This window comes from Xiphias gladius, chromosome 11 (genome assembly GCF_016859285.1).
Source record: "Xiphias gladius isolate SHS-SW01 ecotype Sanya breed wild chromosome 11, ASM1685928v1, whole genome shotgun sequence".
NCBI classification, from domain to species: domain Eukaryota; kingdom Metazoa; phylum Chordata; class Actinopteri; order Istiophoriformes; family Xiphiidae; genus Xiphias; species Xiphias gladius.
In genome coordinates this window covers 11315417-11459245 of record NC_053410.1, presented here as the reverse complement: position 1 = coordinate 11459245, position 143829 = coordinate 11315417, and the positions used below count along the sequence as shown (strand labels likewise).

The following is a 143829-nucleotide window of genomic DNA, read 5'->3' as shown; positions in this document are numbered from 1 at the left end:
GGGAAATAGAGTTTTGATTCCAAATCCTATGGGTATGTTTGCAGGGTTGAGGAATCAATTTAACTTATGAATGACGTGACAGGAATGGTGTCTTTGAGTGTAATTGTTGGCAAGCAAGTTTTGGTGGAGCTTTGCAGTCTTAAAGTCCCTCTCAGTTTGATAACTCTAAGTCTGACGCCTCTGTGAGTCTGGGCTTTGGCCACGTTTGCAGGGCTGCAGGACAAGAAAATGATGATCACGGGAAGGGATATATACTTTTAATGCTTTTCATTTTAATGAATCTTGTTTTTCCTTTCTTTACCCCTGCCTCCCGATTCTTTGCAGGGATTCTTAGACAGCACAGCACTCAGTGAGACGCTGTCTTATGTATCCATCTATGCCTCTTTTCCTGGGGTAATTAAAGTTTGGAGTCACCTCAGGAGACACTCTGGCTCCTAAATCTAGCTCGCTTTGGCAATCTGCAGCACAGTGTGGGGGGTAATATATGTATGAAACTTTGTTTGTGTGCGCACATTGTGAAGGAAGGACCTCCTGTTAAATGAGGGGAATTTGAGGGCGGCTCCTGATGTTTAGTGGGTGATGAAATGAAGAGCTTTCACAGGGTTCAACGACAGGCTAAGCCAGAGCGCTAGAGTTAGGAAAAGTGCCTCGTGTCCTCCTGAGTGAACCTGTCTGAGTCCATTGGTATTGTTTGGGATGACAGAGGCCTAATTGTTTAAAGAACTGGGCTATTTTTGTTTTTATTACGGTGCTGCAGACGGAAATTACACTATATCTGCAATGGCCATTAGGCTACCTTGGGTAATTTTTGAAGTGAGAGTCCTCTACTACATATTAATGCTATAGTGTTTTCTTTTGTTAAGGAAATTACCTGGAACACACGGGTAATGAATACCATTATAGAAGTGAATAGCTTTTTTCCCTTTTATCCAAATATTGTGAGGCTAGACACAATTAAAAGAAAAAAAAACAGCAGAAACTATAGAAGACGACGGTTGAGAATTATGCTATCAGGTCTGATAATATCAATAAAGAACAAAATCTATCTATAATTAAGGAAGCAGCACATCCCAGTTTGCTCCACACAACAGTTAATTGCTTTGTGCCTTAAGACAGCCTCTTCAGGTACTTGGGAATTTGGTCTGACAGCACTCTGTCCTTCTCCCAGCACAAAGTGAAACCCCAGTAAGGGCTCTGCCTTTTAGATCAGAGCCCTTCTTCTTTCCCTCCGTGGTGAGCCGGGCAGGCACTGAACTCTGGTTTAGGAGGTAGAGGGAGCCAAGGGGGATCCAGACAGTCAGTGAGGGGAGTCTGATTAAAATTTTCATCTTATCTGTGTGCTTCCGTTGAAGGAGCTGGTGGTGTAAATGACCAAGGCAAACGTCTCGGCTAGTGCTCGAATGACAAGAGCACAACACAAGAATTGCACACTGCAAAGACTCTTGAATACAAAGAGCATAGCCCTGTAGCCCCAAGAGAGAAGCTTTGATTTATTTACAAACTGTTGGGCTCTGTGATAAGTAACAGCAGCAGCAGCAGAGTCAGACGCTGGTGGTGCATGCCTGTGTTGTTGCCAACATGAAAGCAACTCAAGAAAGAACCAGAACTCTCATCTCCAGCGTCTCTTCCTGACAAGAGGCAGCTCATTTGTCCCAGACTATATCTACCACTACCATCAGGAGGATCATCCTTCCACCGCTAGATTAAGGTGATGCCGTACACAGATCTGCCTTTTAAGGTGTGTGTGATTGTTTACGTTTTGAAGCGATGCTCAGGTTTGATGCCAGTGCTTCTGACAATTCACAGTCACTAGTACAAATGCGTTCCTCTGTAAAATTTCTGCTGATGGATCTCCTGACACGTCCCCCTCTTTTGACTCTTCCTTAGTTTCAGAGCCTGTTACATTACATTTTGTCATCGGTGATGATGATACTTAATTGAAACACTAATATTCTGCTTTCTTCTCAAGGGGGCACTTATTGTTTTCTGGCATTCAGAGCGAAGGATTAGACCTGATCTGATCCAATCTTAATTACTCTTAGAAAAGTTTAGCTCATCACTGCTCATTAATTTCACTGAAACATTTCAAGATCATTCATGGAGCTTATATAACCGTCTATGTCATATGAGTTGTTTCTGTCATTTTTGCCGTATCTGTTACGTCAACGTACCTGACATGTTCCTCCATATGCTGAGTGATGTCCTGTTGTAGCCAATTTCTCTGATCATGTCATCACTTTTGTCCGTGACCTGAAGATCTTTCATGTACTGAAGCTATGTTTATGCTTAAATAGTCACGAATCTGATGTTCAATTAAAGATTTCTGAGGGGAAAAAAAATGCTATTCGCTCTGAAAAAGATGAAAACAAATTGTCAGAATTGGATTAAGACCTTTTGGAAAAAATTTTTAAAAACACAGTTGAAGGGTCGACTTTTATGAGCACTAATCTGAATGGATTACTGTATACACTTGAACTTCATATACCAATCCAACAGACTCATGTCACATTATATAAACACTATTACTAGTGATGCTGTGGCATTTTGGTCTTTTTTTTCTCTCATTAAACCAACACAAGAGTCTTAATGACATAAAATCCAGTTATCGAAATAACCTCAAAAGTAACAGATTTGCCAGTGCAGTTCTCTCCCCAGGAATCTCAGCAACGCAAAGCATCTGACTGTCTGCCACTCCTGCCCAAAACACACTGGAGTATGTTTTGCCGAAATCTGAAGCACGAAACCTCACAGCCCTAAGCTACCAGCCACAGAGCGACGTTCCCTGCCTCCGCTGTCCCGAGTTTCTTATTTTCTTGATTTTCCAGATAGCTGGTTCAGCCTGTCCAAAGATGAATTGAGGGAGAGAGAGAGAGAGAGAGAGAACGAGAACATTTGTGACAGGAGAGGACACAGGAGGAGAGGTGACATCTTTCACTGTCATTATGTTTGTCGAGTCCTCACTAGATGGCAGTGTAGTGTAGGAATATCGTTTGACAAGTTTTACCAGACATGGCATGATTTTAGAAACTTTCTCAGTCCACCTTCTCTCACTTTCTGTGTGTGTGTGTGTGTGTGTGTGTGTGTGTGTGGGGTGGAGAGAGTACTGGGGAATTGAACTCAAGTAAAAGTATTGCTCAAAAGAAATTTTACTCAAGTAAAATTACTTCTGGAAAAATGTACTCAGATAAAAGCACAAAGTCAGTCAGTTTAAATGCACTCTGAGTAACGCTACTGCGTTACATTGTTTTTTTTAAGGGGGAAGGGGAGGAGTAAACAATGTTATATGGTGTTAATAATAATCTATGATGATTATATCAAAGGACATCTCTGGGCTACCAAGCCTTTGTGCGTTGGTATTTCAATGCATAACGCAGCAGAAAAAGGCGGAGACGTGTAAACAACATAAACTCCACAGCGGCTGCGGCCGACGAACGCGGTCGACGCGCTGCGTTGCTAGCCAACGCCGGAGCCGCTGACGCTCCGCTCCGCTCCGCTCAGTCAGTAACGACAGTCGGTCATTTGTAGCACACACCTCTCCGAGCGAAGGGCGGCGAGCCTTGTCCTCCGCGGTCCGCTCTAAATCCCCTCACCGACGGCGGCAGTAGGGCGTAGAAGTCGCAGCTGGGGCATCCACCTACAGTGGTTTAGCGTTTAGCCTTTAGCCAGACCCAGCATGCACCTGCTGGTCACGCAGCACGGCACACGGTGTGTTTGATTTGGGACACTTGCCCGTGGTCGCCGGGCGGTGCATTAAATCAGTGATTCATTAAGGTAGATTCGACCTTTTTTTTTTTTTTGTGTTAATTCTATGCCGAGGTAATGCTAATCCTAACCATGGCCGCACACTGACACATCCTAAATTTTATTGCCTAGTTAGACCCGGCCCAGGTATGAACCGACCCCCTCGCACCCCCTGACCCGGGGTCGGTGGGTGTACACATTGAGACCATGTATGTAGACCGTGAGCTGAAGAGCGACTCCTCTCGGAACACGGAGCTCTGCCCCCCAGCGGCCGCGGACGGTGATGCTGCGGCCTCTCCGGCCGCCTCCTCCGCTTCCGGTCTGACTCTTTTCATTTGCTGCATTTTCTGGCGGTTAATCAAAATTTCATCGTGTGACTTTTGTCTTCACTCTGTGACGATTTCGACTTCAAATTTAGCAAAGTAAAATACCCGAGTTTAAAAAAAAAAAACTTAAGTAAGAGTTAAATGACTGATTTTTAAAAATACTCCAAAAAGTACAAGTAGGCTTCACAAAACAACGACTTTCCTACAATAAGGAGAGTAAATACATGTAACTTGTTACTTCCAGCCCTGTGTGTAGGTATGATAAAAACCTGCTAAACTGCTCAAAGTTATGGCACGTTTTTGACCCTCATCATTGAGGAAGTTTATTTTAATAACTTGCCGTCATCGGATCGTGACCTTTGACCTCGTCGGGTGTATTCTTTGACTGGGGCCGTCCTATTGGGTGTGGTTCAATGACTGCAGAAAGCTCCGGAAATTAAAGTTTTATCAGCCTGCACAAAGAACAACAACAGCGGCATAATGGGAGGGAAAAGAGAAGTGTCTAATTTTAACTGGTTGGCTTCTGCCAACCAAAATAAAATCATCAGAGGACAGTTTCCTGTTGGTTTCCCTTCTAAACCAAAGTATTTTTTTTACATTAATTATATCTATGTTTTTTTTGAGAGCACAAATACTGTTGATATCATATTACAGATAACGCAGCAGAGCCTTGTTGACATAGCGTGAGCTGGAATCCGCACAAGAAGCAATAGCATGCGCTCTTCAGATGCCTGATGTATTCCGGTGGCGCAGTAAAGGCGGAGAGCAGCGCATCCTACTCATTCACTGTAAGAGTGAGTATGTGGGAGGAGGGTGATAGCAGGCGAGCATTCGCTGTGTGCAATGTCCTCCTCGACAGCAAAATTTAGAACATGAGGAACACTCAGTATGCAGAGGAAAAATATGCCTGGCAGGAGATTGCTGCAGCTTTCCTCCATTTTTGGTTAGATAGTGATTTGCAAGTAATTCCATCTTAATAAAACATTAAGTACTGCCTTCACAAAATTAGTTATGAGACACGTGTTTTATATATGCAGTGTATATTCTGGGTGTGGAGGCTTGCCCCTTCCATTTTATTCAGTCCAGTACAATCCCATCTGAAAGCTTGGTCTCCAGAACCTCCTCTGACAAGTTTCATTATTTTCCTGTGAGAATAGGCAGCCGCTGTCACAGAGGAGCCGAGGGAATTCAGGAGATCAGAGGCAAAACAGCGGTTCCCCCTCTTCTGGGAGACCAGATGACCCTCTTCAAAGTGATAATGTAAACAGCTCTCTAGCAACTGGTGGAACCGTGGGAGTTTGAAGTAAAACGTGACGAATTCTCCTGCAGGGTAAGTGTAAAAACAACTATAACACTGTAAGTTGCATTCTTTCTACCTTTTCATCCACTGAAGCGGGCATTCCCTGGAGCTAAGATCATGACAAATGAGTTGTAAGGCATGGTGCAAATTTGTGATCTGTGGGATCTTAACCTTTTGGAGAGTTTTACGTTATTTTCAATACACTGACGGCAGATAAATGACACTTTATCTGCCATCATGTCCATGAGAAAGGAATTTCTTAGCCACAAGGTGTGATACATGTTCTTTTGTGAAACATTTCCCTATAATATGAAGACATTGTGTGTATGATTTTTGAGTGCATTCATGTTTTTAGCAGTAAGATTTGATTGCATCTGGGGTTTTTTTTCGTTTTTTTTAAAGCATTTTTAGATTTAGCAACACAGTAGATCTTAATTGCTGAACTGGCCTGTCTGCAGCTGCACTGCCAACTCCAGCTGCAGAGACTTCAAACAGCTGCTTTCAATTAATGTCACCTTCTAGAAGCATTACTCAGAACAAGCATTTGTTGACTTTAGATGTGGGTCTGGGGCAGCACAGGATTTCATAATATGTGTGCTTTGTGATGTGAGTTATAGACAGCCATAAAACTAAAAAGGCAGGTTGTGACCCACACCCTTTCAGCCGTGCAATAGATTGTTCCTGTTCCAGTTTGCACTTTTACACAGTTTTTATTTTAGGAATTTTAGATTGTTAGATTGAGTTTTACAATGTCATCACCTCCTCACTAAATGAGCTCCATAAAATAATAAATGGTATTCTTTTACTGCACTAAATTTGAGTATTTCTCGGTTTGCAGTTAAAGGCAGGTTTCAGCATAAATGTGTGTGGTTTACAGGACATTTGCAGCATTACTAAACTGAAAATTACCAATTCATTTTCCCACAGTCTTGGTTTGAACATGACAACATACAAGGGATTTGTTAGCCAGACCACTACCTCAGCCCCAGTTAAAGTGAACCACACACTAACCACTAGATCTCCAACATGGAGGCCATCCAAATACAACCACAGCAGGGACTACAGCCAAATTCTCCACTTAGGTAAATACAGTCTCTCTTTCCACACTACTGCAATTTTCGCACGCGCGCGCGTGGCTGATTATGTGTGTGCCGATGCGGTTCTACACCCAAATGCTATGAAGGCACCAATCCAACTGTAACAATGTAAACTGTTAAGGTTCAAAGTGGGCTCTGTTGTTGCCACCCACCCTGCTGTGGGAGTGTTTCAGGACCATTTTTAGCAAGTTGTGGAGTGATATATTCTGTGTGAAGTCATCAAAACAGTGGCATAGCAAAAATAAAAACTCTGTGGTATAAGTTCTCTGCTCTCTCTTCACCTTCCCCGCTAGTTTGATGGAAAAGCTTTGTGTGCAAGTTTTGCTTAATGCAAATGTATATTGTAATGTAAAGTATTCCTGGAAAACTAAAGTAGGAAAATTCTTGTTTCCAATCTGGGAAATGCAGTTTCTCTCTTCTGTGCTCAGTAATCTTTGACTGTATTTTGGAAATAGACCTTTCCCAGGAGTTTGACAGTGTGGATGTTTACATAAGGTGCTAATCAGTCATTTAAATTGTCCAGATGTCCATCAAGTGAGACATTAAGAGAGCTATCTCAACAGAATTATATCAGCTTAATTATACTGTCTGCATGAAAGATAACTGTGTCTAGAAGGTTTACTCTCTGTCATTGTTTAGGGTTTTTGAGGGGATATAAAATGTGGTCTAAAACTCTCTGAGTTCAGGTTTTTGAGGCTGGACAATGTGCAGCTGTGTCGGGTTGATTACCGGTGAAATTGTTTTAAAATATTCAATATTTGGACCCGGAAACAAAAATGAAGCTTCTCAGATTACTGTGCTGTCATGTGGCTCTAAACAGTCTGCACCATTTAGCCTGCTCTCAGGGTTAAGGGTCATTGAGTTAATAGATAAGGTGCCCCGCACTGGGCAAAGAGTAATTATCAGAAATGGATATCAGGGAGGGGGCCAGCAAAACTTTGGCATACTTCAAAGATGTCTGTAGTTGGAAGGGGAACACTTGTGATTTCAATCTTTTAGGACTGTAACACAGAATAGCTCTGGTTAATGAGGAAACACAGTGGATGGTTACTTGTTAATGAGATGATAAGTTCTATATCCATAAGCTGGTACAATTCTGGTGGAGTTCTAATTTTCCTTTTTCGTGCCATGTGCAGATAACACCCTCTTGTCTGTAATAGTGGACAGACAAGAGACAGCATTAGCTTCGGTTACCACGGCAACCGTGCTGGTACAGACCAGAGACAAAGTAGTCACCCCCCACCCCCCTGCAAAATTAATCATCATAAAAATGTAAATCTTTAGCTCTGAATGTTTGTAGTTTCTGGTAACAAAAAATACCTTTGATGGTGAAAAAAAGGTCTTATTGTTCTCAGCAACAACAGTTCAATGAAAGTCTGTATATATTTAGTCCCGTGGCGCTTTCTGGTGACGTTTGTGGTTAGCTGAGAATAAGGGCTGACTTTAGACCGCTGTCTTCCTCCTGACAGCTTGAACAGCTGACGGGAGATTCGCAGAAAGAGACACACTGATTCTTTTGAATGCACAGAATTTTAAAGCTGTAAGAGAGGAATGCGTCTGATTTAACTCGGGGACATTAAGTATAACAATATCAACTGCGCCAAAACAGCCTGGTTTGATGTAGTCTTTTATTCTGTTGATAACAAATCCTCTGTTAGAGTGTCCTGAAATAACTATTAATGACCTACAAAGAACTATCCAAGGATTATGGGAAAAAATGAGCCATGAAAAATTATAAAATGCTGTTCAAATTTTGCATAAGGTTTTTCCAAAAACGGCACTTGTCGGGTGCTGTTATTGGCTGTGTATACAGTAACACGGTGTCAGTTTCTGTACTGTCCCAACAATAATTATGGATTAACAGACAGATTAAGAACATTTTGGAAAAAGTTAATTAAATAAAACGTTTTGAAGGGGAACTTCACCAATTGGACAGTACTCTGTTTGTTCTGATGTCTCTCTCGCTGGTTTTACTGCGGGTTTTACGCTGGTTTCTCACAGTGGTTTCTCATCTAGCACGACACATTTACAACTGTCACCTATGACTTTTTGCCTCGTCATGGTGTGCTGTTTTCCTTGCGTTCGCACTTCACAAAGCAATGCAGTTTTGCTGTGTTGTTTTGCTTTCTGATTTTTTTTTACTCTGCTTTTCAGTTTACAACACATAGTTGATGGTTTTGAACCAACTTTTTTTACCAGTCCCACTGGTTATATCAAATGAGAATCCACCAGTACCTGTATGGTTGGAGAATTCTGGAGGTAGAAAACTAACCACAGGGGGGACTTAAGAGGAACTGATAAAATAAACAAATAAACTAGAGTTACCATGTTCTGGATGAGGCCAGGTTTTCCTTATGACATGACTATAACTATGAAAAAAAAGAGCCAATTATAATGTCATTATTTAGGCTTCCTTCAACCAGTTACTGTATCAACTTTTGATTTTTTTTTTTAATGGTATCTCTTGGATTTCATATTTCTATTGTACATGTTCATTGATTTATCTAGGGAAGCATCTGTGTGTCTGCATTTAGAGATTATTTCCAATGGAGTAGGTAGTTGGAGACAAGACAAAGGCGTGCTTTTATCTGCGAGCATCAATATCCGCAAAATCTATCAGCAGTAGTCTGTATGAATGAGACATCGACTAATAACATCTGACATTTGGTCAATGCTTCCAAGGTAGACTGCCCTCACTGAAAAGTTCAAATAGTCAGCAAGAATGTGGAGGCCGGCGGGTGGGAGGACGTGCGTCTGTGTGTGTGTGTGTGTGTGTGTGTGCGTGCGTACGTGCGTGCGCGCACGCAGACATTCAAGCCTGTTTCGGTGGGAACTCTGCCAAGAACAGGGAGGCACGGTTTCGGGGTTTGAGGGGTCACACTGCTCGGGAGTGAGAAAAAAGTTCTGCTTTTCATTACATCAACCCATATGTCCACGTATCTGCTCTGCCTCCCAGACTCCACTCGGTTTCCTGTCCTCCTCTCCCTTGCCCCCTGAAATCTAGATATTTGTGCGGGTCCGTCCGATTGTGTGTGATTAAATGGGGTAATAATTCTGCGGGCTGGCAGGAGCCGGGCGCTGAGAAAATGAGAGATACCGGAGCTGCATTCGCTTTAATGTGGAGTGCATTTGGAAATTTGCTAGAGTCTTCTCTGGAGAGACTGACCAGCAAGGCAGAAAAGAGTTGAGAGGTGGAGGGGGGGTCCCTGCTCTCTTCAGCAGGATGAATCTGCGCTGCTTCATATTAACTTTAATCTTGATCTTATTTGCCTTTTACACTAAGAGAGCCAATTTAATTCACTTTAAGGGAAGCGGCGCGCAAGTGATTTGGAAACAACCCAGCATGGGGCCCCATTAGCTGGCGCTACTGCCACTGTATTATCATGACATGAACGTGTGCGCTATATGACTCCTAAGAAAGCAGAAGCAGCACATTCAACATCCGTGGTTTCGCTGCTTTGTATGCGCACACATCCTATATTCTGACAAGACTTTTCTCTGCTGGAGGCGCTCGCTTTTTTTTTTTTTTTTTGAAGGAAGCACTTGCTCTGGCTTTGAAGTGCTCTGCGTTGGTATGGCGAGGCCATACAGCTGTGATTGCGCGAGCACGGGAGCCTCGGTTATTTTTTATTATTTTATTTTATTTTTTGAAATGAAGTGGCAGGAGTTAATGAATCATTCGCACAGAGAGGGAGAGGGGGAGACGATTGATCAAATCCTCGCTTAGGAGCTGAACAATCCTATAACAAGTTGCTTCGGGGATATTGGAGATACCACATAGAGATAAAGGAATGGCGCAGGGGGTCGGGCGATGTCGTGGCTGCGGGGAAGAGCCTGCAGTGGCCGAGCCGCTCCTGAGCGGCCCTTCCTTTGTCCCGCTGAATATATAAGGCCGTGGTGGGTGGACGAGTGAAGTCACATGGTCACTTTTCCTTTTTCCCACACAAACACACCCACATCCTCCTCCGTGCAGCCACTCTTCACTCCTCAACTCACTACTCCGTCTGGATACTGTAGCAGCAGCAAGTTGCTCCCTGCAAGCTTTGCCCCCCCCCCACTCCCTGCCTGCCCTCCGCCACAATGTTTCCGAATCGGGAATAATACCGGTCTGGTTTACCTCTGGCCACATTTCCGGAGCCTCCGTCGGGAGAAATTCGACATCACATCGTCCGGAGGCAGTTTAACTCACGAGCTGAGCACTTTGTTTCAGGTAATCTCCAACTTACAGTAACAGTTTTCCCTGGGGGGGGGGGGGGTCTATTTGTTGGCTTTGTTTTTTGTTTTTTGTTTTTTCCACGAAGCTTATACACGCCTCAAAGTGTAGCGCCGGTAAATAAGCCCTCCTCTCGCGTTACTTTTCGCAGTATAAATGGTGTAAAGTTGGATTTAGATGCCATGCCTCGAGTGGTCCGGGTCCTGGGTTGCTGCTAAAAAAAACCGGCAACGGAAAGGGTTATGTTTGGTTTGTTGTGCCGAAACTGTTTCAGGTCCGGGCCCTAACCAAGTGCGGTCTCCGGCTGCACCTCCGGTATCCCTCCACCCCCACGTCCAGGTAACACCGCGGCACCGGAGGCGCTAACTGCTACCCGGACCGGCTCATTTACATGAGGCCGACCTTTGTTTGCGGTTGACAATGTTTTATAGCTTCTGGCCGAGTTAACAGAAGCGGGGGTGGGGGGGACCGTTGCCGCTCTCCCCTCACACTTGTTGAGCTGGCCCCCATCGGTGTGGAGAAGAGAGAGGTAGCGGGGCTTTGTGCTGGAAACACACTAAGTGAGAGAAAAGTAAATGTGTGAATGAGTGTTTGTGGAGACCTAAGATGTTCACATTCATTACTGTGTTATTAAACTGTACTTATTTCATTAAAATACTTGCCTTATGTCCACAGCGGCTGTGACTAAATCCTCCTTTATGCACATCAACAGCTTTGTATTTACAAAGCAACATCAAATATATAACAGTGTTCTACCTCTCGTTTGTCTCCATCCCTGGAATTACATGAGTCACCACTGCACCCATACAGTATCCTCTCTGCTAAAACAACACCCGTTGCCTTGACAGCCCGAATTTAAAGCAAAGCTGTGAGGTTTTCTCGCTCTTCCCCCAGATCCCAGAGGAAGAGCAGGAGGCCGGTGCACAGTGAGGACATGAGTCTGGTGGAGGTGAGGCAGACGGCGGGGTCCCTGACCCTGTCCCTGTCCGGCAACGACTCCAAGGGGCGCTACTTCGACCGCGTGGACGAGAGCGACCCCGAGTACCTCCGCAGCCGGAACATGTCGCCGGACCTGAGGCAAGACTTCAACATGATGGAGCAGAAGAAGAGGGTCACCCAGATCCTGCAGAGTCCAGTATGTAGCCTGCACCTCCATATAAGTGCCCTCCTACACACAAGCTTTCACCGCTTATGAGTAATGAACAGCTTTTTTTAGAGCCGGAGAGACATGCAGTACCTTCACTAGAGACTGCCCGAAACCGATTGTTTTTTCTTGTTTATGTGAAGGTCTGTTTTAATGCTCAGCAGTACATAGATATGGGTTTAGCTGCGAGTTTACAGTGTAAAATATCGACACTATTACTATTGTCTTAGCTGATAAACATACTGGAGGAGTGCAGTGTTGAACCGCAGCTGCAGATACAATGAAATGTAATAGTGTCACAGTCTATTGACTGAAAACTAACTGGCAACGATTTTGATAAACGATTAATTGTTTTTCAAGCAAAATATTTGCCGGTTTTCTTCTTGCATCATATAGAGGGGTGTTGCCGTTATTTAGCCTCCCATCATTTTCATAAATGCACTGGACAAAGTGATAGAGACATGCGTCAGTATAACGCAATACAATTCAACAGCACCACACACTGCTGCCTCGAAAAGTGATCATGCAGTCGAATCAAGGCCTCTTTAAAACAGTTTCAACAAAACCTGAACACCATAACCTTCATGAATGGAGGATTTACTGCCGAAGTCTTGTATTAGGCCGCATCAGTTTCAGCTAAGTGTACCTAATAAACTTGCAACTGAGTGTATACAATAGCAGATAGCATCTCGGTATAATATAAACCATAAGGATGATAAACAGAGCAGTGCAGTCTGGTTAGACGAAGTACAAGGAGGTGCAATAAACACATGCCAATGAAGTGTATGGAAGAGGAGCCCACACTCATCTGCGATTGCATAACAGGCCCAACAAGTAGACCTCATCTCATCACCATGGGAACTGTGGGGGGATGAAGCAAAGGCTGGAGCTCAGCTGCAGCGCACAGGAAAAATAGTCCTGTTTCAAGACTCACAGGCTACTCTTAATGGCAAAAACTGAAAACCCTTTTCACAGACACACAAAGAGGTCTTTAGTGGTCTTTCGTGATTTGTGTACAGTTGTAATGAGGAGGCTCTGAAAGCATGCTGTGCTCCCTGACACCTCCTGAGGAGGTAATGGAATGAGGTCAAGGTTAGGTTGGGTATATACGAGTTGCTAGGTTAATGGGGCTTTACAATGGGGTTTGGGTTTCTTCTCCTGTCCTCTCCCCTCAACCTCACCATACCTTACCCTCAAAAAAAGTCTTTCCTTGTTGTTGTTGACAGGTGTTTAAAGATGAGTTGGAAGGCCTGATTCAGGACCAGCTGACGAAGGGCAACAACCCTACAGGTCTCCTGGCTCTGAGACAGATTGCTGACCTGTTCATGGCCAGCATTTTGGGAGGCGCTGGCCCCATGACTTCGCCCATCAGTAAGTAGCAGTGTGTTTCGGTGTTTGTTTGTGTGAATGTCTCCATCTATCCGCCTTTGGGCCTGAATGTCATTGAGCATGTATACTCTGTCTGTGTGCATTATGCAGGCTGAATATCTTCATTGTCAGTAGATATATTCTCAGATTTTTGTGACACTGAACAACCCAAAAACAGCAGAAGAGCCAGAAAGTTGTTGACAGCATTCTTCATTGTCAGTGTTTCCATTACATAGCCCTCATGACCACTCTTGCTAATGAATTACTGCAGCTTACAATGCTAATTATGTTAGCGTATTCTCTATGCCTTATTTTTCTGGGGAGGTCATTGTGCACCCTAAAGCTGGAAAGATCAGTATTAAAAAAGCGTGGCAATCAGAACTGGAAATGTTTGGGAAATGTCACGGTAGGAAATGGCTGTGAAGTTGCCAAGGCACTCGTGCTCTTTTAAAAAGCCTAAGTGGCTGTAAAAGATAGAGTTCAGTATCATTAAATGTCCTTATATGGAATTATAGTCCAAAAATATCCTTCAGTTTCTTGTTTGGAGTTCTGAGAAGGGCCTTTTTTGAAGCTTCGGCTGTAGAGATTCAAGTTTCCTGGGATCTTTAACTTTAACTAACTGTGGAAGCCAACCATGTGAACATCCTTGTAAATGTCTGAAAAATTACAAATTCAATAGTGTTGCTACATCCGATGTTACTGATAATGGTACGTCTTCCGGCAGGCTTGGGGATGGTGAGTCCAGTCAATGACTTGTACGGCATTGAGTCTCCCTCCTTTGCGAAAGGGGAGAAACAGAGTCGCTGCAGGCTGGCCAGCCTCTACAGGCTCGTTGACCTCTTCAGCTGGGCTCGTTTTACAAGCTCCTACATTACTGTGAGTACAACTTCACAATCGCACTTCACTGCATGCCTGCTTGTGTATGCAGCACAAGGTTTGTGCATCTTTATGTGAGCCTCGTGTTCTCTGGCTACTGGAAGGCTTAAAGGGGAATACCTCTTTATTTTTAGAAACCATATATTATTTATGGTTTAGAATGGTAAGAAGTGTGAATATGAATATGACGTTTTTCAGAGGGAAGAGAGCTTAAGTGTAGAGGTTTGGTCTCCCGTGGCGTCAGTCCTTTTTAAACAGGCTTTTTGACGCTGACAAGATGTTCATGTTATTGTAACTTGGATATTTTAGGGATTCTAATAATATGTTAATTTTTTTTTTTTTCAGGTGCGTGTCAGTAAAGAGCAGGACCATGTTCTTATTAGTCCACGAGGTCTGTCTTTCGCTGAGGTGACGGCAGCAAATTTGGTAAGCACAATGGCTGTGTGTGTGCTGTCATTTTCCAATTGTGAGTAACAATGCATTGTCCTGTCATGTGTTGTCATGAGTTTTACTACATGCACTGGGCAAAATTTAATTTCAGGGCTTTGGTGAACTCTTGAGCAATGTTATTGTAAACCCATTAAAGCAATACCCTCAGATTTGAAACTCTTCCTGAGGAATAGGTTGTGGTAGTGCAGGAAGACATTTTTGTGACTTTGTCTATGATTGGGAATGACCGGGCACCTGTAAGTGACATAGTATTGTGTTTTTGTAAGAAATTAATGATTGTTAACATGACTTTATTTGTTTACTAAAGGCTCCACAGGGTTAATGGTTCTGTCATACTGTATTAATTACCTAATTAGCTATTAAATAACAATGAGCTGGTTATTCTTTTAAACTGCTTTACTACAACGATTACTAACAACAGTAGACCGGCAACTGGCATTCATCACATCTCTGACTCTTTCTGCCACATGCAGGTGAAAGTAAACATAATCGGTGACGTGGTGGACCAGGGCTCTACTGATCTGGGTATCGACCATTTTGGATTTGCACCTCATGCCGCCATTTACTCCATGCGCCCAGATGTGAGATGCATCATCCACATACATACCCCTGCTACAGCTGCTGTACGTAAACCCCAGAAAAAAATTCAATGAGCTTCAACTTAGTCAAAGCATAAAAGCTGCCGCTAAAGCTTATTATGCACCAGAGGAAGAAGGCTGAATTAAAAGCAGACCCCTGCATCTAGTTATTTAAGATGCAGACACCCTGTAACGCACTTTTACCGTTTCCTTTGAAGCTTGGCTGTAAAATGCACAGCACACGATGAACATCACTGTGCAATGTTTTGTGTGTGCCTGATAGCAAAAAATAAAGTGCCTCTATTTAGACGTTGCTTCATCACAGTCTCAGTTGCCTTTTTCCTATATTAACAGGTGTCCTCGATGAAATGTGGAATCCTGCCCATTTCCCAGGAGGCTTTGCTTCTGGGAGACGTGAGCAGCTTTGGTTACCATGGCAGCTTGGATAATAAAGAGGAGAAGGTGGAGTTACAAAAAGCTCTGGGCCCTACTGCCAAGGTACTGTCAAACCAAGGGACTCCATTAGTGGCAGGCTTTCAAGTTGGATAGAGCAGTCTTTCAAAAAAAAAAAAAAAAAATGTCATCAGTTATTATATTATACTGAACGCACAACAGTTTTTATGAGGTCATTTGTAACTGTTGATTTGTAAACTTGAATAAATTAATACATGTGCAAATAATGTAATCACACTAATGCATTATTACTAAAATTTAATACCCGTCATTTGCTAATCTACTTCGATCATACGCATTTTTTCTAAAATTAGGATTTTTATTTTCTTGTATTTAGTGTTAATTACTTAACCGTGTACATACATGAAGGGAACGGAATATTAGAAAACACCTTTTAAAGGAATAGTTTGACGTTTTGGGAAATACACTTATTCATTTTATTGCTGAAAGGTAGATGGGAAGATTGATAACACTCTCATATCTGTCTGCAAAATATGAAAGTAAAGCCAGAAGATGATTACCTTAGCATAAAGACTGAGAGCAGAGGGAAACCGTGAGATATAATATGTTAGCTAGTGAACTTTTGAGGTGCTGGTAGCTGTTTCTAGTCTTTATGCTAAGCTAAGCTAACTACCTACTGGCTGTGGCCTTATATTTAACAGACCAGTATGACAGTGTAGGTATTGATCTTCTCTCTACCAGAGAGTGAACAAGCACCCCCCCCTAAAAAAAAAAGTTGAACTACTCCTTTAACCCTCTACATACATATACACTAGAAAAAACTCTTGATATAGTATAATACTGTGAAATCACAGTCCAAAAACACTGGCAGAGCACAGCGAACAGGGCATTTTGTTTTATGGCAGATAAGCAAAATTAAAGATGCAGAGATTGTAGTAATAGTACACCTCTGTCGTGTCAGGACAAGTGCGTTGATAGCGAAACATTTGCTAATTAATGCAGAGATGAATTAATGAATTCAAATTAGCATATGCTAATGTCATAGCTCAGCTGGATTTGCTCAGTGTACCGTAGTGATTATGGTGGGCCATCAGGCATCTCAAATGTTTCTCGTGTTTTTCAGGTGATGATCCTGAAGAACCATGGGCTGCTTGCTTTGGGTGAAACAGTAGAAGAAGCCTTTCACTACGTGTACCACTCACAGCAAGCCTGTGAAATCCAGGTACAAGAAGCTTGATTTTTATTTTTGATACTACCTCTGCCTGGTAATGAAATACCAATTACTGCAGTGCCTGAAATGGAAGCAAAACTGATGTCGAACATACAGTAGGTTTGAGTAATGCGAAGTCAAATATGCGCTAGAGAGCACCGTTCACAGCCAAGAGCCCGGTGGAGCCCTGCAGTATTTCTGAGACACTCCTGTTGCTTCATCTCTGGGAGGTAGTTGGGGTGTTTTTTTTCCATCATCCTGATGTGTGTGGACTCTATTTATTTTTCCATTGTTTTTGACTCATATTTACAGCTCAGTTCACATGTAACTGCACTTTTAAGAAGAGAAAATATTTAACGTTCTGAGATGGACGTTCTCTAATTAAATCAGTGAATGCATGAGGGAAAATCGTCAGTGACTTTGGACTGAATAATAATTTGGCTTGTAACTCCAAAAGAAAGAATTGTATAAATAGAATAATTTTGTGTCTCTTTCAGGTGAATGCTTTGAGGTGTTCCGGCGGCGTGGACAACCTCATGCTGCTGGACAGGGAAAAGTTTAAACCCCGGACCCAGGGAGTGGCCGCTGCCGGGGTGGTGATGGACAATGAGATCAAGTGGAAAGTGGGCGAAGCTGAGCTCGAGTCCCTTATGAGGATGCTGGACAACCTGGTGAGTGAACCGTGACCTGTGCCTTTTACCCATCATGCTCTGAGTTTCCTGTCTCAGGCGCTTCCTCGGGAAGTGTCTGATTAGAGAACACAATGAAACTGGATGTGTTTTTGGTAATCTAATCCGAAAATAATTTGTGTAATTGAATCACATTATTTTATGAGAGCTGTCATTGTGCGAACATTTTTCACTTCATTTACAGATAAACATGTAATTATGGTGAGAACCTGTTAAGGCAACTGACCTGTTATAATCTATGGCTAAAAGGCCGTCCGCTGGTCCTGTTACACCCTTGCGATTTCTGTGCTGTGTTGCACTTTAAACCCTGCTATTCTAACCACACCGCTAATGACCAGAGCCTGACATTTTCTGTGGACACAGAAGATGTCAGGCCGTGTCTGTTCGAGTGAGCAACTCGATAACAACTGTGGCTGGAGTGGGCTGCAGCTGTGTTAGCTCTGTGTGATCATAGCCCACCCATCCTCTCAATCATAGCTTCCAGATGGTGAGGCATGCTGTGGACAGTTGGGGCAAAACAGACCACACAATCACTTAGTATAAGGACTCAGTTTCAGTTTGGAAATAAGATTTGGCTGTTGAATATGGCGCTGGGTGTAAGTCCTGTCCTTCCAAGCCAGAAGCAGAAGTTTGCTAGTTTGGGTGAATGAGACGATGTCGGAAATGATCCCAATGGTGAAATCCAAAACCAAGACAACAGGAGCCCTGGCTGCACTAAAGGTCTAAGCTAATAATATAGGAGGGAGAAGATGATTTAGAGTTGGCCCTGCGCACACACCTTTTACAGCAACAAAAATGAGAAAGAAACGGTGTTACTTTCCTAAACCAAACAAGGAGATGGAAAAGACTGATAACTCTCTTCTACAAAGAGAGATGAAAGTGTGTATGTCTGATCTTGCCTTGTATGATCTTCAGAAAGTGTCCCCTTTCATTAAAAATCTGCCATCCACCCATCTGTCTGTTAATTATATGGAAAAATTGAATTAGCAACAATAGTCACTACATAATGAACTTAGTGTAGTTCTCGTGCACTTTTGCCTGAGAAGAAATGTTGCTCTGTTTTCTATTTTATATATGAGCCATGATTCAAGACAAAATATATCATAGATGAAGGTTTCTACACGCGCTAAACTTAATTAATTACTGAATTAGTATGTCTAATGACAATCCAGCATATAACATGTATAGGACTGTGCAACTGGGGGGCAGTGAACAATTTTGTGATCAGAAATTCTTTGGATGGCTTGCTTACATTGTGACCAAAGCCCAACACAGTGATTTTTTTTTTCTCTCTTTTTTTTCATTTTTTCTGTGACAAACTTGTCATATTGCCTGTGAGAAAAAGCCAATTTTCATTTTGATTGTAGTGGTGTACTGCCAGCTTCGAACTTTACTCTGCACATACTGTGAGTTTCCATCAGTAGTTTTCTAGTTGCCTCTCCCGGTCTTTGATGTATTGTTAACAACACACAACACACCACTTCAAACCAAAGTTTTCTTTTCCCTCTGAAACTGGGCATGTCTGCAGAAATGCTGTTTGTATATACAGCATTGTTTAAATATTTAACAGCATTGTGTAAGTGGATCTTGGGTGGTCTGTGCATCCTCTGAATTTTGTATCTTTCATGTTTCATATACCCGAAGTAATGGATTATAAGGGAAAAATGAAGAACAGTGCATAAAAAATTGCAAACAATTTCACCTGTAACTGATTACTATTCAGTAAAAATGAATAATGTGTCCTCTCTGTGTGACCTTCTAGGGATACAGAACAGGCTACTCTTACAGGAACCCCATTGTCCGTGAAAAGCCCCGCTCTAAGAACGACGTGGAGATCCCTGCCACGGTGTCCGCCGTGCCACCGGAAGACAGTGAGCTGGGCCTGCGTAGCCCCTTCAAGTTTATGGTGCAGAAACAGCAGAGAGAAAGGACCCGGTGGCTCAATTCGCCCAACAGCTACTTGAGGGTCAATGTTCCTGAACAGTCGCCCAGCGGGGATGTCAGCCCCAGGACTAAAACCACGGTGTGTTGATTTTCATGTCAAACCGTAACAAGAAATTTGATAATCTAACCCTCTCTGTTTTGGACTCTCAAGGAAATTGTGATCTTGGCAGCTGCCATTCCTTTGTATTAGCCTGCCCTCTTGTGGGAAGTTAGATAAATGCATGTATTAAATCTCTTTCTCCAGGTTTTACTTACGAATCTGTTTATTTATTCTCTCAGTGGATGAAGTCTTCACAGCCAGGCAACAGCATCGGCACCCCAATTAAGATCGAGGACCCGAACCAGTTTGTCCCACTCAACACTGATCCCACAGAGGTTTTGGATAAGAGGAATCGGGTCAGTTGAGAACATCTTCACTCTTTTCACACAACACCTACAAGACTTCAAAGACTTGATTTCATTCATTTTTATCTTCTATTATATCATAATTAGAGATGGTATTTGAACATTGCATTCTTTATGATGTATGGTACAGAAATTGGTACTGGATTTGTTTGTAATAAACTGATGCTGATAAGAGCAACCAATATTTTTTGACAAGTAGGGGTGCATGCTAATGTTTGTTTTCATTATTTATTAATCTGCCTTTTATTTTCTTGATTAATCAATTTGTCTAAAAAATGAACAAAAACAGTGAAAAGTGCAGATTATAATTTCCCCCAGCCTGAGCTGATGTTACCATATTGCTGGTTTTATTCAACTTAAAGTCCGAAAATATTCAGTTCATATTCATATATGAAAAAGAAAATCATTACAATCCTCACATTTGAGAAGCTGGAATCAGTAAATGTTAGCATTTCTACTTGGAAAAAAAAACTAAAACAAATAATTGATTATCAAAATTGTGGCCAATTCATTGTTTGTCAATCAACTAAACAACTAATGGACTGATTGTTGCAGCTCTATTGACAAGAAACCGTGCAGCATGGAAGCTCCATTCCATACAGAATAAATCATAAAAGCTGATGGATTGATCCACTGAAAAGCTCTACTGCCATTTGCTGAGTGTTTCTGTAACTACGTCTGACACACCTCATGTTAAGATATTGCATTCAAAGTCAAAGATTCCTGAACCAGGTTTAATATTTTTTTGATGGATAAATCTGTTCAGATAAAAGAACAGCACAGAGGTGACCAGATGACTCCAGGACCAAAGTCTCAGTTACTAGCAGGCATTGTTGTGGACACAATCCCAGGACCAGTGAGTATATTAATCATTTGTAAGAAGTTACTAAGTCATAAGTGCAACCACAGTGCATGATACAGAATCTGTGACTGTATTGTTTACTGTTTTTCTCCGTTGCTTAATTACATTTTCTGAAACATTGGCGAACTTCTTAAAACATTAAGAGCAATCACCACGCCATTTTATACTGAGCAGCACAACATGTTATTTGTTCTGCAAAAGTCAACAATTTAAGTCATGTGTCAAAAGGGGGAAAAGTTCAACAGCGGCCGCCACCAACGGTAACAGTCCCTTTATTCTTGCTCAAAACAAGACAGAAGGAAAAACAAAACAAAAAATTGCAATCAACTGAAGAAGACAAACAAAAAAAATGAACTGAGGTATGTGCAAGCAAAGTCAGAGAGTCAGGGTTTGCACACCCAAATCAGTGAGGATGCTCATTGTATTCAGTTTTCAATGCCCACATTTTTAGCACATAGAAACTGCACAGACATTTCGACTATGCCTTTTTCAGTGTGCAGTAACATGAATCCCATAAGTCCCATAAAACGGTCTTCATTGTTCCATCTGAGAAATTACTTCTATTTATTTCCTATTTCCATAATGTCTTTTTATGCTCTCCTCTCTATCAGGCTTTCATTATTGAGGATGAGGAACAGACTCGCTCTCTTCCCCCCAACCCCTTCAGTGAGCTTACAGAGAAGGAACTGGAGGAATACAAAAACATGGTGGAGGGAAAGCAGCAAGGCCACGAAGGTACTCATTGTTATTCTTTATACATTGTCTTCGGGGGTTAAAAATGGTTTCTTTACCATTACAAAGCCTTACGGCGCACCATTGCTCTTTAGAGGCACAGAGAACCTCTACTAATCCTGGTGGGTTTTACACAGGCTCTTTTTTTGACACCATCCCATGTAGATTACGAGTATATGAAGTTAATCCTTTGGGGGTCACAGAGGTCACGAAAGAAACTGAGATGCAGGGACAGAGCTAACCTCAGGGGCTAACAGTGACCTCTGGCTTCACCGGACAAGGCCAACAGGGGAACAGTTAAAATTAGAGTGTAGGACACAATAAATGCAGGTTTAAGTTCAATTTGATTATGATACCAAATTGAACTTGTTTGACTTTTTAACACACACAAACACATTAGACAGTATTGAATGGAAATATGAGTTGTAGTTACATCATGATTCTTAATTCTTGGATCTGATGCTAACATTTCAAGGTTTGCTGTCTTCCATATTGTAGTTTTATATAATCCCCAAGTTTGCTGTACTTACTGCAATAACATTAAAAACTGTGTCAGTAGCCTGTAGTCCAGGCAGGTAATTAGTCAAGCCAGAGTCCTTGGTTCCTGCCTGGAGGAAATGTTGGATCTACATTCACAGATACAAAGACCTTCCTGCAAAAATGCCGTCGGGATAAAAACGTCAGTCCGGGGTTTCGCTCTTCTCTGAGCTCTGAAGTCAGCTCACAGGGATGGTGAGAGACGAGCAACAAGACAAGACATCAGTCTTGTCAGTCTTGTCAAACTACTCATGTCTTTGTCGTGGTTGTAGATAAGGAGGGAAACATTTCCGCAGCTGTGTATCAGAGTGGCACCTTTATTTTCACAATCACAATAATATGCCAATCTTGAAACACATCAGGTAATAGATTAATGAAATCTATTGAAGTTGTAAGGCCGGCCTAGTGCTCAGGGATTTTTGTTTTAATTTGCCATGCTAGCAGCATGGGTCTAAGGATGGCGGAGTCTCTGTTCCAGACTGAAATATCTCAACAACTATGGGATGGATTCCAGTGAAATTTGGTTCAGACACTGACTCCTTAAACTTTTTATCTAGCGCCGTCACTGGGTCAGAATGTGCCCAGTGCTTTCTGTTCTGTCCAAATATCTGCAGCTGTGCTTTGTGTTTAGAGCTAATTAGAAAATGTTAGCATACAATCATGGCAAACTAAGACGGTGAAGATGGTAAACATGTTACCCGTTGCCATTACCATTGCCAGATTCTGCATATTACGTTGGAATGACTGAGCTCTGATGACATGTAATCCCTTTACAGAAGATGATGATGCCACTGATGCAGATGAGATGACCACATTCGATGGCTCTACTATCTCTCTTTCCCTCTCTCCCATAATGACACCGGCTAAGCAAGGTAATTAGCTGTTCAATAGGTAATGAAATTATTAGGTGTTAGAACTAGCTGCTTGTTTGTGTCTGTGTCTTATGTCCCTCTGGTCTAATGTGTCAAAGAACGAGAAATGCGTCACATTCGGTTGATAATAATATGTATTATTACAGCCTTGTCTGTGTGATTGCGCTTCTCATCCACATCCCTCATCGCTGACTCGGTTTCATCTGTTGACAGACACAATACCCAATGGGAAGGACCACTTGGCAGAGATGGAGGAGGATCTGAGCATTGAGGTATCCAAGCTGAGCGTGAGCACTACAGAAACGGTGGAAATCTCCATAACAACGAAGGAAAAGACGGGGGATGCTCAGACCCCGGAGAGCCAACCCAAGTCCCCTAAGAAAAAGAAGAAGAAGTTCCGCACACCTTCATTTTTGAAAAAGAGCAAGAAAAAGAAGGAGGAGAAAGAAAAAACAGAAGCCTGAGAACATTTACAAGTGTTTTGCTAGGAAAAACATCTGAATTGCCTTCCTAATATTTAAGATTGTTGAAGGGAAGTAAAATAAGAGAAGTGACTATTATCTAGTCAGAAAGTCGTTTTGTTTTTCACATTCTGCACATCTTCCCTCATACACAGCTATTATTTCATTTGAGCCTTTTTTTTCCATGATGTGCCAGCAGATGGTAATATGGGTGAATTTTTTTATTTTATTTTCCCCCATGAGAATTTGTGATTGACCACTCCTGAAGGGTTCAGTAAAATGAAATCAAATGAAAAGTGAATGCAAAACTGCATATCTGTGGTTGTTATGACCCATATTTTAATGGGTTTAAAAAACAGATATCATAAGACACAAGGTTTTAAAGTTCATAAATACATCTGATTGAGCCGGTTACATATTTTTTTTCTTTTTTCTTTTTTTTCTTTTTGCACAAGTTCATTGTTGAATGTATACTGAAAGCGAAGAAAGTTGTTTAACAATTTTTAAATGTAATTATCACACTAGTAGTGTAACAGTGGCTGAACATATTAAGACTATACAACGTTGAGCCTTATAAGAAGTACGATTTGTATTTGACACATTCATAGTTATACTATCTTGTAATAATATATGTTGGCTTATATTACAGGTATTACAATTTAGTGTTTGATAGGTAAATAAATGATTTGATAGTCTTTCCATATTTACTTTAAACACTAACTCACAATTAAAATGCTGTGATTGATAATACAGTAATAATTCATGTAGTTTTTACATTTATGTCAGTGGTGTTGTTCCCAAGGTTGCTGCTTTATCGTAATTGTGAAAAGGAATTGACTGTGACTAACAGGAGGAGCTCAGCAAAGTGATGATTCTTGCATATTGGTGTTTTTGAGTGACAAGGTTTTGACTTTTACAGAACGGACAGAAAATCACTGCTTGTTTGGATGTTGACGATGAAGGTGCCGAGCCCGAACCACAGAAAGTCGAATGTGATGGACGTTTTGACTAATCTTGTCCAATAGGTCCGTTGATGGCAGTATGCTGTGGAAAGCTTTTCTTCGTAGCCACTGAGTTTGATATGAAGAATACTAGAGGACCATGTATTTACATCCCAGTCAATAATGTGAATGGTTTGTTTTGACCCAAAGGGAGTGAAGTCTTTGCCTTTGTAAATAGTTTGATTTTGTGAAGTTCTTTTGTTACGCCAAACCAAACAGACTGTAGAAATGTGACAGTACAATCGAATAACAATACTTAACACTTCTTTTATTATGTTTTTATTCACCTTAATTAAGCTCCTTATCAACTGAACATGCACAGCGCATTGTGTTTACAGCTTGTATTTCCTCTGTTGTTTACATTGCTATTTGTATCGCCTGGGTTTTTTCCACGGTTCTTACATAACAGTCACCTTGCCCGAAAGTCGGTCCTTTAAAATTGCCTTTCACCTGATGTAATAAAAGCTGGGATATCTTTCCATAACTGTATTATTGCTCTCTCGCTTATTGAAGAGGTATTCGATGTTATCGCCTCTTATACTTACTCAGACATACTTTTTAAACCTGCACAGGTTTTTGATGTTGTTGTATACTTGCATTTATTTCACATGCTCCATTTCATTCTGGTGTGGTGTGAAATTCTAGCTGATAATATCTATTTCTAACGGACAAAATAACACCTCTTATGAAATAAAGCTTTCTAGAAAACTATTGAAACAGCCTCCGGCCTTTTTTTTTTTTTTTTTTAAAAGGCAGCGTCCCCCTAAAACAATGCACTCTGTTCACTGATAATTTACCATGTGAAGCTGTAGAATCAGTCTTAAGCCATGATATGAATGGGTGTTGTCATGGTAATCCACTGAGAGGGGCTGTGGTGACAAAGAGGGGATTTGGTGTCTCCAACAGGTGTTCATATTGGGGGAGTGACGGGATCGATACCTACACAACCCCCATCCTACACACACACCTCTCCTGCGAGATGACATAAGGAGAGGAAGATGAGGTCAAGGGCAGTGCATTTAATCGCATATAAAAAATGTAGAAGCACGTCATATTTTGAAGTAAGACCTATTGGTGAAAATTCAGTTTAAAGAAAAAGTCAAAATGTGGCAGCTCTTGAGAATAAACTGTCAGAGGGAATTTGTTTTCTCCAGTCATGGAAATAATAAGAGAACAGGCTTTTTATCAACTTTTCCTTTAATTATTTTCAGTAGTTATCTAAAAAGCACAACCAGAGCCAGGCTTCAAACTTATTATCTCCACAATCCCTTCCAATGTGTGAATGACAAAGCTTAGCGCTGAGCTCTTCCGTGTCGTGACAGCGCTAAGGAGAGGACGGAGCAGGTGCCGCATGTCTGGCCTGCTGGAGTGTGCTTCTGCCGTGACCTCAGGGCAAAGGGCAGCTATTGTTTTAAAACAACAGGGGACTGCTGCTGCTGCTGCTGCTGCTGCTGCACAGTGCTTCATCTGAGAACAGCATCTCAACAGACCACCAGCCTGTGCCAGACCGTCCTCAGAGAGATTAACAGATAGACAGACAGACCTTGATAGAAGATATACCTAGCCTTTCAACAACACCCCAAATGCCATATACTCCCTGCTGTGTAAGACCAGCGTGGGATGTTTGGTACATTCTTTCATGAACACACACACCAGCACCGTGTGACTTTGCCTCCTCTGTGACAGCCGAGCCACTGGTGTAATCCTCAGGCTTTTCAGATTACTCCAGTTGGGGTCACATTCTACACCAACCTACAGTGGGTCAGCTTTCCATGCTGTCGCTATCAGCGTGCAGCACGCACAGTCAGTCAGTCTCTACGCGAGCCTCACAGCACAGATGAGCCTTTTCCTGGTGAAATGTCATTTTCCACCCCCCACTGAACTCTCTGCTCGTGTCTGATTCTATTTATCTGTCCTTTTGAGCACGTGGGTAGCACTAGATGATGTCTGAGTTTGCATTAACAGTGTTTGATATGCGATAGAGGCTCCATTAGCAAGAGCCTGAATTAAAAAGGAAAATGCATACTAACAGAAAAACATCCACATCTCAAAAACCGACCTGCATTTGTTCGGATGTCATAAAGTACCTTTGCACCTATTCATGAATGTAGCCTGTTTTCTTTTTTTCAGGGTCCAGGTCAGGACTGTCCGTGTCGGGCCTTGCCAGGCAGCTGAAACAGACTCCATGGGAGGGTGTACTCTCTCACAGGCGTCCGTTGCAGGCTCGGCCACATCTGCAGCAGGCCAGCCATCTGCACCCATTGTCTCAGAGGCACAACACAGCCCTGCACGCATGGCTGGCCTCGTAAAAGCAGGCCTTTTCCCCTTCTGTCCTCCTCCGTCCCTCGCAGTGAGGGGGGAAATGACTTCTTAATCCGTCAAAAGGACAACAGAAGTAGACCATCAAGCTAGAAGTAAATTCAATTTCAAGGTTAGTTTTTTTCCCCCCAAATGGGACAAGGACTTTAAGGTTAGCAAAGTACGGTCACTTTCACTATCATGTAAATTGTGTTGTCTGCAGAGTGAAAACACCCTCCTAGGGAATGGGCGCTGCTCGTTCGGACATAGTTTATAACTTTCTTGTTATCTCTGTTTGAGTTAAGCGTGTTTTAGAACAACAAACCCAGAGGGGCTGAGATGAAAACCAGAGACTTCAAGAACAGTGTGATCCTTAAATTCAAATCATCTCAAACTGCCTTTTAAAATCACATGAATGGATGAGGAAGCAGAGGAAGATGAGCATCGCTCTAAACTGTTCCCCCGACTTGTCAAAAATGTAGAAATGTAAAGAGATCTTAATTACAGATTAGAAATACAAGCACGGGGGTAATATTATTGTGATCCTAACATTAACACATTACTGCCTGGGGGTTCCTCTAGCAACACAGAAGCCTCAAGTGATTACATATTTATAACTGAGGCCAACCCTGGCAGCTGTCCCTGATATCCAGGTTGCACTTTGGATTAGACCTGATATTGCCTAGTGCCATGTGATCTTAACGCTTTTTCACTTTTGAAGTCTATTCACACACTCAGACATAACTGTGTGCACACGAAAGGCAGCGCTTATTTGTCACAGTTGTTCAGCTTATTTCAACTGAGATAAAGCCGCATTGTCAGGAAAAAGAAAGCAGGCGTTATTTCAGAATGTCACTGAACATGCAGTAAGTGTGTTATTTGTTTCTCTCCTGCAGTATTGATAATGAGGATTTATTATGGCACGGTTGACATTGAATGCAACATGCACGCGTTAGTGGGAGGGATTATCCACCAAGTAGGGCAAGTGGCTGAGGCTAAGGACTGCAATTCCATCCAGCCTGGTTCATTACAGTCATCCGCTCAGTGCACAGACGGGACAAGGAGTGCGATTTCGGCGCTGCCTCTTTGTCAAAGCACCAAAAAAAAAAAGAAAAAAAAAAAGAGCCTTAAGTGAAAATGGTTAAGTACATGCGACAGCACAGCGAGCTGAAACCCGAGGAGGTCCTGTCGGAGTCCGATGCGTCCGTGGACCAGCAGGATTTCGGAGAGATGTCCGACTACGCTTTCAGCGACGTTTTATACTCCAAGTGTTCCGCATTGGACCACATCGGCACTTTTATGAAGAACGTGCAAGTGCTGCTCGACGCGGCGAATTACATAGAGAATGTCGAGAAGAGCAACGGAAGTAAGTAAACACGGGCCGTAGGGGATATTAACATGCAGCGCGCCGAGCAGACAACAATAGAGGCGACAAAAGACGCGCAGCGGACAGAGGAACTGGCCCGTCGGCAGCCAATTACGTTTCACCTGCCACCGAAAAAACTGTCGTCTCATCGACCCAACGCTGGCAAAACAGTGTCCTGACAGAAAAAAAAGAAAAAGTCGGGGAAATGCCCACATCTTTCATTCGAGAAGAAGCCGCATCGCCGGAGAAAAGATTGTTTTTATTGCAACAATAGCCTGCAGCTAAATTGTCTTCAAAACGGGTCTCTGGCAGAGAGACAGGGGGGGGGGGGGGCTTCATGGAATAAGCACGATGTAATGTTTTCAGTATTTTCAGCAGGCTTGCGTATGTGCACGTTTAGGCTAATACATGTGGACATTTATGGCGTGAGACTACAAATGCCCCCTTTAATCTTCCATCTCGGTTCGTCGCAGCTACTCTCACGGTTGTTCCCTTAAAATTGTCGCGTCCACTCAAAAAAAAAAAAAAGCCCCCCCACTGCATTCACGGACCCTCTCGCGTCTACAAACTGCGGTTTGGATTTAAATTTTTCTATTAAAAAAAAAAAAAAAAGTCTAATTCAAAACCCCGGCTATCATTTTCAGAGGCATCTGCTGCTGCTGCCGCTGCTGCTTCCTTGTATGTGTTGTTCACATGGTTTCCACATGGAACAAATTGCAAAGTTTTCATTGGCGGGGACGCATGTTCCTAGCGCGAGAGTCACCGCATACGGCCAATCACACGCAGGTTCACGTTTCACGTTGCATGTTACTGGGAAGGAGGGTCCATGGGAACTGTAGGCTTTTTTTTTGTGTAAGCACCAGGGAGAATACTGTAGAATAAAAAGGGGCTTTGACAGAATACTCTTACTCAAGGCCCACTTTTCTTTTTAATGCGGCTGTTGCGAACAGGTACAGATCGGCCGACTCACACAGGACACACAATTACATCATTTCTGTCAATCACAGTAAAAGAAAAATGCAAGAATATATTTATATTAATATTTTCCAAGAAGGGCTGTCTGTCAATTACACTGACCTTTAGTTCTGTAAGTTTAATTTGATGGCTGTGTTGCCACTTGTCACATGTTGTGATGTAATGAACAATTCAGGCCAAATGAGGTCACATCCATCATGCAAATGCAAGCCTCTATTAAGCTTTTTGCTTGTAGCACATTTAAAAAAACAAAAAACAAGCAAACTGTAAAATATATATCATCCTCTTTATGTTTTTCATCACCAGAATGTGAGCATGGGTACGCCTCAACGTACCCCGCAACCCAGACATCACATCAACAGAAACAACGTAAATTCAAAAACAGGAAATTGGACAATATTCACAATAGGTAGGTTCAAGTTTTGTAGATGTGAATATGATGTTTGTCTTCATTTATGTATGTATTACATTTTAAAACATCTCTGATACACAATCATCATTAATGCAATTGTATAATATGCTGTATTTTGCATTATTAAGACTTGTATAACAGTTTTGTTTATATATTTCTCATTTCAACAGGTCAGCACACAATGAACTGGAAAAAAACAGGTGAGTAAAACAAGATTGAAGAGGTCATTTGTCCATATGTGTGTATGTTTATGACAAAAACAGACAGTACTGAAAGGTAGCACTGAGGGGAAATTAAAATCTCCACAGTCTTTAAACTGTTGTGGCCAATGAGCCACACAGGGAGTGTATCTCAAGCTCCAGCAGTCTCAAAATGGAGCGTCAAGCTGATAAACCAAAAGCTTCCTCCATTCTGCCATGTTTGCATATTTTGGTGCCATGCTAAATATGTTGACCATACCGTTTCAAAAGGAGATGTACTGCAGGCCTGTGAATTAGCTTATCGTCACAGGACTTCAAGGAAGGCATTTTTATTAACAACTTGGAAAATCCTCCTTCTGTCTACGATAGCAGTGTGCATTTTGCAAGGCAAATGAAAGGGAGGTGCCATGCAGCCTCGGTAGCAGCAATGTTCATGGAGGACATGGAGACCTTTTCCCCAGTCAGCAAACGGGAACCGTCTGTTTCCAGACAACAGGGCTCCTTCCTGAGAGCTTCTCTGCTGCAAATCTAACAGCAGCTTGCTTCTAGAGCTCCAGGATGTGGCTTTGAGCGGGAAACAAATGACAGGAAACATTTATCCTAAAAGTAAATGTCCAGCCATGTGTGGGAGAATCTTAGTTTAAGTGATGGGAAAAAGGGCATCTTCAAGAGGAAAGCTTATGTCATATTGGACTATTTTCTTATTACAAAATGTTGGCCCATGGAGGGTGAGGAGATGATATCACACCTTGACCTACAATTTACTCCATTATTTGAAAGGATAGTGAGTGTCCTTTGCCAGTTTCTGCATTCATTCAGACCACAGGGCCAGATGCCTCGGTGGATCAGAAATGACCTCAGCAGCTTTTAAACCTGGGGCCAGACAGATCCATATGTAATTACGAAGGAGTCAGATGGCATGGTTAACTAGCAAAATGGATTAACAGATATATCAAGAACCTCCATACCTTGACTGTGACATTGATCATCTCAGAAAGATTAATGGTATCATAATTGGAATTGATCGGGACCGATCAAACAGTTGTTTGCCTTAACTTTATTCTTAACAATTCTAATCAAATTGGATAAGGAGGAAATATTATAATTTGACTTAATCAGTATCAGTGCAGAGGATAAGAATCAATTAGTCTGGAAATTCATCTTCAAGCTTTCCTCTATGAATCACCAGTATGCTGTCTCCAAAGAGAGATGACCCATCTTGATTGTGTGTCCTCCCCCAGACGAGCACATCTCCGCCTGTGTTTGGAGAGGTTGAAGTCCCTCATCCCCCTGGGACCAGACTGTAGTCGGCACACCACACTGGGACTGCTCAACAAGGCCAAAGCACATATCAAGGTGTGGTAGTCTGCACGCTCACAGATATCTAGAATTAAGAATTTATGTGGCCGTTCCCCTTGAGTAAAAAACAGTTGATATATTATACTGACAGCACATATAGATCTGCAGGACTACAGAGGATGATTAGGATATAAAAGGGAGGGTCCTAGTATCCACTTGATTCCAACGTGAGACCCTATGTGAATCCATAGGGCTGGCATAAAAAAACCCAAGGCCCTACCAGTCACTGATCTGATCCTGTTTTGTATTTTGGAACAAGATTGTATTTAGTCCCCTTAGCTCTCACTCTTGGTGGCCCACAGTCCCTAGTTTCTCCTCGAGGTACAAACTGCTGCACTTTAAGGATACTTTACTGCCCATCACATGTGATCACAATGTTGCTCCACTCTTTTCATAGACAGCTCGATAATTGGCCTGCAGTCCATTTGAACCTTGAAATACTGTACATCCTTAGGTGTGTTAGTTCAACACCTGTTGCCGGATGAAAAGGTATAACAGTGCTCCTGTTTGTTTTGTAATCAAACTCGACACGGCATAAACACCAGGGAGAGAGGAGCAGCGTCTTGATTTTCTACCTCTTTTTAGAACTTTTTGGCCCAGTTGCACGTCTAATGTAAAGATTAAGGACACTGAACACAGAGCTAAGGCCAGTGCTAAACTGTCACTCAGTTACTTCGTTTTAAAAGTGGCTAAATGAGATATTGACTATGTACAGAAACAGAAGTTAGGGTTTTTCCCAGGCAATTCTGTACATTCAGTTTTCTCAGAACCATTGAATGAGCTGCACCTTGAGGCACTTTGGCCTCAGCATTAGAACATTATGGCCGCTGCTTGGTTATTTCAGTTTTTTTTATTTTTTCTTTCGCTTTGAACAACTCTCCCTGGGGCTGTTGCCAGGGCTTTCCTTTGCAGGATTTTGAACCCTCGGCAAGACTTTGATTAGGTCTGGTGTCTTTCACACCACAGGATAATGTGAGAATAGTGTACTGACTACTGGTCTCGAGAGCAACAGATCTATCCTGATTCTTAGAACTGCCTGCCCGAATGGCCCACCGAGTGTGTCTGAACCACATGAGACTGAAGATAGGCTCAAATGATTCTGTAGTGTCAAAGCATCCAAGACTCAACACTCTGGCTCCCCTGATGGCTGCAATCTAAGCCAGATTTTTTTTTTTTTTTTTGGGGGGAAATATTCACCTTTCTTGGGCCCAGTCTGTGCAGGCTCCTGCAGTGGAAAGCAGCCGAGGGATGACTGGGGGCTGCAACATGAAAGCAGTACTGGCAGTAGTCTGTAGGAGTTAATTACCGGGGGGGGGGGGGGTAATGGATAAATACCTATGATGTCAACTGCTGACTTTGGACTTCCCTTTTTGAAGTCCAGGAAATGTGGCCTCTGAATGCTGCTGTGTTGTATTTTTAGAACCAGAGGCTGTGTAGTAGAGTAAAAGGGTGAAGCAGGTGCAGCATGAAGCTTACGGCTGCAGAAAGTAAAAAAAAAAAAACAAAAAAAACAAAAAAACCCTGTATTGTACTCCAGGAGAAGCACAGATAAATGCTACTCTCACTTGCACACTTTACCAAATTCCATTAAAAAAAACTACAATTTTACTACTACTACTACTATTTTACTAACCTCTTCTAACGTTACTCTGGACTAGCATCACAAAGTCTAATCTTTTAGAAATGATGGTTGCTCACAAACCCAGTATGGTGTATGTTGGTATATGAAGATAACGGTTAAAATAATTACAAAAATGTTGCTATGTAAGCAAATGATAAGTCATGTTTATGTAAGTTCAAGGGGTAGAAAAACATTGTTAGTTCTATCAAGCAAATATTTCCCTAATGGCAAAGTAATTTAGAGAACCCACATGGGAGACATTAGAGGAAACGACCCACGCATGGTACCTAACACAAAACAGCATACGCCACTGTTAAAAACTACAATGTCTTTTTACTGAATTTCACAAAGCTGCGAAACATCCTAAATCAGTATTCATTTTAAAAGCCTTCAGTGTTAAGAAGGGTTGCATACAAAATGTAAGGACATACTACTCTGCTACTACAGTAGCATGAATTATTTTTTTTAATTTATGGCATGATCAGATGTGATGGTTGGTGTGAAGTGGATCTCCCCTCATGACTACTGAGGTTCATAGTGAATCTCCAGGACTTTGGTTATACCAGATGTGCTTTTACTGAGCAGTTTGGGTATGTTTTTTGAATTATACAGGCTTTATTCAAAATTACTACTGACCACCACAAATGAACCAAAATCAATGACTGGGGGGGGGTTTAAACAAACAAATTAGAGTTAAGAAGGTAAAAAATAAAATGTTTCTGCCAAAAGCAGGACAGGACGACCTTTATTTTCATTTGGATACTGAAGCCCATAAACCAATTACTCAGCCTCTTCCATCCAGTCATCTTTCACTTTTATCCACCCCACACAGAGAAACCAGCTATTCCTCTAGAATCCAACCAGCGACTTGCTGTTCTTGCGTGTTGAATAATTCATTAGTAGGCACATGGGGTGGTAGCAACAACTACGTATTAACATCACATTACTGCACACCAGAAAAGTTCACCATCCTCTCGTGTATAGCGCTGCAGAATGTAAAATGCAAAATAACACTAGCTGTGTCACACTGGATACCACGCACAGCGATCGTCATTTTGATCTTTAGGTTTCTGCATAACAACAATAACATTGACTCTTATGCATTCGCCTCTTTTCAGAAACTTGAAGAGGTGGACAGGAGGAGTCAGCACCAGCTGGAGACCTTGGAGAGAGAGCAGAGGCACCTGCAGAGGCAGCTAGCCCAGCTGCAGACTCATGGAGAAAGGGAACGGGTCCGTACAGACAGCCTGGGCTCTCGGATAGACTCTGACCGCTCAGAGTCTGACAGAGGTTAGTGTGAAAAAAAGTGGCCTTTGTCCAAGGGCAAACTTTGAATCACCGTTAGTGTTTGCACCTCTAATTTTAATCTATTAGATTAAAATGTCACCATATACACTACAGTTAGGCAAGCACAATTTCAAATTTTAAGACTTGCATGATTCAGAAAATGAATCTGTATTCATATTGGTGTTTTGTTTTGTATCTGAACAGAGGAAATTGAAGTTGATGTGGAAAGCACTGAGTTCTCCCATGGAGAAATGGACAGCGTAAGCACCAGCGGTGCAAGTGACCTGGATGACCACAGCAGCCGGCAGAGCTCAGCCAGTGACGAGGGCTACTCCACATGCAGTCTAAAACTGGCCTTCTCTGCTTAAGCACCAGCCTATACATTCACTTCAGCTGCAGTCTTTTATGGCTTTCACCTTTCCAAGTACCAGCCTACAGCTCCATTCTCCCTCGCAGTTTAGGTTAACCGTCTTCAGAAGAACCAGCCTCAATCCCGACTTTACCTGACAAATGAATCATCTACTCCACCCGAGAACCAGCCTTAAGTTCAACTCAGTCTAAAAGTTTGAAAATTGTCTCCTTCCAAAAGCCAGGGGGCTCCTCTACATCAGTCTGAAACATTTTACTCAACAGCCGCAAATGTAACTTCTCTGGCAATATACGCTTTACCCATTTTTAAGTTGACTTAACCAATCACCTGAATCTCCCTTTACCCATAGCCAGCTTGAATCTTCCATACCTGCACTCAATACTGATCCTGTAGAGGACCCATGATTGCACCAATGTCCAACACTGAAGGGGGAACTCTACCTTTAGTCGAGTTGATCCTCTGAAACCAGCAAAAAAACACAAAAAAACCCAGTACCAGCTAGAAGCTCACCATTGGGAACGTTTGCTCCATTTGCCTTGTAAAAAAAACATTGCCCTTTTTCTTTGGATAATATACTAATATACCAAGTTGGCACTTCTTGTCAGTGAACAAGCCAGTGGCAAGGGCTACAATGTCTGCATTCCAAAATGTTTATTACGTTTCTATAACCTCTGCTTTAGGACCCACAACCATTGTTGATCCTCGTGGTGTCCCTCCTCTTGACTGAAACACAGTCATATCCAAACAGGTGGTGTAGTCCACCCTTGTTATTCTAATTTATTTTGCATATGATTATAGTATTTATTTTTGGTATATTTAATTGTACTGTAACTAGGCCTTGATCATGCTTGAATGAAAAAACTGTTAAAATTACTTTTTCCTTTTTTTTTTTCTTTTTTTTTTTAAACGTGTACCAAATTACTTGACATGTAATTAATCCCCACTGAAGCATATGCAGCGCTACAGGTTTTAATGCATTACTAAGTGGTGTTTTGTTGAAAAAAAAACGAATCATCTCTTTCACACTGTGTGCAAATTCAATTTAATTTTATTTACACAGTAATAAGCTATCCCGCACTTGTCCAAGCACTAGTGCTCAAGCAATAACACGTCTAAGTTTTATCATGTCCTCAATATTGGCTGTGTTAACGACACACTATTCTGTCCGTCCAACATCAAATTACAGTTTGCTAGTTGTCCACTTGCTCCAGTAGTGGTATCAGTAATTAGTAATCAGCAGTAAAAATGATTGTAATTGATTTAAAAAAAAAAAAAAAAAAAAAAAAAAAAAAAAAGCTATGGTGCATGTGTATTGAATGTAGCCTTTCTAATTATGTTGTAATGTGCTTAGGATTTACAAGTCTTATAAAAATGTCTGTAGCATGAACATAAACACTACAGAATACCAATTTTGGTTTATACTTCAATGTTTAATACTGTATATTTTTTGTAGCAGAAAAAGTACAGGTTTAAATCCTTGAAATTTGGAGACCTCCATCACTAATAATTTAATGTATATTTTACACATACAATTGCACTGCTGACCTGTTAGAATCCATGAAACCAAATAAGACAATATGATCATCACCATTTCAATATGACCATGTATCTGCATTTTTCTGGTCCAAGTCCTAAGTAGATCACCACCAAATTGTGTCTTAACATGGGTATGACTCTTGCACAAAGTTCCTTGTTACAGGTCCCCCCCCCGACCCAACCTGTTTGGGAAACTATAAAATGCACTATGAAAAAGACTTTTGTTAAAGAAGTACGTTGAAGCACATCCCACAATGTTTCCTCTTGTGCTTAATCAGCCATCCAAGGTGACTTTTTTGCAAAACATGTGCTGCTGGTCCCCTGCTAATACTTTGCTACAGTTCCTGATAACTGTCCCTGGAATCTTAATAAACCTCTACTACCCAGAAATAAACTAATGTTGTCTTTTTTTGGTAAGCCTACCATTAATATTCATATAATTAGCTTGGGTGTCTTGCATTAGACTGACACAAGGTAGTTGTTTCCAAGCCTTAATTTTGTTCAAAGAAAACAAGTATCAATCAGGTCTGCAGTTAACATAGTCCATCAAACATCCTGCAAAATATCTAACATCTCAAACAAAAAACTCAGGTAACTTTAATGGGACAGTGGGTTCCAGCTGAAAGATGCAGCGTGCTGCTTATGACATGGATTTATTAATAATGGTATAAGCCTTCACTGCCACCTACAGGACCTGACACAATCACAATGGTAATGGTAAAATGGTAAAAAGGTAATGTAAAAACAGTCCAAATGAGGTGGAGGCAATTCTTTAAAAAACTGAAAACAAAACAACGTTTATTTCACTGTTTATATACAGAAATTGAAAGGGAAATTCAGCCATCTCAAATCAACACCATTATTAATGTTCAGACACACAAATAACTGGTCAGTGTTTAAAATCCAGCCTCAAATTTACACACCAAACCTACAGGTGTATATTTATACAGGTGTTTGGCATCAGTGGAAGATGGGCAAAATCGGCAAAATTTTCAGCTTTTCTAAAACACCGATTCCTGTTCTTACATAACGAGTGACCTTGTTCCGGTGCAGAAAAATGTTTTTTCTACACTTTTGCTGTACCTACATAATATAAGAAAACTACATCAATATTTCAAACAATGGTGCGTAAGCAATTCCTTTCAAAGCTTTCTTTACTCGAGAAACTTAAATCATGTATAAACACAACGGAAAGCACTGATCCAGCTAGTATACAGCGGATTTTTATGTACAGAATATATTAGGTCATTGGGGCATTAGGTGTCTGACATTGTATTTTGATGTGTCATGGTACTGGGTCATAGGCTTGTCTGCAATACCACATGTTCCCACGCCCACCTTTCCATTTACACTTTCTGGAGATGCAAATATGCTCCTCTTTACCTACAAAAAAGAGAAAATCCATTATTAATGATTACACATAAACAAGTTTCAAGTTTACCATGCAGTGTGACAGCGATGGATGACATGAATCAAATTCGATGTCATTGAAAGTTTCATGCGACTGTGTGAATCACATTTTAGTTTGGCGGTTTAAAAACAAAAACAAATGTGCTCGGTTTTGATGATAGAGAGTGATGCCATGAGTAGCTTAAATCCCGGCTGTACAGGCTATCGGTCCAGTTGTGTCTCCCAATGACATAATTGTTTAAAGTAAAACTTTTATGATTCCTGTTGGGGAAATGGTTACCATACACCAAAACTTCCTCATGACATAGTCAGTGGCCTTTTAAATTGTGGCAAGGCCATTGCATACCACGAGCATTGATTAAATAACCCAAAAATGCTGTTTGCCGATCATCTTTGTAGTAGCTACCATGTCTCCACAGTCCCCACTGTGAACTCAACTTCAAAGATTTAAGTCTTTTAAGGACTAACACAGCCACTGTCAACTTTCAAATAAATTCAGACCTCTAAAAAAAGGAAACTTACCTGTCCTTTCTTGTTCTTTGAGTAGGCTTTGTTGTTGAACTGTTGCCACTTTGACTTTTGTTCCTCTCTCTCTTGCTCCAACTCCTTCATCCTCTGTACCTTTTTCTGGGCTTTCTTCTTCTTATACTCTCTCTGCTCTGCTATTTGCTCTTTCCTAAAAAGACAGACAGGAGAAACATTTAAATCCTGTCCATGATGTATAACGATCAAACATGTTCTAACCAATATGAAATACTAAAAATAATAATAATAATAATCAGTAAGTCCAACATATAGTATAACTTGAAAACTATCATGTATTCACTGAAACTCTACTGAAGCTCTGGCCATTGAGGAAGCCTAAGAAATCTATGCACACACAAGATGTCTCACTTGTTAGTATGTGCATTAAAATGATCACTGTGTAGAATGACGACACAGGGTCCTCATTTTTAAATAAGTCAACCAGAGAAACAAAAATAGTCACCAGAGGCACTGTTGCATGTTAAATGCTTATCTGTGGTTCTAAGGGGGAGAGGTAATGTCCAACCAGCAAGGACTAATAAAGCTGGGTGTTGTGGGTGTATGCATGATTCTGCAACTGCACTGCCGAATTGTCAACTCAAAGTTTGAAAACAGAAATTAAGTGTTTTCAGAATTGCCAATTTCGTATTTAAATATCAAATACAGACACCAACCCAAAATCAGTAAGCCATTTATTTGATCAATTCAGGCTTAGAGGGAAATCACTGATATCTACATGAAAGAGGGAAACTGCAGAATTCACCCCTGTCCTTATGAATGCAAACATGAGGATGGGACAGTAGAGTGTTTACTGAATACTACTACTCACTGGTGCTTACTTCCTAGAATTACAGTCATACATTTTAAAAAGGAACTGGTCACAATCTTAAAGACCAACGTCTACATGAGACAAAAAATGGTAACTAGTAAAAAATCTGTGGCAGAGTACAACAGAAATTTGGGAGTGCTCTGTTGCCCATGATTGATTGGGAACCCAACCAAGTTACCCAGTAACAAATTATGGCTCTAATCAGGCAAGTATAACATAAGACCACCTACATATTTTCATTAAAATGTTAAAAACCATGATTCAAGCACAGATTTGTGTATATGTATATTAAATGAGTGAGAGGCAAGAGTTTTTTGTTCACACCTTGATTTGGGCTTTATACTCCCATCCTCATCAGAACGTTTCCCTTCCTCTGCTGCTTTGAGGTTTTGCAGAGGGATCACTTCAGCATTCCCGTATCCAGTGAAGGTAACGGCTGCTGTGCCGTTCTCTCGGTCTATCTCCTCAATCTCAGCCTCATACACCCTGCCAAAGAATCACGTCTGTAAGCAGGTGAGTATGAGCAAAAGACTCAAGCTCTAAAGTTTACCACTAATATAATACTTAATAAGTGTATCTGTGGCATATTTGACCTTAAGATAGTCTTAAAGAATTTTCTACGAATATCCCTTAAGAATATTTATTTTCCAAAAAAATCACTTTTGTTTCCCTTAAGGTCAAACGTGTATGAAATTAAAATTAAAGTTGTTTGCATCTTAACTTTTTTCAGACAAATGCATTGTGGGAAAAAATGTTGCTTGTTCAAAGCCAAACAAACACATCATTCCCATACATTATTCCCAGAGCATCCCGATAACATAGCCGGACAGGGCTACTATATAACATTTACACCATGGGACTAAATACACACCTTCCGGCCAATCTCTGCTGTCAATTACACAATAAAGAGCCAAAGTTCTGCTCTACTTTAGGTCTTGCCTCAGCTGTGTAAAGTTGTACCACATAGGTTTTTCTAACAATCTCTAAAAAGATGAGACATTATATGGGCAGTTTATTTATATTCTAAGTTAAACAGTTATCTACCAACAAACAAGCACTCAACAACTACACTTCACCACAATTATATGTAGCATATTAGCAGATTTTTTTGTCCAAAGCAACATATTTTGTGCAAAGTGACGTACAATCTTACAGACCTAAAATAAACCATTAAACCATTAATATGAATGGACAGTAACTAATCAATAAAAATCTGCTCTAATTGTAGTGCTATAAGGCATGCGGTTGCATGTAGCGTTTTCATTAAAAGAGGCTGGTGACACTCACTGTCCATCCTGACTCCACACAGCCATACACCTGTCCCCCACTTTCCAGCCATGCTTCAGTGGGACTGTGTCTGAGCCATAAGCACTGGAAGCACCATCAGTGGGCTGTGAGGTCAGGAGGTCTTTTGTCAAATCGATTACTTCCTGTGGAAAAAACACAATCAAAAGGGATTCAGATGTTCATGGAGAGCGAAGGCAATTATTCACCCAGGAAAAATTTAGCCGACAAAAATGGCAATGGCAAAAGGGGAGAATGTGTTATTTTCAGTGAAGTAATTTGCCAAACATGTTACAGCTTGCCTAAAAAAAAAAAAAAAAAAAAAAAGGCACAATGGGATCCCTGACAAAATACCTCACCTCAGGCTTACCAGTTTAGAGAGATAAGTTTTAAAATGCTTATACTACATTGTGATAATACTAATTTGACTCATTAAGTCTGTAGAAGAGAATTTAAAATTAGATGCAGGAATAATATTTGCTTGTGAAAGAGGATGTTCAATCTTAAAATTTCATCATGTGTGAAAGTTTACAGGAAACCTAAAAAATCTGTGAAAGAAAAGGAAGGTCATAATGATTTCGCTCTAATAGGCAACTGAATAACTACTTTCTATGTATACAGTATTTTAATTTTTGTGGTTTGAAGTCCCCTCAAATTTTTAAAGTTGCAAAACTTGAAATTATTCGGTAGTGGCTAAAATCAATACTTAGGCATTCAGCTATTTACAAAACTTAAATTATTACAGCCTCTCTTTGCTTCCATGGGAATCCAGCAATGAGAAATGTGCTTTTTAAGTGTTGCTGCATCTAATACTTATACTTGCTACCTTTTTTAAACTAGTATTTGTTGTTTTGTGAATTATTTTCCTTTTGTTGTTGTTTCTATTTGTTTTGTATACTCTAGCTTTTTTGTGAAGCACTTACTTTTGTTTTAACAAGTGTTTTATAAAGCTTTTCTTTCTTAAAGATGATTTACACAATTGATTAATCTACCACTAACTTTATTCAATTGAATCAATAAATTAAAAAAACATGTCCATAAAATACCAGAAAACAGGAAAAAAAAAATCCAAAAAAACAATTTCCCACGGACCAAGTTGACATCTTAAAATGTCTTTTTTGACTAATAGTCCAAAATCCAATTATATCCAGTTTACTGTCATGTGTGACAAAGAAAAGCGCTAAACCCTCATATTTGAGAACTTAGAATCAGTAAAAATCTGACATTTATGACTAAAAAAATGAAGTTATTTTTAAAATATTTGCCGATTAATGTTATGTCGATCGACTGATTAACTGACTAATCGTTGCAACTCTATTATCTCTACATGCTCTTGCAGTTCCTCATTCACAAAGACACACAAACCTGTAAGTCTTTCTGGAGCTTTAGGAGGTCTTCATTTTCTGGGTCGGTAGATAAGGCGACTTCCACTTGCTGCAGCTGGGCTTTGTAGCTGCTTAACTGTTTCACCAAGTCGTCCGACATCTATGTGAGGATAAAAAAGTACAGTTCTCCGGAAAAGTTGGCTAGCTGTATTAGCACATGGTCGATAAACTAAACATCTTAAGTTAGTGAGCTATCTTACATTAGCAATATCCTAATCACACTAACTGCTCGTGTAATATGTATTAAACGCGTAATGAGTGAAAACTTGGCAATTAAAAATCCACAGGAGATGTGTTATAAGATGTTGTAACATTGACATTAGCTTAAAACGGTTAGCAAGATCCCTCGGCCCTCTTTCGTCGACGTAAATTTAACGTACGACGGCTAAGTAAGTGCTAGCTACGAGTGGCTCACGGGAACCCCCTCCCCCCCTAAAAAAAGGTTGCGTGTAATCTTACCTCCGTATAAATGCTCTTGGCTGATAAATACAGAAAGCATTCAAATTTCCAACTCAATTATTTGCCAAACAACGACTGCTTAGAAAAACAACAGTCCGCTCTCCGTACTCCCGTATACAGATAGCCAAACGATAGCCCATGGAGGACTTTCTCGCGATAACACGGCAGCTCGCATCAAGTCCACAGAAAGCGGCTCGTTAGCGCCCCCAGCGACACTGCTTGCAACAGTCTCCTCAGTCTTCCCATACTGAAAGATAATGTTATATTTAAATTATTCGTATTGTTGTTTTTAATTTTCATTTCTGTGTCATGCCAAACCCTTGGCCCATCCCTTAATGGGATTACAAGGCAAAAGCGAAAGAAAGTTACAGCATTAGACTATAAGTACTTTATTCTTTCAAATAACTTATTTATGTGGAAAAAAATTCCAAATGAACTGTTCCCAGAAAAGACATACATATCTACAGTTTATCCAGACAAAGGACCTTTTTTCCCCTTCCCCCAAGTGCCTGGCTAATTTAAATGTTTCATATATGATGAGCCAACCCACTCTTTATGCATCAGCCATATTTACAAGGTCAATATGTGTTTTTTATCTCACTAAACAAAATATTGTGCAATTCCCAGTAAAAAGGGAAATATAGAGAAAAATGGAGCTTATATCATTCAGATAGCACACTGAACTGATTCACTTTTGCTCTTCCAAATTAACATACTATCCAGTTTCAACAGCATGTGGTAAAATGGCAGATCTCATCTGGGCACATGGATATGTTTGGTTTTATATAAATTATATATAACATAATTCTCCATACCATATTCCCTTTTTATCATCCTAAATGTATGCAGTTTTGATTTAGTCCAAATGTCATCAACCGACTGCCCTTTACTTAGAATCAACACTGATTCTCTGAACAAACAAGTGTTGAGCTTTTTGTTATTAAAAAACAAAACATAACTATTAAGTATGGAACACTACACTGCAACAACAGCCATACTATATGACTTATGGTCAACTTAAAGTTACGAATTATCCATTTGTTGTCACTTCCTACACAAATCCCAATAACCAGCTTTATGTTGTTGACCCTGTACCATACTTCTTATAAACAGCTACCTAAATGTGTTTGTCTCAGGTGGACTCATCTATTTTATGGGCTATTCTTCCATAAATAAAGTGGCCTATTGCAAACATAAAAGAAAAAGGTTGTAAAATACAACTTTTGTAGACAAAGTACTACATAGTTTCTCAAACATTCAGGAAACTCTTGATTATAGCAATAAAATAACAGTACAAGAAAAAAAATAAATACATTTTAAAAAATGTGTATATATGCATATACACATACACACACACATAATGTACATATAAACAAATACATACGTATATATATACATATAAACAAATACATACGTATATATATATATATATATATATATATATATATATATATATATATATATATATATATATATATACATATATATATATATATATATATATATATATATATATATATATATATATATATATATATATATATATATACACACATACATATACATATACATACACATACATATACATATGGCCCCCAAAGATGAACTGCTAAGTGAATACCTCAGCAGAAACCCGATGAGGCAGAGGAGGAGGAAGAACCTTCATGGAGGGACAAGCCCCTACACGGCATGTACCACCGACAGATAGAAGAAGTAGCTGATATCAAGAAATCCTACCAGTGGCCGGAAAAGGCTGGACTGAAGGACAGCACAGAAGCACTAATCATGGCAGCACAAGAACAGGCACTCAGTACAAGATCAATAGATGCGGGGATCTACCACACCAGACAGTACCCCAGGTGCAGGCTGTGCAAAGATGCTGCTGAGACAGTTCAGCACATATTAGCAGGGTGTAAGATGCAGGCAGGAACAGCGTACACGGAACGCCATAACCAAGTGGCTGGCATAGTGTATAGGAACATCTGCACTGAGTATGGGTTTGAGGTCCCAAGGTCACAATGGAAGACACCTCCTAAGGTGGATGAGAATGACCAAGCTAAGATCCTGTGGGACTTCCAGATCCAGACTGACAAACTGGCGATGGCTAACCAACCGGACATCGTGTTGATCGACAAACAACAGAAGAAGGCAGTAGTGATAGACATAGCGATCCCAAGCGACAGCAACATCAAGAAGAAGGAACACGAGAAGATCGAAAAATACCAAGGACTGAAAGAGGAGCTAGAAAAGATGTGGGGAGTAAAGGCAACAGTGGTGCCAGTGGTAATTGGAGCACTGGGGGCTGTGACCCACAAAGTGGGAGAATTGCTCCAGCAGATTCCGGGTACAACATCTGAGGTCTCTGTCCAGCAGAGCGCAGTCCTAGGAACAGCTAAGATACTGCGCACAACCCTCAAACTCCCAGACCTCCGGTAGAGGACCCGAGCTTGAGGAAGACACAGCTTGGGGGGGGGGTTCATTTTTTTTTAATCTATATGCATATACATATACAAACATATACACACACATATATATATATTATATATATATACACACACATATATATAAATATACACACATATATATATATACACACACACACACACACACACACACACACACACACACACACACACACACACACACATATATATATACACACACATACTACCCATGAGATTGAACTAAAATGGTTAAGTCTAACAACCCCTTTTAATAGCCCAATGAATAAATATCATTAAGTCATTATAGTAAAATATGTGTGCTGTGTGCTAAACTAAAATAAATAACAATTTTAAAGTGGATAATTAGCAATGCATGCTGGTTGGCATGCTTGTGACTACCTTATATAAAGAAGAACATAAGCAGACAGTAAAAACAATATTTCTTCCTTCTAGGGATGTTGTGACATGGATCACAAGCTACCAAAATCAAAATTGGTATGTCAAAGGATAAGGTAAACTTTAATAAAAGTCACACTGCTGATTTTTTTTGGATATTAGTTGACCATAGTTTAGTAAAAGAAAACTTAGAAAATGTCTCAGCATGTTCACTTCAATTTATTCTTCCATGTTATCAAGAAAGCACACATTTGTGTGGGTGAAATTTTTATTCTTACAAATGTACTGCTCTTGCTGTTCTCTTGCACTATTAGTGACTGATATCTACGGTAAGTGGCTATGATCTTCTCCACAGATTCGAGTATTATTTCAAGCTATTTTTCTTTTAGGATATATCTGAACATTTTATTCAGGAAATACAACTACACACTATATACTCTTAATCCATTTAAATAGACTACAGATATTCATTCTATAAATCAAAAACATTCATAATGTCATAATCAGCCAGTGGCTTCAGGTCTGCGTGTAACACCAAATTGCTTTTAAATCTCCAGCAGCATATGAACCCCGCCCATTCTCGTTCTCACTGAAGTGGAGCCAACATCAGAGATCCTCAGCGTCAGATCAAGCCCATATAAAAGACTCTCCACTTCAGCCACACCAGATGAAAAGATCTGCCTGAACCAGCGCTATCTGCAATGTAAGTCTGTTTTATGAAATGTCTTCCAAGGGACTTAGCTGCAAGTTTTTATTCTAAAAGGTTGGTGGATGAAGAAATATTTTTTAAAGAACGGATGTATTTTTAAAGTTCTCTGATGTGGGAAACTGGGAATAAATCAAAGTTCCCTTTATTCCTTTCATAATTTTTTTTTCTTTTAATATACAGAAAAATATAATATAATTTTTCTCTGCTGGTGTCTATTTTCTCACTGATAAAGAGGAAAGCAGCACAGATTTCTTTCAACATCTTCCAGTGAACAAAATGAAAAGACTCAATTTTCTGATGCTGTGTTCTTGAATGGATGAAATTAATAGACTGCTGGCAAGCACCGCTTCCGAGCCTCCTAACAGAGCACTGTTCAGACAATATCATCGACACTACAGCTCATACTGATGGGTTGTCTTAACTTCACCAGCGAAAATAAGACTTTGCCTGGCAGGCATCCTTATACTGTGCAGACGTCTGTGCCTCTAACAATCCTGGTGGGTATCCTCATCCTGCTAACTGTTTTTGGCAATGTCATGGTAGTAATTGCTGTGATCACAAGCCGAGCCCTGAGAGCACCTCAGAACTTTTTTTTGGTCTCACTGGCATGTGCAGACATCCTGGTTGCCACCTTAGTGATGCCTTTCTCTTTAGCGAATGAACTGATGGGTTACTGGTACTTTGGTAAAGTGTGGTGTGAAATCTACCTGGCTTTGGATGTGCTCTTTTGCACCTCATCCATCGTTCACCTGTGTGCCATCAGCCTGGACAGATACTGGTCCGTCACTCAAGCGATTGCGTACAATTTGAGGAGGACACCACGCAGGATTAAATGTACAGTCTTCATAGTTTGGGTACTGGCGGCGATCATATCCTTCCCTCCGCTTATCACAATGAAAAAGGACGAGGGTAAAGAAGACAGCCCAGAATGTAAAATTAATGAGGAAAAATGGTACATTATATTCTCCAGCACTGCCTCCTTCTTTGCACCCTGCGTCATCATGATTATGGTGTATGTTAGAATCTACCAGATTGCCAAGAAAAGAACAAGAGCCCTGCCAGGTGAAAGGCAAAGAGAAAACGGCAACTTAGAGGACACAAAGTGTGGTCTGGACCCCCTGGAGAGAAAAGAGAGAGAGGGGAGAGATGTGGGAGGGGGGGGTGGTAGAGAGGTCAATGGGTTTGACATGGAGGAAGAACCCTCCTCTTCTGATGGGAATGAAGCCAGCCTATGTCCCCTGAAGAAAAAGAGGGGTCTCGGAACAACCAAAGTGGCTCAGGTGAGGCCTGGAGAAATCTCTTCAAAGCCAGAGGTGCAGCCCTGTGTGCGAGTGAAAGGGAGGAAAGGAAGACAGTACAGAGAGAGGCGCTTCACATTTGTTTTGGCCGTGGTCATGGGAGTTTTTGTTCTCTGCTGGTTCCCCTTTTTCTTTACATACACACTCACTGCTGTGTGTGACACCTGCTGCATCCCAGAGACATTGTTCAAGATGTTTTTCTGGTTTGGTTACTGCAATAGCTCATTAAATCCCATAATATACACTATATTCAATGATGATTTCAGGAGGTCTTTTAAAAAGATCCTTTGCAGAATGGACATAAGAGGCTTATAAATAAGATTTTTATGTATGCACTTCACAAACTGCATTTTTGGTCCTCTATGTTAAGGCTCCCATCAGTTTAAATAATTGATATTTACTGAATATTTGAAAAATGTGAAATGTAGCATGTTTTACTTTTGTGTTTTAACATTGTGTGTAATTCCATTTCAGTTAATTGTTTTTTTTTCAAGATTAAATTGTGCAAAAATATCTTATGTACAGTTTGTTTTACAGCTAGTATTCCAATGTGACAACTTGTCAGTTTAGACTTTGACATTGTACAATTGGTACAACATGGATGATATGTTTTCTTCATGTCTGTGTTTGTTTTCTGACTGTATTTAAACAGGTCAGTCAACTATCAGATTTATCACCTGTCATGCTTTGGAAACTCGTGCTTTAAAACTTAAAAGACCTTTAAGTCTTTAAAGACCCGCCGACAGTATAATTTAAAACAAAGAAAACTTCTGACACTTCTGAGAGAAAACTGTGACGGTGAAAATAATAATGTTGGTAATATGAAAGCAAATGTCTAAGGCTCACATCACAGCACGTGCAAACTGCATTTATAAACTTTTCAAATTGACAGACAATAGTGTCGTGCAAGAAAATGTTTACTCATGTTTGTTGTGCAATATCTTATAAATACTTTAAATCCACTGAAATGTCAATAATTTTGTTATGACTGAAAACTAATATATGTGCTCACGGCAGCAATTTTATTGCTAGAGAAATGAAATGCCAAAATTAATGCATATTATATGGAAACAAAGCCTCTCTCTATCTGTAATTGTCATAAGAATTAAATAAAAGACAGATTTAGAAAAGCATATAATTGTAAATGTTACAGTATTGTGAATTAAAAAAAAATTATTGTACAACAGTACAAACAATAGCAAGCGCACATGACAGCAAATTGTACTCAAAAGTATGTTATCCCCAAACCACCAACTATCTCCTTCTCTCATAACAAGAACAAGACAATTATATGGAAAGAAAATTATGCCTAGCAGGTATGGGCGGCACAACAATACTGAATGCAGTTTATCATGAATTATAGCCCTTCATATCAGGATATCATTAAATCCTCCCCTGGAGTCAAACAAAAATCATGCAGCGATAGAAATATGAGGGGCTGCTGCAAATCGCACTGTGAGGTTAATATCCAAAAAAGCTCATCAATGTGTTGTGTTCCTACACTCGGTCCGTTATCAACATTCCCCGTCTCTTCTCCTTTTTAGCACAGTTTTCCTAGCACTATAACCTTTCTTTATATCAACCTTTCTTTAACAAACAGACTGTTAGACCAGTACCAGTATGTGAATCTGAAATAAAATAAATGCCTCATCCATAATTGCTTTAACTTAGCAAACATTTCCACCAACCACCTCTCATAAACACAGCAAAAAATAGAATGATTCCCATGGCTTGCTGTCTGGGACTCTAGTGTTTTCAGATTCCTGTGGTACATGTTTGGGTTCAACCATGTCCTTACAACATTTATTATTTACCACAAATGGTAAACTGCTGATCGAGTTCCCATGATAAATCTGACAAAACATTTGCGTTTGAGACTTTTTGGCAATGACAATTTATGCAAGATAAATCTATTTCCGCAACGTTGTTTAATAATTAAATGGCTTTGTTGGAGCAGCGATGCTGATAATTGGTATCCGTATGTTTAGACTGTACGGGACAAATCTGTGGCCCCTACCACAAAAGCACTCAGAAAGAGTGAAAAACTCAAATAGATTATTAGTTGTTGCTGGAACATTTTAACAGAAGTAGCTGTTTGTATTAATACCGAGCAATCAACATTACGTAATATTTACTACCATAAAATATTTGCAAGGCAGTACTTTATATATAGTATAATATTTTGACTTGGCCCTGATTAATGGCACACCAGTGTGTCTTAAAAGACTAAACTGCAGGGATTGCCTTTTGAATGCACTGTTTAATTAAAATGACAACCCTATTGGAGTCCATCACTATGCCTGGGCAGCGGGAGTCATACATTACATTTTCATAGCACATACTCGCCAAGTAATAGAGAGATGAAACGCCAAAATGCCCATTACAATCCTAAAAATTCCTCAAGAGTTGAAGGGAAGAAAAAAAAAACTCAATAAAAAGATTTGACTTGGCAATATCTCAAAAAACATTGGTGACTTACAGAATTAATTGTTTTAATGAATTTAGTTTTCAGTCTTCCACTTCTCGCTCCACATTAATGTAAATTACAGTTGGTTACAAATGGTACACAGTTGGTTACTATAACAAATGCTGTTCTCAGCATATACGTGCACACACATCCACTTTTTCTGTCTGCTGAGACAATGATTCATTTCCTCCTTTTAAAGGCTACTTTAGAGTGTCACAATTGATGCACGTAGCACCACAGCTTATAAAACTTTATAAGCTGCGTCTGACACGAATTTCCCACAACTTTCACACTGCTTCCCAGCTGGTCTTCTCCATTTACTTCTAATTTCTCCCACCTACAACTCAATAAGCCTCAAAAGAGGCCGGTGAATTTAAAGAGAACAGACTTCATCCCAGACATAGAGAGAGATTGGAGGCAGGATTACACTGAGTCTGACAAAGAGATCAAGACCATACAAACAAGTTTAAATCATAGCTAGAGATGAGTAGAGTGTTTTTAATTGAATGTGGGGTCATTCTTTATGGATTGAGCACAATGCACCATTCACATTAGGCCATATAATACTTCCTCCCTTTTGAATTTATAAGGATGCAAGATAATCAAATTACACTCTGAAGGATGTAAGCAGCAGGAAAATCCTGTTTAATTGGACTCATGCAATCTCACTCTCACTTTCTCTTCTCCTTCTGCTCCCCATTGCATATGCAATTGAAATTTTACTCAATAAAAAATCTTACTTTAAACTGTAACTTTTGAATGTGTTCGATGTATTTCACTACAATTTTTCTAGTTTCAGTATGCAGAATGCATATATGTGACTGCATTTTTGCAAATATTGTGATTGGTGTTGGGGATTTAAAAAAAAAAAAAAAAAAAAAAAAAAATAGGTATCAGGCTCTTATATTTTCTTAGTTTATCAAAAAAGCCAAACAGGCTCGTCTGGAAGGGGATCAGGAAGACCCCAGGGGATTGGGGACCCGACTGGGAAAAAGAGCCAAAATGCAAAGATTATGTGAAATTTAGTAAATACAGTATGTCAAATGGATCAACCAATGGAAGTTAATTCTTTGGGGCAGCAAATATAGTCTTTATGATTTAAGATAATCACGTTACTATCTTTTTGTTTCTAGATGTAACAGAAAATATTGTTACGACTGGGTGAAAGGTTTTAAGGCTGAGCTGTTATGAATAGTCCTAACATATGGGTCTTATTCATTTGTCTTATCCATGACCTAAAAAATCAGTCATTTTGAATAACTCACTCTCCTTCTTCTCATCATCAAAAGCCGAGATACTCCTGCCTTCTTTGAATCTCCAAGCACCATCTACAGCAATGCTTTCTACGCTCTAAAGCAAATCCTCATTGGTGACAAATGAAGCTCTGGCAAATCTCCTGCTCCGGACACCGTAATTCTTCCTTAGCATTCTTCACCTGTCTGTGCTATCGATTGTATCCAATTCAAGTCTGACCTACACTCCTCCTCATGCGCAAGCTAATGCGCAGCTCCCTCTATCCCACCAACATGCTCCTGGATTATGTCAGCTACACAATGACACGAAGTAAACACCAACCCCTGATCAAGCTTACTATCTTTGTGCTTATTTGTCCTCACCAGCCCCCTGTTGTGGAGGACAATTCATCCTTCAATATGCTGTATGTAAACACACGTCTACACACAAATAGAACAAGCTGTACCACACTATAAACTGTGATGTTGTATGGGCTTTCCGCTTCTCCTTTTCACCATTGTCATCTACTGCAAGGGTGAAAAGGTCAAAAAGAAAAAGATTAACCAAAATTAATGCTACATTTCTAAATCTCAACCAAATTAATAAAAGGCAATCTGAGCTAGATTAAAGCACACTCTAGCACATTTTGCTGTTTCTCCATTTGTATTATTTATTTTTTTTTTTACATGATTTTGATTGTGCTCTTGCTTAAATATTATGCTTGAAATTTAATTTTAATTTTAATTTAATGGCTATAGTGTCACCTCTAAGGACAATTTACTGAAACATTTTACATGTTCCATTTTTGTCACTGATTTAACAGATATTTTCACCTTTTTCAAACATAGAAGTGGATGGTGGACTGGCTCTGTTTAGGTACCTGAACCTGTTACCAAATTCCAGTTATGAAGAGCAGTGGTTGCAGTCTAAATAGTTAAACATATCTTCTCCTTGGCACATGTATGATATGACTGCTACTACAGTACCATACTTCATTAATGCCATTTGACCTGTGGAGTCAGATGAGTGTGTTGTGGCAGTTACCTCTACTGGTCAGCAGATGGTGCCTCGTGTGGCCTTTTTTTTCCAGGTGATTTGTATTGAAAGATTTCCTTTCCCCAAACGTTAGAAATGTAGAAGGTTGACTGAGGATCCTTTCGACTGCTGAAAAGGTAAATCATTATTTTATGAAAATGTGTTCAGCACTGTGATGTTGATATTGTCTATCTATCCTTGCTTAGTACATGGCTAAATAGCTAGCAAAATTTTGGTATGCTGATATTTGAAAAAGCTGATGACAATATTATTGGTTAGAGTGAGTTGTGGAAAGTAACTAAGTACATTTACTCAAGTACTGTACTTAAGTACAGTTTTGAGTTAATTTGTACTTTAGTTGAGTATTTTCATTTTATGCTACTTCATACTCCTACTCTACATTTAAGAGGCAATTATTGTACTGTTTACTCTGCTACATTTATTTGATAACTTTAATTCCTAGTTACTTTGCAGATTGGGAAAAATAATACAAAATTTTTTTTACAGAAAAAAAGATTTTTATTATATAGGTTAAAATCATGTAATAGAAGACGCTCTCCCGTTGGGAAATTCATAGACCAGCAGGGTATCAAGTATTAATTAAAATCAACTCCACCTTTACCAGCTGCAACATTAAATTAATGAACACATTAAGCACAGATTATTTTAATAAAGTAATAAAACACACATTATGGGCCATTTTGGCATAATAGGTACTTTTAATTTTGGTACCTTAAGTACATTTTGATGCCAGTTTTGTACTTTTACTCAAGTAAAATTCTGAATGGATGAATTTTACTTGTTACACTGTGGTATTGCTAATTTTACCTAAGTAAAAGATGTGAGCACATCTTCCACCTCTGGTTAGGGAAACTATATATGGATAGCTACTTAGGCTAAATAATACTTGAATTATTTCTTTTATAATATAACTGGCAATGGACAAATGTCCTATTTTGTATATATTTAAAATTATTATAGCCTACCAACCCTCTGTAGCTAGACCGTACTTAAGTGTCCCTTGTGTAACTAACCCTGATAGCTAATTGTTTCTACACTTGAGATGTCTGCATTTATTAGTGGCTACAAAGAGCTAGCATTGTTTACGCATTTTGGGAAAACTCAGAAGGTTGTTTGGCAACACTTACCAGTGCTCTGAACACATTGCCAGACTCCTGTAAAACAAACATTCATCCTGTGAGCTACATGTAGACATTTATCCAGGTACTTCGTTTCGCACGTTGATGCAGAAATGGCCGGCGGAAGTGACGTGTCAACGTCAACTTCATTTGTACGACTGTGGTACGAGGCAAGCAGAGGACCGGGAGCGCGATATTTTAGGGTTTAAAAAAATATATAAATTAAGTGTAGTTAAGGGTTATAAATGCGCGATGCTTGCTGGGTGCAAGAGGAACTAGAGGATGCTTCGACTAGCAAGTTGTCTTTGACTGAACATGTGTTAGAAAATAGGTCAGAAAAAAGTGTCTTTAATGGACCACGGACCCTTCAAGGAATCTGGAGTTGTCTTCAAAAGACCAGTAAGTGCTGTCCAACAAGCCGTGGGGTTGTATATATCATTCAGAAAAACTAAGCTAACATTAGCAAGTAAATAATTCAGAGGGATGGTTAAGCACTGCTTACTCACCGACAGGCAGCTGATCCACTGGGAGCAGTCCCATTCAGACAAACTAAGCACAGAATTTGGATTTGATTTTCATTTGCACCGCAGCTCTCAATCATAGTGAGTACAAACTAGGCCAAATTCAGTTAGCATTTATGGATAATTTAGGGCCTATGTGTAATTGTATCTGTTATATTTTGAGCTATTGTCCTATACAGCTTACAGTCCACTCTGTGCTTGGGACCCTCTATTAGGTGATGGAGTAAGTTTCTGAGAAAGGCTATATGACTGCTCTACTCGATGGCACTGATCGGCTGCACACCCTGTGGGTATGTCTACATTAAACATTACCAGGCAAGGTAACGGTGGAGAAGACAGAATAAAGTGTCACTCTGAGAAGGTATACATCAGGCACAGGGCACCTTAGAGCTGAAGTGTTTTAGTTTGTTCTTGTGAAATGTTGTACCAGGATTCCTGATCTCCTGCTCCTGGCATGGGCATCTTTGCATTCCTGGGTTTTTCCAACATGTGGCTGATTTACAAGAGTATAGAGGATGGCTTACAGCTTGAATCCTCAGTGGATGGTAGCGTTCCCTGTTTTTGTACCACTGACTAAAATTGTTCCCTCATCAATAGTACATTTTTTTTTTAATACCATTTGGACTTGACTTCATTAATTCTTTATTGGATGGGCAGATGCAAAGCAGGATGTGGATTACTTCTTCCTGGAAAACCCCTGATACCTCTGATAATGGTTGATTATTTGTGGTGATTGGTCATAGACTTTCTGATGCTAATTCCTGGTTTAATTTAATGGCCTGAAGGGGGGAGAGGGGACTTCCTGGCTTGAGACTGTAACAGTTTCATATCACCATCCTACTTTTAGGTCTTGAGTTTGATAAATACAGTTTCCTTTTATATTTATATATTAGCTGCTTTGAGATTTTCTTCTAAGACTATCCAGGTCATCCTGCGTTAGATTTTACATCGAGATAATATCACAGGATGAGTCAGTTTTATGGGTATACTGTTGTACACCATTGCTACAACAGCTGCTCAATGCTCTTGTGGGCTCGTATATGTGGCGAATTACTTTTTTCATTTTTGTGTTTGTTATTTAATAACTGTATACCATTAATCAGATTCTGTGTTGAACTCTAAATAAAGCTTTTGGTTAAAGGCATACATGGCATACATGGCAAATACTGTAGCTCAATGTAGAAAAGGGAGGCGTATCACAACATTGTGTAATGCATTCATCGCGGTACATATGCCATCTGGCGAGAGCATATTTGTAATGAGGGCTGGGATGTGGAGTAGAGCGCAACATTCATAACACTTAACAAAATTACTGCCAAAATTGCTTACATCATAAATTCTGACAGCACTACATGAGAATCTAAACAACTTACACAAGCAGAATTTGATATTATTTGAGATACTGTCTGTGATAAATTCCTTATTGCTTATGCTCTCATAAATGTTTATTTAGCTGTTATTGAGCACCCTATATATATGCATTGTCGATTAAAATCAATATCTGACATATATTCCATGTGCGCAGTGGTCTGCCAGAAAGGAGAACAAACTCAGAATAATAAACCCCCTCAATTGTAGAAATAATTTAATTTCGCAAGAATAATCGGTCATGCTAATCTCCATGGTAGCAAACATAATTAAATTGCCAGCCTCAAATCTGGAGTTGCCTCTTCAAGAAATAAAGACCAATAAACACATATTTTACCTTTTGGCTGGAATGCAGTACATTGATAGTCAATTGTGGAACTGTTAATTAAAAAAGGCCAGTGGAAATAAGGTTTTTCTTGGTTATTATCCTGTTATGCTCTTTAGGTAAGGAGGAAAGCAAACTCTAAACAAGAAAGCGCAAATTTAATTGTATAGACACAAAGAACTAAGCTGATCAATACAGGACAGCGGCACAAAGACACTGCACGAGTACAGGCAGTGCATCGATGCAGGACAAATGGATCACAGCAAATTTAATATTGAATTCAATATTCTGACATTTTTAGGCCAAATAACTGCATTAATATATAAATGCACATATACTTCAGCCACTACTGACGTGTGGCGTTTACCACATGGTACATTGCATGTACTCTACCCTATAAACTGAGGCAACTGAGCGAGCGGGGGGGGGGCGTCATGAGCTGTGACTGCCATCTGCAGACTGGTGTGCGGAACTACTATAATAAATATTGCTCAACCGAAGGACAAAACGAGATGACATGAGGAAAATGTCACTTTTGGGTGTTAATATACTGTTTTAACAAAGCTAAGCTAACATGAGACCTGGGTATCATGCTTGTTGAGGTTGCTGGGGAAACGCCGTCCGTGCGTGTGCGCGGTCTCGTGAGGCAGACACGAGCCCGATGTGCGTGCCGCCCTTTAACAGCCAATCACGTCGTAGATAAACAGAATGTTGCGTCATTGTTATTGTGTTAGTTGGGGTTTCCAGCTGCTTACAGAGATTTCGCCACCGTTGCGCTTAGATTTCGGCCTCTAAAGCCGCGTAAACGGTGTTTACCTGCAAGATTACGCCAGTACAATGTCGCTCCAAAAGGACATCTCATCTGACGAGAGTTTGCAAGGTAAAGTATAAACGTCAAAACAAGCTAGCTGCTCACCAGTGTCCATGCTAATGCTAGCTGATGATTAAGAAATCACGAGGCAACTAACATTAAATCGCCTAAACTAGCCTGAGCTGAGCACTCGAGGTATATAGCTAACTAGCAATATTAAGCTTAATATAACTTAATGTTTTTATTTGCTCTATAATACGTGGAGGGACCACTGTCAGAGGACAGCCCGTCGTCCTACTTAATTAATGAGGCTTGCTTTTAATGCTACAACAACAAAATGTCTTCAAGCTAAGGCCTGATCCTACATGTTTATTGTCTACTGTACCCATAGCCTGCGTGGCAGTCCCAGCCTACATAGACCAGTGATACCGCACTGCATACCCGTCAGGTTTCACGTGTAAATACTGTTGTATTTGATGTAAGGTTCCTGGGTTGAGCTGCATTTCAGTGGCAATGGCTCTCAAAGTACAAGTCATCACGGAAGCCAGGACCAAATCCCCACGTCCAGCCAGGAGGGTGACATGGAGAAAATGCTGCTAGACGCACAGAACGAGTCCGGCAGAAACAGCTCCAGAGGAAGCTCTCAATGCAACAGGTTTGTGGGAAAAGGGGAAGCACAGTCTGTGTTTTTGTTATGTCGTGTAATACAGATTGTCACGGAGTGGTATTCAAAATGTGTCGTTGTCTGCTTCAGCCCACTCAGAGCACAGACCCCCCTTCTTCTCTGGAGAGGCTCAGAGGGAACCAGCTCACAGGTATATTTGTTGGATCCACTGACCTACATTAAAATCTATTTATCAAAGTCTAATTACATGTCGTTTTATCAAACAGTTAATTTGATATTCTATAGCACTGTGTTGTTTTTAAATATCTGTGATGGCCAAGTTGATTCTGAATGTGTTTTCAGTCAGATGAAGACTTCCAAGAAACAAGACGGGAAGTAGAGAACCTGATGAAGAAAAATGCGGACTGGATTTGGGACTGGTCTAGTCGACCAGAGAACAATCCACCAAAGTATGTTGCCACCAATAATTTGTTAACTTTGGTATGAGGTTTTTGTAATTTCAGTGGAGTAATTATTCCAAGATTTAATGCAAAAATGTGCCATTACCCAATTGTAAAGCAAATTGTTAATGTCTATGAACCATGTGAATACAGTATGAATGCACAAGTAATCACTAGCAGTAGGATGTGGTAGTGGTTACAGGGATGGTGTAGGAAATTGTTAAACCCTATAGTGCTAATCGCTTACATGTATTAGCCCTAAGTATATTTATTTTATACCATTATTTATAATTGTAATTTACAGAATTTAAAATTATGTCTGTGAGAGGTGTTGGTATGACATTAAACTGGCACTCATTAATTTTAATGTATTCAAAACAATGAAAAATTAATGTGCTCCTCCATAGGGAGTTCCTGCTGAAGTACCCTAAGCGCTCGACCTCTCTCAGCATAAGAAACACCAGCGTAATGAAGAAGGGGGGCATTCTCTCTGCTGACTTTCTGAAGCTTTTCCTCCCCTCATTAATCATTTCTCACATACTTGCTGTTGGCCTAGGGTAAGCAACATCATTTAATCGCTAACTCTGGAAATATTACAGTAGCTCAAACTAAAAACACTTAATAGGAATCTCTAGAGAAAACTGCAGAAGGATCTTTAAAGAAGGTCCCTTTTAAAGCCCCAATTTTTGACTACATAGAACTGATGTACAGTATATTTGAAAATATAGACCTGTTTTCTACTGGTTAGAAACATCACTGGTCCAAACCTACATTTAATTGCACCAACATAATATGAATAATTTAGTGGTAGTATAGTGTTTTTCTTTATATTAAAAGGCCTGTCAATTAATTTGATATGGATAGATTCCAGTTCTTGCGTTTTAATTTTTGGTGGTGGGACATCAGTTGTATTTACTTTTGTATTGTGCCATAATTAAACCTTGATCTTACTTTCATTAACCTTTTTAACATATGAATAATAGAATAGAACCACAACAAAGAAACACAAAGAGGATAAACATGATGATTCATCAGAGTATACCATGATTTGGTACATTTTTGAAGAGATAGCCAGCAGCATCCAATAATGCTTCCTCTAATTCAGTGTCAGATTTGTTTGGTAAAGGATAAAAGTAAACTACTAGCATGTTCAGGGCCTTGTTCCTTACCCTAAGAGTATACAGGTCACTCAATTTAGTCTGATGTGTTCTAAAAACTGCAGAGAACATAACTTGCTTCATGAGGAAATTCCGTTTAGTACCATCAGTAATTTGTAGAGCAACAACACCATGTCTTATTATCTCAGGGAGTTTACTTTAAAAAACATTATGGCACATATTTTTTATAGTGACAAAACTATGGTGATGAAGTAGAGGTATCAAGTCTGTATTTTCCTCTCAGCACCATCTAATTGTACATGTTTCTTTCTCCTTTTAGGATATATATTGGGAAGCGCCTAACCTCCCACAACACCTACTAAATAGAGTGGTTGTGTGATGCGACACCTTGTCACCTTGATGTGACTACCTTGGCATGCCTTAATATGGGACCTTTTTGAAGATCCACGGAGACATGGCCATTTCACATGGTCCAATTTGATTGAGAGCCTCATGTTGCCCACAACAGCGTGGAGAGTAAAGGATCTGTCATTGCTGTTTTATGGTGTCTACTTCTGAACACAACACTGACCAATCCTCTGTCCCTTGCTGTAGTCCTTGTCCTGGCCTGGAGATGACTGTGTTGCTGCTTCCTGCTCCTTAAATCTGCACGTTAGGGAACTGATATATGTATTGTATGTCACTGCCCTTTTCTTTTTGCAATGAAAAGTCACTTGTTAATTAAAATGATATACTGTCAATTGATATTTTGATTTTTAGATCAGCTATGGATAAAGGAATTTGGTTTGAATTTTTTTTTTTTTGTCCGAGGGATCATTAGCTTAGTGTTTGAGATAGCATTCATCACTAATTGCTCAATTTCAAGTGTTAGCTTATCAAGCACAGATGTGGTCCGTTTTGTTCATCTTGCACAAAATAAAAGCTGGAAACACATGTATGGCCCTGAATAATTTACACACAAGTTACTATGTGGAACATGTAGCTGATTATCGAAGGAGAGGACCACATGCAGATGAACACAATTAAAATTTTATTGAACTTTGGTCAAAATAATAAACAAGTGAATACATTGCCACCATGTTAGGAATCAATGGACAAAGACAATGCATTATTATGTGTTTGTTTTAATGTCATCAGTATATGTTTAGTGTAGTCATCTTTCATTTCTGCATTCACAACTACGGAGATAAGAGCCACATTTCCAATACGCGGTTCAAATTTGGGTGACATCCCTAATAAATGAATAAGGGCACATGTATGAGGCCTGTCTGAATTTCCTACTTATTACATGATTCGGAGGTACTCTATCACATAAACTGTATGGTGTGCAATTTTCCTCCTTTGTGTGTTTTCATAGACAGCCACATATAGCAGCAGTATATGAGGACATAACTCTATAAAATAGGATTTACAAATAATGCACATGAGGTTTGTAAAACGTTTGGGGACATAAACTTGTAGCTGTCACTGATAGAAGTAGGTATTAAGGCTGCAGATTCCCTTTGTCCTGGGCCCCATCTTGTGCCATGTAGTTTCCAGCCTGCATCCTGAAACATGGTCAAAAACTAGAAATGAATCTCTTGACACAAACACATTATTGGTGGTCTCCAACAGTGGTTCTTAAACTGGTAGCCCCAAATAGTATTTCCATAACAGGTTTGCTTGAGATCTGCTCAAAAGACAGTGGTGTGACTGAACATTTTCCACCTCTCTACAACATAAAAACATGCAAAGCAATAAACATGTTTTAATACATACTTCTAAATTTAAAAACACATCTGTAGTTTTAGTTTCTTTTATTATGTGGATGACAAGGTGTACTTGAGTAGATACAGTCAGTGAAATTATGTCACCGTATTGACTGGGGTAAAGTAAGAGGAGGGAGGGGAAGAAAAGAAACAAGTCCACTTTCCAAATTCATGGCCTCTTCCACCAGTAGTTTAGCCTGAATACATGGCCAGTAGGGGAATGTTACAGTTAGGTTTATTGGCCATTAATCCGTGCTTCAGAGGGCCCAAAATCTTTGAAATGATGTTACAACTTTGACAAGACGTCATTTTAAGGGCTTCCAAGAGTTCTGTTGTTAAATCATGAAATGAAGGCTTAAAATGTCAACACAAACACCAACGTTCAAGAGTTTGACCTCTAGGGAGTGCCATTCCGTCAATTAGACCCGAATTGGGCTTTCTGGGTCAGGGGGGCATGTTGATTGCCCTGGTGCCAAAGGCAAAAACAACCTAAGCTCAGACTCAAAATAAAACAGGCCTATGGATCAACCTCCTGTGGCAAAAAAAGTAGACACGTGCTTTCGAATTCTTCACCAGGAGGACAACGAGGCTGTTTCTTCTTATACAGATAGACAAGTAGTAGGCTTAACTACACAGGTACGGTAAAAGCCCTATCCTCTGGAGCCCAAAATCTTCTAGTTGATTTTGTCCTGGAAAATGTACAAGTTGTTGGTGGCTGCCACAGCTATCACGTTATCTTTGGGGTGCCAGGCAGTGTGGAGGATCTTCTTGTTGAAGTCCAGGCTGTCCACGCTGATCTCATCCTTCTTCCTCTTGCCACCAGTGGACACTTTGCGGGGTTTGAGCGTAGCCCGTGGTTTGCTGCTCTCCCGGGACGCCTCCAGTGTAATGTCCCGCCTGGTGTTGCGGTCAAACATTCGGAAGAAGTTGTTGTAGGAGCCGGTCATGATGGCACTGACGGAGAGAGGACAAGGATATTAATTGTCGGTACGGACTTGCTGTCAAACCAAGTGTCACCAGTGATAGACGCATTGAATACATAACACAGGAACACTGTTCCGAAAATTATAAAATGTACCATAACTACTATCCTATGCAAGAGCAAGGACACTTACCTGTCACTGCCATTCCAGCAGCACTCAAACTTGTCGAAGATGCAGTCATTTTCATACAAGGAGCAGAGTTTACTGCGAAGGTATTCATGGACCTGAAATAAAACAAAAGTACTTAATGTAAATATTCATTTGAGCTTAATGTCTTCATCTGTATGGATACAAATTAAGTGTAAAAGGGCTCATCCATCTAACACGTTGCAGAGCCTGAGTATTGCACGTTTACCCTATGTTTTTACATCACATGAAGGGTGACTTCTACTTTCTCGGAAAGTTCTATCACAACTGCCCTTTGATTAACCAGACACACCTGTGAGGCTACTTTTTTTAATGAGTCACAAGGAGCTTACAAGCCATTCACTGAATAGATCATATCCTCTTGTATTTCTGTTTGATCTTATCATTTAGCATGAAAAAGTATTTTTCTGCAAAAATGATGGGATTTTAAATTAAATTGAAAATTAGGAATTAAAAATTTACGGTAGCAGGTGAGAGGTACATAGCAGGAAAACAGGCTTATTGTTGTTTTTTTTTTTTTAGGGAAAACACTGATAGTGGAAATTACATTGTTTAAAGCCTCAACTGACAATTTAGTGCTTTTAAATCTATACAAGATATATGTTACATTAAGGGCTAATTTTAAGTTGTCACTTGAATCAGAGAGATAATTTTTTAAAACGCTGTAATGGTCACACAGGGTTAATGTCAGTTATACTGAAGTCACTAAAAAAGTATGTTTATGCACCTGATATGTCTCCACTGGCCTGTTCTCCATGTTGAGGTCCCAAACTTTGACGGAGAGGTAGTCACGTGTCATCATATAGCGTCCGCTGTGACTGAACTTCACGTCCGAGATGGAGGAGATGATCTCAGAGAAAAAGGATCGGCTGCTTGGATCCTCAGGCTCCTCAAAGACTTAACAAAAAAAGAAAAAAGAAAAACACAAAACTCGAAACTGTAATTTCTAATCCTTCTCAGCATGGACTTTGTTAGACCACCATAACTCCACATAAAATAATCAGTTATTTTAGCAATCACAATTTACTAGATCGAAACGTTTTGTCTTCAAATTTATTCTGTTTGGCCAAAGGTCAAAAAGCCCAAAATGTAATCAACTGATACAGAGAAAAGCAGGAAATCTACATATTAGATGAACTATTACTAAATGTCTAGTATTTTTGCATAAATTAGTCTATCTAAATTTTAATCAATTTTTCACCGATCGACTTATTTGACTAAGCACTGCAGCACTGCACTGGAGGTACTTACACTTTGAGTGCCTATCGCAGAGTGCCGCTGCTCGCATGTCACACAGGCGGATGGTGCCTTTGCTACTGCTGTACACAAATACATTGCATTGGTGTGGATGGCACTCAGCAGCTGTGATTACTTCTGTCAGTTCCTCCATGTTGGCAGGCTTGATGTCTACAATATCTGGGTACACACTGTTAAGGAACAAGCACACTTATGTTTCATTTGACACAGTGCAGAGACTATTGTCCGATAAGCCACGTATCTAATATCTACTTTCTGATGAAGAAAAAGGATACTAAAACTTCTGTCTGTGATTTCCAAGTGCCATAGATTTATTCTTAGGTCATCTGCAGAGAGGTACGTTTCATGATCACTATTTACAGAAATGGAATTAATGTGATAGGTGTGCGCATTTGCAAAGATCCTCCTTGGGCTTGCTTCTACCATGAGATCCATTGGCATCAGTACTGGTACCTGAAACATACAACATGAACCTTTTAGATACGATGAAAAAAACAAAAAACAAAACCATGTTCGACTATGAGACAGGTTACATACCCGTAAAGAGGTGATTCTAAAGGGGTCTCTGAGTCGTCCATCTTCATCTTTCAGGTTGTAACCTTCTGCTCGTTTGTCTCTTTCACTTATTTTCCACAATTTGATAGTTTTATCTGACAAAACGAGATAAGGAATTCGAAACATTTAGAGGAAAAGAACAATTATCTGACAGAGATCAAGTGAAGTCACACACTTTCAAATTCTAATATCACATAATAATAATCACAGTAGATAAAAAGTAAACTCTTACCATTTGTCGAAAGTAGAAAGTGAGCAGCATTTTGTTGGGGTAGCCATCGTATTTTATTAATTTTTTCCTCGATTTCTAAACTTTTCAAATAGTCAAATTCTGGCTCGTGACTCTGAAAAGTGCTATAGACGTTGTACTCCCCGCGCAGATGTGGACGATTCTTAGACTGGAAAAGAAGATTTTAAACATTAATCACTAGGTGTATACGTTATCACTGCAACACAGTCAGCACATAACTTCTGACATTATACTGCTGATGCAGATACTCGTCTGTCGCGCCGTATGAATCTCACCTCTTGTTCATGTTGAAATATCACTACTCTGCCTCCTTTATCTCCAGTTGCAAGCAGTTCTCCAGAATAGTTGAACTCAACTGTTGAGATTATGTCAGCTGAAAAGGGACACACATCAGACTGATTCAGACTTCAGGGCTCAGCTTTCTCGACGACAGTTCTGATTACAGCTAGAATCAAGCCACAGGTGCAAATGACATCTTTCTTAAATGAAGAATGTGGCACACGCACAGCCATACCCGCACAGGAACACACGCCCATTCATGTTTGAATGAATGAAAACACGCATGATGTCACTCTGACAATTTATGGACGCAGCACATTGACGTCATGGACACGGTCGCTCCCCTTTTAATAGCTTAGCCACCACCTAGCATACAGCTAGCTAGCGGCATACAGTTATTTACAGAAGAAAGGGCGTTTGTGCAACTGATCCACAAACACACTCACACCAATCACGACAGTTGCATTGTATTAAACCCTGTGCAGCCATCTAGCTATCGTGAATCTCACGTGAAGCCCACAGAGCATCATCATCATCAGACCATCCAGCTAGCTTCCCACCGTTGTACCCTAGCCGCCGAGCTAACGTTAGCCACATACCTTCCGCAACATCTTCATCTATCGCTCCTTTCACTTGAGAGAAACACCACTGGAAATCATTTCCTCCTGCAACTCCTGTGAAAAAAATAAACAAGAAAGACAGAGGAACGCGGCGTTAGATTGTGTCTGATTCGCGTTTCGTGTGGCGTTAAAACGACCTGACAGTGACACAGTTTGACAACTAGCACCTTAGCTCGCCAGCGCTAACATTGGCTAGCTAACTTGCAGATTCAGGCCATCACACACCAAGTGAGGTGGATCCTTCTCCCCACCTTCAAAAGTAGCTTACCCGCCATTGCTTCATTTAGCAGCTCTTGCTATACACAGCTTCCAATACCTAATCAACCAATGCAGCTTGCTCGGGGGAATAGATAGCATCCACAATCAGTGTGAAGACTCGGGTCCAGATCTGTCAAGACCACGGAAATTATCCGTGATTTTTTTTTTCTTCCAAAATGGCGCACAGTACATGGAGAAATGACGTCATGCACACATGCCACATCCTGGCTCCCTCCATCCTCCCGAGCATCATTTCATTAAATCTGCCTTCAGTCACTATTTTCCGTGCTTTCGACTTTATCTTTATTACGTTAGATATTAAGAGCTGCCTATCGAGCCCGATTAAGCCAATTCAGCTGTCCTCTGATGGCTGGGTCGGACATGTGACGCTTACACATCAGGGTGTCGGTATTTTGGTGGAAGCTGAAGCACAAAAAAAAAAACAAATTAAAAAAGGGTAGCTATGCAGTATAAACATTTTTTTCTAGGCTTGTGTTTCATAGGCCAGTTATGTATCATGAGTGTGATAAGAATATGAGTAGCTGATGAACTTTTATTTACAAGTGATATTATTCATGATAAAACTTTTTTTTAAAAACTTTTCGCTTGGTCGTTGTTGCTCTTATATATAAAGTGCGACCTACCTCAAAAAATATATGAAACCTTATGGGTAACCCAGCTCTGTGTTGTGTGGACAGTGGGTGACATCTAGTGGAGGAAATGATGAAAATCCAGTTAATTTTTGGTAATTCACTGTGTTGCACCTCTGAGGGTAATAAAGTGAATGTACATTCTTATGTACTATTCAGATCCCATTTCACAGAACTGCCAGAGGGCTTTTGGATTTTTCTAGTCCTTTGTGACTTGGTCTGTAAAGCCTGATTACAGTTTAGCCTGATTTACAGTTTAGTTTCAGAGTTTAAATTTTGACCTGTAAGAATAAGGAATAATTTGCTCAAAAGGCTAAAAAGAAAATTTTGGTATTTTGCAAAATGCAGAAAATCAGCACTGAGGGTATCACAGTGCATGTGGATTTGATCCCATTTTATCTATCTATCTATCTTGCTATTTATTTTTGTTGATCTTTTTTCTTTTTTTTTTTTTTAAAATGGAGCTTTCGGTCTGTCAGCCAACCGCTTGTATGCTATAAATTTTTGTATTTTTTTATTTTTCAAATGGTGGGTATTACATTGGGGAACAAACTTTTCAAATGTTCTGCTCAGAATCTGTCAAAAAGTATGCCACGCATATCTCTATTCTTTTGTGAGGATATGCTCAAAATCATGGAGAAAAATATACATACAAAAATAGATGTTAGAGCTGTGGCAGCTGTTTTTAGTTTATGCTTATGTGTCTGTAAACAGCACTCAATGAAGGGGTGGGAGTTGTCAAGAATTGGGAGGAGAGGGATAACCCATAGGGTCTGGTTGCGCAATAAAGAAAGTCACATTCGAAAAAAAAATGTTCAAAAAGCAAATTTTGATAAAGTGTGAGAATATGAAATATCTGGGGCACATTTCAGGGCATGAATTGGAATAACCAGAGATACTGTGTTCTTTTAAGTGTACTGATTGATAGAAACGGGCTATTAATTTCAATGGAAAGTAAAATAAGGTCCTATGTTTGTACAGCTGCTATTATATTCTAATTTAACCCTTAATTTAAAATAGCATGATGGCCCGAAAAGTGCTTATTTACAAAAAAATGTTGGTATTTAACCAAATGTTACAGTTCATATGTGTCTTTTAAGCTAGCTAACAGTCTCCAATGACTTTAAGTAACTGTGATTATGAGCTCTGGATGGCTACTACATATTGATGGTATAATGTTAATCGTGCTTTTATTTATTTTCTGCATCTGCAGATTGTCCTGGAGGTGGCAAGTGAAAAAATCGGGACGTAACCTGAAAGACCTGGACCAAATCTCACCAAAACCTTCTCCCCAGTATCTCCCAAGCTCCACATCCCCCCTCATCGTTCACACAGCGTCCCTTGTGGAGAAGCAGAGCTGAGGCCTGGAGGTTAGGAAGACTATATCTATATCTATAGATATATATATATAAAGGAGGACCAAGTTGGATCGTGTAAGACTGTTCATAAAAATGAAAGAGCATCTATAGAAATATGACATAAGAATCTGACATTGTACGAGCTCACAGGGCATTTTAATTTGTGTAATTTGTGTAATTTATACATTTTACAGGTGTTTGCTAAGATACTGTTGAATAGTGAATTTAAACTTAGTAAACCCCCATAAGCATTTTTACACCTGCTTGTTTATTGATCCCACTTATAGTTAAAAGACATGGGGATTTTACCCTTGAATTAGTGTTTTGTAAAGCCATCATTGTTGTAAGAACCAGTTGAACCTCTAAAACATCCTTGACTTATACATCGGGAGCCCTGTGCAGTTTAATGCAGCGACAAATGGGTTTAGAGTGGATTTTACTTTGATAACTTCAACCTCTGACTAAATGGAATCAAAATGTGTAGCTGTCTGATGAGGCAGTGTAGCCATTTTTTGTTGCATACAAAAAGTATGAAATACTTTAGATTTTTGAGCAATGGGCAGATCAGAATAAGGGATACTAAATACTGCTTTATAAATTCTAAGAAATGATTGAAAGAGTTTTGTTTTTTTTAATTTTAGTTTAATTTCACTTGCATTTTAAACATCTGTCTTTCCTATATATTATTCTTATAAATAACAGTGAAGAAAATTGCTGCCTTGACTGATGCAATTTTCCTTGCATGTGTTCACCATCACAGTAAGAAGGAGAAACATTTGACTTAATTTGTGATTTAATAAACCGTACAGGCTAATTGTTGTGTACATTAGATTTTTCAGATTTTTACAAGTCCCGTGTTGTGGCTGTGACTGTGTGTGTGTGTGTGTGTGTGTGTGTGTGTGTGTGTGTGTGTGTGTGTGTGTGTGTGTGTGTGTGAGAGAGAGAGAGAGAGTGTGTGTGCTGCAGTGCCGTAGCTTCATCAGGTATAAGGAGAGGTGTTGACTTTATTCCGAGCCTCCAGTAACACCACTGACTCTGATAGTTCCCCATCCCTGTGGGAATTCATTATAAGACAGCTAGAGGCTGCTTGTGGATGGTTACTGTGCTGCCCGTATGTTAACTTGTCGCTATCGCGCAAGGCAAACATGTGGTGCAGCTGCTTTCTCTGGCTGTGGGCAACCTGGAGAGATTGATTGGTGAGCCTTCTGTTTTATCCAGGATCAGGGCCACATTCAGTAGACATGGTGCCTCCGGAGAAGCAGCCATTTCCCCCAGAAAATATGGCTCATTACCAGCACAGACAAAATGAAGGTATATTGACTTTTTAACATCTAACAACACACCTATTCCTGAGCCGTTTAACAACAAGCATTTGTTATCCTGGAAATCTTTACTTCATTTTATTCTCATGTAAGTGAAAACAAAAAAAAGCCCTGGTTTGAGCCTGAGCTCATCAAGTTCAAGTTTCTTTTGACAAAATCAAACACTGCTAGTGACCTCATCTGTTTCAGTTTGAATCTACACACAGAGGCATGCACTTAGATACCCATACACATGCACTTGCACCCCGCACACACAAACATACCCTTCCCCCACATTTGGTCCAGCAGACAGTTTTTAACACAAACCATTGGCCAGTGGATGTGTCTGCTCTGCTCAGGGGCATAAGCTCTGTCCAGACCCTCACTCTTAACTCACTCTCCCTCTCTGACAAACACACACACACACACACACACACACACACACACACACACACGCACACACACACACACACACACACACACACACACACACACACACACACACACACACACACACACACACACACACACACACACACACAAACAGCAAAGACAAACACAATCAATTATTCAAGACTCTTGTTTTGGCTCATGTGTTTTTTTTTCCTATTATTTCTTTTCTGTTATTTCTATGGCATCCTCTGGCAAATTAACAGCCAGGAGGCCCGATGAGTGAGATTTGAGGCCTGTTGACTTGAGGTCTTTGTATATCTTTGTAATTTAGATGGCAGAGCATAATTTGCATGCACAGCCTTCAACATTGTCTCATTGTCTGAAGGAAATTATCCTTGCGGCTTTCCACAACTGAGGGTTGAGGGAGCCCTGGCTTGGAAGACAAACTTTTGCCTCCTTGTTTTGCCCCCATGAGTGGAAATTTCAGTGTGGTCATTCAGTGTAGTTAACCCTCACACTGAAGCACACAAGCGATTAGTGCAAATTGTACACTGTCCTTTACTTTTTTATTATTTTTGCATCAGTTGTACCTCTTTTGTAAGGCTCTATAGCTTAATATGTAAGATACAGTGCATAGTGTATATTTTACATACAGGGACTGGGATTCTTCAGTTTGCAAATTTGTGCACTAGATGGCACTATGGCACTTATTATTCAGTGCCAGTAGATAATTTCCATTCTGGAGGGTAAGTGTGTGCTGCTGACACAAGGGTTGATCACAAGCGCCTTGTTTTCCCCGAGCTGATGTTGATGGTATCATGAAGAACTCCATATGCACTTGCATTTATTAATTAACTGTTTTGACCTTTTAAGCACAAAGCAATTGTTTTGACTGCCGTAGTTTCAAGTGAAATGTATACGAAAATACTGAATTGGAGTAGTGTAGATCACCAAACTTTTATCTCCGTGAATACTATAACTTGACAGATTCAGAGAAATTTTTTTACTGGCTCAAGTGAGCATCAAACAAAATATACTCTCCCGAATCAATGAAAACAGAAAAGAACCACATTGAGGGGATATATTAGATGTGAATCCTTGCAGCAATGATGTCCTTGTAACAGATCATATTGTAAATAAGATGGGTTAAATTGCACTTGTAGCTTCCCTTCAAACAGTCAGCCTATTCTCTTGGGGGGACAAGAGAGTGCCGCAGACTCTTCCTCTAATAACGCTAGACAATGAGATCTCAGCTCATAACATAGGCCTCCACTATATAGAACAAGTATTGGGGGCTTAGCAGCTAATAAAGTGGCAAGTCTTCAAATCCATGTCAGAAGAGCAGAGTGCCACAGGGACCTTTCATAACACTTGTATGTGCAGGTTCAACTGCAGTGTAAAGGTTACACATCCACATTGTACTGATCTAACCTGATGAGTTGCCTTAAGCCTCACAAATTTCAAGGCTGTGTTTCTTATTTAAAGAAGCAGAACTGAATAATTCTCCCACTCTCTAAAAGATGACAGGCGAAGACAGGAGTGTGAAATGAATGTTTGAGGTGCCATACAAACTCTACTGTGTATTCTCCGTGTGCATGAAGCACTGACAAATTTTAAATCTCGTCGTTAAATTTAATTTAGTTCTGATTTTGTTTTATATCTGATAAGCTTGTTTTGCCACAGTTTTTGAAAGGGTAATTTTATTTTTTGAAATGAGCGAAAAATTATAATACACATCAGCTTTGTTAATTGAATCACACTGCCCTTTGAGTTCACAAAACGCAGTCTCAGTAATTAGCCTTGATTGCCTAGTCTGTGTTTCATAAATGGTCTTGCCCGCTTTCTCTCTGGTGAACCTGTCCTTCACTTGAGCACAGACACTCCTCCAGCATTTCCACCCACTTTGTTTGTGAGTCTTTGATCCACAGTATTCTAGTTAAAGTTACACCCATGTGCTGCAAGTTGAAACTTTCAGCATTGTTGCTCAGGGGAACCTTATACCCGTGGCGCCTTCTGCTTTTGTCCTTCCCTTTAGCAACAGAACTCTCCTATGGTGCCGGACAAAAGACTACTCACGACACCATTTTATGATCTCTGTGATGATACCGTTTCCTTCTCCTGCTTGCGTGTTGCCTTGGTCTGCTCATCTGATCTGAAATGTTAATGTCGAAAAAAACATGATCAAGGGTTCTCCCTTGAGACGGTTGTTGATTTGGCACAAAGGACAATGAAGTAAGAGAAGAGATTTCCTTTATCCTGAGATGCATTTTAACTGCAACCAACGTAGCCAATTTAAATGAGTACTTTTTCTATATGGTGCATAACACCATAAAAGTGTAAAAAGTAATGCCACCAAGTTGATAATTGAATCATAAAACCAAAATCCTAATTTCATTTTTTTCCTATTATATCGATGTGCACTTCCGACTGGACTGCACTCATAATGATCATCGTGTACAGTGGACGAATGTGTTTGTGCACAATACAAATACATTACCTGCATATAAATTTGCATGTGTGTTAGTATGTGTACTAGAGTTACGCATATTGCGTGTTAAGTCTAATTGAAGCAACACTAGAAACCATTTTGTGCAACAACAATGTAATCTGGTGTATGAAACACTTTAAGGCAAGAGTGACAAATACAGTATATTAAAGCAGAGAGTAAAATGCTGCGATGTCTTGCCTCTCCAGTCTGTCTAATCACTATGTGAGTGAAACATTCATGGTACACTACATCAGTTCAATATTTAATTTCTCAACAAAGACTACATGATGGAACAGATGCTCAAACTTTGTATGTTTCTCAGGAGAGCAAAACTCACTTTCATGGAAGCTATTGAGTACAGAGATTCTGATTGTGTACAAGCTTTGTGTTGACTTCTCTGGGCTCTTCACCTATGCTTTAAAACATACAGTCATGGATAAAAAGATGTTCAAACATACTAAGTGTGCATAGTGAGTCAGTGCTCAAACCACGGACTGAATACATCAGTTGTTTACATCCAGGGGCACTGAAAACTCATGTGTGGAAACACATCAGTGATGCACCAAGGTTGCCCTTTGCCTCCATGTCACATTTCAAGTGAAAATCTGACTTGGCATGTTTACATAGGATTTCTTCATCTCCCGTTTAAACCCCTATGGGCAAACTGAAGGTGAGGGGAACTAAGATTATTATCCCCCGTTTCTCTGAGGAGCTTTTCTTTATGCACACCCTCACAGATGTCGACATTTGGTAAGGCGGTGTACATAGAAGCCGCAGATTATCTGGCGCTTCATGAAGTCTGTTTAGCTAAAGTTAGGAGTGGTTACTTTTCGGCAGCTTCCTAATTTACCCTTGTGTGTTGTAACACGGAGACCCCTGTGCTTACAGTCATACGTCTGTGTTAAAGGGTCTGCCAGAGAAAAAAATATTGGTGATTGGATATTGCTTTCCATTCAAAACCATAGGTCTTAGCTGTAATGATGTTCAATGCAATAGGCTCCACTTGTGCAGACGTAGACCTAGTCACAGGAAGTGTAACAGATGGTGTACTATATGTCATAATGCTATAAAATCCAACAGGAATTGACAATAGAAAATCCCACCCTGGAGTTTGCCTCTTTTAGCTTTGGCATAATCTTCTCAGGATTTCAATTGCAAAGTCAAAGAGAATAGTCTAACACATGGGGACTAGTTATCTGGGGCAAATGCGGTCTAAGGTTGACAATGCAAAGGCTATGTTTATGTATATCACACTTGCTTTACCGAATGTTTCCCAGAGTGCAAGAACATCCTCCCCTGAATTCTATTCCTCTTCCCACGTCTCAGTGCTGCCGTGGAAAGTAGGCCAAGTGAGCACCAGGGCGTTGCTTTTTTAAGATGATCAGTTTGTCAGTGTGTTTTTGTGTGTGCTCAGGACAGCTATTCATGTGGCTTGACTCTGTAGAACAAAGACCAGCATTATACAATTTGCAGCACTTCCAATAGCAAGGAAAAGGGAGAGGTTGGAAAAATAGGGACAGGACAAGTGTGGATGAAACAAAGACAAAATCGGGCTTGTACTCTAATTCATTTACTTCCTCTTTTCCACCTCTTTGTTGCAGCAAAAAGGTCCCTTGCCAGTAACACTCCTCTGCAGGATCATACTGTACTCGGGCTGGCGTGGATTATTTTTAGCTATTGCTGTGCAGCTTTCACCTTGACTCTCTCTGTCTTGACATCATAATTAACATTTCTGTTAATAGTAGCACGGTTCAATATTAATAAGGATCTCTGACTAAAATCAACATTCAGTTGTAGGGTGGCAGTGAATTGTACTGCCATGCTCATATGTAAGACCTCTTGCCAGTCGCCACGAAATCTGTATCTTCTCAATGTTCCCTGTAGAAGTAAATTAGAGGCACTGGTGTAACATGTTGAATATATATATATTAATCACTCGGGTCACTCGCATTAATATTTTAATGTGAGTGACCTGGGAAATATTGGAGTCCTGCAGGTGGGGCAGTGTGAATATAGGCTGGCAATAGCTCCATCACAGGGGTCAACAGGCAAATTAAAGTTCTCTCGGGTGCTGAGGCAAAAGGCTGCTGCCTGTTTGGTCATGCACACGCACATGCGCTCTGAAAGAACCAAGGTTAAAGCTGATGCCTCCGTTTCCCGATGCAACATGTGCCCATATCATATTTACTAATGAGATGTTTAAATGACCTTTAAAGTCAGACCCCCCCCCCCCCCGTTTTTCTGAGTGGCACAGTCCGTTTGGCATTTGGGCGCCTATATTATGAGCTAATATGTTCAGATTTAGGTCTGAATAATCAAATCTACCTCACATCAATCATCGTCACTGAGAAACGTGAGGCGCCGTGGTAACTTTTTTTAAATAAAGAATTTTAGATGGGCCTAGAAAACAGTGATGGACACAATCGAGACGGGGCTGCATAAGAGCAAAGGTATCCTGGGTATTTGGTCATGTGTATTTTGGTCTAAATTTCCAGGGGATATTTTAGATGTTAATAGCCCTGAAGTGGTCTCGGTTTCTTATTTAATTTCTCTCGCCTTCTTTAAATGTAATTCGCCCACAGACTGCGCCGCGAGGCTCTAAACCGCGCGGAAACTCTCTCATCATTTCCACAGCAGAATGGAAATGCAAATTGTGCGCGCGGGCAATGCCCCTGACAGAACTCACCACTGCACACAATTAACACGAGCACTCTGACAGAAGTTCGTGACGAAATGTGAGGTCACACCAGCTGTGGGTCCCATAGTATGGCTGTGTTTATTTGTGACAACCCCGCATTGAACGCATGGAAAAGAGGCACAAATGGACTGTGTGTATTAATAATAATAATAACAACAACAACAATAATAATAATAATAATAATAGTGTGGCTTGTGTGACAGTTTAATTTGAAGTTACTTTACCGCATAGGAAATTACAACGTGCCATGCTCTCCTTAATCTTGTAGCTCCATGAATATATATTTTTATCTAATTAAATTTCACATTCACGCGTGCACGCTGATCAGCGTCGTTTTTAAGAATTCTCCTGCAAAATATGGTTTCGTGATTTGAGATCATTTGTCCCACAAACATAATAACAAAAAAAAAAAAAAATTTTTTTAAAAACAACCCCAAAACAAAACAAAATTCGGCCTTATTGGGGGTGGGGGTGGGGGGTTGTGTTGGGTGAACCTATGCTGAGATTTAGCTATCTTGTCACTGAGGAACACAGCTGCCTCATATCGACACAATGATCTCAAGTGTAACCAACGAGGGGCGCTGTCCGTCTATCAGCTCTAACAAGGACTTGACACGCATAGCCCATATGATTGATCTCATCACTCTTGGCCATTTGTGTTTTACCCCTATAATTAAAAACAACGTGTAAAGTGTGTTTTAATATGATATTTGAATATGTCATATCGAATTCACATCGTGCATGTATTAGGCCCCACGTTAATAGCTTCTGGAAACAATTTTTTTTTGCAAGGAGGCATTCATTGTAATATGGAACCAAAGCATTTTACTAATTTAATTTAAGAAATTAAACTATTAAAAATATTGTTTAATTCATCCCACTTGTCAGACAAATCTCAACACGCAAGTATAAAATTAAGTTGATCCTTAAAAAAAAAATGCAGCTACAAGTGATAGAAAATTTAAAACAATGGCTTTACATCTCGCAGCAAATTTGGTTTTTTGGGTTGTTGTTTTTTTTTTGCGCGTTAAGCTTGCACATGTCACAAGAACATAAATAAATAAATGAATAATTAGATAAACAAATACATGAATAAATACATTCTAAGTTCAACCACATACAACTATTAAAAGTATAAACAATAGAAATAACAGTGTTGGTTGCGTTGCTGTAAACAATGAGTGGGCTGACTGCCTGTTTGTTCCATATGGAATTAGAAATGATGCGTAACTGTAGGCGTATTTGATTAATATTTAATCGACAAAAAGATCACTTTAAAACTGCCTCTGTGATAAAGCCGTTAGCGAACTTGCTTGGTGGGTGCTAGTCAGATTTCTCCTTTCGCCCCCCCCCCCCTTCGCCAATCAATCCATTAGGAAACAATGCAGGTGAGCATAATGAAAGTGTTGTCCCAATAAAGTGCATCGATGGACAGCTGGGCAGCGGCCGGCTGATTGACTTTGCCCTGACATCTGGGAGGCCCGCTGGCCCCTGGCACGCGTATAGGCTGATGTCGCCATTTACATGCAAATTTAAGGAGATCATGAGGGCCTCGCCCCGTAAATTCACACACACACACACACACACACACACACACACACACACACACACACACACACACACACACACACACACGCACACACCAAAAAAAAAAGAAGACGTCACCCTCAATACGGAGGAGGCTCGTTCCGCCGAGACGGGAGGTCTTCGAAGTCACCGTGTACATTTTTTTTTTTATTGGGAGCCACGCGTCCCGAGGAGTTTGGTTTTGTATCAATGGCCAGGCCCGAATCTTTGGAGGGTTCATTCATTGTGGTCACTGAATAGAAGCAGGAGATAACAGGCGCCCGTGTCATCAACCGGTCATTTAAGCGGGCATTCAGCCCGGCTCAGTGCGGCCGAAGATGCGCAGATCAGGCAAATAGTTTGCACTTGTGTCCCCGCTTGTCTCCCGTCACTTACCTCCCATGTGCTGTTGAGAAACAGGCTTTTTTTTTTTTTTTTTTTTAGGGCAGAAAATGAGAAAATGTGTCTAAGATCCTCTAATTCCACGCCCGTGCAAAGTTTTCATGCAGGCAAGCACTAAAACCAACGGGGATCAACGTTTCCTTTATTTTGATGCTAACATTTCACCTAATGATGGAGAGCGCATTTTCCACGGTGTAAGCCCACCACGCAGATGATCCCACAGAATGAGCTGAGACGGATTCAGGCTCCGCGCCTCAGTGTGCGGAGCAGCTGACTCCCTCTCTCCACGTCCAGATGGCCCCTGCACACAGATTTGCATTCATTTTCCTCTAATATCTTCTGAAATAGCGGGGCAGCTGCATTTGTTGTCAAATACGGTTTAAAACTCCCTTTCAGGACAGCATCGTTACCTACGTGACGGGTGTGGAGATCCATTTTCCCTCTCCAGTCAACAGTATCAGATCTAAGAGGATTTGTCTCAAAGTCTCCTAATTTGATAATCAGATTTAAATCGCCTTGGTGCGTGTAATCAGGGGTTAAGTTCTAATAAGCGACTTGAAACTGTGCAAGGAAGCATAGTGAGTTCTGTGCAAAACAGATATTTGCAATCTCGGTAGAACAGACAAAACATTTACAACATGCGTATCGGTTTGTTTCATAAGAGGAAAAAAGCTTCAAATTTTAACAAAGAGGCCCCCCTTTTTTTTTTTTTTTTTTTTTGCACAAATTGAAACTTGGATTTGTTTTAAACCATAAAAATAAAAGTACAAAATCCACACCCTGATTTTGTGACTGGGCAATTTGGCAATAGATTGTGTAGAGGTGAAAGCAACAGCTTATAATTCACTTATCTTTGGCAGCAGCTATTAACCCTCAGCACCAGCTAGATAGATTGCTCAGGATATAGCACACATCTCTCTTCCTCGCACCCTCCCCTCTCTCCCTCCATCCTCTCCTCCTTTTCACCACTAATGAACCGAATTGCTTGCTTGCTCCTCTCGGACAGAGTCGGACATGTAGGCAGTTGGCTCTTTAAAAATGATTAAGATGTTTCTGATTATTACTGATTTTTACAGGACGTGCGTGAAATAAAGAAGACACAGAACCATGGCTTTCCTGAAGTTTGTTTAATGTCATGAGACACGAAGGCTCTGCTTTTTAGCCCATAAAAAGAGGTCAGAAGATCTGACTTTATCTTCTGCAAATGGCATAGCGATGTGATTAATTAGCTTTGACATTAATAATATGGATGCTAAGAGACTATGTCTGATTTTCAAACCTTGTTTATATTTTATGCCCACCGCAATAAATAAAGAAATGATCTGCTCCGCGATATACACCCAAACAAGTGGAAGTCAATCATCTGTTGTTAAAAATTCTCTATGAAAAGTTGATGCAAATTAAAATATTTATAATCATGTCTTATTCCCAAAATCTGCGTAGTATTAATTACATTTTAATTACAATAAAATCAGCTGCGGCGTAGAGTTAAAAGTGCACAATAAAAATGTATCAATTATATGAAGAAACATGATCTGCCATCATTGAAGTATGATTTATGGCCTGTATTCAGGCAGCTATTGAGATGCTTTCGATACATTCGTGAACACACAATCCCATCAAGTTAAGTTGTAATAGTAATAGCCAATTTAATCGAATAAATATATCAGATATTATTAATTTTAATCCAGTATAATACAGCTAATCACGGAAATTGCAATCGTTAGGCCAGCTAAAACTAATAAGCAATGACTCCTGAATTTCGAGTTATTATTATGTATTACTTTTTTTTGTAAATTTTTTTTTCTTTTTCTCCTCATTATGCGTGATGGTTACACCCGGTCGAATCTCTCCATATCGTTAAAAAAAAAACAAACTCACCACATATAGGGGCCTAAAGCAAGAGGAAAAAGTGGAGCGAGTGAGTGTTCTCAGGCTGCCGCACTACGGGGCTGCGCCCGTGCGCTGGAGCGCCGCTGCCCGACAGGAACCGTCACCGCGCCATATATGGTCAAAACCACGCCCCCCTCGGCGTCATCCTCTGACAGCGCCTCTCCCGTGGGTTTAGAGTTTTGGCTCCCGGGAAAGATTTCAGTCCTCGGGGAAAGAGGGCTTAGTTTTGCATGTTCCCATCCATCCTGCACGACGCGAAAGGGCCCCTTATCCACCTCTCCTGTGTACTAGGAACACCTCCACTGGTGATCAGCCTTTGCCTGTGTTTGTCTTGTGGAGAAGCAGCAGCACCTTTTTCAGGAGTGGGTTTTTTATTCAACAAGAAGTCCTGAAGGTTTTGGACGCGGTGCTTCGGGGATGTGGGCACTTTGAGAGCGGCATCACCCACAAACACAAACAACTGCCATCGATTTTTCTGTGAATAGCACGCAAAAAAAAAAAAAAAAAAGAAAAAGAAAAAAAAAAAGAGAGAGGAAAAAAAAAAGAAAGAGAAGAAAGAACAACAAAGAGGAACAATAGCAACACACAAAAAAATCTTGTCTATTGAACAATTCACTTTTCCAGTCTGTGGATATCGCTCTAACTAAGTACAGCACTTTGAGAATTGTTCACATCGGACGGACTGAAGAGGGAGGCAAGACCTGTGGACCGGGTTTTCCCTCGCAAGTCTGAATCGGCTCTCTCTGCTTATCCCGTGAAAAAAAAAAAACAAAAAGAAAAACAAACCCTGAAGGATAACACGCTTGGACGTTTATTTCCCTAATTTCGCAGGAGGCTCTTTTTTCACGCAAATTGTCCTAAATGTTTGGGATTCAGGAAACTATACCGCGGGGTGGGACGACGATGAAGGAGGAACCGCTGGGTGGACTGAACTCGGTCCGCTCCTGGATGCACACAGCTGGGGTGGTGGACGCAAACACAGCCGCCCAAAGGTACGCATGCCAAAAGCATCTGATTTTTCTCACGCATTCCCTCCTCATCATATCGACCCCTCAATCCCCTGAATACTCTGTATCAATTACGGTCTCCCAATAAATGCCCCCCCTTCGGCTTTCCCTTCTTTCATTACACGAGATTACCCATTATTGTGACAAATCAAGAAATCTCCCCCGTACTCAGGCGTGCTTCTGCATCTCCAATGTTTCCATCAGCTTCTCCATCATCTAGTATCCCCGGTGTCCGGTGCTTAACCGAGATGGTCTCTTGTTTTCTCCCCGCAGCGGTGTCGGCTTGGCACGGGCACATTATGAAAAGCAGCCCCCTTCCAACCTCAGAAAATCCAATTTTTTCCATTTCGTCCTGGCGCTGTATGACAGGCAGGGTCAGCCCGTGGAGATCGAAAGGACAGCTTTTGTGGACTTTGTGGAGAAAGAAAAAGTAAGCGGTGTATTTTACAAAATACATGCACCCCTGAACATAATCAGCACATGCATCGAAATTATGCTCTCTGAAATGGCAATGGGTTACTTAGGGGAAGTCACGTGTAATATTGATTTAAAAAGAAAAAAAAGAAAAAAGCTCAATTCGTTGATGACAGAGAGTCGTTTTAACAACTAAAGCTGCTTCTCTTCTTTTGCACAGAAACTACGAATCATTTTTTTTTTCTTTTTGAAAAAACACACAGACATGTGGCGATGATAGGCAGCTGTTTTGTTTGATGCTGATTTTTCACAAACTGTTGTCTTCTGCAGGAACCAACCAGTGAAAAAACTAACAATGGGATACATTACAAACTACAGTTATTGTACAGCAACGGTGAGTTAAACTGACCTTCACATTTTGCAAACACGTGCAAATAAGTCAAATATTAGTTTGTCTGCCTGAATATAACCGCATAATAATAATAATAACAGTGATAAAAACAATAATGATAATAATAATAATAATATGATAACAATAATTATAATAACAACAATAATTATTATTATTATAATACAAGTCTGATAATTTTATTCATGTAGAAAGACCCTGAACTCTATAGTTTTTTTATGACATGTTACCAAACTTTTTCCGAGGGCTTTCTTCTTTTTTTTAAATTTTTTATTTATTGCCTACAATTCCTCAAAATTCACAAGTGGTCTCGTTTTTTCTCTCCCCAGGCGTCAGAACAGAGCAGGATCTTTACATACGGTTAATCGATTCCATGACGAAGCAGGTAAGCTGCTGTTACACTTGTGTCTGCGCGCAGTGCAGCGCTGCTCACACCCATGCATGGTCCACTTGTGCGAAACCTTAACACGCCGTGCAAATTGTCACCCCTGAGATATATATATATATATGTATACACACACAGACACACACACGCACACACACACACCACGGATTTAAAAAAAAAAAAAAGCTTGCAAAAATGGCAGTTGTGGCAGAAAATAAAATCAAATTACCGGTGTAACAAGAAGAGACAGCTTCCATTTCGACTGTTTACGTTTGGCCATATCATATTGCAAGACTCCAAAGACAATTTCACTCTGCTCGAGTTAGGCTTCTTTCTTCAAGCTCAGTTTGTCCAACATTAAAATTTAAACGCTGCGTCTGCTCCATATGATGTTATTTGACTTCTCCTGCAAAGAAGCAGAGGTAACGCTCTCGAGATATCGTTGGACATTTGCATAAAGTATTACATTTATAAATGCTCATATTAATATTTTTGATGAGTTGCATTTCACTCATCTTCACCGCAAAACGTCTGAGTGACTTTTAACCCAGAGCCCAACGCACGAAATGTTATTATTACGTCTAAATGCACATTTTAAGCCCCGGCCAAAGATTTGTAAACTTGATTATAATTAGGGAAATAAAATCAGGCATCCTTATTTCAGCTCCCCATCTCATGTTTTGTTATTAAATGGAGGGTTTAGGTAGAGCCTTCTGAATAGAGCCGTGGTGCCTGGGCCACCGGTCACAGACAACATTCCTGTGCGAATGATCCGAGTCAATGACGCAGAACAGGCAATTTATGGATTTCTGTTTCTACAGCTGCAAATAGCGACATAAATCAAACCAATATAGATAATCGCCCGGTTCTCGGAAAAAAAAAAGAAAAAGAAGAAGAAGAAGAAGAAGAAGAAAGCACACACACACACACACACACACACACACTCAAACACACACACACACAAAGACACACACACACACATCAGGTCAAGTAGGACAGCTTAAAAGAAAATGAGAGAGAGAGTGATGCGACCTGGTTCAGATATGTCACTTTTTCAAAGTCACTCTCTCATATTGGCCTGAAGCGCCCCAGAAAAAAAAATTAAAAAAAATGTAAAAATCATAGAATTTATTTATGGCAGCAAAGCATAAACAAATACCACGCTGCTTATTTATTGTAGTTTTGTTTGAGTTATTTCGTTATTTTTTGAAGCATTTTATCAATAACGTGATGCTTTCCTTGCCTTTACACTCGGTTCCGGCTAAGTACGAGGGAGTAAAGAGTCTATCCTTAGAAAGGGAAGAAGGAGGGAGGGATCGAGGGAGGGAGAGAAGAGCGGCAGAACTGATAGCTCCACGCCATCTGTTTCAGCCAATGCTCAAAAATTACTCAACCGTACCGCCAGACACCGCTTTTTATCCACAGAAAGATCATTGTTAGCGGCTCAAAATAAACAACAGATTGCCCATTAACACTTTCCCCCAAATATCCCCAGATTATAAGCATATTGATGACACTTCTATTGGATCTCTCCTTATGAAAATCTCTCTGTCTCTCTTTCTCTGTCTGTCTGTCTGTCTGAGCCAGAGGATATTATCTAGATTAATAAAAAGAAAACCAAAATTTATTTTTTATTGTAATCATTATCATTACCATTCATTTTATAATTATATTTTTTTATTATTACTGCCACTAAAAATATTGTTGTTGCTGTTATTATCGTTGCTCATAAGAGGTATTTTCTTGTGACTGTTTATTTGGGTAGATGTAATTGATGTTTATATAAATTCATATAATTTATAACACTGTGATGATCTTAACCACATTCTTACTCAGCCTTTGCACTCATCTAATATTTGGTGTTGTCCTAACATCATGTGTATTCCTGCCCTGATTTATTTTTATGAAGTTCAAAAACAGCAGCTATGTTAGTCTAATTATTTGTGAATTCATGCATGTGAATTAATATGTGTTGTAAGAGATGACTGTGTTTTCACTTTATTTCCATCTCATTTCCTTTCAAAGGCCATAGTTTATGAGGGCCAAGACAAGAATCCAGAAATGTGCAGAGTTCTTCTTACTCATGAAATTATGTGCAGGTAAGCATTATTCTTGCTCTGTCCATTTTGCGGATCCAGGCAAAAAATACCCCCCCCCACCCCCCTCCCCACCTCCCCCCTTAAATAAGTTTAGACGCTCATGATGTGATGCAGCAATCCGGACTGTCCTGTGGTCCTTCAGCAATCACACACACACACACACACACAGAGAGAGAGAGAGAGAGAGAGAGAGAGAGAGAGAGAGAGAGAGAGAGCTGCTGTCATTTCTAACTTTGATGTGACGTGATTCAACTTTGAGATGAATATGAGTATGACAGAGTGAGAATGAACTGAGTGTCTTTTTCAGTGAGGGGAAACTGAATGTTTAGTAAACAGTCATTGACACAGTACACAAGTTATTTTCTCAATTTTTACTTAATTGATTTTTATATTTTAAGACTTGCAATGTCTTATTTTATGCCTGCCAGAGACAATGTGTTTTCTGTTAAGATATGCGTGGACGTAGCATGCTGTGTATCAGTTGTTTTTTAGTTTTTTTTTTCCTTTTTAGCACAGAATCGGTTCTCAGTTGATCCCACCTGTCAACAATGATCAGCGAGCCTTTTAGCGTCATTTAACCACATAAATCTCAACCTCTCATATTGCGCTGCTTTTCAGCGGTGTCATTGATACTTAAAGGAAAAATGCCTTTTGTTGTTATTGTTGAGCTCAGCGTGAGCTTTGTGAACATTGAATTCGGATACTGTCGGTTAACCTCTCCTTTGTTGCATCGGTGCATTGTTCAAGTTAGTGGTTGAGAGCAAGTGCACCATGAGAGCTGAGAATGATTTGTCTTTTTCCATGCATAAACTCATCACTCACACTCAATTTATACATGCATCCATCACTTATTTGTGACACGTTGAATATGCTTGTGCTCTAGAGGTAATATTTTTTTTTTTTTGTCAAGAGGAAGTGTGTTTTGCTGCTGAATAAAGAACTACTTAAGCTGCTGCATATAATCAGATAAGCAGATATACATAATAAAAGCAGTTATAATAAGAATAGTCGTTTAATCTTATCTTATTTTTTAGGCTTGTAAGACAGTAGTTTTTGAATTATATTTTTTGCTCTAATACTTTGCAGCACCTTAGCTATAAAACACATCTTTATTATTGCTGCGAGAAAGTCATGTAAATCAGACATATTTAAATAGTGTGTGGTTGACTGACAGTGGCTTTGCACAAAACCTTTGTTTTTTCTTTCTGCACCATATGGCAAGAATCAATCTTATTCACATATGTATATATGTTTTCATTTCGCATGGAGGCTGGAATAATGCATTTGTTTATTTTTTTGCAGTTTTGATTCAAGCTCTAATCAAAGAAGTGAAAGGCAGCTTGCTATAGGCTTAGGGAGGAGATGGTTGAAACATGTGGTGGAAGATAGATTAGTGCTTTTGAGGACATAATTGATAAATGCCCCGCAGAAATATTGGTTGAGGGTGGCACCTTGCATCTCCCTCAGAAATAGCAGCTTGGCAATTAGAGGTAAACAAAAGCTGAAGCTGTGAAAAGTGACTCCCCTGCCTCCTGGCCCAATCCCCACTCCCCTCCCCTTCAGCACCAAGCCAAACAACACAACATGTTGTTTTCACCATTTTTATCAGCCATCAGCATCAATGGAATGGATAGATTGAGTGAAGGAAATCTCATGGCCATTTTATTCCCGATATCAAAACCACTCCAAGGCACTTCATAAATGTATGTGGTCTTGTGTGCATTATTTATCTATTTTTATTTATTTAGTAAAGTGTTGCTTGCTCTGACACACACTGTCTATGTTCCTATAGCCGATGCTGTGACAAGAAAAGCTGTGGAAACAGGAACGAGACTCCATCAGACCCTGTGATCATTGACAGGTAGGTGGTGCGGCTTCTTCTGTGTTTGTGAACGGGGAAGGAGTGAGTGAGTGAGCGAGTGACTGCCCGACTAAATGGATAAGCAGCCACATGGATGAGCTAGGGAACAAATGAGTTCCCTCCCGGTGCGCCAGACGGCCCAGTTGGGCTGACTTGCATCTTATGGCCCACAGTGTGGGAACCGGGGGTGATTCTGTGTGAGTGGATGAGGGGCGTCTTTCCCAGGTACCTGTGCACTGAGGGGCGGTCACCACCTGGATAGGGTTTGCTCAATCACAGGTGGCTCAATCACTAGAGGATCATGCTGGGAATACACCTAATTAGCTTAGGCAACTTCACATTTATTTGGCTGGCTTCCTTTCTTTGTTTACGACAGTGATGCTTACACTGTCAATAGTTGTTTTTCATTGACTGTTTCCTTCTCTCAAGTTAGCTGTGAGCTAGATGCCATTAAACTGTCGTTTTTGAAGCGATAAACATTTTATGTCTGCTGTTTTATTCTGCACCTTCAGGAAAGTTACATCTGCCATATTTATATTACCTTCATCTCTCTCTGTTTTTTCTAAAGCGGGAGGATAAATGGTCTTCTTTCAGGCATTGACATTTTTCTCACACTGTGAAAATATATGTCCTGGTCAGTCCGAATATGTTTAGGTAGGTGAAAGTGTGCGCGCGCGTGTGTATGTGTGGTGGATATAGGGGCGAGGTAGGGGGTTTCGTTTGAGCGTCAATCTAAATGTAACTCTCACCACGTAGTAGAGAGAGACAGCAATGCTAATGTTTGACTAGCCGGAATCACTGTTTGCTTAGTGGAGAATGCCTGGTATCTGACAGAGGGGACAACTCTCTTATTAGTAATCAAATAGGGCTGAGCAGTTGTTGCTGCCACTCCACTCCAGCGGCTTCTCATGCATCAGGAAGTAGGAGCTGGCTGCCCTGGGAGCCTGGATGGATTACCAGAGCTACTGCTGTCTGAACTCAAACTCACACAGACACACATAGCACGCACAGACGAGGACACAAGCAGGCAGACAAACAGACACGCACACACGCATGCTCATCCTCATACGCATGCGTGCTGTTTCTATGTTGTTTATGCTGTTGCTCCGGTTGAATGTTTATATTTTTCATTACAGTCGCAGTGTGCGCACAAGAAGATATGTTTATGACGGTGTAAGGATGGAGCTTTTTTTTGCTGTATCTGGTACCAAGTGGATTGCTTGATTTATTAGTCAGGTGCATTTCCTAGTGAAAGCATGATAGTTCAAACATTAACATATAACTTGAGACTTCTACTTTGCCTAATTTCCTTTGCTGCTTTCATGTGTGCTTTGTGTCGCTCTGCTACCTTTTTACTGCTCAGAGTTTCGCATACCATTGTTCTTCAATCTGCGGGACAAAACATGTAACATAAGTACAATAAGCAAAATGAATGCATGAAGAATTAAAGTCAAGAAGAGGGGTGGGAAAAAAAAAAAAAGAACTGGGGGAAAAAAGAAGCGGATGGATATTGTAAGCTCAACTGGCTCAGGGAGGGCTCGGATTTTCATTGTGATGAGTCTGAATAGGAGTAGAGTATCCCTTTCCTTGCACAATGAGCAGCTCTGTTGAAACACAAAAGCATATGTTCCTCATTAGACCCTCCCATTGTCTCCATGTCGTAACTATGAGCCCGTCAGCTCACCCTAACAGACCTACACAGGTTCCCAGTGGCTGAAGGAGGCTTGCAGAGAGGGGTGCTTGTGAAAGGTTGCAGGGTTTACCATGAGTTACGGACGTGAACACAGCACACTGTAGGTTTGCTACGCAAGAATATTTACTGCAATTACTTGACTATTCCCGCTGTGCATATTGGTAAGCTTTTAGTTAAAGCGTCCATGTTTTACAGCCATTTCTGTGACATCTGTCATTTTCTCATGCACATCATTACAGGCACCTGTGCTGCGGTCGCTGCTGGCAGAAACTGATTATTTCCAATTGAGTAGAACATAGTTGAGTGACATAAACCTAGAGGAGAGGTTTGATTGTTGAATCAGGCATGTCTCATCTGTCTACAATTACAGTATGAAAAACAGCTAGCAGTGCCACATTTCCTAGAGAAACAGTAGCATGGTCGATTCTTAAGAAACAGATTTGGAGTGAATCATTGATGGCGTTCATTCGCTGTAACATTTTCCCAGATGGTAAGAGGGGAAAGCGCACACAGCTAGCTGGCATCTAGCAAGACATTAACTGGCGTTCCCATGGATCTGGCATATCCAACGGAGTTTGGGAAACTTATCATTCCAAATGTGTCCTATTTTCCTGTGGTCAAGCCAGACATCTGTTTACCCTATTTTCTCTCAGAGTTTTGATACAGATTTTCACTCAGATTTTTGAAGAGGAAGGATTCTCTTAAAAAAAAAAAAAAAAAAAAGTTGGTTAGATATAGGCCCAACAGCTGTCACAAAGTTTTAGCACTGCTCAGTCTTTAAATATTTCAGCACTTACATTTGATGCCCTTGCATTATTCATACTCATTTTTGGATGAAGAAAGGCCCTATTTTTGTTGCATTTGGGTGGGTTTATATGTGTTGTGACTCAAATTTCAATGTCTTTTGAGAAAGTCGGTATATTTTGCTCTACAAAAAGTCTATTGTCTTCGATGGCGTAAGTGTATTTTTTTTCTCTCTTCCAACATCAAACCGGATTAAAAATGTCAGAGCCCGTAGCTGCTTACATTAAATAGAGAAGCAGTGTTTGCAGTGTGGTGTAATCATCTCTGCCCTTTATAAATCCAGCAGTGCTACAGATATCACATTTATAAGTTAATGGTGCCTTAAAGTAAGTGTGGGTGTAGGTTTATTCAGTCGTTAATTTGAGTCTTTAGAATTATAGTGATGAGGTACCAGTATCTGATTAGATGGTTTTCCCATTTACAGTGCATGTAGTGTATAGCCAAACATAACTCAATTTGCGATGACTCTCCTGCTCTGGTATCTGTCTTCACTCTCTTGCATATTGACTTTGTCTTCTCTTGTGTTAAAGATTAGATACATTGTTCAGGCTCACACATGGATTTTGTAATAAGACAGCACATGTTGTTGAAAGAGGGGAGAAAATGACTCGTTCTGCGTGTCGGGGTTCAAACGTCACATTTTACTCGGCGAAGCCGGAGCAATTTGTGCAAGTACAATTGAGATAGACAGAGAGAGAATGTGTTATCAGTGTGTATTCTACCCGTATATGAATTTTGAATTTAATGTATGTTCATACAGTTTAACATCCTGTGTCAATTTACGCTGCCATCCCGAAACGGATTCTGGAACCAGATCTAAACATGTCAGCTCCATTTATTCCAGTGGCTACGGCACTCCCTTTCACTTCCTGTCACAAAGGTCAAAGAGCACTGACCTTTGGAGTGCAGCCCAGCCACTGAATAATTCATGACATTGACTTGTTTTTCCCCTTATTTTTCCCCTTGTCTCTTTTTTTGGTCAGCACACATGGTTGTGCTGTGGGAGGCTTTTATTCATTTAGCTCATTTATAAAGGCCTCACCGCACCTGTTCGTGTGTTAATGCAATTACATTTTGGCCTAATGTAAATTTTGCTTAGCTTTCCGTTATGTCCCTCATTAGTGAGCCTGTTTTTTCTAAATGACTTTGCGTTATCGTTCATTTGTGGAACACCTACGAGGTCATTTCCCAGAGTGCACTTGACTTGTTGTCAAGTTGTTTACCAGAAACAAAAGACTGCAGTCTTAGAACGTCTCACATGTGGTTCCCTCGGCCTTCTAAGAAACAAATCGGAAAATGTGTGTGCTCCCATCTGGTTTTTGCAAAACCGTGATTACCTCCAAAAGCTGAACAAATGCCAGTATTTATAAGGTCAGCCCTTTATGTGGAAATGTGATGTAAATGAGAATCAGCGAAAGGGGACATTAAACAAAATTAAATTCATTGTCTCCTTTAATGTCATTTACATTTTTGGCTAAGCCCTGGCCTGTCAAAGAGGATTTCTAAAACCATTTTAATTGCACATCAGCATTGGAAAAGAGGGTGTGTTTTCACTGAGCGGCTGTCGCAATAACCTGCAAAGAGAAGTCTGTTTATGAAGTACCTAAATGACATGTTTTCACTGCATCTGCAGAGGGGCAATTAAGATGGAACTCAGTAGGTAGTGTTAATCTAGCACTGTGCTCCAACCATCCATAATGAAAATGATGCAGTGTATGGGGTCACTGTTGTTGTGACTGAGAGTTGATTGCTGCAGGTGTTCCTTCTAGATTTTTTACATTATGCCATTGAGCTGTGGGACCTGCGCTGCAATGTTTTTCTAAGCTTTACAGTGAGTCATTTAAAGCTGTTAACTTGTAAAGTAAATGTTTCTGTCTTTCTATATTTACCCATAAATGCGCACACCTTTTATTTGTGGCTTAACAATTTATCCATCGTGGGGGTTTACTTATGGCTATGTTTGGCGTAATTCATGTGACAGATGTGAATTTTTGAAGCCCATGGAGAAATGGGAGAATAAACTGGCCACCCCTGCCTAAGTCGACATGATGTTTGAGTGAAGCCTGTCTCCTCCTGAGCCCAGAGTAGGAAGAGCAGGAAGTGTTGAGAGTGAAAGCTGTACTTGGCAGCTCTCCTTTGGCTTGCACTTGCCGAAAAATGAAACCCAGACCCTCTCTGCAGCCTCAGAGCCAGAACCTCCTTCCCAGTGCTCCAACATCCAGGATTGGGTAATACTGTTCACTAAGCAAAACATTACCTCAAATTATTCTCGCCCTGTTTTCTATTCCCTCCTCCCTCGTGTCGGTTTTATCGCAGTTTGTAAATGTCAAGACACGTACAAAGACGCACAGTATAAATGATATTTTCCAAATTATGCTCACATGTTTGGGTTCACATGAGTGGCGGCTGAACGTAACGTGGTGCCTGACGTTCCCGAGGGAGACCCACCTCACTAGGGTAGGATTCCCCAGTGGCATCAGCTAATGGCAAGACTTGACAACAGCAGAGAAGCCGGGGGTGTTGTGTTTTACTAGCGCTGAGCAGGGGTGATGACTTTAACATGTGTGCAGAGAAAGGCAGAGATGTTTGTGTGCCGTGTGTGTGTCTCGTGTGTGTCTCTGTGCGTGCACGCACTTGTATTTGTGTGTGTGTTTGTGTGTGTGTGTGTACGTGCTGTGCTAAAGAGAGAGGTGTGCAGTACGAAAGAGTGGCGCGGGCCAACAGAGCGACGGATTCGGCTCCAGCTTGACGGCAGTGAAAGACGAAACATGGTTCCACATGTGTTGAGAAAGAGCAGTCCATCTGTCCATGGAGACAACCCCTCCCCCCTTCACCACCCCCTTCTCTTTCCCTCTTTCCTTCTCTTCCTCTCCTTCTCTTGCTCTCCTCTCCCCCCACTCTTTTACTCCCCTGGTTCACTGCTGACAGAAACAAGGCCAGAGCTGGGGTGATGGGATGAATGCTGGGCCAAGAGCAACACTGGACTTTGTATATACACACAGTTACACGCACACAGACACACGCACACACACACACACACACACACAAACACACACACGCTGAAGAGAAATAAGAAAAGTTTATCAGAGGTTTTTATGTTTTTATGTGTTATTAAAGTTTAGTTTTTAGTTGCATTCACGGACTCGGTTTAACGCAGCGTTAATGTGACTTAAGTGCGGCTGCGGAGCAATGTAAGTGATTTATTTTGATATTATGAAAGAAAACAATCCATTAAGATTTATTCACTTTTCCCTGACACACTGGTGCAATAAGCCACCATGGTGAATATCTTACATTATTGAAATTAAGTCTGAAGTAAATAAAACATGCCACTCTTTCTCAAATATTTAGCAGCTCTCCTTTATAATTAAACTTTGTAGCTGTTTTGAAGATGTTGTTTGGATTCTTAAAGCATTAATGATGCCAGAGCTTTGTCAAACAGCTCCTGATTCTTTGAATCACATTTAGGTCACTCAGACCCGTGTTTTTTTAGCCATTTTTTCTTTTGAAAAAGGGTCTCCTTTCTTTCTCTTGGCATGTTCTAACTCCCATTCAATCCTTATTAGGTTTCCCCTAATTGTCAAACAAACTGTTGGGTCAACCTCAGTCGTATCTGGCCGTAAAACAGCACATTAGGCCCTGGTGAGGGATATATATGTGGTATTTCATCGGAGACGGAGTAATGCTGGGGTTTTATGGTTAAGTACCAGTTCACGCCCACACCATTTGTTTCACATTAGAGTGGAGGTTTTGTAAATCAGATCAATATGTTCGCTGAGATGTGATTCCTTGTCTGGATCTCCCGAGTCGTTCTTTCCTCAAGTATTTTTCTTAGGGGACTGGTTGTCGATGCACACTCCTCCGCTCCGCTCCCCTTCCCATCCTTCCCCTTTTCCCTACCTCTGTCAGTCCCTCCCTCCTTCTCCACCTCAATCTATTTCCATTTTCTGAATGTAGCAATTTGTAGTGTGACACAGGCAAGATTAGGATGGGAAGCAGTCTGAAGATTTCATCGGACATGGTCCTGCTCCCGCTGGTGTGAGGTCACAGGACAAAGATAGGAGAATTCAGGGATAGGGTCATCAGTTACCTCGGGGAAACGAGCTGGTCTGCTGGCTGCTCTGTTGGCCCCAGGGGTGCCTGGGATGTGTCGGAGGAGAAGCCCCAGAGAAAGAGCCCTGAACCAGTGTCATTTATTAAAAGTGACAAGTTATTTCTAACTATAGCTCTGTTTTTATTGTTTTACAATGCTGTCATTTGGAACAGTGCCCCTGTGTTCAGGCATCACAAACAAATGATGAATGAATGAGGCGACCTGCTTTTTTAACATATACACATGCTCAGTGCACTTTGGCGACACTTGTGCAGTTAAATTATATTACGAATTTTGTTGGGGTGTTTAAATTAAACAAATGTGCAAGTTTGATAAAGATCGACTGTTTGATAAGTGTAATAAAAATATTTCACCATTCACCGGTTTTCTCTAGGACATTTGTTCAGTAAATTAACAACAGCTTACAGTATGAATCTCGAGCTGACCTCTGCATAATCAGTTCCAGAAGTTCCACAGAACATGACCACACTGTAGTCCATGTGTGCACAGAGTGTAGGGCCTCAGCGTCTATTTCAGTGTTTGACTTGGTTGGGCTTTTTTATTTTGGAGTTTCTTTATAAAAAAAAAAATGAAAAAAAAATGTAAGATTCATCCTAATAATGGAGGTATTTATTCAATGTTTGACCATTGCTCTTCATTGAGGGTCACCGAGGTACTCTGCTCCCCCTCTTTTTTTTTTTACTGCCTGCCCCAACTGCGTTAATGATATATGACAGAAATTTCCTTGTGCTGGTTCAGTGGCAAGAAAGGTCCTGGCTAGTCTATATCAATCCATCTGACTTATGTTCCCATGTCTTGAATTACCGCTTGATGGAAACCTGCTGCGGGCTCCTTTTGCCAATTGAAATCAGATCTCCTCCACAGCCTGGTGTGATATTGATCCATATTCAACACCCAGGCTGCCGATCGATCAGTATTGATTTACAATAAAAAACACTCCTCTGCTTGTTCAGCACTGCGATCGATACTTTAAAGCAAAAGAAAAAAAATGTAAAAAGAAGAAAAACAGGATTGTGCTTTTTACCATGCAGTGACCAGCTGGAATATATAAAAATGTGAGGAGATTCTTCATTTCATTAGAGGAGTATGAGTTTAAGTGACCAAACCTTGACCACACCGGCGACCAGCAAACACTTCTGCAGTGAACAATCATCCTCTCCCGCCATGTGAGACAAACCAATAAAAATGGTTTAACGCGATGACACTTCTATAAGGACTCATTTATTGAAGGAGGTGTGTCTGTTTCTGAATTAGTGGCACATCTGCACTGCAATGGGGAGTGCTAAAACTGTCATATCAAATCTATCTGAAAATTGAAATGGAATACTAAAAGTGGTGGATCAAGCCCGAGCACTTTAGCTTGATTTCAGCGTGTTAACACGATGACATGATTTCCTGTGGTTTTGATATTAATTAGTGTCTCATTCTCTATCCCTCCCAAACACGCACGCACGCACGCACGCACTCGGCCACTCTCTGGGCCTCTGCCTCCCCACACAGGCCATATTATGCCCCGGCACAATGCACTGAAACAGAACAAAAATTACATTCACATTCAATCATTTCCCCCAGATCTTTCTTCCAGTCTCTCTCTTCTTCCTCTTCTCTCGGACTCCTCCCTCAAATAACTGTTCCCATCCAGCAGTCCAGCAGTCCCCAGGCTGGCAGCATCCCAACACATCTATATCCCCAATCTATGACATCAGGGAGGTTTATATATATATATATGATGGGGAAACCAGAACCATTTGAGAAGATTTTGAGATGCCTCCCCCATCATTTTTTCTGTTTGGGGGAGCTTTTTTTTGGCTAAACTGCACATGGCAGGCAGGCTTTTTTTTTTTTTTTTTTTTTTTTTTTTTCACTGGAACAGGCCAGTCTGGGAGTCATTATATGGGGTGATAAAGCAAATCCAATTGGGTCAGGTTCCCCTCCACACAGTGGTGGTGGCACCAGCTCTCCCTGCCTCACTGCTCGTCCCTGACTGTGTAAGTGCTGGTTGTTTGTTTGTCCTAGAGAGGCTGGGCTGGGGGACTAATGCAAACCCAGGGGCCAGCCAGGTCGGAGGCGACGGTAAACCCGAGCTGCCTGGTGTAGCAGTGCTCCCTCGCTGCCGGCTTGGCCTTGTTTGGACTGCAGCTCTGGTTTGCTTTCTTAGAGGGAAGCTGAGCCTCCGTAATCACTGAGCCTTTCGCTCGGGTGGGGAGCAATGCCGAGACTAGGGGGAGTGATGACATAGGTCCGCAGAGGCCTGGCCCGGTCCACCCCTGCTGCTCTTAGCATATTTATTTTCTCTTCTCATTGTATGGTTTAAGTCACACCATATTATGTTCAGACCCTATGCACGTGTACAGGCACTCAGATGTGATGAGGTGCATGGCGTAAAGCTGTAGGCTTTGTTTTTACTAATAACGCCGGGGATTAGTGACTTGCTGACCTCAGTGTAATCTTTATTAGTCTGTTAACCATATACTATAGTTATGAATAACTGATGTGAGAGCAGTGACAGACATGCAGTTCTGGACAACACTAATGGGGAATTTAACCAAATCACATGCCATTATTAAATCAATACGCAACCGATTATTTAATGTTATGTCTAGATAAATGTATTTTTCTGTCAAAGTGGTCCAAAATCTTGCAGATTTAGATAAATTAAGACACCCATCTTGCACCCTGGGCACTCCTGAAAAATGTTTTATTCAACATTACCACTCTGTTCTGTTTTGTTACGTTATTGAAATGGGTTGTCGATTCGAATAGAGTCAACCTGGTGGGCCAATCTCATTGTAGCCAGTGGAGAGTGAAAGCCATCTCTGCAGTATAGGCTCACCAGAACACACACAGAGATTGGACAAGGGGGGCAGTGAGAGCGAGAGTGCCTTCTCCAGATGGAGATCCCAGATATGGGGGAAAATGTCCGGGCGATTTTCCAGGGTTTCCATAATGGGAATCTACCCCTTGCTTGCTTATTAAGTTGTGCACACAAGGAGGAGTGAGGCGAGAGATGGAGAAGAGAGGAGATAAGGGCAGGCGAGGCGAGAGATGGACAACCTGCGTGCCGTCACCTCTCTGTTGTAAGTGTCAAGCAGACCCTGTCGGAGAAATCACAGGTCATGTGGATAGATGATTGTCAAAGCACCACATTGATATAAGGGCTTTCTTTTTTTCTTTGAGCCACGGAGGCGCATGATAAGATTTGTTTTTGTTTTCTGTTGGAGAGGGAGAAAGTATGACATTCAGGTCAGGAAGGTCGGCGCTGGGGGTCACAGGGTTGCAGCCTTTTTGGTACCTGAGTAACCTCACATGGCTAAGCCATTTCTCAGGCTCCCTGAAATGATGGTGGGTTGTGGAGAGAGGTGGGGGGGGGGGTTGGTTGAAGGGGTAGGCAGGAGAGTGATCTATCAGCGGCAGCAGTAGACATGCAGACAGCATGGTAGCTACTGCAGCTAAACAGAGTGAGACAGATAGGCAGAAGTCTCTCATACGTAACACCGGGAGCTTTAAGAAGACAGTGCTGAGTGTTATGGATGCTTGACATTGACCTCTTAGACAGAGATGGTGTATTTATCAAGGTTGTAGGACAATGGTGTATTTGTTTGTAAATTATGTAGTTCACTGGGTGAAATGCTACTTTCCTCACATAACACTTGCCACTTTTGTAAGATAAGAACAATCTGTTTCTATTCCGCCCTTTGTGCTGTTTGTCAGCTGTTTTCTACAAGGCTTAGAATTTAGGTGATCATATTTTTGAACACTGTCAGTTCTATCAAGTCAAATCGTCTTTAAAAAAAGAAGAGGAAAAAAGCTCTGAAGCTTACATTTTTCTTGAAGAGAAATATTTGTGTACAGATAGGCCTGTCATTCTGTGAAACAACATTCATGATTCTTTTATTGGTGCTCAGCCATCACCCCCTCTCTTCCTCTGTGGAAAAAAGGGCTAGTCTACAAAGTGGCTTTTTGTCGTTTGAGAGAAGTAAACTTCATCAGGTCGACGGTGAGGTGTGCTTCACATGTCACTCAGTCGAGCTCCCTCCTAATGAAATGCTGCATACAGATTTCTGCCTGCGGGCTCAGGGGGATAAGACCGTGGTAACAGAATGAAACAAACCCCTTCCCATTCCCTTCACTCACACACACACACAAACACACACACTTGCAAAAACATACACACACAAACACACATTCAGACAGCCATACACAGACACAGACACACACACACACACACACACACACACACACTCTTGCTGGAGAGCATCCATGTGAGGAGATCCAAATCTGCAATTTATTCAAATATTGATATTTCTACTTGTCAGGAGAAAGGTGCCTTGAAATTTCCTCTGAGTACTCCTGTCAAAAAAATAGCAGGAAATATGTCAGATAATTCATAAATGGAGTTCAGCGCTGCAAAGTCAGTTGGGAACAGCAAAAATATATATGCTTGTCAATGAAGAATAGGAGCAATATTGCAGAGCCTGCTGCTCATTCTTCCATCATGTCAAGCAAACAGCTTTTGCAGGCCCATAAGTGCATGTTTCTCAGTCTGTGTGTGTATTTGTGTATATGCATGTATATTTGTATATGTCCCCGTGTATGTACATGTGTATGTATATTTATGCATTTGAATGTGTGTGTGCTTTGGCTATGTTGTGACTCCTACTTAGATGTGTTTGTTATCTTTTTCCATCAAGACACCCCATTTCCCATCCTGAAGCAGCCAATGGGAATGTGTCCTATTTTTTTGCAGAGGTCCGTAACCGGACGCTGGCCTCCATGTGGTTTGAATTAGGGCCCCCGAAACTGTGAAGGACGCCTCGAATGACGTGAGGCACTTGCAGACCAAATTCCATTCTGCTGAATGGTGGAGAAAAAAGTTCTCCGGAATCCTCCGAGATTTTTTGTCTCAGGCCCGCCAGCGATTAAAACAGGGCGGAAACCAATAACTCAATGAATCATAGGGCAACGTCCCATGAAATCTCTTACCCCTCTGTCACACCCTCATGCAAACCCAAATCAACTCAAACTCTGCTGATTAGTCTTTTTTCCAAAGTGAAAAAAAGAAATCAGACAAAAGTCTTGTTCTTTTCTCCTGTTCATTGAACAGAAGTTTCAACACTCTGAGCAGAAAAGGCACTCTCTCCCCTGCCTCCCCTCTCTGTTAGTTACCTCCATTTTGACAAAGTGTGGGCTTCCTGATGATGCATCGCTCGAACATGTTGTGCCAAGGCAAGACAGAATAGGACCCCACATATCTCCTGCGGTCATGTGATGCCATAGTTCATAGCAGTTGATGAGATGTAGCTTGGCACAGCTTGGGACCCATCTGGGAGATGCAGATACGCAGACAGGAGAAGTATTTACAGCAATGCATCTGCGTGCTTGAAAAGCTATTTAGCATATGCTGCTATATGAGAGAATTTGCTTTGCTGTTGCCAGCTGCAGATTAGTCTTCGTTTCTCAAAAATCTGACAGAACAGCTGATCCATAGTAGAAGACGGCTAGCATTGACCAAAAAAATGGTTTATTGTGTTACTGCAGCAAATTATTCAACATTTTACTTAATTGCTCCTGCATTACGTTGAATTATTTATTTATTTTTTAATACTACAGGAAAAACAAATTGTATTTCCAGTTTTTCTTGTAGCAACAATAACAAAGTCAAGCAGTGCGGTAATGCTGCTGCCAGCACTGGACGGTTTGTTTCTGTTAGCTCTAGCAGAAGTCAAAGCCCATGCTGCTGTTCTGACTCAAGTGGCTGATATGTTAGGCCATCTAGGGCATGGCAGGCGGTTGACAGTCCATGCAGCCTGTCTACCCACAGGACATCTCCACACAGTGTGTCCACAGTGGGGCCAGTGCTGTCATCTGGGCCCACTATGGACCACTGCTCTGCTGACAGTGAGAGGGTAAACGTTTACCACCTCAATCCCCCATTAACTCGGTGAAGGCGCTTCGATCCTCTGTGAAAATAATGATATTGATTGGAGCTTGGCTCTACAAACGAAACGGTTGCAACTAAAAGAGGGATGGGCCCTTGCATTAGAATATGGGATTTTCGAGGATAAAAGAGTGTTGGGATCTTGTTATATTTTTCCTCCCCACCATCTCCCTCTAGCTTTCCCCCACCTCCTTGTCTCCTCTCTTTTTGCATTTTTATGTGTGTGCATGTAGTGTGAGAGCCCGTGTGTCTCCTAAGATTACCCTCCGCTATCCTTGCAATCAAACAACAAATGACAACATCATTGCTCGGGCCCTTTCAAAATACGACACAAAAAGTGTGTTGTAGCTACATTAACTTGCAACAACCCCCTAATAGACCCTTGTGGGTTTTGTATCTCTCCCCCCTTCTCTCTCCTCTCCTCTCTCTGCTAGGCTGTCACATGTCCACCCCCCTCACAGTGCGAGCCTCCGAGCCTCGGTGGAGATCAGGAGCTCCCTGTCGGAGGTGCTTTGTCACGTAGCCCAGGGAGCGTGGAACTCACCCAGAGCTGTTGAACAAACACAAGCACAGGGGCTGTCAATAGCAGCTCCGCAAACTAATTGCCTGTCAAATGAACCACCCTCGTTAAGCTGCCCTCACACACGCACACACACGCACACACACGTGCATGCACTGTGACATTCATACGCTCACACACACGCACACACACCCACACACAGAGCTGATTTGATTCAAAGAGTAGTGATACCTTGTTAGAAGAAAAGACACACGAGTGGCACTTCTCTGTTTGCCGTCTTGTTTCTGTGATCGTTACCGGCGTGTGTAGTGCAGTCACCGTGAGATTGCCTTTTTGTTATTATTAAGGGGAACATAGCGTTGTATAGTATAGCTGATGTAATCCAAACACATCCCACACACCCTACAGTATATAAGCTTGCGTAATATTTCAGTTTTTAAAACCACTCATTAGATGGTAGCAGAGCTCCATACGCCAAATGTTATTGTTTTTGTGTTTGTTTTTTTTTTGTTTTTTTGTTTTTTGTTTTTTTTTCCTCTGTAATCATTAGGCGGTAGCAGTGGAGTGCCCAGCGCCTTGTCTGGGTGCCTGTAACAGTGCTGTCGGATTGACACAGCTGGGGAGAGCAGCTTGAGGCTGCACGCTCAGGAATACACAGGGGTGTTCAAAGCCCCTCTCTGAATCCTGATCAGAGCGCTGCCCCGGCCAACTGATGGCCTATTAAATATACATGCGCAGAGGTCAGAGCTGGAGGTCCCGGCTTCCTCCCAGCCATGTGCACTTAAGCGGAAGGGCTGGGCAACAATAAAACCTCCTCTCGCTCCAGCGAGCTCTCCCCTGACACCCTCACCTCCAGTGTGTACGTCAAGTACTGTACTCACCTAGCGCTATATTACAACTGCCTTTGTGAAAAGGCCAAATGATGCATTTTTTACATGGTTATTATATATTTATATTCAATAACACCAAGGACCACTCTCGCGTCTGTCTGTCTTCCGTTTTCTTTTTCTGTTGTCACTGATAAATAGCCTTGCTCGATACAAGCGTACACAGAGTTTGAAGTGAGTCTACATCCCTCGTCTTTATAGTTTACCCGAGATTGAGACAAGAGGGTAGAGGGAAGAGCCCCATAATGGCCAGTCATGATTAACATATTCAGAGTGACACTCTCTCTGTGTTCGTTCGTTAAGCCCGGTCTGTCTGACTAATGAAGTGGAGCGGCAGTTTATCAATTAACCCAGCACTGAGCCATTTGTGCTGGGGATAACTCTCGCACTGGGTGTTATGGTGATCCAGTTTGGTGCCCTTTAACCTCCACGAGTGTCCAACAAGGCAGGACTGTGTGACGATGACAGCAAGACACACAAGTCAAAATGCAGAGAAAAGGGTGTGGATTGATTGGGTAATAGGATAATGAAAAAAGATCTCTGCAAACTAACATTGGGGGTTTTCGGCATTCTCAGACTTCGCATAGATCATAGCAAACAACTTAGTGCTGTCTCTATTAAAACAAGCCCTCCCCTGCCATTATCTTTCCCCCCACTGCTCCTTCCTCCATTTCACATTGTTTGTGTTCATTAAGACATGGGCGACCTGCCTTATCCACACATCAGACCTAGCTCTCAAGAGTAATTGCGATAGTCTCGCAGAGGATAATGTGGTTTAAACTCAGTATAGCCTGTCTATTAGGGGAGACATGATGGCAACCACAAATAATAAAGAACTATTTATTCCTCTCTCTGTGACGCTAACTAGGTAACATATCAAGCCAGCACCACTAAGGGTCTCCCTTACTGTCAGATATGGCACCTTCATCCATTCCCAATGGCCCTTGCCTCGACATCTCTGCTCTTCATTTTCTACATGAGCCTGGTCATAAATGCACACACACCTCATATATATTTGATAGTTAATATTTATCCTCGCTAGGGAAGTGCACTTTACATGTGGTAACATACGATTACCTGCAATTCTTATAGCAAAGAAACAAAATCGATATGGATATATAATTCATGACGGAGGGGCTATCAGTTTTTATGGCTCTCTATCCCGGCTCATTAAAGTTTTATCGTAATTGACTGCAAGCAAGAGTTTTTAAGGCATGTTTCTCCCTCACTTTCTACCTTTAATAATTAAGTAAAGTTTAATTGGTTGTATTTTGAAGCACCTAGTGGATGATAGGAGTCTCCCAAATTCAGAACCATGAATTATATAGTGATATGTTATGCATTAACCTGTCAGTTTGTTCATTTGTTAATGCAGAAAAGTATGGTCCCAACCCCCCCCCCCCCAAAATCACATCCAGAAATCGAATAGCTGGCTGGGCCCTTCAAAAAATTCCTTTTTATGTCTTTCATTGCTGTGTTAATGTAGTGACATGACACTGTCACTCAGAATGCTCCCATCCACTGCTAGCCCCAAATCGACTCCGCTGATTGGTGGTCAACTTGTTCTCTTGAAGGGAGATTGACAGACGGAAAATTGCACTCTCAGATTTCACCCTTCATTCGTTGCAGTTGTTCTTCCACTCGTCAACTCTCCGCCGTGCCTGAGACAGACAGAGGCTTTATCCATTAGCTGTTGGCTTGGCGGGTGGGTGGGCAGATTGAGGCGGGATGGAGGAGGAGATGGGGGTAGGAAGACAATCCTACATTTGAGCACTCTGAGGGAAAATCAATCATGTCATCATAAGTGAGAAGTATGGATGAATTTCATCAGCTGGTTCCTGTCCTATTCACGCCGCTGGCTTTCTGACTGGCCTGTCCCTCTGATTGGCTTTCTCAATGACCCTTAAATCCGAAAAGGGAGAAGATTTTGAAAACACTTTAATAAGAGAAATCGGACAGTAGTTTCAGGGTTACTATTTCCCACTTTGCCTGCTGCTACTCTGTGGGAAACCTCAAGTGGTTTCTCTTGACAAAGTGGTAATAGATTTACCATATGATTTTTTGCCAAACCAGAATCAGGCAGTTTTGTAAGAAAATGTTTCTCAACTATTTTCCGTCCACTGCAGATATGATGAAGTGTTATAAAGGGCAGCGGCGCTCTGCCACTGAAAATTAATTTTATAATTTTACCCGTCATCTCACAAGGTCACAGATGAGCACTGAAAGCATCATAGGTATAGGGTGTGAAGCAATCAAAAATGGATGAAAGTGAAGACATGGAAATCGCAGATGAGAAATTGACAGCCGTTTATAGCCTCGTTGTTGATGTGAGTGACAGAGTGAGGGAGAAAGTGAGAGAGAACGAGTGAGAAGGAGAAGGAAAAAGGGAGAGTTAAAGTGGTGATAAATTTAATGGAAAAATCAAATACAAAACACATTCATTCCTCTAAACTTGATGCTTCAGTCGTTCTTTTCTTGGCCTGTGCTAAGCCTTAGAATAAACTGTCACTCCTTATCGATCGCATCTGAATTGTTACCGAGATTTCTGAAAAGTAGTCTTGACACACACCCCGCGAATAGTAATCTTGGGAGATGAGAACATCCAGACTGAACAGCTAACACCCCTGACTTAAAATAAAAGGGGCTTTTCTCTTCTCCCCTTTTCAAATCCAAGCTAATACACTTTGGTGAATTACAAATTCAGTGATAAATATGTTGCAGTGAAAGATTTTGCCCTCGTCGGATTTTATTGTCTTTGCTAGTAACTGTGAATGAAGGGGGGCTTACTATTTTGTCCCGGGGAATGTTTTATAAACAGCAGTTGAGCATGAAATGTTTGCACACGATTTGTTTGCCATTTGTGATGGAGATGACATGATCAAAAAATCAATCCACTTCACATTTGATTTCCAGCAAGCTGTTAAATGACTGCTGTCGACAGCACCCACTGAAATTCATGTATCATGGTATGGTTCATTATATTCCAATGGTGTATTAATTATGGCTATAGATAGAGAGCTCCGTTGTGAGCGGTAGCCTAGCTGCTGTGTGCCAGGGGGAGCTAGCCTGAGGAGGAAAGCTCTGCTTGTATCCACTCATCCCTCAGCTGACAGGCCTGCTCCAGGAGAAAAGGATTTCTCTGGATTGAGTGCCATTTTCTCTTCTTTAACAAGGAAATTAGTGTGTAAAGGAGATCTGTCAGGATAAAGTGCAGCTTGACTGCTGCCGCCCTCCCCTCCTCTCTGTCTTTCTTTCCCGCCCTTCCCTCCTTTCCCCATCCTGTAACTCGCTCCTCCGGCTCCCTTTTGCTTTCTCTCCCTCTATCTGCCTCTCTCCTCCCTCTTTCCTTCTTTCCCTTCTCCCCCACTCGATGGCTCCCTCAGGGGATCTTCCTTGAGCATTAGCAGAACACATCCAATGTCCCAGCTACATGATTTCATGATATGATTTGTACCGGGGATTTGCAATAATCCGCAAATAAAGTTGAAAGTGAATGACTCTCAATAAGAGACGCAGACAAGCAAAACCAAACCTTTTAAGATTTTCTTTATCTTTAATGGCATGAAAAATGAATTTGTTTTGCATTAGATCACAACAATTTAGCAGTGGCCTGAGTATGTTGTTTTGTCGTTGGCTTTTATGATCATGATTAATTCCTGCACAGGAACCTCAGTGATATACATAATGCATCATTCGCTCATTTAAATGTTCAGTTCCTCTGCAGTTGCAGGGAGCTTGGTAGCTCATTACACATCACCCATGTGTGCCTGGGAGTTGGAGTGTGCCAGCTACTCACTTGTAGTCAGAGATACAGTATCTGCTGCTTTAGCAGGATGTCATGAATTGACGATGTGATTAGACTCAGGTGCCATCTCCACCACTCCAGCTTCATTCAACTCATGTTAGTCCCTTTTTTTTTTTTTGTCTCAGCATCAGTGAGAACAAACTTTTTACCCCATGTAGATGGACAGGGATGAGCCCCACTGGCACATGTTAATAAGTCTGCTTCAAAGGTGTAGGGTGAGGAAAAAAAATCAAAACATCCTGGGTTAATTTGAAATGTACTCTGCATCTGTGATGGGAAACAGCCTCACAGGTAAGTAAGGGAGACAATTAGGGAATATCCGTAAGTGCAGGAGCTGCATACTAAAAAACGCAAATCACTATTTCCCCATCTGGCCCCCACAGTGCCGAGAACTGCAGCTGAGGTCCGATTTCACCCGTCAATCACGGCCGCCTCGCTGTGGGGTGTGTGTCCTGGTGAGAGAGCCTACCCCCAAGTCATTAGCACACACAGTCAAACTGTACTGAGAACTGCCCCTGCTCTGCACCACGGTTTAAATATCCCCAGCCTGTGACAGGATCAGTTTAGCGATCTGTAGGATTGATCTCCTCTTTAAAGTTTTGCCTGAGGCGACTCTAATTGGGAACGAGGCTGCCTCCCACTCCCCTCACTCCCTTAACTGTCAGTCTTGGCTTTGTTTACTGAGGACATGCCCAAACCTATTTACTCAATAATGAGGAGACGTGGTGGGGATGCTGCTGATCACATTGAGGCCCCCAGCGGGACTTCTGTATGCTGGGAAGGGCGGGAACATCATTTTAGACTTTCTGAGCTGGTGAAAGTTAGCCTACGCTGTCGCTATAATGTTGAGTAGTGGATATTTTTCCTCCTTGTTTTCTCATGTGCGCTCATTCCTTGATTTGCAGAGCACTTGTCTGCCTTGGGGAATTTATTGTTTTTTCTGTCGTACCATGCAGTTAGCTCAAATCTAAAATAGAACGACGGTTAAAAACAAAGCATATAAGTAGTACCATTTTTACACTTGTAAAATACCTTCCGTATGTTTTATGCCATCTAGAAAGAATTAAAGCAGACCAAAATCCCACTCCAAACGTGTGGTATCACCAGTGCTTTGCTCTGGAGTGGACTATTCATGGCTGGAGTGCTTGTTCCTATTGGGTCATTTCCCTCTCTCTTTTAGTGAATTCCTCAGATTTTCAATCTCATTTAGGTTGTTTTCATTTGCACTGAATGACAAAGCCTTTGGTGTGGATGGCGAGGCTATAGAGTCCATTGATGCCCATTGGGATTATGAATGATGAAGTGGAGAAGCTGCCGCTATCAGAGGGACACAACACTGCTCTTAATAGAAAAGCATTTAGAAAGGCAGCGGGGAGGAGGTGGTGGTGCTGGGGGCTCTCTGACACTCGACTGATAAGAGGCAGCTCTTCAGAGGTGGTAGTGTGTACAATGAAACACGCTGATGGGGATACAATGACACACATGTTGCGTCTGACAGGCGGTGATTTAGACGTGGGGTAAAAAAAGGAAAAAAACAAACAAACCTGGACCACACAACAGAGAGTTTCATAACACAATACTCTTAGTACGGAATTTTCTTGGGAGGCTGCCTGCGCATGTTTCTACTTATTGGTTTGATCTGAGGGAAAATACATTGTCATTACTCATATTCGGCCTTGACAGATTGAAGAGGGACAGGGAAAGGGAGAGAGAGGAGCTAGTGGTGTAGTGGCACGGGACTGAAAGAAAGATATGCAGAAAGGGAGAGCTGTCAGTTTGAGGAATGAGTCTGATAAGAGGAAGGGACTCGGCAGATGGGCAGAAGAAACCGGCAGCACACTTCTCAATTAAACATGTAAATACCAAAAGCAGGCAGCAATGGAGATGAGAACGTTAAATAAACACAGCACCGTGCTGTGATTACAAGCTCAAAACACCATCACCTTTGCCGCTTTTTTATTTTTAGTTCCCTCAACTCCAAGGAACTCTTTAATCCCGCTAACCTTCTGCTTTACCATATTATATTACCATTATATTTACCATATTTCTTTTTTCTTTTTGTTTTCTGTCGTCTCCTGTGCCTAAATTGATTCATGCATGCAGAGTCACATTCTTTGGGAAGTAGCATGCCCACCAGGAAATATTGTTACAGATCTAATTGAACTATTCATCCATTCACTTTGTCCTTTGTTTTAATTTCTCTATTTTAATATTTTTTCTGATAATTGTTGTCCATCATTTTTACATACGTGTCCCCCCCAAGCTCACCCTGCTGTGAACTACAGGGAGTATCTTAAATACTTCTGTAGGCAGTGTCCCTGACATTAATAACAATGAGCTTGGCATAACCACAGTACATTCTTAGGGAAGATTCACAGTTTGACATTCAGCCCAGATGCTATCGCGGAGCCTCAGTGTTTAAGACCGCAGAGAAGACAGACATCTGTCACTTGTTACCTTTGAAGTGAATAAGAGAGGGACGCAGAAAAACACAGTGGACAAAAGGCCATTCTGACCACAGACCCTCAGTGTTTACCAACGGAAAGAGAGAGTGACAGGAGAAACTCTAGATGAATGGATCACTGCTGTTGATCTCTCCTCCTCATTCCATGTGTTAAGTTATTCCGTGGCTGCTACCCCAGCGGGGGGTGTAGGGAAACAGGAAGTTGAGAGAGGCAGGCAGAGGCAGACAGAACGCCTCAAGGACTCTGGAGGAGCAGAGCAGTGTAGCCTGCATGGAAAAAAAAACCCCCTTACAACTCACTGACTTACTGTACACTTCTCTAACCTGAGGTACCAAACATTACAAATGTGAACATAATCCACATTTTAATGAGTAGATGATGCTATATTAAGGCAATATTTGCAATAGTGTTGATTTGTCATGTTGAAATTAGACCATCTATTGCATTAGCGGCTATTTGTGTAGAGTGTAGATGAGGAATAAGTGTAAAGAAGTGTATTTTGATATAATTATTAGAACAATGGTCGTATTCATTTATCTTCTGTCATGTCTCCTCAGACCTGTTTCTATTTCAGGTTGCACGTCAAGTGAGAGCAGCTATATCTGGCTGGCAATTAAGCTGGTCCTGCCTCCCCTTGATGCTTGATTAGTCCGATTGATGGAGGAGGCCATATGTGGCGGTGTCAAAACTTGGCAGCCAGGCTCCATCCTCTCAAATGAGAGGCAGGCAATAAAGAGGCAGGCTGCCCAGAGTGGGTGCACGTATGCAAGGCCTACAGCAACATAATTTGGGCTCCCTGATATGTTGCATTTTCTCTGGGGGTCTTCGGGGCACTGACCACTCCAGCCAAGTTCTCGTCGGGGCAGAGGTGGCCACCGGCTAGGGGTGTCCCTATCCTGAGCCCTCTGGGGCAAAGGCTCCAGGCAAGGCGTAGGGGTTTTGCGTTAAGGACGGGGGGGTGTAGATGGGGGGTTGGGAGGTTTAGAAAGCTGAAAAATATGGCCCCCTTCCCAATCTCGCTCGGAGACAACAAAAAGGGAATGCTTGAGAAGGGGAAGCAGCGGGAGGAGAGCACAAAGACAAAGGCGCGGGCAAGGTCAGTCTAGCTAATGGGCCTGAGCCGTAGGCTGCCTGGGGCTAGGCACACTTCTGTTCTCTCTCACACACTGGGCCTTCAAAGACCCTTCAGTCCACCCCTCTCCTTCGTCCCTTTCGTCTTCCATCTCTTCCACTCCTCTTTTACTCCTTTCCTTCCTTCCATTGGTGACACTTCCTCCCTTCAAAAGGTTCTGCACAGGTGCCTTTAAAAACACATTTTCCATGAAACATACCCCAAATATTCACTTGTATCAACAATTGTGCTGTTAATGAATGACTCCTCCGAACACATATTATTCCACACAGCTTTTCCAAAATGACAGAGAAGATATATTCCTTTTTTTTTTTTTTTAAACTAAGAGGATGCAGAATTCTTCAAGTTTATCTGCTGTCACCGACCATCATTAGGTCCAAGGTGGATCCCTGGAAGCGCTAAGAGGAAACTGTTGGAAATGAGGAGGAGCTGGAGTGTTGTTGTCAGGTTGGCTGGCTGGCGTTGCTTGGCTCCACTCGAGGGCTCCTTTAATGTGCAGCGGAGTAGAATAAGTGAGTGGCTGTGGGCACCAGCTGAGCTCACTCTCGTCTTCGCCTGGTAGCTGAGGGGTGAGCCGCTGCCACCTGACACTGGGCACACGGCTCAGGGCTCCTCTTGGCAACGTGGCACAGCACACATGTCCCCTCATTTGGATGGAGATTCAGACACAACACACAAAAGCTTTACCCCCCCACACACACACACACACACACACTCCTATTCCTCCTCCTCCCTTTCCTCCCTCACTCACTCTCACAGACTCTCTTTTCCCCCTCCTGTTTTTTTTTCTCCCCTTCCTTTAGTTTTTGACACCATCATAATAATCTGGGTATCTTCTTGATCATGCCCCATGTTTTTTTTTTTTTTCTCCTTTTTTACCTCATCTTCTCAGAGACGAGTTTGAAATTGCCTGCGTCAGGACTTTGCTAATTAAAGTCATACTTTCAAAAATGCCATAATAACTGTTAATTAGCTTGATGCTATTTTCAGCATAATTTGCTAATTAGTGGAAAACCTGTACAGCGTTTCTCTCTAATTACAGTATGGCTCCGCACGGCGCATCTGTGCCTTGACTCCAAATGATACCATTACAAAGTCCCGTATTACGCATTCTCTCAAAACAGTTAATTGCCTCCACAGATAGTGAGATACTTCAGTCAGCTGATTTTTATGGTAATAAATGGACAGGCACAGACACAAACCTCCCTGGTTCATATTTATGAAATATGAAAAAGGAAAACAACCTCCTTATGAGATGCATGGAGTTAGTTTGGAATATAATCTGGTTGGTTCTGTGATGATTTTGTGTGCTCATGCGTTGAATTGCTGAGACTTTTTAATGAAGTTTGATTTATTCTATGTTATAACCTTGTGAGCAAGTAAGCCATAATATTGTAATTAAAGCAGAAGATGTAGACAGTAACAACATCAACCTTATAATAACGTAAAGGCCAAGCTCTGATGGACTGTGCTTTCTGGGGTGGATGCCATGTAAATACAAGAAGCAACATAATGTGGCCATGCCACAGCTTATTACTGAGAATGTAACTACCTTGTTGCCCCTCCAGTTATTTTCATGTAGTCTAGCAGGGGAAGAGAATTATGGACATGACCACAGGTTGACCCTAATACATGTGTATACTAGACACAAATTATGAGTCATTAAGTGCGGTGAGGAGCATGATTGGCATGACCTCTGACCCCAGGACGTCAGCCGTGCCCATCCTCCGCTATGCCCCGCTTTTGACAGCCACCAGTCTGACAGGGCTAGCATCGGTGCTGGCTAATTAATGCACCACTTCAGAGACCCTTTCATTTATGGCTTCTGAAAGGCATTATTAAATTAATTAAACCACCAAGAGTTAGTCATTATGAAATCAGGAGGTTTACATGGATGACAGCGTTTATGAATTAAACATCCCCAAAGTTCCTCGCAGGAGATACCCCGAGCTGCGCGCGGGTACCTAGTGCGACAGATGTTTGCCCCCCCCCAACCCCCTTCCTCAAGCTAACCTGTATTGCAAGCGATTTAGGTCTCATTTGGGGGTTTGAAAACTGAAAGCAGGAGAGAAAGAGGTTCAGGATAGCTAATGAGCAGAGAAAGAGAGGGGAAAAGGAGGTCACTAGCTCTGTTCATCTGTAGACAGTACAGATGGTTCTGTTTTATACAGTACAACAATGGCGTACATCAATTTGTTGATCGCTAATAGATAGCTACTCTCAGATGAATTGCAGACTGGGATCAGTTGTCTGTGGGTTTTAGCTGAGAACTCTACATTTATAGCCTCGAAACATTTAGAAAAGCTGTGTGCTGTTTTTAACTCATCATGTGATGTGAAAACTACAAATGGTTCACAAGATAAATCCCATAAACTTGGGCTTAGCTGGAGAGCAGAGGGCAGAGATGAGTAGCTCACTTAGGAGCCTTGACGATAGACTCCTTTTCATCTGTGGACTGAGATTCACAGATTATCTCAAGAGGCTCTCTATCTCTGTCCTCGTCTCCATTTCTCTTTTTCTGTTTCTCCACCCTCCCTTTCTCACCCCTCAATTCAGGAAGTTTGCCAGCTACTGTCTTTGTTTACAATGCCAAGGGAAAATGTCAGAGCCGTTGAGAAAAATATCCTTAGAATCTTTTTTTTCATCTTCTTAATCTAACAGTTTACTGAACTTGATAAGTGTCCTATCAACATGCTAATCAAATTACTTCGGAACCAAAATTGACAGTTTTCATTAATTATACAAGATTATTCTAATTGCAATTCAAATTTATTCATTCCGAACAGAAGGTATTCAGTAATATTTTACAAAATTTGCATATTAAATGGAGGGAGTTGTGCATTATGCATGGTAATGTATGCACAGTTTCTTATTTTTAACTTCACGGCCATATGTGGTGTCGTTGTAGGAGCAGGTGAAAAGTCTAAGTGTGTTTAATTTGCTTGACAAACATTCGGCTGGAGCTTGTCAAGGGGAGTATTGTGAATGCCAATCTTTATTCCCTCTTTATTGATTACCCCAAACTCTAAACATCTGGAGGTAAATGGCACTGAGAGAGATGAACTGAATCATGGGATTAGTACCTTCAATGACTGAATCACTATCAATTACTTCAATAGCATAATTCAAGTGTACTGCATAAAAGCTACAGTACCTTGGTTTGAGCCAGGATTAATATTGCAATTTAACGTAACAATGGAAGCATGGGAATGATATGGATGGCGTCCAACTTTTTCACATTGATGTCATAAAGCTAATACCGTTATCTAAATACAAATGTATTTAATTCCTAATTTAGGCTTTGTTTGTAAAATGAAAAGGCTCAACGCATTAGGCACATGTTTTAAAAGGTAATGGATTCTGTGAGTAAAACAACCTTATTTATTCACTGAGACGCAAACCCCCCAATTTGCTCTTTGTTTTTATTTCCTAGAGCGGGCAGTGAAGTGCAAACAGCTTACTGGGAAGCTGTTTACTACTGTATATGACAAAGGGTGTGCGTGCGTGCGTGCGTGCGCGTGTGTGTATGTGTGTGCTTATGGGGAAGGGGGCGGCTCTTCCAGCTCCACAGGCAAGGTCTTGTGTTGTAATGTAAGCGTAATAATTATCAAACAGCATCGGGGGCTCTGGGTATGGGCTTTAACAGGGGGAGAGCATGTTTGATATGTAGAACCAGCCCATAGTGCATCCATAGAGGGTGACTAAATCGCACGGTTCATGGATCACATTAGTATTGCTCTGCATCCACCCTCACACTATAGGTGATTTCCATTTAGACACACATTTCCACATGAAGATAAATATGACTTGAATCGTAATTTCCCTGAAGTAAATATAATACAAATACAACATAATACAGTGTCAGGCCAGGCAGGCTAATAGATTACTAGCGTGTTTTCCATTTGTATGGTAAGTGGTGAACCTAGGTGGTAGTCTGGCGAGTAACAAATTGAATGTTTAATCCATCTCAGTGCAGATTGAGGGTATCAGAAAGATCAGTGGTCGTATGAGTTCTCTTGTGACTGGTAGTATATTAGATATTTTTACTCTTTAGGGGTTTGAGGAATGTTGTTGGATTAGCAAGAGGTGCAAAGTGGTAGATAAATGCAATGTCTTATCTTTTCTGAAGTTGTCTGTTATTTTTCAAATAGGCATTTGGATTTGACATGCATTATTTGCAGTCACTCAATGGTGTTATCTCTGTTGGATTACAATAACATTAGCTCTGTTTGAGTTAGATAGTCATACACTAATTTATGACTTTTAATTATAGAATTTTATTTTGTATTTCATATTATAATATTGAATTATGAACTTGACTCTCTCTCACCAATTACATATGTGTTAGTCATCACACTGACTTCATTATGTTTTCTTATTCTTTCAGAGGCTTCTCCCTTGTATGTTAGCTAGAGCTAGGATTGTGGAGAAACCATGATGAATATCCAAAACATATGCTTCCTTACTGTTTCCAACATTCTCTAAGTACATATTTAATTCTTTAATAAATGTTTGCTCTGGCATTTTGGAGAAGCAAGATTAGCGTCAGATCCACAGCATCTAATATAAAGTGTGACAAATTGATATTTTTATATAGCTTAATCTGTTTACTATGATGTTTATGTGAGGAATTATTACAAACTAATTAAAGAAATCACTTTGATATAATTAGTCAGATTTCAGGAAGCTCATTAGTAGTAATTTGCATGAAAAATAAGCCCTGTAGTGGTGCTTAGACCCAGCTATTCGATCTGTGTTTTATCTGGTTACACATCAACCCCCATTGTTTATTGTTTGAGGCTGTCTGAAGTGGCCCACAATATTTTCAGTCATTGCCCTGAGAAGCGGTGGGGTGTCTTTCAACAGATTCCTCCCCTAAAGCAAGTCAACCTGTACGTGGAAACAGACACACGCCTCCGTCTACATAAGGCAGGAGGAGTGAGCGGCAAAACACTGTCTATTTATCTGTCAGGTCCCTGACAAAGAGCTGAGCTGACAAGTAAGGGTTTCCCTCAGCAGAGCGGGGGGGCTTTATTCACCGTACTTACATGCCCAGTCTATGCCCAGAGACTCATGTTATTTGCAAATCACACTCTTTGAAAACTCACAAACGGGGCGAGACATGCCACGCTATGGGTTTGTCAGCTGCCTTCACAACAGCTAGCTATATCGCTAACAGTGTGCGGTTCGGTAAGGAAGCAGCTTTCTCTTAGCATTTGCCTTGCTGTCACTTTTTTGCAACACATGCGATCTGTGTCTTCATGCTTGGGGTCTCTCCTCCCTCAGAGGGTTGCCATCTTCCCTTTGGACTGACAAATAAAACTCCTACACTCCCACTGAAATAAAAAAGGAGGGAAAAAAGAAGATTCTCATGGAATTACATCTCTGCTCAAGCAGTTCTTCCAGAAACTGATGTACATGTATATTATATTCATATAATTAGATAAAAGTAATGGTAATGATTTAAAATAAAACAGCTATTTCAAACGCTTTTTTTTCTCAGGATACCCCTGTCTTAGGCAGAGGGGCTCAAAAAGCTGGTACAAAAACAGGACCTGTTTATTCTCTATACCCGTTTCCCACCACGGACGAAATCCTTCCCTAAACATCCGGACAGAGAAGCACTTGTGTGGCGCTGATGTCACAGACCTACCTGGCCTCCCTCTCACAAAAGCTAAGGTATCATTAGCTAGGCCCACACAATGCCCATTCAACCAATCTGCAGCGTTCCTCAGGACTAGGGAACAATGTTATTTTTTGTCTCAGAATTATAAAGACAGAGTTTTGCAGGAAACCTGACAGACAAAACCCTTTAGAGGTAAATGCTCCAGGCGGCTTTTGGGTTTAATCTTTTCCCATTAGCATTTTGCCCCCCTCCAACCCCCCCTTGCTCACACACAAAGACCATATTTACAGGGTCAAAAGTAAAGGCTTTAAGTCTCTGGAGACTTCTTTTTGTGTAGATCTTTACTATATATTGACAACATTTTCATATTATGTTTATTTTTTGCTGATGTATTTCATATGGTCGACTCTGTAATTTAATAAGATCTTACGCAGGTATATTTGTTTGTGGTTGAAAATACATATTTTTTCATGACAGAATAACAAAACCAAACAAGAAATCTCACACACTCCCTCACCCTTAACCAAATATTGTGAGAAATCACACATGCAAGCATATTAAAAATTATTAACCCACAATGCAGAGGTTTATATAATACAATAGTTATATTGTCAACAATACAACAGTAATGCTAAGAGTTCATATATGCTACCTTTGTGTGTGTGTATGGGTGCATGTGTGCTTACGTGTGTGCGTGTGCACACATTCACTTATGCTTGTGTGCGCATGTGTATGTATGTGCGCGTGTGTGTGTGTATGTGTGTGAGTGTGTACGTGTGTGTGACTCCATGTGTGTGATTCATTCCAGGGCAGTTTTAGTCCTTATAAAATATTCATTTTGGTTGTGCAGGGCCCTGTAATTGCCATCTCTCACCCTGAATTATTTATACCTCGCACAGACTGACAAAGCTTTGCCATACGGCCCCAGATGAATCAGAAAGCAGCCATCTCTGCTGCCAACAGCACTGGGCTTTCACACAAATATGGCAGCCACGTCTCTCTGCCTGGCCTCTCTTAATTTGACATTTTCTTTTTCCCCCTGCCTTTGTCCTAGGTGCACAGAAAGGTTACCTGTTAGCTTTAAGCACCGACCTGCTCTCTGTCTTTCTGTCTCTATCCCCCCTGCCTACACGACAATCCACAGTGCTTGTTTTTTTTTTTTCTCTTCTGAGAACACGTTAATGTGGCGGCCATGTCAGAGTGGCTGCCTCATGTTTTATGATGACTGACCAGTCCTGACAGCCACTTTAGATGTATGTATTATACATTAGTGATAATATGATGTAGAAATACACTGGCATACGTTTGAGCATGCATGGACAGACAGCAAAACCACTGGCTCGCCGACCTATATGTAACGCACACATACAAACACATGCAAATAAGCCCCCACTGGCCTGCTGGATCCAGCAGGTACGCGGTCAAAGCCCCCCTGCTGGCTTTCGCCTGTACAGCTGCGTTCCTTTGCGTCTTGCCTGGTTCTGATCTCTCCAAGGTGCCACGGGAGTCGGACAGCGCTGTATGGCTCTCATTGTAGACCGGCTCTGGGGCCTTCCAGAACCCCATTTCCAACACCCTAAATACTGCTATTCACCCGGGCCAGTTACTCCAACATATGCTTATCTTCCATCTCACTAGTGCAGAGAGGTGCTGACTGGTATTTCCTCAAGGCCCCGAGCTCCAATGCTGACCAGTAATCAAAGCACCATATTTCTCCTCCTGTGCAAAAATTACCTGGAGATACCTCTCTGCCGTCCAGCTGGTGAGCAGAGTAAATATTCCTGAGAACCGTATTGTTGATGTGAGTGATTATTTTCATATTGTCAGCAGACACGAGTGACATCGTTGAGACTGTCATCGTCATTATCAGTAATCATCATCATACGAGTTTAATGGTGCCGGTGATGATTCAATAATATTTATGAACTCCAGTTTGGATCTAGATGATTTTGGCTCTATAGCGGCAACCCGTGTTTGATTCGTTTTTACAACAGGGCTGCGCATGACAAAACAACACGGAATTATTTATGTTTTGTGTCTTATTATATTGCGTTCAAAGTCCTGGTAGAGAAAAGCCGTATTCAGAGTAAAACAAAGAACAGCGTGCAACAGTACACAGCCTCAGCAGTATCTGGATGTGAGGGGATGGGAGAGGCAGAGAGAAAGCTCGGGGCTAAACATGCAGTACGTGGCGGGCTGGAGCTAAAAGCTGCATAAAGCACACAGCCTTAGTCAACTGTTAGCAAATGATGGATAGTTAGCAGGAGCTTGGAGTCTTGTCTAATCTGTTACAGTAAACCTGTGCCAAAGCCTGAAGGGAATCAGTGGGGGCTAGCTAGGAGTGGGTTTGACGTGAAACCATTTGTGAAGACGAGTGATTCTCTTAAGTAAGAAACTAACAGTGTCCGGAGAGAGAGAGAGAGAGAGAGAGAGAGAGAGAGAGAGAGAGAGCTAGGGAGCAGGCAAGACAGGAGGTGAGGAGAATGAGTGAGAGTACGAGAGAGAGAAGGAGGAAGAGATACCATAATGAGTCCTGTAGCCATGGAGTAAATGAAGAGGGATTGACAGAGTGAGGGATCCTCAAGTGAAATAATGTCAATGCCACTCTGCCCATTAGAGAAAAAGGGGGATGGTGGGGGAGAGGGTAAAGAGGGATGAATGGAGGGACACAGCTACGTCTTAGGGTGCAGAGGAAGAACATAAATTATTTGTGACACCCCCGCAACACACACACCACTAACAAAAATATGAAATATGGAACAACAAAATGAACTGACAATAGCAGCTGAAAAAATAAAGAAATAAAAACAAACTATAGGCCTTGGAAATACTCAATAAATTCTCTGAGACATGTAGTTGGGATATTTGATGTCAAACAATAATAATCACAGTGACATCTGCCTTGCTGCTCTTGGAGGAAATGGGCAGAAGCCTGTGAGTGGAAAGGGTTAATCTCCCAAACCCAATAAGGTTGGATAGTGAGGCACTTGTTCCCTGATAAAGAAGTGATAGGATCTGTGGGTCTGGTCCCTTGGCGCTTGTACAGGGGTAGAGCAAATATTGTTAATGTGCTGTGGTTTACTTCAGCTAGGGCGAGAAAAACAGCTCTGCTTGATGGAGAAGACAGCGGCGAACCAGAATATGACAGAAATGGCCATGCAGGTCTGCTTGGCCTCCCAGAGACCTCACTGGCATATATATCCGAGCCCACTCAGTTGCATAAATAAGTGTACGGGAAGATTAAGATCTATAAGTGTCTCTATTTCTCGTTTTACCTGCTCCGGCTTGTCACAACAGGGATCTGAATGCAGTTCAGTGGAGTGCCTAATAACTGGAGCAGTAGGTAGGGAAGGCAGGAGGCTTGACATTAAGACCCTGGCGTTTTGGAAATCCGATACGCTATTGACCCGTGTACTACTATCTCAGCGTAGAGATCTGGTGTCAGCAGATTGTAGTCTGGTGTTGGGAGCCGTTTCTTACAGGGCTTCTGTAACAGGGGCCCATTGAGTCTGGGAGGCAGCTGGGGCCTGATGGGCTGGAGCTGGGTGGTGATCGATACTCACCGCCCTGCAACGGATGACCTCACTGTCATGGCTGCCGGCTGTGGACACTGCATGCTAGTCATTAGTGCCGGGGCACCAATCAGGAGCTTAGAGTTGTCAATACCTGACTCTTACAGATACTGTGGCCATCTGTCAGTGTATTGTGTAACGGCCTAAACAAATGTAGGGGAACCTCTTTTGTACAAAAAGAACAAGGTGTACTTCAAGGAAAAAATATATACTCTCATTGATGTAATGAATGAAAAAAGCATGTGAAAATAATTTCCAATAGCTCAGACTTAACTTTAAATTTTTTACAAATCATTAAAAATAATAAAAATCTGAAAAAGTATGGTTAAAAAAAATGAATATAATTGACAGGACAGCTAGCCTTAAGTGTCCATGGAGCCTTCTTAATAATACAACATTATCCTTATTTGCCCTCTTCACTCAAATCAAAGGGATGGACATTTATGCATGAGTGACATCAACTCGGCAATTAAGTTGGCCATTTATATGAGAGAAGGCCTTCCGCACCTCGCCTGTTTGTTTTTTTCCCTCTCTCTCTCTTCTTTTTTTCTATTCCCCCTCTGTTTGATGATGGGAGAGGGTGAGCTAGAATTAGGGCGATGGGTCTTCCTTTGAGTGTCAGCCTAAAATGATCAGAGTAAAGATAAGAGGGTCTAGCAGCCCTCAAATCAGTCAAAGTGCCAAAGTCGGCCTTTTTCTCCTCAATTACCAGGTCTGTGAAGCCAGGGAGTGGAAGGCGCAGAGCCTGCTGCATTACTAAAGAGACAATCTATTTCCCCTTTGACCAGAGGGAGAGAAATCATTATGGCATGATTAGTAGCTTCGGCAGTGGGCGAGCATGGAGGTACTACAGGAGAATCGTATTAATTGCCTCAGACCGAGGCATGAGCAGGATTGTTTTAACGTTGATTTGTGGACCTGTATGACTAGCTGTCGGAGATAAAAGCTGATGTCAGGTCTTAGTTATACTGGCAGACTTCGGGCATGCAGACAGAAAGAGTTGATGTCAAAATGAGCTTCTGTGGCTGCCCTGGAAGTCTTTCTCTGTATGCCTGTCGATGTCTTCCTCTTTGTCTTTCTTCACACTTCATAGTTTTCCTTTACGCCTCCCACGATCCCTCCCTCTACTCCCCCCTTCCCTCGGATGGACTACACCCCACCCCTTCCTGCACTCCCTTTCTCTCTCTCCTCCAACTGATAGCTGCCTTGGCCGATTATTTCATCCAGTGCGGTCCACTGAGAGACTCCTCTCCCGGCTTTGGAAGAGCTTTAATTAGCCATGTTAATATCCCCTTCATTGGCCTTAATATCACTCAACACCTTCCTCCATCTCAGCGGCCACCAGGGTCCCCCTGTCCTGTCAGAACAGCTGATTATTGAGAAGGATAGCTTTAATCAAACCTAATTGCAGTTCATTCTTTCTCTCTATCCCCCTTTGCCCTCCATTGCCAACATCTAATGGCACCGACGACTTGATATCCCATTAAAAAACAATTAAACAACCTCCTTTTGTCTCGGTGCGTGCCAAAACACCAGCACAAACTTCTGTAGATATTTAAGAAGTAAAACAGAGAGAGAGGGGCCTTGTCTTAATTGCTCCCCTTTTCACCAAGGACCAATTTGCACTGTGCTCATGGAGAATCTTAACCAACTCAAATGTAATGGATGCTATAGCACTGCCACTGTTGTGGACTATGAAAATTAAGCTTATCTTTTTAGCAGAGAAATTGTGCTTAATTACCTCCATAACAGTAAACATAAAGGAGCTACTTTATGATAGCGTGGGCACTCAGTTTCTTGTGTTTATTGTTTCTTAACTTTTGGTTTCGCTGTAGTAGAAACAGTATGTAAAAGCATTAAAGTAGCCAAGAAAAGAGACAAGACTAACTCTGAAAGTAATGTGTTTCTTTTATGAAGTCAATGTATTGCCTGGGAAATGTATTCTATCTCTCGATCTGACATAAATTGTCTACCAAGGGGTGAGGCATGTACATGCACAGGCTCACACACACACACACACATAGATGTGCATGCACACACGCAGACACAAACACACACACTGGCCTTACCCAATCTGTATGAGAGGCGACAGACAAATAAAAGTCGTATTTCAGGTCTGCTTTCCGCAGATGTCTGCTGCTCTACATTATGACTCTTTGGGGAAATAAAAACAGGGTCAGGGAATTAGAGTACATAATGGTCATTTTGATGATCAGCCAACAGATGCAACCCGAAAACACAGTGAACACAATCAAGCGAAATGCACTAATGACAAGTCAGGTTTTTTATGGCCTCACCACACACCGACAGGCAATCAGCATTCTGGCATGGGTTAAAACGCTTTTTATTGATGTCCAAGCCAAAGCTCCTTGGATGTGGAGTGAAAATATTTTCTCACCTCTCCTCTCCCTCCTGGGCCCTCAGTGAAGCACAAGGTATAGGAGTCTATCGAAGAACGCTTCTAAATGACCAGTGCATGTGTTAATGTGGCCAGGGTTAGAGAGGTCATTTCAGACTCTGATTTATGGCCTGGCCGGGATCCCACTGGGCGAACGAGAAGTCTTAAGTGTTGTGAAACTGTCTTCACAGGCCACACAAGCCACTGTATTTAGCTGAATGAAATGGATGAAATGGCCATGCAATCTATGGTGCAATCTATGGTAATCCAGTGAGCTGCTGTGATTCAGCGAGCCAAGTTAGTATTACAATGGAAACCACAATATTGCATATAGTAATGCCAGTGCAATGTGATGAAAAAATAAATATCATGGTGTGGTATTTATAATGAATCGGAGAAAGCAAAGGCACAATCAGTCATGATTCTGCTGGGAGAATTTGCAGAAACAAGAAGTCAATTTCATTGTTTATTCTGCATGGTTCTGTAAGATTTTACACAATAGGCTACATCTGAGACAATGTTTCTTTTTGGCCTTGTTGTTAATCTTCCTCTTTTTAGCTAGTTTATGTCTGTGAGAACACATCTTATATACACCTCTCAATATGAGGTTTTATCAGTAAATTCACCAAGACCTTAGAGAAAGCGGCAGAGGAAGGCAGCTTACAAACTAACCAAGCCCAGATCTCACTCAGACGTGACATTTGTTCAGAGACGATTAGCCAGGTTGTAATTTGTGGCATAATTGCCTCACCCACCCACAAGTGCATGGGTGTGTGTATGCATTATGTGTGTGCGTGTGTGTGTGTCTGTGTGTGTGTGGCATACGGTGGTCCCAGGAGTGTCCGCCTAATTGCCTGACAGGACTATAAGTTTTGTGGCGCGCTCTCACCTTGTTAGGTCCTTTATCCCTGATGCTCTTCAAACAAGACCTGGTCACAGGTGGGCCTCATTTGCTTCCCTATTGAACAGGAGAACTTTAATTGCACCGGGGGTGTCCTGGGATTAAAGAGGTGGGTGGAATATCAAGTGACTATATGTTAGTGGCAGATGGGTGTTGGGAAAGACCCATGAACTTAGGTGAGGGGATGAGATGACGAAGAGACTGATGCTCTGATTTTGAGGGAATATTAAATACTGCGAGTTCCCAAACTGGAATAATACAATGTCACGTTTGTTTCTGACAGACTGGACGAACGGATCAGGCGTGTTTGAGAAATCTTATGTAAATATTTTATCACTTTGCAATTTAACAATTTCGCTTAAAAGGTATAATTAATAGTTTTTTCTTTTATTTTGTGCTCTCTTTCAGATTCTTCCTAAAGTTCTTTCTCAAGTGCAATCAGAACTGTCTGAAGAATGCAGGGAATCCACGAGACATGCGCAGATTCCAGGTGACTGAAATCTGTTTCACACATACTGAATGCTCTGTCTATTTGTGTCTCTCACTCTCTGTCTTTCTTTTTGCAGACACACACACACACAGGTGTACAAATGCACAACTGCACTACACTAAGTCATTTTTCAACACACATTCACGTAGGTATACAATTCTATTATAGGCACTGAAGGTGGCAAAAACCAGGGAAAGAGAGAGTGAGGGATTTTTGTGTCCTATGCGCTCTGGACAGAATATTTATTAGTGAGTACCATCTGACACAAATAAGGATGTAGGATTTAAGAGTGCCATCAATTGTGTTCCTGACAGCTTTCTGAGCCTCCGCACAGAGGGGAGGACGATCCAACCACATGTAACAACAGTGTTAACTCAGAATCTGTCTGGCAGCGGAAACACATACCTTCTTATATACACATATGCGCAAGCACGCACACATGCAGACACACACATATGGATGCGTGCAGATACACGCTAGGAGCACATATATTTGCTTTGTCTACATCCTTCTCTCATTCTTACGCACATATGCATACACTTAAAGTCACACATATGTAATTCTCTATATAGCCAGCGAAACCCATCTTAAGCCATCTGAAAACCATCATTACAGTGAGCTGACAAAATTCTGCGATTTACACTAAAAGGACATGACTGTTTAGCACTTTTACTGATTCTTTAACCCTCTCACTTCTAATGTGTCAAACAGTTGAGCCTTGAAATTATCGAGCCCCACTGCTGATCCATTTATCCAACCATCCATCCATCCTACCTAGACATTTTCAACACAAGTAGCCCACTAGGTCAAGGTGAGAGAGTGAGAGTTTAGTGTGATTTGTCCTATCAGGATAACGACAAACTACAGGAGGGCGTCCGTCACTGACAGCACTGTTCTGTGATAGACACACAAGCCAGCACCCTCCAGGAGGAAACCCAGACATGAAACAGAGAAGACAGGGTGTCCCATTTTGATGTCACCACCATCAGACCTCCCCTGCCTCCTCAAACCTTCCCTCAGGGTGAATGCGGGCTGATGCATGACAGCCACCAAGGGCTTTCGCCTCTCACTCCTATGTGTCAAAAGGAATGCAAGAACTAAGTTGCAGCATCTCACTTTTTGTGAAACTAAAATCCTCACATTTATCCGCACATTAACTCTAACAAGATTTGGGATTTTTTTTTTTTTGCTGATCATCGCTTGTCAATAGTCCAACAGTTAGTATGCCATTTTTCCCCAAATAGATTTCCCAGATGCTCCACCATAGGTGTTTCTCCGGCCAAAGTTGTGTATTCTGCATGCCTTCCACTCCACTTATTAACCCCAAAAACCAGCTGGAGGCCAGAGAGGGCCCAATCCATCATCCTCAGCTTGGCCCAGCTCTGAACCTGCTCACAAGAATGGAGCTCTTTCACTTCCCCTTCTCTCCCCTCTTCCCCCTACTCCCCCACCCTTCCCAAACCAACAAAAAAAAAAAAAAAAAGCACCCCCCTAAATTCCACTGCTACACCGAGGTCACTTACCGGCGAGGCAAACCTGAGAGGGGCTCTCTGTTTCCGGCTCCGAAACACTTTGGCCATTCACATGCGGCTCACTGTTTGGAGATGTGGTAGCCAAAAAACAACAACAAAAATAAGCATTATGAAATATGGAGTACGGCTTGGAATCTGATCCGAATAAAATGTTTGCTGAGTGATGGGATGGCGTACGGTTCAGTTGGTAATGACTCCAGTAATATTTTAAAAGGGAGGCCTTCCGTCCTCAAATAGATGGACAAGCTGATCAATAATTCTGAGCTTCGACTATGATGACAGTTGGTAGAGCGAGTAAACGGAAATGGTATTTTAGTGATTGAAAAGTCAATTAGCTGTACACAAAGGCAAGACACTAAAAAGCAAAAACAAAATGGCTGAAAAGCATGGTAACTGTAATGCGATACGTCCAAAGAGAACAACCACCTCGAGAGGTTTGACAGTTGCAATCAATAGCACACAGGCATGCACTGGGACAGGAGAATTTCTAAAGCAGCCATGCATCAACTGTACCCCAGAACTTCAGTTAGAATATCTGTAAAACTATCTCTAAGTTTTAATTTATTTTTTTTTACAACTAAAAAGCTAAATTTCATGTTTCACCTTCACTCCTCTTGCAGGTTGTCGTATCGACGACTGTCAATGTGGACGGCCATGTCTTGGCTGTCTCCGACAACATGTTCGTACACAACAATTCCAAGCATGGGCGAAGGGCTCGCAGACTCGACCCTTCAGAAGGTACGCCTCCTTATCTGGAGAATGGTAGGCACATTTTTACATCTTATAATTTGCTTCGCTCTTTTTCCCTTAGTTTCTTCTCAGACATCCTCCAGTTTTACAAACCACACACCTACTGTAGTTGCCTCTAGTTCCTTAGAATCTTTTGTTCCTCCATCACATTCATTTTCACTTTTTAAGTTGCTTTTTGCCTCCCTCATACTTACTGTTATTTTTTGACTGGAAATAGTGTACTTTACTGAGTGTATTTATCATTTCAATATCAGTAATGATGATGACAATACTCAAACTAATTCATGATTTAAAAAATGTTATACTGCTTCCAGTCTCCTAATGCACCTACATTTGTCCTAAAAGCCTGTGTGAAATATGATCAAATTGCTTAAGAATTTGGCTGTGAGGTCAATTTCCTGTCATTGGGCTCTGCAGATTTAGCTGTGAGAGAGCTGAAACATGGGGAGGAAGGAGGAAGAGAGTAGGGGGGGTGGGGGGTGGGGGGTGGTGGTATGATGGCGTGTGTGTGTGTGTGTGTGTGTGTGGGGGGGGGCTATGAGAAAAACAGAACTTACTGTTTTTCCTCCAACTGATTCCATATGATAGACTGATTGCCCGCTCAGCCAAAAGAGAGAAAAGAAAGAAAAGAAGGACCACCAAACCATGGGAAATCCAAAAAGTAAAATGCACTAAACATAACCTTATGACCCTCATGGCCTCCACTCGCAGATGGGAGCACACACAGCTGAAAGATTGCAAAAAAAAAAAAAAAAAAAGGAGAGAACTGACTTGGGCCAATTGTGCAAATTGCTTATCTTCAGATTTCAAGAGCCAATTATGGCTGGGCAAACAGTTTATATACACCACTGACTAAAACAAGCTTCTCTACACATTAATGGGCATTAATGGTTCTATCACCAAAAGCAAATGTAATGTTTAATACAACAATGACTAATAAAAAAAAAAAAAAAAAAAAACTAGACAATTAATATATCTCAGTGCTCTCCAGTCCTAGTGGGGGAAAAGCTAATCTATTTGTTTTTGTCTTTATTAATGACTCCTCTACTGGAGAACAAAATCAAATAATTAAAGTCCTGCCCGGAGCACCAAAGTCATTATGTTCGCTGACGTTCTGTTTGTGTGTTTCACGTTTATGACACGATAGGTGTGGATCGCCTAGCAACCAGTTTCTTAATGAGGAGCGCAATTAAAGAGGTTGAGCCCTCGCCTCCATGTTCCCCCACTCCCACGGGACCCTCTGTGTTTTGCGTGTGTGTGTGTGTGTGTGTGTGTGCCTATATATGTGTGTGCGTATTCTTTACAGGTTACCCCAACCCATCCTTTTCTTCCTCTCTTCACCACACTCTTCAAAGCAGAAGAGTGACGCCCCGTAAAGCAAGAAAAGAAGCTATTGTCAACCGCCCAGTTGAACATGTCTTTGTCTAATAACTTTAATACACCTTCCCTCTGCTTAACCATGTGTGTGCTCTCACAAGTTAAGATCTTTTTTTTTCTTTCTCCCTCCCAGACTCAGCTCCATAACAAACTAATTTAACATGCATCAACAACGATCGCTCGCTTTGTTTGATTCACCTTTAACAAACAGAGACGTGACACATGAGAAAAAGAGACCTGATCATAGAATGTAATTCCAGCCTTATCCTCCATAGTGCCCTGACAACTAGCAGGCTGACATGCAGCGTGCTTTAAATTAGCAACACATTCTTACTTGGGAGTTCACCGGGCGAGAAGCCTTAGATATGTGGCTGACTGTCTGATTGACTGTGTGGCTGAAACAGAGAGGCATCCTTCCTCTCAGCTAACGTTGCACTTGCCTCGCATTGATCAAGGCGTGCTGCCCCCTATTGGCGCAGAGATGGGATAGCCTGTGGATGACAGGCTGAGTCTCACCATGTGACATTTTTGTTCACTTGTGTGGACTGTCACACAACAAGCATTTTATGCATTCAGACACGAATGCGCTTTGTGGCTGCCTGTCACTCAAACATGTATAGATTCAGGCTCAAAGGTGCATAAACATGCTCACAAATAGCCAAGTCTTTCACACACAGCATCAGCCCCCACACATACAGACACACAGGAACAGCACAGCACCAACACACAGACACTATCTCTCTCTTTTTCTCACCAACACACGCACGTTCCTTAGCTCAGTTCCACCATTATAGAGCCCCAGACAATATAGGAGACTCAGCATAGAGCCTGCAGCGCCTGCCTCATTTGCATGCCAAGTGGCTGTAATGCTGTTAGGGTTTATGCAATAAAGACAAGTGAATCCAGACTGCTGGGCCTAAGAGGAAGAAAGAGAGGGAGAAAAGAAGGGGGGAAAAGGAGAGGAGGAAAGGAGAAAGAGAAGGAGAGAGTATGAGAGAGAGGTTGAGAGTGTAAGAGAGGCAGAGAGAGAGAGAGTGAGTGAGAAAGAGAGAGAGAGTCAAAGGGAACAGATGGCCCAGGGAGAGGTAAAAGGTATAATCCCATCAGCTGCACTATCAACCGACCATCTGGACATCCCACAGCACAATTACAACACATTTCAGCAGGCAGAACAAAGGACGGCTTCGCAGGGCCACATCAGACCTGTTTGAGTGTCACAATACTAGAGCTGGGACCTCCTCTGCTCAGATCTTGCATCAGTTTTGACGTCCTCTACAACTAACACTAACCAGAGAGGAAAAAGATTAGGACAGATCACAGATCGGCTGCCTGGGGTCATTTCACGGAAATAAATTCAAGCACACAAACAAACAGACAGAGTAACAATTCAGCACAAAAAAACCCCCACATAACAATGAATGACATATGAATTCAAATCAGGTGAATTTCCTCTACTGTAGCCCAAAGTTTGCAAAGCCTTAGTGATGCAACACTCAGACCGGCAGACCGACTCTTTGCATCCTCATCCGTCCACTCCTCATGATGCCTATCATCTGCTGAGGGGGCATTGTGCGTGTCTGTCATCAGATCGCCTGCGCTGACTGTGTAATCCACTTCGCCACGGTCCCCATTCAGCACATGCTCCCCTCTCTGTCTGTGCATTGAGACATATGCAAATTTTTAGGCAGAAGGGTGGACGGCTTAGGGCCTCAGTCACTGCCTCTCCATGAGTTCTTCTGTGTGTTGGAGGGGGCATTGGGATTTCCGAGGTGGTGCGTCTGCGTTTGTGTGTGCGCGTGTGACTGTGGATGCCTGTCATAGGTTTCAGGCTGCAGCTGCCCCCCAACAGTCACCGTCACCATCAGACCCTCTTCTTGCCTCCTCCTCCTTCCTGCCCCCCTCTCTCTCATCCCCAAAGTCAATTTGTTTACAGTAATTTTGAAGGGTGAATTATTTGCTGTAATCGTCCGCAATGATGAAGGTCAGGCCCTTAGAGGGGGCCCAGCATGCCCATAGAGGGTTGGTCCTCTTTCAGACGCTCCGCTTCGCAATTAAGGAAAGCAAATGTCACTCCTCCAGGCCTCACAAATGAAAATCTGTACGAGGTGATTAGCATGAAGTCAACAGCGCCTGTTAAAGTCAGATTCCCTGTAGTACCAATCTGTGTGTGTGCACTTTATGGGCAGGGAGAGAGAGCAAACATGACCTGAACAGACCCAACAGCAAGGCAAACAAAGGGAGATGTCTTGTCTGAGGTGATTCATACAACAATGGCCGACTGTGATTTACTTACTGGATGGAAAGGATAATAGAGGTTTAGAAGTGAGCTTGTAAAGTAAAAAGGAACTTGCTGAAATAGTTGCACACATTTTGAGGAGGAGGAAAACATGCACAATTCATAGTGTATTAAAAGATATTGATGGAAATAGATTAAATTTGATATTGCTATTTTATGGCTAGCTGTCATGCTATTTCTGTTGTAAACATGGTGTTGTGCTGAACACCATATTAAGGTAATGCATCAAATGACAGTGAATGTGAGGCACCAGATCACTCAAATTAGATTATAATAACAACCCAGACTGTTGATGAATGGCAGAGCTACGTTGCAGAAGTCATGCCAGATGAAAAGCATTGTAATAAACAATATGAAATGGATTGAATCGATCACCAAAAGAAGGAAAAAAAAACTCAATCTGAATAATTCATGAGTACATTTCATGTTATGAAACCTGAAACTACACTCAATGTGCCTGAACTGTACTGCATATGCAGAACAAAGGTAATGAAATAACATGAACCAGCAAAGCTTTAGCTTGTCATTTCCACTTTAACAGCCCGTATTCTTGACTCATTTAAGATGTGTTCAACTTTGAAATTTTACTGTACATGCGGGTGCATGCTTAATCAATTCTGATAGCTACATTTGCCCTGACACATAATTTGCTCCATCAAATCATTTTCCTGGCGAGCCCGGCGTTTAGCCTTTGTGAAGTGGACCATTTGAAGGGTCTGCTTAACTACACCACTCCAGCGCACTGATAAATGATTTTGATTCTCATGCCTTAAAGGACAAATCCATCATTTTTTTTTTTTCCAGGGGCAATTTCCATGATATGTCTTTGTGAGAGAGACGTGGAGGGCTGAACGTAGAGGTGATACAGTAATGTGTCTGTGTGGAAAGAGACATGGGCCCGAGTGTTGAAGTCTGGGTGCTGAATTTGCTCTTCTCTTTGTCTTGGATAAGCAGCCACCCCGTGCATCAAGGCTATCAGCCCCAGCGAGGGATGGACCACTGGAGGAGCCACTGTCATCATCATAGGGGACAACTTCTTTGACGGCCTACAAGTCGTGTTCGGCACCATGCTCGTATGGAGTGAGGTACGATGTCTATGTTATACATTTAGCTAAAATCCATTCAGAATTTTAAAAACTCAAGAAACTGTCAAAACTGTTAAGACAAACTTTCCAGCCAACACTGATAACAGCACAGACTCTGTATTTTATTATTGCAGTGGGCTCATTACTTCCTTTCTTTTCCTCTGTAATCCAGCTGATAACTCCTCACGCCATCCGCGTCCAGACTCCACCTCGGCACATCCCCGGTGTTGTGGAAGTCACGCTGTCCTACAAGTCCAAGCAGTTCTGCAAAGGTGCCCCTGGGAGATTTGTCTATACTGGTGAGTCAAAACCCTCTCTTCCTGCCTCGCTCTCTTTCTGCAGGCTTCTCTTGTGCCGCCGCTCCCTCTCCTAACTCTGTCTGGATAGAGCCCTCAACCCCAAGTCCAGGCGCTATTAATGGACTAACCTGGGCCCTGCTTGCTGAATGTTAAATGTGTGAGATCTGCGCTGTTAGCAAAAAGGTGTTTTCATGGAGAGGCTCCTACAAGTGCAACTCGATCCCCCTCTGACCTGCCATCATACAAGGGTGCTGCCAATCTCTGTTACGCTCAAGATGTCAGGATAACTAATTCTGCAAATTTTCTTAATCTAACGTGTTGTGGAGACAGATATGCTTCCTGCTAATTTGCTGATTTTGTGACGCAAAATGTAGTGTCATTTTTTTATGAATCAGATTAGAAAAGCAATATCTAGGTTAAGTACATGAGTGTGTCTGAAGTTATTCTATGAATTCAGAGGGGAGAAAGTTTGCAAAGAGACGACAAAGATGTGTATGTCGGAGAGAAAGGGTGTGTGTGTCACACTACAAGTAAGGGATCTGATTATCTTGGCTAGCAGAAGGAAGTGGTGGTCTTATCTGTCATCATTGGTGAGGAGACAGAGGTTGTGGGGGTCAGAGCCTGTCTGACCTGGAAGCCTCTGTCTAGTCCAACTCTGATGGGCAGAATGAAACGGGGGCGCGTCAAAGCACTCTCACTTCCCCCAGCACCCTCAGGCCTCCAGCACAGCCCTGGCCTTGAGCACAGCAGAATTGCAAAGTGAGGTCTGGACCCCCCAACCCCCACACCCCCACCCCAAACCCCCATCCAGACCCCTCCATCCTGGGGCAGCTGTTTCTCATCAAGTCCCCCCTCTCTTGTTCCCCAAACCTCCACCACTACCCCCCCCCAGCCATCCGTCCCCTTCTCCTCCAACCGTGCAGTCTGGCCCAGCTCTCCTGCATTTAACCTCCCTAGCAGGAGCGGAGCAGAGGCCAACAAGGCACCGGGATAATGAAACAGGAGTGTAGTGTGGCTGCGTAAGTGTATGTGTGTCTGTTTGTGTGAGCAAGAGAGAGGAAGAAAGTGTGTGTGTGCGCTTGCGTGTGTCTGTGTGTACATGTGTTACTGCACAGCCCTGAGAAGGTGTATAAGTTAAGACATTAATGGCTTCTATAGCACCCTGGTGAAAGTGCCAGGTCCCTTAAGAACAGACCCCATTAGTCACAGAGGCTAAGCGGATTGGGATGATTACCATCAGGTTTTACTGGGGAAACGTGTCCCCTTCTCTCTATCTTTGTTGATCCCCCCCCCCTCCTTCCTCTCTGTCTTCCCTGGGTTTCTACTCACTTCCAGTTAGTATAAAGATACAATTACCCCTGGAGGCAATGGTGGTACAATTGATTAGTGCGGTGAATTAAAAGAGAAAGTCACCAATAGACAGGTCCAGCTCCTCTGCTCTGCTATTCCCTGTGAGGCTCACCCTGATTGTACAAGGGTTGACGCTTGAGAGAATGAAACCGCTAAAGAGAGCAGAATGCATAACGCTGGAATTAGCTATCACTGATTCCGTATGTACAGTAATTGCTAGGTGAAAGGATGTTAGCTACTTCTCTCAGACATTAAAAAGGGAATGGGCTGAAGCATTGAGTGCAGGAGAGTGGATCGTGTATTTAAGAGTGAAACAGCTCATTTCAAACCATAGCATTTCTTTCTGTGATACAGCACTTGAACAAATGGCACTACACAAGCAAATAGATTTGAAATGAAATGGAGTTACAATAGCAAATTACATGGGCTGAAAAGGGCATGCAGTGACACAGTGCTGTCTAAAAGGCACAGAATGTTCCGGTGTCATATTGAAGAGCAACATGTGCATATCAAAGGTCTAGTTATCAAAGCGTATGGCTTCAAGCGTGACTTGAGAGTGCGGCTTGAGAGGAGGGCCTTTTTAGACTTTTTTCTTTAATGTTGACTCTTCTTGCACCACCACCCTAATTGTGGAGATTTAACTCGCTCAATTTAAGAAATTATCACAAATTACCAAGAGTCAACACAGAGGAGACTGCAGTCAATTCGAACAGCAGAGGGACACGTCCTCATTCGGGTTAGTACCCTGGAACGGCTCCAAAACTCACAAATCCATTCTCAGAAAGAGAGCACCCTGTAGTGTATGTCAAATAATCCTGTTGGCATTGACTATTGAATGTTTAAAACACTAATGATACAAACAGACATACTGTATAAAACTTTAGTAGGCTGTACTTTACTGACTGCTTCAAGGAGCTTATATCTGTAATTGCCATATTTTTAAAAGCATGACATGTAGGCTGTTTTTGCTGTTTTACAGTCTATACCTTTTTCCTTCTAACAAAGTGTTGTCCCTAGGAGGTTGCTAGCTTGTCCTCTGTCTAATCCAAGTATTGGTTATCCATTGGTCTGCACAGGACTGGTAGAACCAACTGTCAGCAAGGTTGTAGAAAATCAAAATGAGAAAGTCCTAGCTATACTTGAGTCAATACTCTATTATACTTTACGCTTTATTAAACACTGCAAACAGTACATGCTGGTTTGATCAGATATTTTTTAAAGGAAAAGTCTCCATTTTCAGCCTCATTTGCAGCATCTTAACCTTTTTTACTGCATAGTTACAGTACTGTATGAAAGAGTAAATCATAAATAAAAACTTTGACCGTAAAATTTATCCAATTTAAGCTCCTAATTGCATAAGAGCTTTTGGTTTTCTAGTTTCCACGACAGCTCTCCTCCAGGGGCAACGATGCAGGCCCTTGGTAATATGGTTCTGCAAGCAGTCCTAACACACTCAGCCACTATTTATCCTAATCAGTGACATCCACATAACCAGGATTGCTTAAAATGAACCCCTTCCGCGCCCCAGAAAACGCACATTTACCGAGACCCCATTTGTCATGGGTAAATTGAGGGTCAGTAAACTTCGCCTGTATCCTCCAGTGGGGATCCAGGACATGCATCATAACGTTAGGAGAGAATGATTGGCGAAGGCGAGCTGTCACACATTTGTCAGGGGGAAGGGAACATTATTTGCTAATTTCCCAAGCTGGGCACTGACAGGGTGCTTCGTCTTCAGACCTTTGGTGACCAGCATGGCTTCTTAGCTATTAGTACAAGTCAAGTGTTTTTTCTTTTTTTTTTTTTCCCCCTTTCTCTGTAAAGCGACAGTAATAAGAGCCATTTGGTCGACCTCACAAGATCGCACCACACTGGGTAAAGGATTTTGGATGGAGCAGATGCCACATAAAGTGAGCTGCTCTTGCCAGGTCTTAGTTGAGGCCAGACAGCCTTGAGGGCTGATGGATCACAAAGTTTCCTCGTCAAGGTGACGCTATCGACTCCACTGCACCAAAATCTGACAAAATGGGTATGAGGCAGTCATTCATCAACATAAGGACAAAGGGGTCATGTGTGCTTCACTCAATACTGGTGGAGATCAAGAAAAGTCAGTCCTATAAGAGATGGAAAAGGCGGATGTTGATAGAGCAGAAGTAAGGTCATTCTCAAGCTTCAACTACAATTTCTTAAGTTATGAATGTAAAAAAAAATCTTATTTTCTATGTCTTTACATGCATGTAAAATTGATGTCCACAAAAACTAAACCGGCAACCCGTTTTGTACAGCAAATCAAAGATATACGTAAATAGTGATATCTGGTTCTCAAATCCAAAATTAAACTCACTTCCTGTTCCGCTCTTAGAAAGAGGAACAAAATGTTATGCAGTTTTGGACCCTCCTCTCCCAAAAAAAATCAAATAAACAAACACAGACGTCTTTATCGGAGCACATCAGATAGGGCCCTGCAATGCCCAGCCTGTGAATAGGGCCTATCCTTACGTCTCCTCTCCGCCCTGCTGTCACTTTGAAGTCCCAGACTCAGAAGCTGATCAGATGGAGAGTTTCCTTTTCATTTCCTGACCTGCAGGGTTGGGTGTGGTACTCTACTGTTTGCTGGTCAGTGATGGGGTGTGGCCTACAGCAAAGATATGCTATAATCAAAGGCATTCAAGGAAGTATGTAAACAGATCAGCTTTAGAGGAGGACTTGCAAACACATGCCAAATACTGTATATAATTATTGCATATATAAAATCCCCAAATCTACTACACATATCATTTCAGATTTAAGATCAATTTTAATTTATATTTTATAATTTATATTTTTTTGATGGAGCAAAAATTCACCCTGCAGCGTGAAGTGCTACAATGAGAAGGGATGACATAGGCATTTATTAATGCCATCGCCACAGTCAAGTGGGTTGTAACCAGTTGGCACAACAGTTTTAGCATGTGTCAAATCATGTTATCCACCAGCCATATCCCCATACCTGCCTGTCTCATTACAACTCTGGTATTTAGCACTAGCTCCACAGGAGTGGAGCAGACACTCATTGCCAAGTTAGATGGGCCTGGTTTGAAGGCCTTGTGAGCTTGTGTGGAGCGCGACAAGATTCCACGGAGGAAGGTCCTTTTGTCCAATTAGAGGGCTGACGTGACACGTGCTCGCACTCCCCCACTGTCAGGCAGCTTGTCAGGTAGGCTTTGAGAAGCACACTGTGGCATTATTCCACAGCGTGTTATCAGCAAGTGACCTGAGAGATCCAGCTCCAGGAAATTGATTGAAATAAGTACTTGTAGTTGAGCATGTATTTTATCCCGTTGCATCTCTCTGTGAAAAGAATTGTGGGTACCTTTCAAGCGAAAAAAGAAAGAACAGGTGTGTTTTTTCTCCCGGTAAGCATGGTATTCATTGATTTAATTTTAATTGGACCCACTTTTTGTCCCACAGTATTGTTAGAGGTCTGTTTTGTAATGGCTCTTAAAATGGATTGTCCTCACTAAGTCACAGCATCAGACCTCTGCCACAGGAAAGATAGACAGAGGAGGCAGGGAGGGGGGCTCTTGATAGACGAGGATCTTTCCCCTCCTCCTCCTTTCCCTTCCTCCTCTTCTTGCCCCATTTTCAGTATGATCCACACCCAACGGGCTTTAAAAGAATCCCCCCCCAACACACACACACTGCCGCATTTTGATTGAAATTCATCGGCAAGTTTATTGAGAAATGAATGAGGGAGGCAGCATGGTATTGACTTTGAGAGGAAAACACAACTCATCTTGAATGAGGGGGAAAACGCGGCCGTAATTTAGCCGTCATCGATCTGTGCCCCGTCCATGTATTGATCTTCATTTTACAATATTAATTTGCGCTTGCAATCAGCTGTGAAGGGAACCCATTTGATTTCTGTTGCCTGGTAATGTGTGAAAGTCCGCCGACGTCCTTCGAGAAGTGGCACACATACTTTAGATGTCATCTAAGAGGATTGAACAGGTGTCTTTGGCCCTTTCTAATAATACAACTGATATGAAGGGAGCCTGAAATTATGGATCTGCAATCTGTAACATTGCTCCCTTTTAACCGTGTTAATTACATTTTATCTGTTGCAGGAGCAATATCTGCTGCAGACTGTAACTGTCTAGGTTTTTTCATCTGTATTGGCTCAAAGTTCATGAAATTTCAATGATCATTGATCTGTCTCCATTGATTTATCTTAACTGCAGATCTTTGAAATTTTAATTTCCTGTTCATCTTGAGACTGCTGGAGATGGAATCACTCAGTGATAACTGGCTGCAGTGGATGGAGATGATATGGTTAGTGTTAAAACAGATGAGGTTTGCTTTGCGTGGGTTTGCTGTGAAAATTCCAATTTGGCTTGGTTTGGTTTTTTTAAGGTGGTCTCTACATCTGCATGTGTGTTTTCGATTCTCTCAACACTGGAACATATCTATCCTGTGCAGCAGCAGCATGACTTCTGAGCATCTGACCTTTTTGAATGCGCATTATTCAATTTTAACTTCTTACAGTAGCACTGAGAAGATATTCACTCTTTCTTTGTCTCCAGTAGACTCTACTGAGCATCAGCCAGACGAGGTCATTGTGTGTTGATGCTGTTCTGAACTGCATCCATCTAACAGACTGCAGGTGCCTAGAAGGCTTCAGTTAGACTGTTTGACAAGTCACAAATGCAATAACACTTGAATGAACTTCTGCCTGTGCTGTTTATCTGTCTCCCCCTTTCCAACTCCCACTCCACCTCTAATTTGTGTTAAGGGGAAAGAAAAAAATAACTGCTCAATGGTGTAGGAGGAGTGGAGATAAGCTCGAAGCAGTTAAGTATAATTAGCGAAAGTAATAGCTGGCAAATGGCAACAAGGCTAGGTTTTTATCTCCTGGAAAGATAGAGTTATCGTAATAAGCTGTAATGGCTGGCAGGAATGCTAGTACTCTGTGCAAGCTTCCATTCAGGCCCATAGACTTAACAAGGAACAATTTCCCTTGAATTTACTGCTTTGCTCAAACATTTCCCTATGTTTATATCGCAATACTGTAAGTCAATACATGTGTTCAATCCACTTCCATATAGACCGAGGGCACACAGTGGTGTATTGCCATGTAAGCACTTCTGGCTGCCAACGTCGGCCATGTTACACTGTTCCTGTAGAGCGGTTACTCATGTCCTATTTCTAGAGAACATGGAGAAGGAGCAGCAGACCACAGTCAGATGCCATGTACACGCCATCCACTCTACATTTTAAGTAAAGTGGCTGGACTGAGGCGGCTAAAGGGGCTCTCAGTGAAAATGTGTTAGTGGCATGAAAGGACAGGCAGATTAAGGTGTCAGATCAAAATAAGATTGGGAAGTGCACATTCCAGGCAGAGGAATTCCACTGAAGCCCTGCCATGATTACTTGTGCGCATGTGTGATATCCAAAACTGGAAATGATATGGTCACAGCTGCACACCGAGTCATGCATTCCATTTTTTCATAATCTGAAACATGATCATTCACTCTTCAGAGTGAGAAATTTACTGAAATATTCAGAAATGTTTTCTTTTATACCTTCATGACTCTTCAGCAGGTCTGCTCTTTTGTCACTTACCGTGTTGATTTTACTCTTATGTGGAAATAATTCTTTTGCTGTTAAATTTGAAACATATTTGCTGTCACTTTGTGTTGTCTTTGCTTTTGTTAAATTCTAATAATCTCTGAAATTAAACCATGGAAACCAATCTATGAACAATTATATCTCTGTAAATTTAACACAAGCAGGGAAAAAGATATAAGCGATGTAATTGAACAAAATATGTAACCTGTCTAAATCTGAACACAAGATGAGAGAAAATGAAAATTCTATTAGTCCATAATGCCCCCCGCCCCTCCCCTTTCTCATGTGCTCTTCATCTCTCCTGCAAAGTATTCAAATGCAAGCCCTGCCTTACCTCCCTGTGTCTCTTTTTCTCTAATTATCCATGAGGTCAGTAAGCAAAATGGGGAAGAAGCCAGGAGATCAATACAAATTATCCCTGAGCAAACCAGTGCTGACAGTTTGAATTGCAGCATATGTTTACCCAAAATCAGGCAATTTATCTTAATATCAGGCAAGTAATGCAGCAGGGGTGAGAGGTCACACAATCTCTCCACCTCATAATTACCCGCCTCTAAAACAGGAAAGTGGTATTGATTGGCCGCGGGCCGGGAAGCGGGCGTGACTGGAACGTGCCAGCGACCCCCCCCCCCATACCTCCTCCCAGTTTCCCCCACCTTCCTAGTCCCTCCTCCCCTTGGCTAGACTCCCCACCCAGAGCAGGATTTATGGGATGTGTGTGGAGGGTTTCATGTTTCCTTGCAGTGACTGAGAACCCTTACAGCAGGGGTAACGGGGGGGGGGGGGTACGCTCCTTCCACACCCTTATCCCCCCTCTTTCAGCATATTGTATTGGAAGGACGAGGAGGGACAAACTAATTTTGGCATGCACGGAGTCATGCAAGGGCATCGCAGGGCAAGATTTGCCTGTTATATCTTTAGAAGAGAGTAAAGTTTATGACTGGGTGTGAAGTTGGAACATAATGATGTGCCAAGGATTAAAAAAGGCAGGGGGTGAGGAGGTGGGAGTAAAAGGGTGGGGTGGGGGGTGCGCTGTCAATGTGTGTGGCGTAAGAAAGAGTAAGAGGAGTCCCAATGATTCTTGTAAAAGCTCAGCAGATGAAAGAAAATCTTTGCTTGGAAGAAAAAATGTGCAGAGCAATGCAGTGAATACACACAAAACACATTCATTGTCCAGACTGAATATAAGTGCTCAGTATATATCATCAGCAGCTCTTACAGGATTATTGACATTGTCTGTGTCTGTCTTCACCAGTGTACATGCTATGACTACAAAACTGTCAACTCATCAACTGACAGCACCGTTTAGCACTAATGCAAGTCTCCATCAGCTGTCAAAAGCATTTGCATGAAATCAATAGCAGATGGCGGTCTGTGTCACCAATTTCATTACGCTGGGGTTGTTACAAAGATCATCTCCATGATAGATGAGATGGCGACATGTCGACATGTGGAGATCATTCCTGACGCTTGGACTGCAACTGCAAAACACTGAGCCATGATTTAAACCCAGACCAAGACAAGTGTAAATAACATTTATGTTTAGTTTGACATATTTAATTCCCCATATGTAAGCATTTAATACTGTATATAAACCTTAAAAAACACTGATAAAATTCAGTTTAAACTGGTCTTTAAGACTACAGGATACCCTTCCCTCTAAATCACATTCATCATAGTTCTTAGGTCTGCATTTACAGTATGGCGTCATTATCATTGGAGAGGCACATCAAACAGAACATCTCTCCCAACTTAGGTCCTGTCCTGTACTGTAGGTCTCTCCGGCTGTGTTCCCAGCATGCCTGGCGGGTTGTATAGGCCCCAGCTGAGGCAGAGGACAGGAGAGCGTGATGTATCACCCTGAGAGAGCCCACTGACAGCCTCTGATGATGGATGGCCTGATTATGGAGTGCTTTTTACACATACACAATTTACATCACACTGAGCAGTGGGGTCTGGCAGGGCTGACATGCACATATACTCCCTCAGCCGGGCACGTGCACTCACACACACACACGTACAAACACACACACACACACCAGTATGCATGCTCCTATGTGTACACATGTACACATGTATGAGACTGCCAGAGTGCATAGATAAGAAAGGGGGTGGAAATAACAAAAGAAAGGGGGGAAATTTCTTGCTACAGCCTTGTCATGTACGATCAATACGGCAGATCAATCCTTTATTAAGGAGAAGATGGCATTCCCCCACATCCAGAAGCAGACCTTTATCGTTTCGGGACGCATGATGACATGTCAAATCAGATTTCCAGCAGTGTATGTTGTCATGGCGTGGGGTTTATTCAGGTATGCCTGAGCAACAGGACTGAATACCACTGTATTTGCAAGGTAGATCCTTGCTATCGATTAGCGCCCTCCATTGTCCATGCTTGAACACATAATTGCTCCATTTGATCACGGTTGAGCTGGCAATTACTGTATTCAGGTTTTGGCAGAAGTGGTGCATGTGTTCAATTGTACATACTGTATGTATGTTTGTGTGTGACTACATGACTATTGTATATACTGTATGCGTGAGTAGGTAGAGTGTATGTGTGTGTGTGTGTGTGCGCCCGCGTGTAGGCTTTGTGTGAGCATGCTTGCATGTGTATTTCGAGGAGAGGGAACAAAAGAAAGAGTGAGAAACATAAATGTTCATTTTCCTGCCGTGACTGCCTGGCTTGTGCTTCAGTGGCCGTTCCTGCCTGCCTGTGTGTGTGTGTGTGTGTGTGTGGGGGGGCTTCGTTTGCTTTCACATTCTCTGGTGTTCAGCAGGTTCAGCGAGCTGTGTGGTGTTAATGCTGAAATTACATGCTGAGTAATGAGTGATGGGCCAAATTACAGGCTGAACAATGAATAGAGGCAGGCAGCTCTTATTAGTCTCCATAGAAAGCCATTGATTTATGAAGCGCCTTGCTCGGCGGAGTTACTCTCCTGAAAATGATATCTACATTGAGAAGTGATGTTCTCTATTAAGTCGTTCCTTCCCCCGTTACACTGCTCTCCTCCTTTCCTCCCCTCCTTCTCTCCTCTGCTCTCCCTCCCTCGCCTTGTCCTGCCTATGAGTGTACACATGATTGTTTAGAATCAGGCGGAGCTGTAAGGAAACCTTCAATTACCCATTAGGACTGTCAGACATAAAACGCCCTGCTCTCACCAAAGTCTGGGTTATGATTCATTTACTTTGTGCCTCTGATTCATCGCCCAATATGCCTCATGCCCCAGATTACTATTTGAGGGGTGGGAGAGATTAATGGCTGCATGGGATCTGCTGCCGTATTTCACGGGCCCAGTGTTGCAGTACAGTTGGTGCAGAAGGTTGAAATGACAGCAACCTACACTAGATCAATGTGTGGACAGCCTTTCACAGATTATTAAAGCTCTGTTAGATTAAAAGACCCCTGCTATGTAGTCAGCTGTAGTCAATATTCTCAAGCAGATAAAAAGGGGGAGGGTCCCACCGAAGGATTCTCAGACTGATGTAGGGCATCATGGCTGTTAATGGAATAACACTTGACTAAAGTGTCAGAGGACCCCATGTCATTTTCCATCCCTTACCCCCTGGAGCCGCTGATGTTTCATAAAACATTGTCTCACCCCCGAGGTTTCTTTGAAATTAGGCATTCTAAAATGACTTTTGTACTGTAAACTCTAACAGATTTCTCAATTAGTTTCTTCCTGTCTCTGGCAAAATTGGCCCTGAAATGGTTGTAATTTTCATCTTCCTTTTCTTTCCTCCAGCCCTGAATGAGCCAACCATCGACTATGGTTTCCAGAGGCTGCAGAAGGTCATCCCCAGACACCCCGGCGATCCTGAGAGGTTACCAAAGGTCGGTACAGTGCCTCTGTAGCGTAAACAAAAACACCGAACAGCAAAGAAACAGAGCTGTCTAGGTTAGAAGCCCTCAATACTTTGAATGTGACGAATAAACAGAATAATATTACCATCACTGCAGAGCACTGTGACCCCAAACAGTAACCGCTTTGCTTCACATATGTGGCTTATCCACTAACCAGCGTGGTAATGGTATTGGTTTTGTGTGTGGAGAGAGGCGTAAACTCTCTGTGTGGTAAAATAGCTCAATCAGGCGTTTTCCTCTCCAGTAGTCTGTGGAGATGGTAATCTGGTCAGAAACGACGTCTGCACCCTCATTACCCCACTCATGTTTTCCTTTCATTTTCTGCAGCTCGATTTGGTTTAATCTTTTGTTTACAGAACCCTGTGCCGTAAACCCCCTAGTCTTACTGCAGCTAATAGACAAAGACTGCATGTTATTATGCTTTGGCTTTCTTATTGTTTTCTTTTGAACCTAGGTGAAGGAGTTGAAAGCCTCATCAGTTTTAGACACACTGGTGTGGCACACAAATAGGCTGCCATATTGAAAGACTTGAGCATGAAAATTAAGGTGCACAGGTTTTTTTTTTTTTTTATTTCCCTCCCTTCTAGAAACTCTTTGATTCTTCTATTCTTTTCATCCCTTTGATTCTCTTACTCTTTCCATTTCCTATTGATAAAATCTATCTGTGTGTTTTCACTAATTGCTACCCTGCCAGTAACCATTTTGGTGACTGACGTTCCAGATGTGTCAAGTGTAATAATATGACTGATTAGTACATTCAAAACCCCTCGGCATGTAGTAAAGTGGTGGCCACCTCAGAGTTTTAATAATACTGTAAAACCTTTAAAGACCTTATCTATTAAATCCCAGCATGCAACACAGCAATATCATTAACGTCCAACGGACAATTTAATAAAGAACAGACTGTGTGGTAGCTATAGAAGTTTGACCAAGGCAATGTAGCGAAATGGAACATCACAGCTAGTCCGTGGTTGAGTATATGAAGTGTTTCAATTAGACTCAGTCCCTGTGGAGACAGGAAACAACACCCAGACATGAAATGTTACTCTAATTTCAACTGTAAACGTAGACCAAAAGGTAAAGTACACTTACCTTTAATATCCACATGGCTCTCTCTGTCTCTGTGGGCATCACTGGTCAATCTAGGTACACTGTTTCGATGTTATAAAGTCATGGTGTCTTTGCAAAATCCGCATGTTTTGAACAAAGCAACGATGTTAAACACAGCTTTATTACAGAGAAACCCTCTTTCTTTCCTTGGATACAAAGCATTGTTGGCTGTGAGACAGATTTTGACACTGAACCCAAGATTAGTTTCCTGGGTGTGCGTATACTTAATATAGCACGGTCTCCCAGCCTTTGCATGAAACAATCACAGAGTGAGATGAAACCCTGCACTTCCAATAAACAACATAAATATTTGATTTGCTCTCTAATGGACCCAAATATGGGGTTCAGGGGGCATGTAAATGATCCCACCAAGTGATTCGTCATTGTTAAGCTTGCCATCTGAGGGTCAGCTCTTGGGGTCAAAAGCACATTCCCAATAAAAAAGCCCGCGGCTTGCTGAGGCTGGCATGTACATTTGGAATGAGAACAGAAACAGCATATAGAGAACAGCCATTACAGGGTGCAGGTGAGGTAGGGAGACTCTATAAAAAGAAGATAAAGCTGGAGGACGCACGGTGTGCATTAGCGGAAAGGCAAATCGACACCAAGCCCACTCACCGCCTCTACCCCCCTTCCCATGACTTCACCCTCCAGTTGATAATATTACTGCGCTATTGATTTCCACCAGCCTTCTCCCTGGGACCAGTAAGACACGTGGTAATTGTAAGGAGACAGAAAGCCAATATGGGAGTGCTCATGGATAGCAAGGGATGCACGCTAATATTGTTGCTACACAGAGAAAAAAAGGGGGGAAGCTGCCTCTGATTGAAGTTTACCTCGTAATTCTAAGACAACATCGTAGATGACAGTCTGACCCTGTGGGAGGAGTGGAGTTATAAAAATTCAATGCAAAGTCCAGGGTGAATATGAAAGTAATAAGTGTGAGCAGTCAAGTGATGAGAAAGGAGATTGGTTTGCGGGCATTGCGTTAAGTGAAGAGAGACTTTGGAATTCACCCTCCTTTTTAAGATCTTGTTATAAAACAATTTTCTATTCATAATATAAAAAAGACAATTTATAATACCATTTTGTGCCCTCTGGCAGTAATGGACAAATAGACTGGATATCACATTATATCACACTCAATTTCTCTCTTCTGTAACAAATTAGATTCATTATGAAATTAAAAGTGGAAACTCAATATTGTTTTATTATTAAGCTGATTGCTTTGGATTCTTTTCTTTCCTCCCAAAATGAGCATAAGCCCATTCTTTTCCATTTCTTTGTGTAATCCACAAGGAGAAAATATTACAAATGTGTTCATGTCAAGCAATTACCCATGTATTTAAATGAATCTCTCTTCCTGTGCTCTTTGAAGTACCTTCATCTAATGGCCCTATGCTTCTAAATGCATTCATTACCTCAGGCTAGAGCTAACAGAGTAATTGCCTTACAGTTTTATAATGGCATTAGCACTCCAAGCTACATAACCTAGGCCCTCTTTTATTAACTGAGATAATATAAATACAACATCCATGTTAATCTAGTGCTTGCAGAATCACATAGACCACATAAGACCACGTCGTCTTATTGTTAGATATTTTTTATAACACATCATTTGTTACGGCTTCTGCTCGTTTTTTTCTCTGCAATAATGTCAAACAGCTTCTAAATCTTAGGTGATCTGTCATCTGAGCAGCCCCATTTAAACAGTTGTTGAACACGAGACCTTTATGCAAAGCAAGGCAAACAATAGCAGAAATCTGTCACGCATTTGTCACAGAACAACAGAAATCATTTGAGGCCTTTAATTGTTTCAATTTAGCATGGTGTGTTCTGATATGTCTCCATGACAAGAAAGCCAATTACACTTATGCTGGAGTAGTATTGAGATTTACATGGAAATGCCCTCAGAACACTATTCCGTGTTAATCGTATTCACAGCATGAGCTGATACGCATGAAAGCGTCTCGTCAGAAGAAAACAAACTTCTTCCTTGATTGGGTGCAGCACTTCTCATCATCCTTGGATATGACTAGGTTGCCACTTAAGCATAGCCTTGCGAGTCAGCTTGGTTAGTTAAGACACCACGCGGTAAACGACAGATTAAGGATGAGAGGCAATATCGTTTTCTCTCCTCCTTTTTCCAAGCTGTCCTTATGTCACTGCTGCAAAGTACCATATGGACAAGGAGGGAGAGGACGTTTTAAAGAGAATGAAACATGGCTTGTGAACGCGACAGTCTTAATTGCTTTAATTGTTGTTTAAAATTGAGAGCCATGTAGGAGATCTTGAAATATGATAGAATAGATTATTGGTAATTATTAACTGCAGACAAAAAGAAAGAAAACCACTTTATCTCACTCAGCAAGAGAGAGAGAGAAATCTGTTCTGCCTGATGAGAACACATCAAGACAGCTGGTCCTCTCATTTAGTCTACCTGCCTCACGACAACCATAATTCTTTATTTGTATGCAAACTAGATGCATGCAACGTTGAGCATACACACCAATTTCAGAGGTAAATGCCCATTCTAAGAGCCACCCATCCGGTAACGTGGGGTGGATTAAGCGATATGTTTCTATAAGAGAGCATGGCATACGCTGGAAGTGGCTTCTACAGTGATTCATCTTGATAAATCAAGGACTGTGGTAGATATGCTCCTCAGGATGAAAGGGCCCATACACACACTCCGTACACACTACATACGCTGTGCCTTGGAAATGCAGGCCAAGTCTTGGAGGCCGCTGTTTGAAGGCGCGAAGGCTGTGTTTACATTCATTTACGGCAGCTGCCGTCTTAATCCCACACTGCTATTGCCAAGTGATGGAACACTTCAGACAAATTACCAAGGCCTGCAAAAGAAAACATAGCGAATGTGGGAAGAAAACAAGCGCCATCTGAGATGTTTCTGGTGACAGATTTGCATTGCTTTTAACCAGGGTTCTAACAGCACAGTCGACAAATCTCTGCTTTACAGCAGGTGACAACAAGCGAGCATTTTAAAAACACAGCACAGCCATGTCTGTAACTTGCCTTTGTCAGATTAAATGCACTCTAAAAGGAGAAGAGGGTTTTCATAGAGCATACTGCCTTCTGTATTATAGAAAACAAAGAGAGCAGCCCGGTTGCTTGAGAGGGATTTAATTGTAAATGCTGAATTCAAAGAGCAGATAAAGACACACAAACGGGCCAAACCCAACCTAGCTGAAAGCCTGAAACAGAGTGGGGGGAACAGGATCCGGGGCCAACTCATTTTCAGTGTTAAGAGCCAAAGCAACACAGCTAATCCGCATTGTCAAGCGGGGGCAAGCATGCAGACATGGATAAGACCACATCCTGAGCATCCGTGTCCCCAAGGCACAAGCACCCAGCTCTTGCTGGATGGGAAGTCATTTGTGAAGTCCTTTGCAACAGCCAGTCAAAGAGGTTAATTGAAAAATTCCTTAATGTCATTACAACAGAACTAGATTAACCCAGAGCTAATTCACTTTATTGTTCTGAAGAGAGGGGACTCGGCGCTGAACTCCAGAGCAAACGTGAAGCCCAGAATCAGGGGTGAGGTGTTGTTTTTAAAGGACTATGCCAGTTTAATTAAGATAGGGAACATTATTCACTGCTCCGCATGGTTGGAAGGAGCAAAGTGGTAGGGCTGTATAAATGCGGCACTCGTGCTTCTTAAATCAGGGTGGCTTTTATTTAGGCAGTTGAATATGTAAACATTTTAAAACACTCCACCACCCTGCTGTGCACTGTTGTTTTCGATATTGTTAGTTACTTTAAGAACAACTGGGGTGTCTAACATAATCTGTTTGGGTCTTAACATTTTACTCTTCCTGTTTTCCTCATCAGGAGGTGTTACTGAAGAGGGCGGCTGATCTCGTCGAAGCCCTGTATGGAATGCCACACAACAATCAGGTCTGTATCCACACAGCTGCTTCAGCGTGCTTATGCCTCCGCTAAATAAGAAACCATTGAAAATTTGCTGATAGTATCACCAAAGGGTATTTTCACCACTAAAAATGGAACAATGTAGGCTACATGCGTTGTGAGTTAACCATATAGCCATGAACCACGCATCAAAGCAAAAGCACAGCTATAAAAAAAAACACAAAAAACCAAGCATATATAACAAAACCTCTGCCTCTCTTTGCTTCTCAGGAGATCATTCTGAAGAGGGCAGCTGACATCGCTGAGGCCCTGTACAGCGTTCCCCGCAACCACAACCAGATCCCCTCTCTCGCAAACACAGCCTCCCACGGCATGATGGGAGTCAACTCCTTCAGCAGCCAGCTAGCAGTCAATGTCTCTGAGTCACAAGGGAATGACCAAGGTATGTGATTTAGGGTATGGCTCCGTAACTAAGTGGTTTTCAAAGGTGGGGTCCTGGGACCCTGCAGGAGTCCTTGAGGGGATTCCAGGGGGTTTGCAGAAAAATGAGAAATAGTTAAATTTCACTTTTTTTTTACATTCATTAAAATGAAAAAATGGATAGAAATTCTGTTTTTGAACACCGGGTTCACTGACCCCATCCTCACCAACAATATAGGGAGTTAAAGGGTCCATTTAAGGGGCAAACTCTTCTCTTATTAAATTGGCATCTGCTGTATGTGTTGGTATAAAAATGTTTGATTGCAGCAGTAAATTCCCATTATCATTCACTGTAATCAGTGAACATTTCCCTGGTAAATACTGTACAGAAGGAAAGGCATAAATGAATTTCTTCCTCCCATCTTCCAAACCGTGTTATTCAGTGGGCTACAGCCGGAACACCAGCAGTGTGTCCCCCCGGGGCTACATCTCCAGCAGCACCCCGCAGCAGTCGAGCTACAACACCGTCAGCAACAGCATGAATGGCTACGGCAATGCCGGTATGAACCTGGGAGTGCCAAGCTCCCCTGGGTTCCTCAACGGATCCTCTGCCAACTCCCCATATGGAAGTGAGTAGCTTGCCACTATCACATGCTGTAGTAGCACTAAGCTGCTGCTGATTTAATTCCAGCTCCCACATTCGTTTTCACTTCTATGAATCACTTCTGACAGGGTTATAACATAATTGATGGTGATAATATATTACTCTTCATTCACGGAGGTTTGTTTAGTTTGAGTACTTAAGAGAACACACAAGTAGCTCGGAATAGAAGAAAATATTAATTTTTATGTGTATTTCACCGTATGCCACCTGTATTTGTTCAGCCGGACAAGATGTTGATGGTAGGGGCCTGTGAGTACTGATCGTGTATCCCCTCTGGCAGAAATTCTATCCCAGCCTTACCTTAACTGCCCTCTCCCTCTCAAGCACTACTCACAGCATGTTCTCACTCTCAGCCTCCCTTCTTTCTTCTCCTTCCCTATCGTCTCTGCAGTTAAACAAAAGAGCGCCTTCGCCCCTGTGGTCCGACCCCAGGCTTCCCCACCCCCCTCCTGCACCAGCGCCAACGGCAACGGACTGCAAGGTGAGCCCCCCTCACCCCCTCATCCCTTCCCTACGGACTACTGGTCAGATACCGCTGCTCAGGCCTCTGTCCGGTTTGGTGAGGGATTAATCATTACAAATATATGCATTTTGACAGGCCAATTTACACCTTTCAGTTCACACTCAAACACACACACACACACACACACACACACACACACACACACACACACACACACACACACACACACACACACACACACACACACACACACAGCATGTCTTTGCACGCAAGTATAGTGCTGCAAGCGTCATCTCTCGTCTGTGCAAACATACATGCAAACACTCATCCTTGTTGCCCGTTCATACAAATGATCTCCTCTGATGTCGCAGGAAAAGACCTCCCCAGAATTGTTTTAGTAATTATGTTTATTAGGTTTTGTGCATGTGTCATGACCAACATGATTGCTTTGAAAACAAGCTTAGCCGTAGTGTGTGCCCCAAGATTAATAACATTGGGCTTAATGAAGTGGGAAATTAAAGTTCATCTTGCTACACGTTCATACTTATTAATACATGTTGTGCAGAAATTAATGAGCAATGCCTTGCCATCATCTGCGCTGGCAAACTTAAAAGCATTTCAACCATGACTCTACAAATATACTCAGAGCAATATAATAATATATCACCCCAGCACTTCACCAGTCGCCTAATTGTTAAAACGTGTGAAAATACTGAATATATAAACTCAAAGGGTGAGGTACAGTTGCTAATGATATCCTAAGCAGATGGTCCTGGTAAAATAACGGAAGCTACCTTTGATCCTGCCTAATCTCTCTTGGATAATGACGCAGAGGTTCGACTTGGGGAATGTGGAAATGTGGGACTAATGCGCTGTACAGTGTTGGAAAGTCGAGGATAAAGCGATGAGGGGACGAAAGGAGGCGATAGAAGAAATCTGAGGGGAGTCTGAGGAGTGCCTAGTATTGTAGCATTGTGGCATTGTGGGAAGTGACCGTGTTGTTGCTCTGCCGTTACCACGGCCGCGTCTCCTGGGAGTCTGGGCCACTGTTTGCCATTACCCCAACGCCAGGAGAAATATCACACATGGCAAGACTGGCGTGCTGGGGGCTGAAATGTCAGAGCAGGAGGGAGGTTTTCAAACTCTCCCTGTTAGGAGGACGTGCAGCAGCAGGCTGGCGGACACGGCAAACACTCACAGGCACATTCGCAAACAGGCACATTAAGGCATACATTCACGCAATCGCGCACTGTCAGATGGCTGGACTCACTCACGCACGCACACGCGCAGGCACACACACACACACTCACACTCGCACACGCACACGCACACACACATACACATATGCACCAGCACGCACATGCATGCATGCACACACAGTAAATTACAACATTTTAATAATTTTTCATATTTATATCCAGACCTGTTTTAGCCCAATTAATTAATATCCCTTTTCTTCTTCTCTTCTTTCCCCAGCCATGTCTGGCCTGGTTGTCCCTCCAATGTAAATGCACTTTCAACATCTCAAGCACCAGTCTACACACTACCACTTCAGAGGACCCCCCCTCAGCACACCGCAAAACGCTGGTGTAATGTATAGTCAACCGCTTGTTCTGTTTTTAAAGATGAAGAAAAAAAAAAGAAAGAAATTAATTTTTTTTTTTCTTTTAAATGACTTTCACCAACCTACAGAAAAAAAAGGAATTCACAAGGAACAATAATTTTTTTTTCTGTGGGATTTTTTTGTTTGTTTATTTTTCCCCCCATTTTATCGCCCTTGAAGAGGACACGGGATGTTGAAGGGTTTATTTTCTATACCTGTCGGGTTGCGCTTCGGCCTCGGATATGTCCAATCAACCACACATTCAATACTGGAAGGGACTCTGTGGACTCACCATCTGGTTGTAAAGTAAAAACACTGATGTACAGTACATTTGCCAATGAACTTGTTTGCCTCAGAAATTGTTTTTTCTGTTTCAACTCTCTTTTAATAGATTCACAACAGTTGTGTGTCTTTATAATGTGACTTTTTGTATTTTTATGTGTGAGAAAAATACACAGGGGCCAAGACAGTTTGAATTTCAACTGGAAAATATATGAAATATATAATGTAGAAAATTGATCATAAAAGTACAACAAATACGAGTAACAGGGGTGGGGCTGGGTGGGTAAGGATGTATCATGTTTCATTCCTGCATTTTAACTTAAATTTTGTAATTTATTGTAGCTAGAAATCATCTTCAAAAGTAAAAAAAAAAAAATCCTCTTTGATTCAACAAGCACACTGAC

The 143829-nt window shown here is 41.5% G+C and overlaps 8 protein-coding genes across 19 annotated transcripts in view; 5 read left to right on the top strand and 3 right to left on the bottom strand.

The window, feature by feature from the left end:
- LOC120796799 (VPS10 domain-containing receptor SorCS1-like) overlaps positions 1-3710 on the bottom strand; it is a 69763-nt gene extending 66053 nt beyond the window's left edge. For 4 of the 5 annotated variants that reach the window (XM_040139872.1, XM_040139875.1, XM_040139877.1 and 1 more), the window contains exon 1: positions 3533-3710. The gene's annotated coding sequence lies outside the window, so the exon portion shown is untranslated. Of the gene's footprint in view, positions 1-2171; positions 2351-2615; positions 2840-3532 lie in introns of all 5 variants that reach the window. The other variant, XM_040139876.1, reaches the window with a different exon arrangement.
- Positions 3711-4704: 994 nt separating this feature from the next.
- On the top strand, positions 4705-24905 carry add3b (adducin 3 (gamma) b). 2 transcript variants are annotated; one of them, XM_040139388.1, is made up of 16 exons: positions 4705-4855; positions 5225-5397; positions 11572-11812; positions 13048-13192; positions 13914-14065; positions 14411-14491; positions 14989-15138; positions 15448-15591; positions 16631-16729; positions 17215-17388; positions 19169-19429; positions 19630-19746; positions 20522-20611; positions 21229-21352; positions 22663-22758; positions 22972-24905. In XM_040139388.1, the coding sequence occupies exons 3-16, from the start codon at positions 11612-11614 to the stop codon at positions 23220-23222; spliced, it is 2085 nt and encodes a 694-aa protein (XP_039995322.1). In that variant the 5' UTR covers positions 4705-4855; positions 5225-5397; positions 11572-11611; the 3' UTR covers positions 23223-24905. The 2 variants fall into 2 exon arrangements, with proteins under 2 accessions (XP_039995322.1, XP_039995320.1); XM_040139386.1 differs by lacking the exons at positions 4705-4855; positions 5225-5397 and adding an exon at positions 10430-10674.
- Positions 24906-27491: 2586 nt separating this feature from the next.
- LOC120796137 (max-interacting protein 1-like) lies at positions 27492-34966 on the top strand. The gene is made up of 6 exons (XM_040138548.1): positions 27492-27884; positions 29166-29268; positions 29442-29471; positions 30713-30827; positions 33570-33741; positions 33943-34966. The coding sequence occupies exons 1-6, from the start codon at positions 27656-27658 to the stop codon at positions 34104-34106; spliced, it is 813 nt and encodes a 270-aa protein (XP_039994482.1). The 5' UTR covers positions 27492-27655; the 3' UTR covers positions 34107-34966.
- A 1446-nt stretch (positions 34967-36412) lies between these two features.
- Positions 36413-52392, bottom strand: smndc1 (survival motor neuron domain containing 1). 2 transcript variants are annotated; one of them, XM_040140052.1, is made up of 7 exons: positions 52267-52392; positions 51128-51247; positions 41058-41177; positions 39696-39838; positions 38733-38894; positions 37577-37730; positions 36413-37027 (listed from the first exon to the last, which is right to left on the bottom strand). In XM_040140052.1, the coding sequence occupies exons 3-7, from the start codon at positions 41175-41177 to the stop codon at positions 36890-36892; spliced, it is 717 nt and encodes a 238-aa protein (XP_039995986.1). In that variant the 5' UTR covers positions 51128-51247; positions 52267-52392; the 3' UTR covers positions 36413-36889. The 2 variants fall into 2 exon arrangements, with proteins under 2 accessions (XP_039995986.1, XP_039995985.1); XM_040140051.1 differs by lacking the exons at positions 51128-51247; positions 52267-52392 and adding an exon at positions 41537-41701.
- Positions 45493-46698, top strand: LOC120796888 (alpha-2A adrenergic receptor-like). The gene has a single exon (XM_040140050.1). The coding sequence runs from the start codon at positions 45493-45495 to the stop codon at positions 46696-46698; it is 1206 nt and encodes a 401-aa protein (XP_039995984.1).
- Positions 52393-55162: 2770 nt separating the features above from the next.
- Positions 55163-58398, top strand: bnip4 (BCL2 interacting protein 4). The gene is made up of 6 exons (XM_040140053.1): positions 55163-55351; positions 55766-55937; positions 56037-56097; positions 56250-56356; positions 56755-56904; positions 57785-58398. Exons 1-6 carry the CDS (start codon positions 55309-55311, stop codon positions 57825-57827), a joined length of 576 nt encoding a protein of 191 aa, XP_039995987.1. The 5' UTR covers positions 55163-55308; the 3' UTR covers positions 57828-58398.
- An 848-nt stretch (positions 58399-59246) lies between these two features.
- ppp2r2d (protein phosphatase 2, regulatory subunit B, delta) lies at positions 59247-63792 on the bottom strand. The gene is made up of 10 exons (XM_040140049.1): positions 63573-63792; positions 63284-63358; positions 62681-62778; positions 62388-62553; positions 62138-62250; positions 61876-62053; positions 61595-61759; positions 61071-61240; positions 60329-60420; positions 59247-60167 (listed from the first exon to the last, which is right to left on the bottom strand). The coding sequence occupies exons 1-10, from the start codon at positions 63577-63579 to the stop codon at positions 59888-59890; spliced, it is 1344 nt and encodes a 447-aa protein (XP_039995983.1). The 5' UTR covers positions 63580-63792; the 3' UTR covers positions 59247-59887.
- A 13082-nt stretch (positions 63793-76874) lies between these two features.
- LOC120796873 (transcription factor COE3) lies at positions 76875-143211 on the top strand. Of its 6 annotated transcripts, none has more exons than XM_040140018.1 (16): positions 76875-77303; positions 77592-77748; positions 78063-78126; positions 78471-78526; positions 80552-80625; positions 82418-82486; positions 116750-116831; positions 118984-119101; positions 123741-123871; positions 124044-124170; positions 134874-134962; positions 139955-140020; positions 140264-140435; positions 140857-141042; positions 141469-141558; positions 143017-143211. In XM_040140018.1, the coding sequence occupies exons 1-16, from the start codon at positions 77173-77175 to the stop codon at positions 143046-143048; spliced, it is 1644 nt and encodes a 547-aa protein (XP_039995952.1). In that variant the 5' UTR covers positions 76875-77172; the 3' UTR covers positions 143049-143211. The 6 variants fall into 6 exon arrangements, with proteins under 6 accessions (XP_039995952.1, XP_039995949.1, XP_039995951.1 ...); XM_040140015.1 differs by having other exon boundaries at positions 141469-141636; XM_040140017.1 differs by having other exon boundaries at positions 123738-123871.
- The last annotated feature ends 618 nt before the right edge of the window (positions 143212-143829 follow it).

Bases quoted from the DNA above. Each gene is read 5' to 3' on its own strand.
- ppp2r2d (XM_040140049.1), bottom strand. The intron at 61,760-61,875 runs GTATCCTTTTTC...GTGTGTACCCAG, and splicing joins AATCACAGACAGAAGTTTTA to ATATTGTAGACATCAAGCCT. The intron at 61,241-61,594 runs GTAAGTACCTCC...TTTTTTGTTAAG, and splicing joins CTGCGATAGGCACTCAAAGT to TCTTTGAGGAGCCTGAGGAT.
- bnip4 (XM_040140053.1), top strand. From the start codon at position 55,309: ATGTCGCTCCAAAAGGACATCTCATCTGACGAGAGTTTGCAAG. The intron at 56,098-56,249 runs GTATATTTGTTG...ATGTGTTTTCAG, and splicing joins CAGAGGGAACCAGCTCACAG to TCAGATGAAGACTTCCAAGA. The intron at 56,905-57,784 runs GTAAGCAACATC...TTCTCCTTTTAG, and splicing joins ATACTTGCTGTTGGCCTAGG to GATATATATTGGGAAGCGCC.
- LOC120796137 (XM_040138548.1), top strand. From the start codon at position 27,656: ATGGTTAAGTACATGCGACAGCACAGCGAGCTGAAACCCGAGGAGGTC. The intron at 29,269-29,441 runs GTAGGTTCAAGT...TCATTTCAACAG, and splicing joins TTGGACAATATTCACAATAG to GTCAGCACACAATGAACTGG. The intron at 30,828-33,569 runs GTGTGGTAGTCT...GCCTCTTTTCAG, and splicing joins AGGCCAAAGCACATATCAAG to AAACTTGAAGAGGTGGACAG.
- add3b (XM_040139388.1), top strand. From the start codon at position 11,612: ATGAGTCTGGTGGAGGTGAGGCAGACGGCGGGGTCCCTGACCCTGTCC. The intron at 16,730-17,214 runs GTACAAGAAGCT...TGTCTCTTTCAG, and splicing joins AGCAAGCCTGTGAAATCCAG to GTGAATGCTTTGAGGTGTTC. The intron at 22,759-22,971 runs GTAATTAGCTGT...ATCTGTTGACAG, and splicing joins AATGACACCGGCTAAGCAAG to ACACAATACCCAATGGGAAG.
- smndc1 (XM_040140052.1), bottom strand. From the start codon at position 41,177: ATGTCGGACGACTTGGTGAAACAGTTAAGCAGCTACAAAGCCCAGCTG. The intron at 37,731-38,732 runs GTGTGAACAAAA...CTGTCTTTTTAG, and splicing joins AGTATAAAGCCCAAATCAAG to GAAAGAGCAAATAGCAGAGC. The intron at 37,028-37,576 runs GTAAGTTTCCTT...TCTTTTTTGTAG, and splicing joins CAAAGAACAAGAAAGGACAG to GTAAAGAGGAGCATATTTGC.
- LOC120796888 (XM_040140050.1), top strand. From the start codon at position 45,493: ATGGGTTGTCTTAACTTCACCAGCGAAAATAAGACTTTGCCTGGCAGG.
- LOC120796873 (XM_040140012.1), top strand. From the start codon at position 77,173: ATGTTTGGGATTCAGGAAACTATACCGCGGGGTGGGACGACGATGAAG. The intron at 77,304-77,591 runs GTACGCATGCCA...TTCTCCCCGCAG, and splicing joins GCAAACACAGCCGCCCAAAG to CGGTGTCGGCTTGGCACGGG. The intron at 78,127-78,470 runs GTGAGTTAAACT...TTCTCTCCCCAG, and splicing joins ACAGTTATTGTACAGCAACG to GCGTCAGAACAGAGCAGGAT.